This window comes from Megalops cyprinoides, chromosome 11 (genome assembly GCF_013368585.1).
Source record: "Megalops cyprinoides isolate fMegCyp1 chromosome 11, fMegCyp1.pri, whole genome shotgun sequence".
NCBI classification, from domain to species: Eukaryota; Metazoa; Chordata; class Actinopteri; order Elopiformes; family Megalopidae; genus Megalops; species Megalops cyprinoides.
Genome location: NC_050593.1, coordinates 14,771,566 through 14,888,824, shown reverse-complemented (window position 1 = coordinate 14,888,824; position 117,259 = coordinate 14,771,566). Strand labels below are relative to the sequence as shown.

The window sequence follows — 117,259 nt, the reverse complement described above, 5'->3', positions numbered from 1 at the left end:
CAAACTACTTATACATACTAGTACAATAGCACCATCTTGGTATTATTAGAACGCATGTGATGATCTCAAATTGTATATTTGGCTATATGGTATTCATATAGCATTCTTCCTGTCTTCTGTACAACTTAAACCAGAATGTTCCTCTGGCCTGGGGATATTACCATGGCACTTGGCAGTATTTTTCCCATTCTTCAACACTCCACTCTCCTCTGTCATCACCTCACAAAGCTGAATGTTTTAACTTGATACAACAGTAACACTATGAGTTTTATATGGAGCACCAGCTTTTAACCATTTCGGTAGCCTGGACCCTACTTAGAGGACACAGCCATGTTTCTACTGACTACTCCAAGCTGAATGTCAGCTATACCTGAGGCCAAATTGTAATAAACAGTAGGTTTACCCAGAAGCCAAGTGAGTCTTGATGAAGGCATTTATCCTGAGCCAGCCCATACCCAGTTTTTTTCAATGGTTATTATATGTAGATCAGTAGCATGGATTTACTCAGATATTTTTCAAGCAAGTATGTAAACAGTTGACCTGATTTGCTACATGCCAGATCTATGAATAATCAACATTGTTTGCTGTGCCCTTTTTGTTGTTGTCCTTTAAAAACAGCAACAAATCACAAGCATTACTATGTCTTTACCCAGTTCAAAGCTAGCCAGTAAATGCACAAATCGCTAATTACTTATGAACAAATGAAATGGGGGTAAGTGGGATTTAATTGCCTTTGGAGATGCCTTATTGAAAATCCCTGTTAAATGTCTAATGCTATCACAATAAAATGATTATCCAAGGTGGAGATAAACTATTTATCTGAGTGCATAGAGAAGGATCTGTTACGACTGTCATGCATAAGCAATTTGAAAATAATTTGTTTAGAGGGTGTAGATTAAAGTAATCCTTTTGGATGAATTAGAACATTTTCGGTGATATCAAAAACATTCATTGCAACGGAATTTAGAACCACCCATAAATACAACCTCTCCCCATTCATGTTTGAATAAAGGGAAAGTGGTGAAAATCTCATTTTGATTGTATGCAAACATTATACATGTACAGTAAATTTTTTTAGGACATGCGAAAGGCTCTCGGACATATGAAATGAAATGATGCCACACTCAAGACTTGAAAGGAAACATCAAAAGGTGAAAAGAGCAATAAAGCACTGCTTCCTACAGTAACTGTGAGTGCTGTGATTCTGAGTCGGGTCAGGCCATGCCCCCATGGGGCAAGATGCCCCCTCGATGACCAATGCAGATTTCACTACCCCTCAACATCAAAGCAGCTCCCAGTGGCACTAACACAACACATGAGAGCTCTACATCTTGGGGTGGGGGGTTAACAGCACTCTCACAGGGAGGTAGGGAGGATCCCCGCAGAGATCAACAGTGAGAAGGACACTGGTGTCCTCGTTGCCCCCACAGTCCCAGCACGCCACCGGCATCTGTGCAAGGCTGCCAGCCTCTAATAATAAACAATAATAATTGGATGGGGCGTGAACAAAACGCCAGACAACTCCTAAGTCTGTGAAACTCTCATAAACGGTCAGCATTACCTTAGATGGGAGTGAATGAGACCAAAGCGAACTCAACAAACTATGTCATGGAAGTAATCAGAGGGTGAATCAGACACAGAATCATTTCTATGTATCAGAGACCTGAGGCTGAGGGATTGATGGGATGAGATGGTTTCTGGCTTTAAGCTTGGTCGTGGGACAGCATGGGACCATCCTGCCCTATAAAACTGTCAGACATAAATTTGGAAACCCCTCATAACTTGCTAAAAGTGTTAATAACGAGGCAACTGTAAAGAGGCTTCACCCCAAAGTTCAATGTGAAAAATAAATGACTTGTGGGGTGTGACTCAACTGCATCTGCAAGACCATGGTGCTCTTTGATGAAGCACTGAGGAAGGAATGTGCCTAAATTAGGCTCATTCGGGCAACACAATGCAACTACAGTACTGGCCATCTTGTTTTAATCAGATTGGTGCCACCTCATCAGGAGAAACATGTCAAAGGCTAAACTATCAGACATTAGGCCAAACAGAAACTCTGTTTTATTCAGTGTTGTTCTATCTTTATTTAAACACTTTAGGTCCAACTGTGACTTTCACTGAATGAGGATCATACAAAGGAAACTTTAGAGAATCAGAAAGCTGGTCTCTTGCTTTGTTTTTTATTCATTATGTCTTGTAAAAAGGCAGTTGTGGATTTCTCCCTCAAAGCCCCACAATACTTTGTTTTCTCAGATCCAGTGCAGCAACTGGGGTTTGTCAGTGTTATGGTTCTCTGCTACCTCATTAAGGCCCTCTCCAGGGCACTGTTGCCCTCTCCACGCCTGGCAGAGACCCTGGGAAGCCCTGGCACTGCAGAGGTCCACTGTTCCTGCCACAAATAGCCTCTCTTCTATGCTCTCCATTTCAGCCTTCCTGGAATGTTGCTGACTCAGACATTCAGGCACAATTTACCACCATTTAAACAAAACATAACAGCCAGAGATAAGAAACATTATCACAGCTCTGTAGATTGTCAAGGGATAAAATTCCTGTAAATATAGTTGTATGTTGGTATGACTCATATCAGACTCCTTGCCTCATATTATATAACTTGATCTACAGTGTTGCATCCCCTTCAGTAGTGTAAACAAAGGGACCAGCTGCATGACTGAGTTACATGTGTGTCGCTTAGAAGAATAGGAAAGGCTTTACATGCTGGTCTGAGCTAGTGTGAGCTCAATCACAACATGGTTGCTCACATCAGGTGTGGCTTAACAAAGCAACAGGTCACAGACTGTACTAGGACCATGAGTTATGAATGCTACACACTTCAGAAGATAAGAGTGAGGTCCCTTTGAGACAGTATTAATTGGTGGATTGAAAAAAGAACTGCTGAAGCATGTGTGCTTGACTCTTGTTATTCTTGACACAGACCCTTTTTTTAATGCTTTTAGCAATCATGTCATCACGAGATCATAAATGTGTTGAACAGGAATATGAGCTGAAGATTAAACTGACGGTATACTCATGCCTTTCATGGTTGTGGCAGCCAGTTTCCCCCACTTCATTTATCATGAATGATCCCCACCTCGACTGCTACCCACACAAAACCAAAGAGGATCCATTCTCAAATGTGCTCAGGGGAGCCCAGAGCAGCTGAGGCACTTATTGCAATTAAGAGGCTGCCGTTGACAGAGCGGTGGGACAAGCTCGGACTGAGATCCACCCCGGCAGCTGTACCTCAGGATCTGGCCAATCCGTCAGCACCAAGTCACTTCAAAGATCACTGCTGGCTTTTCAGTTCATCTCTCTCACGTTATAAACCAGACAGGCTGCCAGACCCCTCTCTGTTCTGGGATGAACTGTAGCACAATGCTGTTGGCAACTAATCATTTTTACTACACCTGCCTGTGACAGTCGCGTGTGTGTGATCCCACCGCTCCTGACACCACCTGAGGATCAGTGCATCTGAAGCTGGGAGGCTGGTGGTGGTAGTCATTTCTTCGAGTTGCATTGGGTTCATGGTGACCAACCTGGCTTTGGCCTGCTGTACCTGACCGCCGAAGGAAACAACAGGAAAGCAGCTGTAATTGAAAGATGGCCATACAAGTTCTGGCCCTATTGGCAGTGCTGTTTATAGCTACTACATGCAAATCCCTCATACATACATTTAGAATCTAATACAGAGTTAAGTTGTTTAGATTTGAAAGACCTATACGCCATTCCAGGGGCCTCAGATTCAGTCTGTGTTGCATGTCTGAGCAAACATGCTTAGTGTTAGCGTTTCATTGTGAAGATGAAATCAAGGATTGTTTAGATTGTAAGATTTCAATGTTACCTTAACAACAAACATGTTTGCCAAAGGCTTGTAGTTTCTGATAAGTATATGAGTAAAGCGTGACATTCAGGACAATTCAGGAGGATTGAAAAACTGACATAGAAATTTGTATTTCTCACATATAGAGCTATCATATACCTTGACAAGAGATGGTGGTTTCTTTTCTTACATTCCTTTTATGCTATAATATAAATATGAAAATAATGGGTCCTTTTGACATATAAGATGTAAATGTACTAAATGGACATGATTTCTTAGTGTGGATCTGAAAGTAAAGCACACTTTTGAAATATAATTTTGCTGAATTTAGCAATAAACTGAATTTCTGTTTCAGTCCAGTTATTGGAAAAAAAAGAACTAGACAGCAGGAATAATCCAGGTATCTACAGCATCTATCCCTGTAGACATTTCATGTTTAGAGCTTTTAGCCACAGATTGTGGACGTTCACACATGTTTGACTCAAGACTGAGGTTCCATCTTGTGTCATCTGCCAAATCCCAATCCATGTTACATACATTAAAGTCATTCTGGGCCCTCAGATCACAGCTTCAGAGACCAGAAGCCCTGCAGGGAGGGGGCAAGCACCTGGTCCCACCCCACACAGTTCCCTTCATGTCTGGGGTGGCAACGAGGGGAGAGGTCCTGGACTGAGAGCGGACCCCCAGAGTGTGGAGAAACCCTAAACACAAGTGGAGGTCATAAACATCTGCCACCCCTCTACACCCACCCTCACAGCAGGGGGAAATTCTGTGAGGTCAAGACACGTATAGCAGTCTTTTAACTTGTGCTTACTGGGGTCTGGAGCCCTTCTCATTTTTCTAAAGGTTGGGATCTTTGGGAAAGAGGTGTGAAATCAGATTCTCTTCACAAGGGGAGACTTCAGATGACAGTCTCTCACTACCTAGTGGGAGCTTGCCCACATGTGCTTCCCCTGCGTTAGCCACATACAGTAAAGTCATGTAGTGCTAAGCAAAAACACACTACTGGCTTTATCTCAGTTTAGAGGCACGGTGCATGTGTGAAGAGAAAAAGGACACTACTGAAAATATACTGCGATTTCAGAGAATCAGTGGAAACTTACATAGTGAACACTTTGCTTGTGGCTACATCAGCTGCCTATGGTACCCCGTGAAGAGGTACACATCCATGATTTATTCTGGATGGTAACCTCTAAAGAGATACATGTCCATGATGTAGCCAAGAGGCTAAAAACCCATTCACTGATGGAACAACATCCTTACCTATCTCAACCGCCCAGAAACCCCAATAAAACTTTATTGATGACATGCAGTTTAAATGAGTGACCTGTAGTGAATTCAGGGTGAGAACAGCAAACCTTTATCATAAATAATAACGGTTCATCATAAAAAATAATGATAGCGGAGAGAGAAGAGAAATATGATCATTTATTACTGTACGATCTGCCTGGTCAGCTTTGGGTTTTATAGATGTCATTAGGTGACTTCAGGTCATGCATGTTTTACTCCTACAAGCACCAGGGGATTTTACATGTGATTCAGTAAGATGTAATTGTGATAGCTGAAAAGAAGCATTTGTATTCATTGACAAGATACAAGAAAGACATATGAAAAGTTTCAACGGGATTTAAACCCTCGCCTTTACTCCTCTTGTCATTACTGTGAGGGAGTGTTCATGTACATAAATTTAGACTGCATTTTGCACTGTCTTCAAACTCTGAGGTGGAACCGAGGCATGATTTTTTACCTTCAAACAACTACTGCAAGATTCAGCTGAAGTTGAATTTAAAGTGTGAACCCAGCCGAGGGGAGATAAACTGTGAACAGCTGGGACCATGCATATTTTCAGTTATAAACTTCAGTATGAATTAAAAGGGCGATTTGGGACATTATGTTATCTTGACATCCAAACCCCCCTTGCACGATAGACCATTTACACTAAACCCTGTGCACCCCCACATGAGCACAACATGAACACAACCTGGGGCAGGTGTGGCAGAATATGGACACAAGGGGCTCAACCGGGGGTCCACACCTCTATGTACCAGAATTTGCACCCTCAACAGGTCTAGATGCAGGGGTGGAAATAAGTTAACATGGTTGTGAGCATGAGACACTTTTTCTAGGAAAGCCAATTTCCCCCCTTCTTCTTCAAAGCAACAGCTGTTCATACATGCTGTAGTTTGAAGACAATGGACCAATCAGACTTGAAGTAATGTACATATGTGAACACAACCTAAAAGACAACTTAGTTTTCTGCTGTTCTTCCTAACCAAATATGGCAAAAACAAATCTTAGCAAAGCAGTGTTTTTCCCCGCTCCAAACTAACTCTTGACAACATATTTTGGAACACAGCCTATGTTTAACACCTGCAAATGCCTTTAAACACAGAAGCAGTTAATGAGAAACTGGAGCACATACTGAGATTTTTGTCATTCTTGTACAGTTTTGCTGAAAGGATATTGGGAATGATGTTTGAAAGAACTTGTCATTGCAGGAGTTTTGTTTTAACCCTCAAATCGACAGCCATACCTGCCTGAAATAAACACTGGCTATCTTCTCTGGCTCACTTTCTCATTCAGTGAGTTACTATGTGGCCAGACCACAACCATGTATTGTTATGGTTGGTGTCAGTGATGAAGGATGTGCTACTGTACCTTGGTGACAGCACAAGGACCTGAAACCAACACAAGTCACACCTACTGCCTTTCTCATTGTTCTCCTCTGAATCATATCCTCTTTCCTTTCATGGCAATTTCAAAGTCAAACTTTCAGATACAGAGTTTCAAAACCATCATGCTGTCTTTTATGTATGTTATGTTATTATTGCTTTGCCATGTATTAAAGTATTGCCCATGATTCAATGCTACTTCCTGTCAGAAAAAGATGTAGAATATATACATGTTATAGAAAGACTCAGTAAAAATAAATACATTGGTTTTTCGCCTTATAGGTCTACAGTTCTTTTTAAATACTTGTAGAACCACCAACAGAAAATTATATATGGATGCACCTGAAATAATTCAGCATGAAGAAATTCATTTAAAAAAAAATTGGTAAAGTGTGACAAGGCTGGTTGATTGTGTCTCACTTTTACAGGATTTGTAAATACAAGAATGGAGATACTTGTTATTGTTATTGTTCTGATATTGTTCAGAAATGAACAATTTATGATAAAAAATAAGGTAAAAACAGGTAAAACAAGCACAGGTCCCACCCCATCCTATTCAATGATCAAAAATTATTATTAAAATTCAATTACGTACTTCTCTCTACCTTTCTATTGTGCCTAGTAACCCTCTCAAACTGAAATCTGACCTCCGCAGTGTTGATACCTGCTCCCATGACACCTGCCTGTCCCTGTCAAATCTTGTGTGGTGCCAGACATGCTAAGCACAGAGCAACAGAATGTTTCTCTATTCACCAGACTGAAGAGTTAAGTCCAGTATGCCCTAAATGTAGCCAAGTCACCACCGCCTCAGTCCCTTCCAACCAGGGCCTGTCTTCCCATTTATGGTTTTCTGGAAACTTATCATGTAGCATTACTTGCTGCATTCATACAGGACTTTACTGCACTCTTGTTAAAATGACGATTTCCACCCTTCCTCAACAAATGACTCTTTTTTTTCCCGGTGATTGAACAGACCCACATTCTCATGTACACAAATTCTTACATAGGTGAATCTAATGACAAAAGCTTACTTATAGCAAGGACTGCAAATGATCACAGGGTAGATATACATACATATAAATTTGCTCCAATTAAAACAGGAAGTGAAATATTTGTCCATGTTTGTAAACGCTTCAACTTCACATTAAGCAATACTAATATTTTAATGTGACAACTTCGGCAATCAGAGGCTGTGGGAAGTGATTCCACTTTAAAGTCAATATAGCGTAAAAGAAAATGGTATCCCATAAGGTTCATCAGCTGACTCTTCAGTTGACTTTCTCTGATAATAAGTGCAGTGGTGGAGCTAAGACTGCTACTGAGGCTTCGCTTCACTGCTTATTAGGACTAAGATCCTTATAACAGGGGGAAGTGTTGGAATCTGCCTAACTCGCTGGCATCAATTAGTGCAGTGAACTCTGCCCCCAGATGGAATTTTAATCCTGAAAGACGCGGGCGAATTAACACATCTAAACAATGGAGCCAGAATGCTCACATTGGGAAACCAGCAGAGCAATTTTAACAGAGAGGCAACCACATGTTGTGGAATAACCCATGAACACACCGCATATAGTTAGACTGGTTGTGCAGTTGGGTGAAGTCATACTGTTTTTATGAGACACTATCATCTGCAATAAAGAGGCATCCATTTCAAAGGGCATACAGCTGACTAGCTAAGCATATCATGAAGTCTTTCATTCACTGTGTTTGTTTATTATGCAGGGGGGTCTGTGCTAGGCTGTCCTCTGAACCATTGGTGTTGGTTTATTAAAGGACAGCGCAAACACCTAATTATTTTAATTGCTTTCAAAGGGAACATATTTTATTAATCACTTATCGGACTTGCATTAATGCATCTCGACATAACTTGGCACCAACTACAGAAGGAGCTGGAGGCTTGTTGGAAGGAGCAAATGCCTTGCTGAGTGCTTTATTTATTCATTTATACTTAAAATGGCAGATCACTGCAGAATCTCACATCATTAAAGGCAAACAACCTTCAGACATCCAGGGGAAACTGAAGACTTATCGCAAATCATAAGCATACGTCACAAGAACCACATAAATAACTGTAAATAAATAACTGTACTGCTTGTACAGTATTTCTGAATGCTAATATTTCCTTAATTATTAAAAATCTAATTTGTCTGTGTAAATTTTCTGCTACCTAATGTTTAATAAAAGATAAACAATGTTTCTAGGCTCCATGATAGCATGTCATTTTTAGCCCTAAATGTGAACAGCTTCACCTCCTGTTAAGAAATCTTTGTGCATAATCTCTCTCAAGAATCTTATGTAAAAAAGGTGGAGCACCAAGGAACATTGCAAAACTTAAAGAACAAGTTGTAAATGTTTTGTCTTTCCATTTCTGGATTATTGCTATCCCTTGTGGTTTGGCACGCCTAACTGTTATTCCTACATTCACAGTCAGTCCAGAATGTCGTTACTAGGACTTTAACTAAAACATAAAAATTAAAAACACATCACTTGTCCTTTCTTCTCAGTGGCTTCCCATTAAACACAGGGCAGACTTATAATTTCTAGTCCTTACCTTCAAAGCCCTAAATGGGCTAGCGTAACCCTGCCATACTTGCATGAGTTCCATTCCATGTATCTCTGACAGACTCTTACAGTCTACCATTACAGTACAGCCATTTGGCTTACTGCTTGTTCCCAAAACTTCAAAACCTAAAATAGGAAGCACCTTACCACAGGGCCCTGACATAAGGCAAGGCCTAACCACAGAGAGAAATCAGAAATAATCAGATTTTCCTTGATCTTAATATCTAAGATTCAAAACCATCTTTTTAGTTTTCCTCACTGTTAAACACCCTCCTGATGCATTAGTGTGCGTTTTCTTTGAAGATTTTTCAATTAATAAATTATCTTCAGTTCATTTTCTGTTTCATTCATACATTTAATATGTCCATATGGGGATGTGCATACAGAATTCATCCGATTCATTATGTTTGCTCTCAAATTGCTTCAGTTCTGCCAATCAAAATATACAGTATATTTGCTCTTCATGTTGTCTTTATTATCATTAGGACAGAGAAAGAAATGGTCCACTTTTTCTACTCCAGCATTTCAGCATATGTTTGGGTTATTATTCTCTCAATCACAACTCATGTAAGTGATAGAATAATATATGTAACTGTAAGGTATTCTGTTACGACATCCCGTATCTCAAGCAAACACTGATCACATCATCTCACTGAGTGTATTATCACCATCATGAGTGATTTCAGCTACTATAGCATTAGTTCATATAGTATGTGCTCTGTGAAGTTATTGGTGGCAATTCCTGTAAGAACACTACATCAGACACAATTTGATTGATTTGATTGAGTAACTATCCGTAGCTGCTTCAAGAAATCACAGGCAAAACTATTCAGTGTTTCAGCAATGACTCAATCCGAAAGTGACAACAAACTCAGCCTTGCATTTGAGAAATCTGAATAAATTAGGCAGAATGACTTTCCAACACAGTTTAATCAAAAGGGACATTATCCAGAAAGGCCTCTTCTCTCCAATGCCAATTCTAACTGTTCTGAAAATGTTGAAATTCTTATGTAACCTTCATAAAAATTCGGTTGGACTGAGGCAGATTAGATGTTAAACAAAGAGCTTCTGAAGCAAGACTGTGTGTCTTAAAAATTTACCACATCAGCTACAGGACACTCTGTCTAACGTTCACAAATGAAGATGCCATGTGAGATGACAAGTCTGCAAAGTCCAGCTCAGGAGGGTAAATCACCAGGATCCGTCCTAGATCGGACTTCCCCGCAGCGCATCTGAATTGAGATGCCAGAGCTTGATGGCGGTAGTGACACTTTCTTGATAAATAGTGGTATTTTGACAACTTCAGAGGGATGATCCATCAGTGTCGGGGGATGGTAATCAGTCACGGCAAGTCTTTCAACAGCACCACACACAACACAGCCCTGGGACCAGCCGGTGAAGGCAAACACAACATGTCTCAATGACCCCCCTCCCCCCAAAAAAAAAGAGGCCAAGTGTTTGTTTTCATGCTTCTGCACGCATGATGACTAAGTGTTTTTCAGCTTAAACAGCAGGCAGTAGTTATTGTCCACCTAATGACACCGTGACATGCTTCCCCCCAGGGCTTTTACATGCTTTCGAATCCAGCTGTCTGAGGACATGCAGCAGAGCTCCAGGCAGGGCTCAGTGCTCACGGCACACCCGCAGGACCTGAAACCATGTTTCATGTCAACGAACATCGAAGTTCCAAAGCAGCTGATGAAAGCAAGAAAGATGGATATGATTGCGGGAGTTTTCATAATGTTCAGACATATCTGAAACTATGAAAGCAGGTAGAGGGGATGAGTGATCCCTGAGAATAGGGAAAAGGTGGGGACGATGAACTGGAACATACACAGACATAAGACACTGTAACAGGATACAACACGATACTTACATGTATCTTTTCTTACAGCAACCAGAATGGTAAGTGCATTAATACAAATGGTTTTGAAACACCATCTAGATGCATTGGCCACTCCTGATATTAGCTTTATCCACAGCTAATTTTAAGGACATATCAGCACAGCTGTAATCATGTACAAATAAATCTTGCAGCAACCCCTGTTTAGTCTCTGAGCCACAAAAAGAGCAGATCCTATAGATAGAATACCTCAAAAGGTACGCTGAAACGAAGGTAACAGAACATGACATTCAGTCATTTCTTTTCACTGAGGGGGGGGACTTGATGCTAAATAATTACTGTATTAAAACTGAGCTTTCCATGAGCAATGTACGTCTTAGTTTACTACTCTAAAATAAATAAAAAAAAAAAAATCCTTGCAAAAAGACAAAGTGTTGGGAACAATTATCATTTTCAGTACTTCACTATTCCACAAAAACCCCGTAGCTGTGTCTCAGAACAAGATCTGTTTAGCACACTCCTTTAAACAACATCTTTACCTATCATTTAAATCAAGCCTGGCATTACAAGAGGGCTAATCTGTATTTACATTTAATGGGCATGTTAAAAAGAGAATTATTACAGAACAATAAACAAACATGTTATGCTTATCTGATATATCTGATTCCTGTTAAGAAAACAATAGTTTTTGGGCAGTAAAGTAATATATACTCAACACTGTGTCACAATAACCAAACATGCAGGGGGAGGGTTTGAAATGGAACAGAAAGCATGGCCATTCATTCCTACCATAAAGGCCTGAACATGGTGGTTCCATTAAAGCACATTAAGCAGGTATTGCTAAACCCAAATATTTAATTCTGCCTTGGCCCAATTAAAGCTAATATCTGATGAGCTGATATTTTGTGGTATAGTCTACTATAGTCATAGCTTTACATGTTTAGTAAGCTGAATATATATCCAGGCAACACACTGTGCTGCGATACTATTTCAGCTTGAAAGGGCAACAATCTTTCTGGGTTTGTCCTACATATTCAATAATGTCATGATCTGGATATAGCACTAGTTTATGTATAACTCCTGCTCTCTGTTCTCCACTCCACTTATACATTTTGCACTGACATATACGATGCGAAAAGACTTCACTCTGGTTCCTCCAGAGAGTTTTAAGTGTGCCAGTTATGTTCACCCTTGCATATATATTCTTATATATAGCTTGAAGCCATCAGATGTAATGATCATACATGTTTACAAAGATCAAAAAGGTATGACCACAGAACCCTCTCAAATGCATGTTCAGCAGGTCAGTGGTACATCTGCTGGTTGGTGGGTCCTCTACCAGTTGTTTTACACAGTCTAGTTTGTTTTGAGCGAGAATCACACTTGATTTACATTGTCAAGTACATAGAGAACTGCTTCACGAACCTTTGAGTGCTTTTGAATGGAAGAAACCATCACAAAAACAAGCACAATAACACATGCACACAAGATAAGACTTTCACAATGTCAGACATTATCTGTACTTTGCGGAGGTTTATGATCTGAACAGCAGGAATAATCCCCAGTTTGTCCATGGATCTTGTGTGTATATTTTATGATAACCAGCATCAACAAATCAAACATCAGTGCTCAGTGCTCATTTATGAAAATGTCGCAGGGAAATTGACAAAAAAATCCTTAGACTTTCATCCTCAATCCAGTCTGAATCTGGCTATGAACCTTTGTATCTGTTACCAGGTGTCAGACACATTGGTACACATCACTGCTGGGAGCCCTGCTGACAGCAAACTGGCTTGGATTTATATCTGAGTCACAGATTTAAAGTCTGGACAGTCAAGGTCATACAAAGTGATGCATTACCATCAGGATAAATCCAACATTAAGGCTTCTTACTTGCGCAACTCCTTCCATCAGTTTCATTGGCTTATGCGGTCCTTTGCTGTACTGGTATTGGTTATGCTTAAGTATGTGCATCACGACCTTGTTGTGCCACCTTCTCCACTAAATCTTTGCACACTGTGGATCAGCTCCGGATGAGTGTGCCATTCCAGTGGTCAGGCTCACTGCGAGGACCAGTTCCCGGTGGACTCCGTTGTCATAACAGCACCAGTGCCATGGACAGAGAGACCAGTAGAAACGAGACCCTCCCGGAAGGCAGAGGCGATGCCGATCCGCTGGGGGCACGTCTCATTGCAAACACCGCGTTGGTGTGATTGGTTGGGACTTCCACATTGCAGGCCATACCCTCACAGCAGGATACACACTCCTGGGAGAACACGGAGAGGGATGGAGTATCAACACACTCATACCAAATCCACAGACAACCAGCAGGTTCTTTGTCCTGCTGGTCCTTTAACACTGCAAGTTTTTTAGATCATTAACTGGTATGGCAAGTGGTTTAAAATCACAACCAATATTAGGTCAATATTAGATCAAGGAACTGAACCAGTACTTTAATAAGGTAACTAGACTCTCCTGGCCCCGGTTAAAGCCAATTGACTCTACAGCAAGGGGCTCTGTTCTGAGCATGGCTCAGCATAGTTGCAGGTAATCCATTCTGTGCTATCTAAACAGGTTTTGTATTCAACCCATGCACTTAGAGACTTAATTAAATTTACCAACCCTTAATGGCTCTGGAAACAATTACTAATTTATGGAGAGTTGGATAACCTGCAGGCCTCTAGGACAAACAATGGTCTAGGCAGTGCCAGGGGGACTCACAGTGTAGCCACTGTCTCTGTGGTGACGACAGCCCGCTGCATGGCAGTCCTCTCTCACAGCACACCGTTTGGTCACAGATATGCTGTTGCCAAGGCCAGTGAAGCGATGGATTGTCATGCAGAAACTTGTGTCTGCAGATAGGACAGGAAGGAAAAGGCCCATTAATTAACCACTTCAGCACCAATCTGTGAATTACAGGTTAACCTGGTTAACATCACATTGTTAAATATGTCCTCCTTCTTGTTTTGGTTTTCGAAAAACCACTTGACCCTTCTCATTGGTTTTAATGTTAAAGAGACTGTAAATATCACTGGGAAACCCATTTACTGTCCCTTTCAGAGTAGCCAATCAAAGCATGTTTGCCCATTGGATGCATAGATTATTACTCTATAAATTATGTGAATAATAAAACCAACATTGCGAACAGCCAACCAAAGTCAGTGGGGAGGCTTCCCAGAAAATAAATCAATAAAATAAAAACACCTCACTGATTTTTGTTCTCCTGCATGGTGGATGATATTGGATGATACTGGAACCTTATTAGAACTGCAAGCCACGTATTGTCTTCTATTTACACTGCCCAGTGAAGAGGATGTACTACATCTTGACACATGTTTATTATTGTAAAAGGCATGTAACTACAGAAACATTAGGCTTTACTATTGGTGATGTACCTGTTTAGCTGTAATTACCAAAATGACTTGTTGGGATAACATTTTATTCATAAAATCTTTATGATTGACTTGTTTTTATTCCGTATGTAATACCTAATTGCCACTAACACACTCACTCTGTGGACACCATTTGTCCTCAGCCCAGCGGTTGCAGCTGTAGTTGTCTAAGGCGTGTTCACAGGTGAAGCACTTGAAGCTCTTTGGGAAAGGGGTAGCTGCGGAGAGAGGACACATTCATACATTACAGACAGTGTGTTACTCAGTCACCCACTCATTACAGACTTACCAAAGTATTTAAGGGTTGAAATGCAGGCCTCTGCAGCTTACAGAGGGCAACGGATATCAACAGACTCTTCCAATCATATATAGAATAATGTACCCGGTTACTGTCTTAGGCTACAAGGAAGCCTGGGATATTCCTGTCCCCCCCCCCCAGCACTAGTACTGCACAACTGGTTTTGTATATTTACATTAGAGCTTATACTCATGTAAGCACTTTGTAAGTATTTACTTTAGTACGTTTTATTACACAGCATTTATATAAACCCTCAACAACCCTTGTGTAATTACATGTGTATGCGTTTCATATTAAAACATGCCTGCACCATGTAAGTATTATATTACATTAGTGTCACTTAGCAGAATGACTTACACAGGTTACAATTTTTACATGTTGGTCATTTATACAGCTGGATATATACTGAGGCAATTCTGGGTTAAGAACCAAGTCCCAAGGGAACAGCATCAGTGCCCCAGCAGGCAATCAAACTGGCAACCTTTTGGTCGCAGGCCCTGCTTCTTACCCCAATGCAATACGCCCACCCCCTACACTCTATTATATGTTATGTAAGTGACTGCTCACAGGAAGGTACCACTTACCATCCACGGGCGGAATGACGTTGTAGAAATTGATGTGATTTGCATTCCCCCAGTCACACACAGTTATAAGCAAAAGGGCCTGGAGAACAACCGCATGATGCATGGCTGTGGGAAACCCCATCATTATGGTCACAACACCTAGAGAACATGAAGGCAAAAGTTCAACTTATTGCAAACCAACTGTTATGAGAAAAATAGTGGCATACCACCTTCTCCAAAAAAAGGTTGCTTACTTCCCAATGTTTACACAAGAATGTCTCACAAGAAGAGAGCTAATCTACACTTTATGTGCAAATCCACTTCCAATACACTCTTAAATAAATCAAGGGCATGAGGATTAACAAGGAGAAAATGGTCCATTTTAGTAATGGTCAAAAATGGAGCACTTGAGGACTAAGTCACATTTAGCAAGAATTGTCATTCTGTTGAACCAGGTCTGGATTGATGACACCCTTGAGGACACGAGGAGACTGACAGAAGAGGTCAGTGATGCTGAATATTTCAGGTGGTCAGGCCTCAGGTGTGAGTGTTTGGCTCCTGACCTCTTACCCCAGGCCACTGATTCCAGGCAGGTAGGAGCAGGCCAGGCAGAAAGGGTTATCAGAAGTGAACCACAGACACAGCTGAGTGTGAGCGTAGCTTCTGAAGGACTGGGAGAGCGAATGCCCACAACAAAGCCACAATTTCGAAGGCCAACTAAAGACGCTTTATAATGAGAACGGAACTGGAGCGGGACATGCAGTGATTTCACAGAAGTTCCTTAGCTGCAGCGCTGTTCAAAGAGGCACACAAATAAGCAGAATATACTCCTGGATAACTCTCTCTCTCTCTCTCTCTCGCTTCAGTGATAAATTCATCACAGTCCTTTCAAATCAAGCTCTAGCGCCAGGCAGCGCGCCATCTCAATCAGAGCGGGCAACTGCTGGAACTCAGCACAGCAGGAAGCGGAAGGACAAAGGTGGCGCAGCACTGTTCGGACGTGAAGAGTGCGCTCACTCCCAGAGCGGTGTGCATGTGCAGTGTTTACAGGGCAGGGGAGCATTGATGGGGGGGCCGGGGGGGGGGGGGGTGGTTGCACAATGCGAACCACGGCTCATATCCAGGGGTCAGGGGGGTCTGGCGCAGGGAGGCTGGCACAGCGGCGCTTCCCTGCATGGGAAAGTAAACTAAGAGACACGCTGTCAGACCCCTCTGACACATGCACATCCAGAGTCAACTGCAGGAACTCCGCCGCTATGGAGTCGGCAGAATGACTGACACATGCAGAGAGCCGAGAGAACATTCCACGCCATTACGGACCACAGTGTAAATGTCACATTTAGTGACTGGTTAGGAATATAAATTCTCTCTTTTTTTGCTGGCTTAGAATATAATGTAATGTGCCCAGTCCTTGCTTTCAGCTGGAGTCTAATATTTAACATGGTGTGGTGTGACATCCTGCTAAATGTGTCAAAGGCAGGCACAGAGTGGCACTAAGAGAGAGGAGGACTGAGGACACACACAGCACATGCTAGCCACATGACTAAAATTAGCATAAATTGTTTGACCTTTTCTAAATGTGTCGATGTCCTCCATAAGTACATCATACATCTCTCTCATTTCCGATATTAAAAGAAAGATACCAAAACTAAACTAGTGCAACTTCAAATTCACTAAATTCATTAAAGATATGTGCTCAGTGTTTTTCAGTGAAGATGAGGCTAAAGATTCAAACGTTTTGGCACACTGCCTTCATCAGACACAACTAAACAATTACTACAACGGGATCAAAATGCACTGTTGATTTATCTGGCACACAATCTTCAGGATCATATCAACATTCCTGGAAATTACTGCATTTTCTTAGGCCATAAATAAATGTGTTTGCACGCACACAGACCTGTTGTGTGGGACAATATGGCTAACTTGCACTCAAGTCTCCACATGTTCACTCGGTCTTGCCCTCTATAAACCACAACAGGAAAGGTAACATAGTCCTTCATTTACTTTACAAGTATTCCTGCAATGTTCCTCTAAGTGTTCCTCTACCTTCCAGGAGAAAGGCTCCTATTTGCTATTTCCTATGTTCATTCTATAATAAATGAACAGAAGGCATACTAGAAAGTTCAGCATGTTCTGAGTCTGTTTTCAGAGTCCACCCCCAGCAGGGTGTAGGCTATAATTGTCCAGTGAAGCAAACCTCTTTGCAAATTTTGGCACAGCTGATTTCACATGCAAGGAAACAACCCTGTCTTTTCGAATTAGACCCGCGGGTGCAATTAGATCTGTAGGTGATATGTGACCGGTGACCTTAAATTGAACATTTCATTCTCAAAATGCGCCCTTCAAGGGGTGAAAGTCTTATGCTGACATTTAGGTGCAGAGGAACTCTCTTCAGCATCTTCTCTCTCTCAAACGCTGGTACTCCCTATCATTTAATATGTGTCATTATGCACGTCAAACGCAAAAGTATAAGTTGGCATGTACCAAAACAATTAAGTCATGTTTAATCAAACCTGTTCAGCAACACTCACATACACATGCTCTCATGCCCCAGGCCCTCTTCTGTATTTTTTCCAGATATATTTATACCTGTTGCTTTGTGACCACGGTTTAATGTTATGAAGTCAGCACCATGAAGATATGTTCACTTTGCAACCTAAGGCTGCTCTGTTTATGTAATGTAATGCCAAACACACTGTACAGCACAAAACGCAAACCCACATGCATGACAGTTTCAACTCACTCACTACAAGGTCCCAACTAAAGCTAAGAAGCAGATAAATACAAACTTATTTTAGTCTCCGCAGGTTTTGGATGAATCACTTCCAGTTCTTCTAACAACCCAAAAGCATGCCCAAGGTACCATTGTCATTATTGCCATCATTTCTATATTATTACAAATTAACATTCGGTCTATTCAATCATCCAGTCAGAAACCACTTTCCCACAAAATTGTGTTTGGCTAGATATTATTCAAAACATTAGACATCACAGCTTTGAGAGCAAAACAAAATGCAGCCAATACCTCCTCTGTTGAGAGCGCACAGTAACCTGGCTTCACTAAACTGTGGGATCAGTGCTGTGGGCTAAGGCAGAAAGCTGCCAATCACACCTCAGTCCTCAAGACCCCTGTCACTGTGAGGTCACTGACCCCTCTCTGATAGCAGCATTGCTCTCTGACCGCACAACAGGTGAAATCTTGGACAGCTCCAAACCGTGAGAAACTCAGAGTGCTGTGCATGCGATCATGCTCGCTTCTGTCATAATCATTCTTTCTCTTGCTCTCTCTCTTTCTGTCTCACGCACACAGACACTCTCTTTTTCTACAAATCTACCTGTGCAGGTAAACAGGCATAGCTGAAAGTGTGTAAGGGCAAAGGCAATTAAAAACAATAATGCTGGAAAGAAAACACCCAAGGAAGATTACAGAGTCATTGGAAATGATGTGTTTTCTGTTAACATGCACGTGGCAAATAGTTATCTCTGGCAAACCTAGCAAATTAGCTCACTCTTTAAATTGCACACAGGGGCTCCATCATTGCCCTGTGTTAATTTGCATTTGGTTTGTAGTTCAGTGAAGAAAATAGATTTATCTCTTTGGAACTGTTCATTTCCAAAAAGAAAACACCAGCCCACACCTACTCAGCAAACACTCCCTGTCAAATACGTGTTCTTTGATAAGGAGAAGTTTGCACTGTGAATCAACTACCTTTCGCCCTCAAAATGGTGCCAGTGTGAAACAAACAGCATTTTATCAAGGAACTGACTGTGTGCTCCCTTTTCATTGGGAATTCAGGAACGCACTCTTTCCCAGTGTTCTCACAGTGCTGTCGCTGGGAGCACTGGAGACCAGGAGTTCTCATGCCGAGGAAGGAAAGGAGCCGGAGAAGTACAATCACTTCCAAAAAATGCTCACAGCGGGGTGCAGTGGTTTGGGGGGATTCCTTACTTTCCATGCACTTCAGTAACTGCTTAGCACACATTCTAACCAGCCGCCTGGCTACTCTGTGTGCACCTGGGTTTGATAAGGGAAAAACTGCACTGGGGGGACAACACCGGGGTCTGGGTTACTGTCCTTGAGCAAAGTGCTCCACATCAATCCCATTTCATTTACTGATGCTTGACAAAAAGAGCCTGACTCTTCTAATGATCCATTCAGTGCATGATTTTTTTCTCTTCAATGAAAGAGCTCAAAAAATAATAACATATCCAACATTCAGCTGCAAATACACTGGTAGAGTTTCCCATCAGGTATTGAAGCTTGCCTCTCCTGGAAAATAAACTCAGTCAGATTATCCAAACACCTGTTATTCCAACATATATGTAGTGTAGCTCATTTGGAACGGGGTTTCAATGGGCAGCTGTGATCCTCAGATCCTATCAAACACAGCAGCCCCTTGATCTATTGTTTGTATATGGTATTGCCACCAATGATGGCTCTGCCAATGTCTTCCACTGTATGCCAGCATTCTGTTTTAAATACTTATAAACAGATCCAATTCCTCTTACAACTATGATTGATTGGTATTTATATCTACCTGTATTTACTAAAAGGGTGGGTTTTCTTATTGGCCTACTACTCTGGATGGAATATTTCTTACCGATACCTAAAGCAAAATAGAATGATGGTGATACTGTGTTTTCTGCTGTGCTCTACCACCAGCTGGATCCATGGGTTAAGAACAAGTGTTTTCCAAAATCATTTTCCAGTGGGAATGTTTAGAGATCTGTTTAAGAAGAGTAATTACTCACTGATGTCACTGGGTTCTACTGTTGCTAAAACCAATGTAAATTCAAATTGCCAGAGAATTGTACAACATCAACTATTGATTAACCCAGAAATGCATGCATTTCAGCACTCTTGCCCTGTTAACTGAGTATTTTAATTGAATTTTGGCCTCAGACTCAAACCTTTGTAATAGAGAATACATGGGAGAATGGCTGGAATGCATATGTTTAGCTTTCAGGTGACAGTGAGAGTAAATTATGTGTGCTGCTTTTGGCTGACAGCCTAGAGTAACTACACTGACCCTTCTGACACTCCCTCAAACCTGGATGTTGGCAATTAATACCTTGTGAACCAAGAGGTCCTGAAGGAAAAGTTTTAAAAAGTGGGCATAAATTACCAAACCGGATGTCAGGCATGTGGACGCCAAGCAACACGCTATGTCACCTTGTCACCCAAACTAAAATTGCATTAGGCATTGAATGTTTTGGAGATTTCCAAAAAAAAAAATCATAGTTGAAGGAGAGCTGTTTTCAGCATGTCCATCATGTCTGCTGTTTGTAAGCCATTATGGATGACTGACAGCACCACTCTCTCTCTAGGAATCCCATAATACCACCAATTTCCACCATTTTTTTTTTTTTTTAATTTAGTTTCACTTTATTTCAGTCCACTGATCATACATGCAATATTTTGTGGTAAGCAAGTGCTCTTTTAGAATCAAGCCAAACATAACCCCAGCAGCTGAAGAATATAAACTTAACTACAGTACAGCACAGTTTGGTTGCCTTTCCTTTTGAGCAGCTCATTTCCATTTTTACCTCCATGCATTCCCTCTCATTCTGCACAAATATTTGGTGCAACAAAATCACAAACACATCCAATACCCTTTCAAGTGGCCCAAAAGGGTCAATACAAGCAATAACAACATAACTGAATGAACTACTGACACTATTGACATTGCCAGTCATCCCTGTATTTTCCCTATAATCAAAAGCTTGAAGTTTGCACACATGAGAAAAATGCAGTCATCTTGACTCATGCATTGAAAATAGAGATTGTATAAACGTACACATGCAGCGCAAACTGCTTAAGTGTCTGGTTTTCATCGGGGGTAAATCTAGAATAAGGGATGACAGCATATGAGGCTGAGGTGTCAGGCTTTGCCTGGGGGTAGCACACCTCTCCTTCCTTATCTGCAAGAAGCCACACAATAAACACCATGTTTTGCACATCCTGTTTGAACATGTCACATTTCTGCTTTTTGTACTTTTATTTGCCATTTTCAGTGACTTTATTTCTATATCTACATAATTAGAGGCATTTTAATAAAAACATAACATCCCAGATGCCACCGCTGCAAAGCAAGCCAAACACCCCCCACACCACACTGAGGTGGGTGTTGGTTCCCCCTTTTACGTTTATATTATTTTTCAAATAAAAAGACACTCCACTTTTATGAAGAGTTTCTTTGACACTTCATAAATACCTTCTTCCCCAATTCATGCTAACAGCTTTGATAACAGAGGTGGTAGTTTTCTTTTCGCTCAAGTCAAGAGGGTAATGGGTTAAAGCCCCTGGTTATAGGTTCACAGTTTTTTCAGGTTTATTCCACACATAATTGTCATGTCAAAGGTATTTAGCAAACGGATGTAAAAGAAAAAAAAAAGAAAACATTTGTGGTTCTAGCGGGGTAATACTATGTAACAGACCAAAGCAAAATGTACAATACAAACCTAAAATTAATAACCTAAAATTTAGGAAATACTTCTGTAACCTCTCTCAGGAATTGTAATTATTGGTAGTATTATGTTATTTTGTATTATTACCCATATATCAGATCGTTCATTTAGAATATCTTCTATACAGAAATCACCAACACACGAGTTCAAGTCCAAACGATTCACATTCCCCTCTTGTGGTGGTGCTGGTTTAACAGCTTTAATTTGCATCCTTGTGCAATTACAAGGTATACTAATTAGTGAACCAGCAGACATGTTCAAGGGTAGCAGGGCCATTTCCTGATTGTCCAGTACAGGGTCATACATTCCTAACTCCTCCTATGCATTAAACACAGTTCCCCAGCCCAGTCTGCTGCTTGCGCCACCACCTACACAAGTTTCATATGTTGTCATAAAAGCAGAACTGGGGTGGCCCCACCCATTTCCACCGGCACTTGAGTGCTATGTTTGCTTTAAATCATTGCATTAACACTGTCAAAACTGGCCCCTCTATCTGTTAGCTCCATTTGTCTTAGATTAGGAGGTGGATTATGCAATAAATGTCATCATGAAATTATTTATTCTTTTGAATTGTTGAACTAGAATATCCTGTTAAAATACATCTTATTAAAATAAAATATACAGTATAAAGCCAAAATATGATAATCACAAAGAGTAAAATAATCTTTCACATACCTTTCACTCCAGGACACTAGAAGTATAACCATCTGTAAAACTGCCTTCACTATGGTAATGCATTCAGGTTTAAAATGGAAACTCACTCGCCATTCAGTGGTTTGCCCTGGAGGAAGTATCTCCCAGCCGCAATCAGAAAAAAAAAAAAAAAAAACATTAAAACAAAGAGGCCAGACTGGATTTAAGAACCATCGCACCACACAGGCTGTAGAACAGGCTGGAGTGTTTGAAGTGATTGCATCAGGCTCTAAACACATACATGAGGTTTGCCTGCCTGTCTGGAAGTGCAATTTCCTGAATTTTCAGCTGTAGCGCTGGGATTTGAGATGTAGTCTTGTTACCTGCATGAATGTGCACACGCCTTCATATTTAGACCACTTAGAGCTGAAAGAGCAGATGTGGCATTAAATACATGTACTGAGGAAGTGGAAATACACGCATTATATCTTTCCATTTTTCCCCACTAACTTGCCATGTTCCTCACCACCATAATATTCTTCTGTGAATGCGTCAATTTAAGCCATAGTCACCTGCCTTTAAGCAGGAGTATTTACTAATCATCCAGAGGGTGATGAATTGATGGTCTAATTGTTATTTACAGTAGCGGTGACGGCAGTTCTGACTGATGTGTCTAGGATTCAGTCGGATATACAGGTTTGTTGGATTGCACAGTTTCAGATTTGTTTTCCTCGTGACCTGGCACGATATAGCCTCATACTGTCAGCTTGCTTTCAGTGGCCTGCAGCTTTAGACCACATTCAGGCAGCTTTACATTAGATCAAAGCTGCGAGGGACAGTGTACGGGTAGGACCATTACAGACAGGTGCATAAACACTGATGGTTTATGTTTTTCCAAATTAGAACACCAGCCTCCTAAAAGCACATCTTTTGGGGTTCTTGTACTTTGGCATGATTCATGGCCCTTCAGTGCTATTCATCTCCGATCCTCCCTCAACTGTACCTTACTGCATTCCATCGGTTACTGTACAGTACACTGCACTGGCTGCTGAAAGATTTATGTGCTTGTTTTGCTGGCATGGGGCTGAGCAGCTTAATGCTGTGGTAGAGAGGAAGGTAGGAGCAGGCCACAAAGAGAACAACGAGAGAGCTATCACATTACCTGAACTCATGTACCTGCTGGAGGTACATACACGCCCATCTTGAGGTGAGAGGGTTCGAGTAACGCTCGTGGACACCTCTGGGGATGTACAATCCTGACTGAACACAATGCACACATCTTTTTTTAGCTCCAGCTATGAATGCAGAGGAAGGCTTGCGACAGGCTATTAAAGGCATTTTGGAATGTTGGCAGTATTTGAATTCAGGTAATTAAAGTGACCCAAACCTTGAACCACATAAAGGTTCGTAATAGGGTGATATGACTTAACGATACCTGCGACATCAACAGATGAGAGAAACAGCTTTTAATTTTCATGACATCAAAAACAAACAGTAAAGTTGTGACAACCAAACATGCAGAATCCGTATGCAATGTCTCCAAATCAAAAACAAGCCAATGGGAAACAGTAAAAAAATTCCCACAATTCCACCAAGCTGTCTGCCTGTTTGTGACGGATCAAAAAACATCAGCAGACACACTGGGCTAACACTGAAACACATTCCACTCCCAGTATCATCCACTGACGACACGCAGGATCTCAGCACATGCTTCAGTAACAGACACAGCACTTCCAAATGTTCTGGGGATCAGAAGCCTGCATGATGACCTACAGCGCCAGTATCATGTTTCAGTCTGTGGGTACAAACTCACACTTTTCAACCGAGATAAATGAAACTGATGCAAGAGGGCTCATCAGCTCTCGAACATATCTGTGGATAATGCAACAGAGAGCTTATGAAATGTTCCTACAGTCTCTCTCTCCCCCAGTTTCTTTCTCTCATTTGCCCATTCACCCACTCACTTTCAAAACATTCATGACCTTCATTATGTCAGTGAGGAGATAAACTGATCATCATCTGATACATCATTTTGATGTACCATTGTGAATCACAGCAGAAGTATAGAATGGTATGCATACTGCAGCAAACCCTCAAACCAAGTCTGTGCCTTTTAATGCATCTTCCCGTAGTCTCTCTGATGCAAACCTTCTGGTCTATACTCCCCATCACAGGAGGTTACAAGGGCATACTCAACACTGGATTCTCAAGCTGTGGAAATAAAAACTCAGAATCCCTTTCTTGACCTTATATTCCCCTTTTTGTGCGAGGGCTGTGTTCTCTTTTTTGTTGATAACGACAGCCCAGGGACAGACACCCTGGTGCAAAGCCCTGACAATACCCTGCTAACGTGGAGTGCTTGCCCTGTCAATAGGAAGTGGATAGCTCCCTGCTGTGAAGTATGTGTGGCACTGGAGGAGCTGCAGCGGGCCTAATGTTGCGAGCAGAGGCTCATGGGCCAGGCACACTCAAGGCCGTCTACATGAACGAGCCACAAACACCTCTCAACCTAGGCCTTGATATGCAGATCTCCCACCCAGACAAAGTCAAACAGTAGAGATTAGGTTGTCAGTTTGCAGGAGCCGTCTTCCCGGGACCGGCAGGTATGTCGGGGCTCGTCTCCGCCTGCTTTTCCGTAAATCATTAGCTGATTGTTGTTTATATTCACCCTTGCATTTTTGGGGGTTTTGGTTAGGAGCTCATTAGTTGTCAGCTGAGGCTGCAAAATTCCAGTAAATCAGTTTCCACATCCTGGGCAATTATTACTGTTTATAAATGTCACAGCACCAATTTCTTTCCCTGCTCTAGGCTGATTTTCCTTCACGCGAGGATTAAATCCAGGCTTTCTTTCTCAGCCAATCGCGCTTCCACTGAAAGCTCAATTTGGGCTCAATATAAACACAGGTGGCATGAGGTTTTACGATCAATTGTGCATCTATTGTTGGATAACATGTAAGGGTGTGTCTGTTACGTAGAAGAATTTGGCATGTAACCTAAAAAATCCATTTTCTCCAGCTTTCATTTTTAAATGTAAAGTAGCCCTAGGTCAAGATTGTTCAGACTATGTTTCTTTAATGTAACACTGTAAATGTATTTACAGTTGTTTTAATGTGTCGCTTGCGTATTCCTGTTTTTAGTACTAATGCACCTTATAACATGCACTGAATGTTCACTGATTTGTTGTTCTGGATAAGAGCATCCTCAAAATGACTAAATATACATGTTTTTGGTTTTTTGTTTATTCTATTGATAATAAATGATGCTTCAAAGTAGCTCACAGGGATGCTGATGTAAACACAGGCATTAAAGAGTGACACTTTTTCCTTTTCATCTTCAAGTATTATCTGTATGTTAATACCTGCACAGGAGTCCTACCTTTTACGCTCACTGCAACCTCCTTTTTTATTTTTTACCAAGGCTGCTTTGATATGCAAAACACAGTTTTGACCAGGATATCATTCAGCACAAACACCTGCACAAAGCAAACCCAAAGAGCTCATTCTAACTGGTATTACAGCTCAATAGGTAAAAACATATACATGTGACCATTCATGAATACAAACTTTCCAATGAGGCCTACTGTATGCAATTCTTACTGTCACAAAAATGGCAGATGCATACAAAGGTGATGAATTTCAGGGCCAGAATTACTTTAGAATGACACATGTGACATCAGTCTGTAATGAAAAGGGGAGAACCACCCTGGTACTAAATTTGTATGACAAGTCCATTAATTAAAAACTAATAACTTAGCAGCATACCAACGCCACTCTTTTATTGGACAGCCCAAAGGATATCTATTCAGTGGTGTTGTGTTACGTAGCAATTAACTTTGACTGAACTCACCGCAGGCAGTTTCAGGTTGGTATAGGGTGATGTATAGAGGGTAGAGGGTAATAAATTGGTGAGCATAATGTGTAGCTGTTACCTGAGCTGGCCCTGTCTTGTCTCAGTAGGAGGTGTATATGGAAACACCTGATGTTTCCTCAGGTAAATTTCTTTAAATGAACGGTCATTTCAAATTAGGTTCCATGGAAATACAGTACCTCATGCATTCCAGCTGTGGCACGTAAATCTGATGTCATGACACAAAATGTCACGAAATGCCTGCCACCTACAAATATTCTTGACACAGAAAATTTAGCATCGGCTTGGAAACCCCCTTTAATACTTGAAATCACCACTCTCTTGTTTGCCCTGGAATAACACAGTGCATTCAGTGGGCACATGTACAGTAGTAACAATGGACTTCGATTGTTTCATTCTGTATGTAATTAATCATTTTAACAGGTTGTAAAGCCTGTTCTAGGTCCTATTATTCTTAAGCAATTTCAGTCTCGTTATCATTTGGAAACCTGTTCTGGTAAATGTTGACAGAATGTGATGTGTGCAGGGAGTGAGAATGCTGCAGGCAGACATGAGTCAATGGATACAAAGTGAGTCTGCAGGAACTTATTTCATGTAGTGTTCAGCTTTTGCCATTTAAGTTATTAAATATTACCAATAAGCATTAGTCATATCGCTGTTACATTTTTCTTGTTACAAACAATCAAAAAAGGCACTCAGACTAGTTATGCGCACATACTCGATTCAAAATGATTGTGGAATCAACTCCAGAATGTAAGATCAGTTGTCATTATGGCAGTGAACAGCTTAAACTAGTTATTTTTTAATGTTTTTTTTTCCTTTTTATGTAACCCTGTACTGGTATCATAAATTGTACATTAGGCTGTAACACTGTACAGCACAACCTCTGCACTTGTGCAGGAACACTGTGGCAACCCCAAATGTAACCCTCCAATACACTGACATGCAGTCAATTGCTACTTTTCACACCAAAAGTCACACACAAGCGTGCCGCAGTGTAGTGGGCCCTCATTGGAGGATACTTGCTACTCCACTCGTCCAAGTGACTCACAGGCACCTGACAAATAGCAAGGTCCCAAAGAGCGATGAGACATGAAAACCCTGGCTGACCTACCCACCCATATCCCTGGCAGAACAAAGCCAATTTGTTCCGCCGCTGTAGCATCCCAATCATTAACGGCAAAGCAAACATGGTAAGCAGCTTGTCAGCGAACGGCATTGACTGCAGGATGAGATTTTGGCTGCAGATGTAACAGGACTCTGATAGAGATATTTTTAAGTAACCTTTTATATTGTGAAGTAACCATGTATAGAGAGGGAAGCACATTTATATAACTGTATGTGACTAAATATAGTTACAGGATGTTCAGTAATACGTATTTTTATGTAAGAGTAAATTTCTAGACAATTTTTTTTTTACCGTTATTGTTTTTTACTGTTACTCGAGCAGCACAAATGCATGAAGCGCTCATGCCAACTGCAAGCAGAGCTTCTCAGCGTCCTCATCCCGGACCTCATCCAACAGACCAAAAGGTAACCCAAGTCCGGGATCAATCACCTGGCACCACTTAACCCCGCCTCCTCTGCCCCACAGCTTTACTCTCCCAGCAGATATTCACCCCTGTTCTTCTGTACCGACATTACACGGGGGCGAGAAAGCAGGTCATCTTAATTGGCCGTCCGATTACATCTCCCCCAGGTTCCTCCGGCTGCCAGCTCCGAGGGGGCGGAGAGGCATGAAACCTCAGCACAAAGAGCCCCCTTTGTGCTGCCCCTCGGACAGCAAACGGAGACACTTTCGCCCGAGCTGCGCCGAGGCACCCAAACGGACGCGTTTCGGATATCGCCGGCTTGCATTCCGCAGTTGAAGCCTGGCTTTTGTTGGGGCCCCGGTGGGCAGGCCTCCAACTCAACCACTCGGGCACCTGAGAAGGCTCCTCACAATCGGGTCAGATCTTAAAAGCTGGACTCTGTGACATTTCCCTGTTTCAAAAGGGGTTCGAGAAATTCACTGTGGGAAGGAGAACTGTGCTTCTCTCAGGACTCAGGATATGCTAAAAGCACTACACTCCCTGCCACCTGTTCTGACAATCAAGAGTTTTTTTTATTCGGTCTGACCTTCTGCTCTGTTTTTATCCTTTTCCAGAACACAAAAGCTCAGCCTGTGAAAATGAATTAAAAAGTTTTCACACAAGCGACACAGACACGAGAATTAATACTTAAGTTTACGGTCTTGTTTAACCACTTCATCAGATTCTCCAAAGGGGGCATGGAGACATGGTATATTTTGCACTTTAACAGCTTGATGGCAACTCAGTGAGTCAAGACTATTCTCTCTACCTTTCATTTGCCTACACCTTATAATTTCCTTAAACGGTTTCATGCATGCTCAACCAAAACGAATGCAATCACGGCATCAAATCCTGCAGCAATTCTATAAACTGGAGGAATTTAGCCATGCCCTCTGCCTGTCTGAGGATTTGCAGCAAGGCAGTAAACCATGAACAAAACAGTCTTTGAGGCCCGGAACACACTGGTCTATTCATACCATAGAACACCTGAGTACTGATTTACAGAAGAGTCTGAATGCAAGATACATTATTCATGAATATAAAAGCCTGGCCTCTTACAGGTGGGAGAGATCCTTCCAGGGACAATGGTCGTTTTATGCAGAGGTAAAATGGGGATTAAAATTGCTGCCAAAGTTGTTCTGGATTTTCAGAAACCTAGCACAGGTACTGGACCTAATATGAATCATATCCTTTGGCCAAGTAACCTTCTGAGCTTTATTTTTTCCCCTGGTTGGCCTGAAAATCTCTGCAGGACCACAGATTTAGATCCACTGGTTATAATATGGTTAAGTCTTTAGCAACCCTTTACAAGTTAATAATATATTGAGATTATATTTTAGAGAATACTGTATATTCTCAATAAATATATTTAAAATATGTAAATTGTTGCCATTTGGAATATTTCAATATATTTCTGCTTTGCATGAATACATTCTAAATGTATTTGCCTGAAAAACATATTGGTCTGAAAAACATATTTCTCAATATACTGCAACACATTTCATTTCCGTATGGGACCTGGACACTTCAGTGTTGTGTAGCAGTTTTGTGGCTGAGCAGTATGATTAAGACATTCCAGAGCTTAAAGATAATTATACAGGCACACAGGAGAAGGCCCCACGCTCTCAAACATCACTGTAATCCAAGTTTACATTCTGACCCTGGCTTTGACCCTGACCCTGTTCAAGGGAGTTTAAGGAGGAGGCCATAATACTCCTTGACAGCTCTTTTTTCCATCCAACAGCTCCAAATGATTCACAATCAAGTCCAGAATGGTATACATTCCTGCACAAGATATCTAGTATTTAGTATGACTTGAAGCTGTAATACGCTTCAACTGAATGAAGTGTTTCTAAATCAGTTCACAACATCTGCACAGTTTGCAGAGTTACGTTAAACATGAACTTTTCACCAGCATCACCTTGTAAACTCCCTGTTTTCTGCACATGGAAATAAATGGACAAATCATTAGAATGCCCACATCTGTACTCCATTTCTTTAAGGGGCAATGTTTGTCCAGTTCAACAATTTCCCCTTTCATACTCAAGTTCAGTTTAAAGAAGAACATAATTTAGCAAAGTAGAGTGGCTTTAGCTTTAGATTTAAGTGGCTTGTTAACTGGAAATAGGTATTTCAATGGCTTTAATTAAGGGGTTACAATACATTCGAAGTATACATTGAGACCAGGATGTATTGGCTACAGCCAAGATAAGCTCTGTCTGTCCTTTCAAGCAGACTTTTCTGCCCTACCCTGGTGTTTCTAAAACTCTTTTAACCATTAAGATTAAATCATCACCTTTAGCTGTCCTTCCTGGGAGTTTTGCCAACATAACTGAGTAGCTGGCTGTGTGTCTTATCCTGTAATGCTGCGGCAATCTCTTCCTCAACACTGCCATCTCATGTGTCACAGAGACTGATTTTTTCACACTTGTGACGGATGTGCATTTGACAGCCATGGCAAACACATGTGTGATGTGCCCTGAAGGGCCAACAAAAATCCTTTAAAATTATACAGTAAAGTCTTCTAATCTTTCCTGAAGGAAATTTTTGCAACAGTGTACAAGATATGGCTCAGATTTTCTGACCAGTTCTCATTGGCAATTCCAAAACGGGGCATCTGAAGAAGTCAAAATCTGAGGTGAAAATCAAAATACGCAAACTGGTTTGGAATGGGGGCGTGGACATCAAAACAAACAATGATGGAATTAGAGCGGATGACAGTGAGTCAGAAGGCAGGTGGTGTACCCAGATGCCCTGGGTCCTGGCAGGGAGGGCCTGAGTGCTGAAGTGTCTCTGCAGGACCTGACACCCTGCTGTGCACAGCACGGGAACACTGTTAGGGCTACAACCACTTGATGACAAAGCAGGAGCAGGATATAATGTGTCAATTCAAAACAACCATTAGGAAAAAAGAAACACGAATACTGTACTACAACCGCCTCAGCTCAGAAAATTCAAAGCGCAGTGAACAGGGTGGATACCAGCAGCTGATTACTTATATACATATACAGTAGTATTCAGCTAAAATATACAGTAAATGGGAAAATGTGTAAAAGTACCTGCTATGGGTTATAACAGGTTTGAAAATTTTGTGTTTTGTGATGCGGTGACAATGACTTACTTACTAGAAGCACAGAATTTTTCCATTTTCACTTCAGAGACCAAAAATACACACGCACAATAACCTCTCTTAGCTCCCTGCTTTACAGGGGCAGAACCGTGACAGAGTTTTCGGAGCGTTCACAAATTCATTCAGATCGCGTACAGTCAGTCACGTACAGTCGTTTAGAATAAAGCGTGATTGAGAGGAATTAGCGTTGAACCCTCTCCCACCCTATTATATCAACTTTCTTTCAAATATAAGTATTAACAGTCTAAACAGCACACACATCTCTACTACGCAAACCGAGCCGACCACACCAAAGACAAATATTTCACACTGTCACCTGTGATTAATCTCGGGGAGTTTGTGATCTCCGTCTGATTGTGGGTGTTCCCTTTATACTGCTACCCAACAGAGCTCTGCATTGCATGTATCAAAATGGCTACCTCCTTAGAAGCTGTTACATCATGCATCTCTGTTTGCATACACAATAGGCCTTTGCTTTATATTTAAAATTGCATGACACACATACGTAAACCAGCAAGGGTTATAATCTCAAATCCAATGCTCACACACAGCATGGGGCCAAGACAAAGAAACAGTGCTCATCACCAGTCCATACTTACACACTTACTTAACCAGGAAGTGGGAGGTAACATCACCTGGGCATTACCTAATTTTAGACATATTACACCAGTGAAGTGCTGTACAGCACATCCAGTGCCTATAGGGCTGTCCATTATAGAGGAATAAACATCCCGCTGTCAAAGTGCTGACATCACTGGATTCAAAATGGCAGTATGTCATAAAAGCAAAAACCAACCCACTGAAATGGTAACTGTGTTATGCATTGCTCTTGAATCACAGCTTTGGGGGGTGGGCGGGAATGGGTTCAACCCTTGCTGGAGGGGAAATAAAGTATTTCCCTTTATCAACAACAGGCTTCCATAGTAACAATACAGCCATCTGGAGTAATGTTTTTCCAGCTCACCAAAGAAGCTCTTTGGGGCAGACTTAGAAAAACAGATGTTTATGAAGTTTAACACAAAACATATTTGAAAAACAGGGATTGAATTAACTACATTTTGAAAGTTATTGTTTGAAGCTATTGTTATTAATTATTTCATTATACATTAGAAGGCCTTTGAGTACATCCACAGTAGACAATGTTATATAAATGCATTATCTGTTAATAATCAAAATAAGTGAACTTACACATGTTTTCAGCTTTTAAAGTTCCACAGGATGCTCAGTTTCATATGAATCATCTCAAGAACATGCTACAACATGCTACAGTTCATGGAGAGAGACTGTCAGTGTACAAATTAGTCACTGACTGTAAAATAAGACAAGTGTCAGAAACAGAAACTGTGTGTGCAGTGCAGCTTATCTACCATTTGCATTGATAAAAAAAAATCAAAACAACTGCCTTCCTTGAAAATAAATAAACCATCAAAAACTTTTACAGTAGCAATTACACAGTTACTATAGCAATTACAAACACAGGACTACACCACCAGGACACAGCCAACATTATGAAGTAGTTAACACATGAACGCAATGCAATGTGGCATGGACAAAGAAACATGGACTCAATCTGCACTTAAAGACACCGCAAAAGTTAATGGAATGGATGACCCTTGTCACATTAATCCTCACATGTAGTCCAGAAAAATGTTACTAAATGAATTAGGGGATCATAATAATAATAATAATGAAATACTTGCAGTTCTCAATCACATTCAGATCCATCCGAAAGCTCATGTGGACAGTGTGTATGTGTGTGGTGATCCCCGCCCATCATTTAATTCAACAGCACGGGATAAACCTGATGCACAGCCTGCAGAAGGGGCTTCAGATCTGACCGATACCCACCCCACCCCCTTCTCTCTCTCTCTCTCCCTCTCTCCCTCTCTCCCTCCCTGTCTCTCTCTCTCTCTCTCTTTCTCCCTCTCTTTCCCTCTCAGTAAATGAGCAGGCGCTTAAATCAAATGAGGCCACTGAACAAGGCCCGCTTCTTTTGTAAAGTTATAAAACGTAATTGACACTGTGTGGCTATTTTCAAATTCCTGCATAATGACTTCAAGTTGAATCTCACTTTGTTAAGTCAGTTTATGATACAAGGGAGGTGACCTAAATCAGCCTGGCCTCACGGTCTTGTTTTAATGGTCTTACTAAATTAAAGGAGAACTTGTAGAGTTCTGTGGTCTGTAGTTAATTGTGGCTAATGACACAACAGCATCAGGTACACATTTTGTCTAGTGTTTATGAAAGAGAATTAAAGAATTCATTAAGCCCTTCATGACGTCCAACTAATGATTCAGTTTAGACTGGGACAATCCCGCTGTGAAATGGGATGGTTTTTGGCAGGACCTTCTCAGATTGGCTCAAATTATTTGATATTTAACAGACATGCTCCCTATGTTTCAATCTCCAGACTGTATCAAAATATAGGAGTCAAAGTTTAAGAAAATCTGAAAGAATCATGTCCAAGTTCATCACATTTCACAAAGAATAACCCACACTGATGAAACAAAAAACTATGTATACATGGAAAATCTTACAAGAGGAACACCGTGAACATACCTGTTTTTGAGAACTTCCCTTGACCAGTAGATACATACATCTTTTTGTTCTCTCGCTCATATTCGGTTTCCTAAATGCTGCTCTGTGAACACCTTCACTTTGACAAGTAATGTGATCTCAAAGTTTTGCTCTGAAAGCCATCAAAAAGCTTGTATCTCCGAAGGACTAGTGGTCGTTCCTCCACAAGTCCCGTCTCCCACCACTGCCTTCAGCAACAGCCCCTCTTCAGAACCCACCAGACTTCAAACGGTACAAGCCTGCCTGTGATCTCCCCTGGCCCCTCGCTCAACCCCATGGCCCTGGCGGGCTGTCACGGGGAGGGGGACGAGAGGAGGCAGCTCTGGGAAATGACTGACAGGAGAGGCAGCGCCACAGGCGTCCAGGACTAACAGCTCAGTACCCAAGCACCTGGGCTTGGACAGCCGCCTGATCAGAGGAGACTGACATGTGACAGATCTGCCTTGAAAGAGGAACAAAGAGGAAGTGTGTGTGTGTGTGTGTGTGTGTGTGGGGGGGGGGGGGGGGGGGGGCTGCAGGGGAGATTGGCCCTGGCCAATGCAGAGGCTCTGTTTCTGATCGCAATATCACACAAAGCTCTGAGCACCAGCCACCTGGAGTGGTCAGACGAAGGCTCCCTCACACCGAGGACATGTCTCAGCCCAGACCCTGCATGGAGTCCACACTTTGGGGCAGCCTGTGCTCAGTTCAGCTTGTTTTGATGAACTTTTGATGAACCAACTCAAACTATGGCTATGGACTTATGTAGAATCGACATTGCCCAGTCAAAATGAAAGTTAAATCACTGTTACAGATGTACTTTGTCTGTAATGTTTATACAGAACAGAGATATATCTCAGGTGCAAGGAGCTGTCCATTTCACAGACTTTTTTTCTATCTTAACCAGGATCAGTAAGTTCAGCCAGTGTGCACCCGGCTCACAGCCCAAACGAGAGATAAGTGACTTGTCTTATCTACACTCCCTTGAGTTCAGTGCTTCACCTTCTGACCCAAGTCTCTGCTCCCCGACACAATGTAAGGTCACCATAATGCCATGTGCAACACCGCGCCATCCTAAGAAACACATGTAACATTTTTACTCAATAGCAGAAAGATTTGGTCATCGGAATCACATGATAACAAAATATCTTTCATGACAAAAAAACAATGGTTTACACTCCATTGCTATCCATGTGGTTTTCCATATGTGATTTTAAAAGCAGGCTTCGATTCTTCAGGGAGCTCGTTTCAAGTGCTGAGCGACAGGACCTAACAGCAACCAGCAGCGGCATTCTGTCTGTAGCGGCAGAACACACACACAGGGTCCCAAAATATAACACACCTGTTATAACCAGCTGGCCATTCACAACATGAGCGCAGGGGTGGATCTGTTCACCAGGCTGCCCTCGGAACACAAATCAATATGCAATACCCGGTTGTAATTGTGCACTACAAATTCCCCAGCATTAAATAGAAATTAAAATTGCACACTCTTACGGCCAATCTAAACATGGCAGTTCCCACGAACACCACAGAACAAGTGTTTCAAATGTAGGTGTACAATTTACATTACATGTATATTGACCACCAAATGTGCAAATAGAGTGGTGCAATGATAAAGAGCATGACTTACACCACAAAAGCTACCAGATCAATTTCCTAGTAGTCCACTTCTCTTGTACAGCAATGTAATTGACCCAAACTGCCTCAGTGAAACATATAAATTGGATAAATTCCGTTAAAACACTGAACTGAAAATCAAATGACTTTAACTGCCTTTCAAACTAATTGTGAGGTCAACAAACTAAGGTTACATAGTTATGATCTCATCTTGCGGATGCTATTGGTTCGAGAGGGCACAAAAGAAGAATTTCACATATCTGTTTTTGCAGATATTTTTTAACGAGGGTAGAGAGTGGCTTTTGATCGTTCAGTTAAATGTCTGACAGTGTTTGACAGACCAGCGTGTGTTCACCAATACACCAGTCTCATGTGCAATGAAGTAGGCACCGAAGTAATATGTTTCAAGCAAATCAAAACCTGTAAGCACAGCAGCGGTCGAGTAATTTCGCCCTATGAACGCTTCGTCACTTTTTCCTGATTTCTGAAAATCTAGAAAGTAGGCTATATGTAACTGCAGTAACTTGGCTGAATGCGACTTAGTGACTCTAAGTCTAGGGACGTTTGTACACTCCCTCTCATACTGTTTCATTGCACGCTTTCTGGAGGCTGTGTCTGCGGCTAGAGTTTCCGACAGCCGTCAGTCGCAGCACAATTGGTTTGGATATTCTTACCTCGTGTAACACTACAAGATGTTTGCGTTCATTCAGAAGTAGCTTGCGTCGCATCGTCCAGTTTGTTTTCACCGTGTAGACTCCTGCTTCCTGCATGATGGTTGACAGCGTGCCGTGGGGACTGCAGAAAGGCGGGGTGAAGCCGTACGGAGGAGGAGTTGAAATGCAGGTGGTTTTTTTTTTTTTTTTTTTTTGCATTCTTTCTAAAAACTGTTCTAGCATACATCCTAATCTGCTCGGTCTACAGACAAATAACCTGTTTTCATTCTGAAACTTACACAACAGTACGATCAAGCGTACAAGCGGACTGTTGGTTCAATTACATTAACACTGAAATTGCATTCGGGGACATTTAAACGTAAATAGATTTATTGAATCGAGCTATATTACCTTAGCGTCGTAAACGTCAAAATATTTCTAATTAACTTAAATGAGTACTTGTTTTGGGCATGCAAGTACAGTAGGGGGGGGGGGGGGGGGGGGGGGGGGGGGGTGGTATTACCCATCTGTATCTCAGGCTGAAAAGAAATCAACTCTCAGTACTCAGTGATGTGAGTAGTGTACAACCCCGTGCTGCCTGTAGAAACCCTCAAAACGCAGCTGAAGACCCAGACCGAGCACCAGCTTGTAAAGTTGAGTTTGACTTTATTTAGTTGAATGTCGACATTTTAAAAGGAATTGTACACCATGCAGTCATCATCAGCATTAGTCCAACCGTTTACTGAACAGCGTGGATATTAAGGACCGCGAGCCATCCATGGGTCGAATATTACTCCCAGCTGTGAAGCCCTGCAGCCTCATTCACCTCTCAGTCCAGCCCCTTCTCCTCAGGGTAGTTTAACTCTTTATTTGGCGTGTTCCTGCATCCTGTGAAAAAAGCTTTTTTTTTTTTTTTTTCTTTTTTACAGATGTATGGCCATGATATATCTGCAAAACACAAGCACGCAGATGACCAACTAAACAAATAAATATATTACAACATCAGGAAATACCTTATGACACTATTTGAGAGAGACAAGTGTGTGAGTATCTCCTCTGATTCAGTCTTTGGATGGTTGATATTGAGGACTGAGAAAGAAAACAAGCCCCAGGTTTCAATTTTATAAGATGGACACTTACTTGAGAAAGGTACACAGCATATGTAATATTATGTCCATTTACTTCAGGATATTTTAGAGAGGAATGGCTTAATGTAAAAAAAATCTCAGCCAACATTCATGATTGGTTAGTGCAGAATACAGACAGTCATTCACACACATGGCATGTGAGTATAACGTCGTCGCGGGCACACAGCTGTGACTTCCCACAGAAGAACAAAGAGTGAAAAAACCCTACAGGAAGCAGTTGTGATTGAGGAAACAGCTACTCTGCAGCCATTACCACCAATTACCACTGCTGGAATGAACGGTCAACTTAATGAATGACAGACAAGGCAAAGCAAAACACAGCCCCATGATTACTTCCTAGCCTTTCTCATGTGCTGAGGTCTGGGCTTAAGGCCTGTGACGGGCACTTATCTCATGGAAAATATGCAGGGAATTCGCCTCATATTTTGTGCCATGAATAACAGTTTAGCTGCACACACACGTAGACAGTAACAACTCCCACGGTGTATTTGGGCTTCTGTAAATTTAGGGATAAGGCATTGGGGTCACAAGATAAGCTAGAGGCCTACAGTGAGTTGGGAAATTGGAAGTCAGTCCTGGTTTCACAGAAACAAACACTTTGATATGAGGGAAATAACCATCGCTAACTGGTGGAAAATGGTCACCTCCTTATTATAAGTCAGTTGATATTTATAAAATTATTATGTCTCCCACTCTAAACACACTAGATGCGGTCTACATGTCTAAATATCCACAGTAACTTTCACCAAATACTTGAATTCACACCTTTCAGTTCATATCACAGACCACTGCTGTTTGTTCAAAAATCACAATAGTCTTTGCTGGGCATAGAAGTGTAAAAAAAGGTAACATAATCAGATGATAGTCACAAAGGCCATGCACAGGATTCACTGATCAACAGAGAAATTCCTTTTAGATAGATACTGCTTTAAGAATAGAACACATCTACCGCTGTATCACTGAGAGAAGGACTGACTGGCTGATCAGCCTTTCTGCAGTCAGGATAACCTGGATTCATTTCATGAAGCAGTAGCTACCATCTTACAAAAGACCCTCAACTGTAAGGTAGTCTTATTTTGGCCAGACACGCAACAAATTACTGATAAATAAAATTATGAGCACAACTCATAACTCAGTATAACTATGAAATAACTTAGTCCTAAATATGAAAGAAAAATGTAAAATAGAACTCAAGCTTTGAAATGAAGCTACATAATTATTATAGTTAATGTATATTTACTCCAGTTCCTGAGAATTTCCTATTGATTGAGAACACTGCCTGAAGTTATTTCAACACCTGTCCTCAGGCTTTGTGGGACACTACAGCATTTAAGCCCAACACGTTATTGCCATCTGCAGGAAACAGACATGATGGCCCAAAAACCTAGATCAAAATATTTACAAACCATTTAACAGGTCTGGCTAAACCTGTCAAAGCAGCCATTTCCCTCACCTAGCTCCCTCACAATGCAAAATATATTTGACATATCTTTAAAGTGGAAAAGATTAACCTGAGGCAGCTAGTGGGGTACACATGTCTATTCACTGTTTCATGCCCAGCACTTTACAGAAACCACTAGTGACTGGAATGTAACTGGCCTTGTATAAGGTGAGGTGAAAGCACATTTATGCAAAACATTATGCCTGAATACATTCAATCCATCAATCATACCCTGGGCTGCACATATAAATGCACGATGTCTTCATTAAATGAAGAATGATAATGATACTTAGGTAAGAGATTATAATTTGATATTACAGTTTTGAAAAATGACATGGGACTTTTATGACCTAGTCAAGTTGCTGTGATGGTATAGTCTTAGTAAAAGGTAACCATAATACCATAATAGGGGAATTTCCCAGCACTTAACAGAGCTTTATTGTCCCTAAATTGTTCCTTTGGGTTTCAGAGTTGGGCAAGCGTCTCTAATCTGTTTATACTTTCTTTGAAATTCCTTCCCCTCTAAGTCACCAATGGTAAATGTTATGGCATAATTCACTCTATAGCTGTCACCTTCCACTAAACCCAGTCATTTAACTTCTCAGTTTCCTGTGTTGGTATCTCTCAACCCAAATTCTCCATGGTGTGTCTCACACAAAACACAAATGCGAGAAGTGTTATGTTATTCATATACATAGGACAGAATCAGTAAGTTTCTGATCCAGATTGATGGGATTTTTTTTTCAGTATTCGTACACTGCAAGTGACGTCACTGCTGTTAAACCCTCTTCTTACTCCACTGGCCTGTCACTCTGCCAATAATAAAATCAAGCCTTTGTTGCACAAGAGATGCACAATGTATGATATTGATCTTGCTACAGTTACTATATAGCTCATCAGTCCATCTGTGCTAAAGCATGATGAATGAACAGATAGAGAGAGAGAGGAGAGAGAGAGAGAGAGAGAGAGAGAGAGAGAGAGAGAGAGAGAGAGAGAGAGAGAGCAAGAGAGAGACATAGACATAGAGAGAGAGGCAGACAGCTCTGGCTAAGTGAGGAGAGGAGTCTTGCTTTTTTTCCTTCAACATTGACTGTGCCGCAGGCTGGCGAGGATGCTGGATGCCCCTGTGAGACGGCGGAGTGTGAGATCAGTCTGTGGAGGTGCAGCTCCCCTAAGGACCAGCAGGGGGCCTCTGTAGGATGGGTGCAATGTGGGGTGTCAGGCAAGGGGAGTGATCCGCTGGGCAGGTGGTCTGTACATGCGCTGCAGAAGGGCTCCATCTGCAGTAGAGAGAGATGAGATGCGTGAGCATAAGAGACGCACGTCAGCTAAAGATTCCCACTGGTCAGACACCTTTAAGATTAGGTGACTGATTAGCACACAACACTGAAACACACCACTCGGTCGCCTAGACTCAGCCTGTGAGAACAGACGCATCCACAGATATGTCTCATAGTTGGATATTTTCCTTAAGGTCCTGCTCTTACATTAGCAACTAGCAATTTTTTATCATTTCTTTCTAGCCATTTCACTTTTTTCTAAACTATTGTTATATGCTTCAGAGGTAAGAATATCCAAGTATCTATTTAAGTACAAATGGATATTTGTAATCTAATTAGTTGATTTATTTTAAATACTAACCCTCTAAAGGATTTTCATATGAATCTTATGAACAAGCAAGAAATGTCACTTTTTCAGCGCTTAAATGCGAAAAGCAGAGGTGGAAAATCGTGTCATTTAGATACAGGGCTCAAAACTTGAAGTTTCTGCCGTGCTATCATGCTAGAGTATAACGTAAATGTGCTTTTACAGATATATGTCGCCCCCTTGTGAATGTTAGTGAAATTTCATGTTGAAAATAGCAGGCACATCACAAAGGCAAGGTACAATTAGTACATATCTTTAAATATTATCAGCTGTGAAACTAACCAAACTGTATTTAGTAAACTACATTTATACCACAACTACAGGATGAATCCCTGAGTCTGACTGGCCAAATACCAGTCTACCAACTATACATCTATACAAGAGAACTGCACAGTAACGCTTAACTGAGGTAAACGAAATACATCATAAGAGTAATGCAAGTTCATTATTTGTATATAAGTATATGAAAAGTGAGAATGGCAATGGGGCTGTGTGTATAGACAGTCTGCTGGGAACAGGCAGGAATCTCAATTTGGCCAGGACACTGATGACCACAATTTTATGAAGGGCATGGTGTGCTCTCTCTTGATAAAAGTGAGTCAGGACTTTGGTTTCACATCTGACATGAGACACAGGGAGCACACTGAAACATATATTGGCTTGTGTAACTAGTGCTCAGGATTATTACAACAGGGAAACAATGAGTCTTTGTCATCTCTGGAAAAAAAATGTGTCAACAGAAGAGTTTAACACAGCAGCATCTGTATCAGAGCATGACCCAGCAATGCTCTGGACCCGGAGTCAATCAGTGGAAAAGAGTAGACCCGACAGGCAAACTCCAGCAGTTGCTGTGTCAGACATCATCTTCTAAGCTGACCACGGTCAATTTCTTCACTCAGCACAATTTAATACATTTCACATGCCACAGAAACATACTGCCACAGGTCTGGACAGAAGTATACAGAATCAATACTCAAACTCGTCCTTTGTACACAGATAGGCTACAGTAAAAAAAAAAAAAAAAAAAAAACTAATCTCCCTTTTTAGATTGATTTCAACTGATGTATTTATAGAGAATGACTCTGTGGAGTCTTTGTGGCATTTTCCTGTTCTGGAAATTCTTCTGTACTGGAAGAGAGAAAACATAAATATAATTTAATTTTTTTATTTACCAGCTGCACACTGGTTTCTATCTACAGAGCATCTAAAGTTTAGACTTTCAAAAAGGAAAGCTTGTTTTTTTTATTTCCGTCACCTACCTAATATCCTGTATCTATCTGTATCTGATATAGCTGAAGTGCTACAAGGTAATAAAGAAAATGAATCTTGGGTTGGTTGTCTGATTCATGGGTTGGTCGTCTGATTGGCTAATCGACTGACTGATTGACAGTTGCTGGGCTACACATACTTTACTTGCTGTTGTGGTGGTGGCCGGACCCTCCTCCTCCCCCACGAATGGTGGCGGCAGCTGGCGTAGGAGAGGATGCTGGGTGATGTCCTGGTCGAATTGGCTTGGCTGCAGAGGGAAGAGAACATCCTCTGTATTGAATAACAAATGCATATAACACTGTATATAAAAAATGCAGTGCTCTCACTACAAATTATATTTCATATTTTGCTGCCTCTGTATCAGTCATGGGGCTGGATCGATATCAATCAGTTAGAACACCGAGATTTATAACTCAGTCTAGGACCTGCCTCTAAAAATTGCTTGTGAAAAGCTCTCGCTGACTTCAGCTGTAATAATCGTAGTGTAAGAATGTTTTAACTGCTTCATTAGGCCTGTTGTTTACGGCTCTGCTGAAGCTGTGAGGTTTCCCCAAAGAGCTCTGCCACCACTCCCTCACCGATCTGGGCAGAGTGCCCCCTCCTGGCCATGTTCTTGGCGCGCACGGCCTCTTTGATGCGGTCCACCTCCTGCTGGTAGCGCTTGCGGTCGCGCATGGCGTTCTCCTTGGCCTCCTTCAGCGCCGTCTCCAGGGCCTTGACGCGCTCCGCCGTGGCCCGCAGCCTCTTCTCCAGCTTCGGGAGCTCGCAGCGCAGGTCCGCGTTGTCGCGCACCAGCTGGGGGCAGAGACGGAGAAACGTCACCCACAGTCTTTTTTATGTGTAAGTGATGAGGGGGACAGCAACTTTTCAGTCAGATCATTTTATACAAAACCAACATATATAGGACAGCATGGCAGAAGTTCTAGCTAGAGATGCTTTGTCAGCTTCCTGTTGTTATTTACCAACCAACTAAGGAATGGAAACTCGTGCAGGGCTTTTCCACCACTACAGGGAAAATGCACCAGCTTCTTAACAAAAACGGTAATATTATTACCACCACCACCACCACTACTACTACTACTAATGATAATAATAATAATAATAATAATAACAATAATAGTTACAGGCCTCTCCATTTTTCTTCCTTCAAGTATTTCAGGGGATTTAAGTGATGGTTCATGGAACAATAGTTAACCTTTGCGGTCATTCAACCCAGCAGGTACAAACACTCTCCTCCCCTCTAACTTTTGAACCTGCCATTTTATTTGCCCGCATATCAGTGAAGTTGTCTCACGTAATTGCTTGTTTAGTTTGTCACAGAGGTGATGCAACATCTGCAGAATTAATGCTTTGAAGAGTGATCTGATGAAAGCCTGAAAAGACCAAATCTGGACAGTGCAGTGATAAAAATACCATTGGTGGAAAAAACAGGGAAGATAAATTCTAACCAATCATTACAAACACATTGTCAGTAAGTTTTTGTTAGTGGAACAATAAGCAACTCATGAGAGTAAAAAGATCCTGATGTGTCCATACCTGCTTGTGGACCTTTGTAAGCTGCTCCAGGTTGTTCTCAAGGAAGGAGATCTTCTGCTTCTGGGCAGCACTGCCACCTCCGTCATCACAGTCCAGCTCAGCACTCTGCACAGAGAGCAAGATATTACACTCATCACATGACCTCACACCGCTCAACACTATCAACATCACACCGCTCACCACTGGAGACATCACATCGCTCTCCACTGGAGACATCACACTGCTCAGCGTTGGAGACACTGCAGTGTTGCACACCAGAGATGGCTCACACACAATCCAGGAAAATTAAGCTACACAATGGACATTTCATATGTCAACCGCAATAAAGACGTGATTATAACGGTAGTGTTTGATGGAATCCAATCAGGAACCTACAGTAAAAGTAATAAACATTGATTTCAGTCTTTCATGGCTGAAGTGTACAACATGCACCATGCCTGAGCTGGAGATGAGAAGTATAGGTTTTAATCAGTGAGCTTCAAATGTGGAAGACAGAGACCTTACGAACAGCCCAAACCTGAACAAAAATAGCTTCAACACATTTTCAAATAAAGATAAGCTCTCTGCCCTGCAGAGTTGTAACTTACTGGCCATAACTGATGTGAATCTAAGACTGAAAAGGTAAATAAACTGCATTATAAACTACATATTGTACACAGGTAATGTATCCCTGTGGTCACAGGACTTACAATGGCTCCTAGGAGTCAAACAAGCAAAACAAACAAAATCTCATTCAAGCTCCTCTCCCACAGCCAGATAAACACTGTCTACACCACAGGCCTTAATAAAAGAAGGTACATATACTGTACTAATCTATGGAAAAAAAAACATGGGAAACAAGCAAACAGGAGCACATGGTATAGCTTAGTTCAGTTATTTTCTAAGCAGCCAAAACAAACACTGAGCATCGAACAGGTAATGACACATATTTATCACAATAGCCACCAGTTACAGTGAATTTGTCATGGCGTTTTCTCTCTGCTGCACTTTGCCCGTGTATGCTCCATCACTCATCACTACAGCACAAACCCGTCCACCACAGACAGCTAATGGACCTCAGAAAAGTGGCATGGAGGCACTGCCAGAGGTTGTGGGACACAGCACTGTGGGAGGAGGCGGCGCTGACGTACCTTCTTGACACGAGTGGTGAGGTCCTGGACAAAAAGTTTGCGCAGGTTGTGTAGCGTCTGCAGCTCCCTGGCCTATTAAAGACAAAACACGTTGTGGAAATAATTTAAAAAAAATAATAATTAAATGTGGTGTTTGTGGCCTGTAGTAACAAAGCCTGAAAACATTTGAAACTGAATTCTGGTTCAGAAATAATTTATGTTTGATATGGGACTGAGATCTAAAACACACTTCTGGTTTAAGACTAGAGTATTTCAGTCACTGATATTTAAATTAAGACTATATCAGCAACACTCGACTCTACTACAAAATAAAAACATATGTCATGCAGTCAAAGCCAAAATCAGACATGTGGGAGTGCTTTAATTTGCAAAGGAATAAATGTTGCCCTACAGTCATCATTATGTGGAGTATATCAGAACAGCAGGCATGCTGGTAATCTTTGCAGCTCTGATGCAGTGCTTACCACAGTCTCTTCTAGGCCCTTGAGGTCCTGCTTAGCCTGCTCTCTTTTCTCATTGATCATGCTGAGACAGAAGAACAGATAACTAAGTGTGTTTCTTTTTCCTAGACAGTAGCAGTTATTCAGTACAGTCTTCTCCCCTGTTATTATGCTATTGTTGTTATGCTTTATCAGAAGGCTGCAGCACAGGGTAGAGGTTATTTGGGCTTACAATACAAGAAAGAAATAAGAGGGATGCGGGCCACAGGCTCATTCAACTAAGGAGAAGCTTGTGTGATAACCAGGGTAGCAACACCATTACCCATTTACGTCAGTAAACCCAAATGCAATCACTGTGAAAGTAACTCAATAAGAGCTCTGACTCGCTTCTCTCCGTCATCCACTCTGAAAACCCCTGTGTAATATCCACTGCAAAGGTGAACACATGCAGGCCAGGATCTTTGTGCTTCTGAAACACTTCTGACTCCAAACTGTCCTTTTGACAGTTCACAGAATGTACTATAAGCATCACAAGTTTAATTGAATCATGAAGGACTTCAGAAGTACAAGGTAGTATACCTCAAACACTGGCCTACAAACACTGGTACACATCTGTCTGGAACTGTGTCTGCTTCCCTCATGTTCAGTGAGAGCAGAAGGTGGTGGAAAGAGCATGGGATTCTGGGAAGGGACACCTACATGAGTGTCTGCAGTTTTGTGTCCTTCTCCTGCTCCTCCGCCTTGAGTTTGTCATAGTCGGACATCAGCTTCTTCTGTTCCAGCTGCAGGGCCTGGTTCAGGCTGGAGGGAGAGAGCATGATGAAACAGGCTGGAAACCTTAGTATGCAATCACATTAGGGGAAAAGTATTAAAGTAGTTTAAGACCTCCGAGTGTGACTGCTTTAGGGTAAAGGTATGAAACAGATTACAAATTTCATGTGGTCACATTAGGGGAATAGCGTGAAACAGATTAGACACATCATGATTTGGAAATTTGAAGGGAGGTACTGAATAGTTGTGAGGTTCGAGCAGTTTGCTTTCTTACTCCTTGAGTTCATCCAGCATTCTTTGCTTCTCGTCAATCTCGTCTCTCAGACGGGACAGCTGCTTCTGGTGGGCCTCTCTGTGGCTTTCCATCTGCTCCTCCAGAGTCTTCTGCAGGAGACACAGGGGAGAGTGTGCTTACACAAGAGGAGGAGGTCTGAGTCCATCTGAATTCACACTTTGACATCAGGCACTTGCTTTGTATATGTTCTGCTACAAAAAAATACTATACATAGCTTATTTTAAAATATGATATACAAGTTTCTTTGAATAATTTTAGACATCTGTGCCATGACGTCTGGTTTCAGTGATACCCATAACATGGCCGCTATTCTTGTGCAGAAATTTCAGGTGTAAAATATTTCCAATATATGTATTAACCACAATTATTACAATCATAAATCAAACGGGGAGTAAATTGATTGGATTAACTGGTATAGAACCCCCTCCTTCACTGTAAGATAAGAGAATAACCAATGGACAGAACAATTATATTAACCACAAATGAGATTACACCACTCCTCACTTCCTAGTACATTGTTTTAATTGCATTACAATTCTGCTAAGCAGACATCCTTATTCAGGATAGTAATCGATATTTACAATTTTATATCTTAAAGAATCTGTAGCTGCTGTTGCTGGTATGTAAAGTACATAACTCAAGGATACAAGTGCATTACCTTGTGAGCTGTTTGAACTACAGATTTGTTCTACAGTGGTTCACACACTGCCCCCTGGTGGATAACATGATTCACCTTAATTTGCTCAGCATCCTCCAGTCTACTGATACGCTCCTTCTCCTTGTCCGTTACAGACATCTCATGCATTTTCTCTGTGGGAATAAATCCAGGACCCAGTTGACTCATAACATTCCTAAAACATTTCAGTAACATTGTAGCAACATCAACATAAAGCTACTTTTTTCGAGGGAATGCTGAGTCAGCTTCATTCTAAAATTCTGTAAACAGCATGTTACAATCTATGTCCCGTTTCATATGCAGACACACTTATTGTCTGTTTGTCTGTTCACAGCAGGTAACTACAGCAGGAGGTAATATGATGGAGCTGCAGCTTCGAGATCATGCTGCTAATTTGTCTGTGCTCTTGATCACTGGACATAAATGTAATTTTGTATGATCAACCAAGTGCATCCAGCAAGGAAATTTTTCTATAACCCACAGCATGATTTCATTAACTTCATACAGCTGACTCATCCTGACCAAAACACAGAGCATCACGGATGTGGGGAGGGACAGCATCTTAGCTGCCTTGCGGCTCTTGTGTGTAAGGTCTCACCCTGGGCGTGCAGCTTGGCCAGCTCCTCTGTCAGGGCATCCTGGCTCTCCTCCAGCTGCCTCTTCTTCTGCTCCATGTTCTGCATGTAGTCCGTCAGAGACTTGATCTTGGCCTGGTGCTGCCAGGTAGGAAGTACAGACATAACTGTATATTAGGGAACGCACTGTGAACACTGGGTTTCAGTCCGATTGGCATAGGAGGCTGAGTCTAACAGTGCGAATGCTGCTTTCTTCCTGTCGAAGAAACTGCCTACAGTGGCAACCACTGCAGGATGCAGTGCAGAGACAACACAATGATGAAGCTGTTGTATTTTTAGAGATTTTTCAAATATGATGCTGTTCAGGTATGCATGGTAATTAACTAGATTGTATCGATTGTAGCCCAAGGAACATGATCATAAATGAGGTATTTAGTTGAGTATACAATATTTAGGTAAATGAGCTTTTGGTCATTTAGATCCTTAGAGGAATCCTACATATTTTTAAAGTTGCTCCTCCCCTCCCCTTCCTTCCCTTGTAGCCCCACCCCCATACCCCATGGTTACCTGGGAGATGAGCAGTTGACAGGAGGCCAGCTCTTTCTCATTTGCTTGCATCTTACGGCTGGTGTCCGCCTGCGCGGTCTCTAGCTGCTTGCTGCGGTTGACCAGAGACTTGACCTCCGATTTCATCTTGCTGATGTAGAGCCGCGCCATGGTGAACTCCTCCTCGATAACGCCGTTCGCCTCCGTCATCTGCAGACCAGAGACGGCATTGCTCAAAGCCAGGTCAACAGAGCAGCAGTGTATGAACGCACTGTCAACAGCAGGTAATGTTGCCTTATATTGGCATTAAAATCCACAGAGTGGAAGAGGATGCTACCGGAAGGAAGCATGACATAACAATGAGAAGAAAATGTTTAAAGCAAAATTACTGTTAACTAGGTTTTTCTGCTTTCAGAGTGCATCTATCTTTTTACGGTGAATGACACATGATGATTTTTTTGCCCTGACACAGGTGCGCCTGATTCAGTTGGTGTGTGCGGGCCTCACCGCCTTCATGTCGTTGGTGCCGATGATGCCCCCGATCTCGCTGAGATCCTTCAGCAGTAGATTCAGGATCTCAGCCGCCCTCTTCTTCTGGTGGTTACTGAGCTCCTGCAGCTGGGTCAGCTCTCGCTGCACCATCACCAGCGTCGTCTGTTAAACACAAGGGCATACACACACACAGATACACACACACACAAACACAAACACAGGTTCAGGTCAGTCTCCTTGACTCTGTATTACATGCGATACATAGGCCGTCTTGGATCACAGTTCAGCATCTCCATAGTTCTTTAGCAGCTTTTCAAGAACTTGTTTCATTGGTTGAGTGAAGCCCAAAAAACAGCTTCTGAAATCAATTGAAGGATTACAGACTGCTGACATGGAAACCTTCTACATTTGGATCACATATTTTTTCAAAGACAAAAGGAAATGTTTCCTCCTTCAAATCCTCTGACCTTCAGCCAAGAAAAATGCGTAATCCATTCTATCTTATGTATGTGATGAATTGTGAGAGTATTTGTTTTGCGCTAGCCCAAATCCACTTAATATAATCATAGTCAAGAATCCCTCAGTGATGTCGGATTAACTGCCTGGACCTGGTCCAGCAGTGATGCGCACATGAAGGCCTCCTCATCTCAGCACTCTGAATACAGCTCACCTTCGAGGCAACGTGTTCTTTCCCCTCTCCATCTTTCTCACCCCAAGTGGTAAACACAAGCTTACTCCCAGGGCCAGAGGTGAAATACAGCACTTTGAAAATGTGAATGAGCAAGTGCAAGGGTATTAGACTATTATAGAAAGGGAGAGTGCGAGACAGAGACAGACAGAGAGGGTGGGGGAGAGACAGAGACAGAGGGATCGAGACAGAAGTACTCTTGTGCTGCCGTCATAAAGAAGGATGTTGTAAAATGTTGTCCAGGTTTTAAATTAATCAAACTTGGTATTCCGTAGTGTCCGGAGACACTGAATGAAACTATGTTCCGCTAAGTATCCTGCCAGACTTCGTAACACAAGGCCATCAGTGTTTAACATTGGTAAAACTATGCAGATAACTATGCCACCTTTGTAACTATGAAAAAACATGAAAGCTACTGAAAGCAAAAATCATACGAGGTCATTTAAATTAGACACAAACATATAGCAACACAACCAAATCATGCAATCTTGCCATCGTCCCCCTTCTAGATTAAAGGTCCCCTTGTCCCCATACCATATCTGCAGTCTTCTCTCTCTCATACGCTGAACTCCATCCCCCTCTCTAACCACCCTGTACCCAACTTTTCCCTCTAACCACCCTCTTACCCAATACTCCCTCTAACCACATTGTACCCCTCTCCTCCTTCCAGCCACCCTGTACCCCACTGCTCCCTCTAGCCACCCTGCACCCTCCCTCTAACCGCACTGTACCCCTCTAACTGCACTGTACCCCACTCCTCCTCCTCTCCTCCTGTCTCACTCACAGTCTTCTGAGCCAGCTCCTCTGCCAGCTGCTCGTTGGCGCGGGTCTTGTCCTCCACCTCCTGGCTCTTCTGGTCGTAGTTGACAGCCAGCTCCTCCAGGGCCTGCAGCACCTCCTTCACTTCGTCCTTCGCCGCCTCGTTCTCCATCTGCAGCCGGGACAGCTCCTCCTGGATCTTGTCATAGTCACGCCGTGTGGAGGCCAGCAGCTGAATGCACAGACAGAGAGACAGATGTAATCATGTACATAGATAGACAGACAGGTGAAATAATGTAGGCAAACAGATGTAATCATGTACAGAAACAGATAGGTAGTTTGAACAATTGCTATATTCACGCACAAGGACAGACAGGCAGACTGATGTAATCACATCCACAGACGTATATTTAGGCACAGAGGTCATTCTGCTTCATACATTATAATACTTTTCAATAATCATTCAGGCCATAATTTCAGGTCATTTCCATGCTGTTTTACAGTTCACAAAATGTTTTAACCTTTGCCCTTATGAGCTCAGATTGACAAATTCATGAGAGAAATTAAGGGGATGATAGCAAATCATGATTAATCTGCTATTGTTAACCACTGTACAGGTAAGGAGAGCACTGCTTCAAAACTTCAAAGCTATCCTGATGAAATGAGCAAAATCTGACTGAGATTATTATAGATGGACTTCGCAATTTTAGCAAAGATTACTTCTAAGAGAAATACTGTCGAAGAGTTCTTCCTTAAGTCCTCTTCCTAAATCAAAATGAAGACTGGACAAAAATTCCCAGCACCCAGTGCCACACCTGACTCTTTGATTTACAAGGCAATAGTTAATACAGACTTCATCCTGTTTTTTTATAGATGCCGTTATTCATTTCTGGCACTTTCTGAGCTTAGTTAACAAGCTGCCTAACAAGTTGGAAACTCCCCCATTATGTAAATGGAATATCTAAGCTGCTTTGTGTGTCACAGCTACGGTGTTACAAATAGTGAAAGTCACCTCACCATCAGACATAAATCATCCAATCAGCATCCATTCTGTTCAACCACTGTAGCCACGAGGTTTAGTGCCTCCAAGGAGCCACTAGATGGCGTGAAATACAAAATAAGTTCTTCTACAAAATGCACTGCTGATAAGACCATTCCACTGAACTCACAGAATTTATTTAATCACAGCCTTCATTTCAATCATGCCTTTTAAACATTAATGATTACATTATGCCAAAGACATTCAAATTAAAGATATGTCTCTATAGGGGGATTAGGTAGGAGGAGGTACAGCTGACTGAACCCATTAGTGTTCTGGAAGCATCTACCCTTGAGTGAGGGAATGTCACTGTGGTTAAAAATCAGAGAGTTTGCACGCTTCAACCTCACGCAAGCTCCAGCGCATCTCGTGGAACACACTAGAGGACCTTAACTTTCCCCGCGGCTTTCTCTGAATGATTTGATGGATTGTCAGCAGGACAGAACAGGACAGGGTGGGTGGGGTTGGGGTGTGTGTGTGTGTATGTGTGTGTGTGTGTGTGTGTGTGTGTGTGTGTGTGTGTGTGGGGGGGTGGTCAACCTCACCTCATCCTGGTCCAGCATCTGTTGCTTGAGTTTTTCTGCCAGCTGGCTCTGCTGGTTGATCTCATCATCCTGGGAAGAGAACAATAACATCACTACATATAGCAGGTATCAATAGATAGATATTTTGGTGACTAAATCTCAGTATGCATTAATTGATTCTTCCTTGCTGCACAGGAAATATTGTGGGTAGAAGCAATCTATGCTGTGGTGGCATGAGAGCCCAGCAGTCCAGCACGAAGCTAGTTACCAAAACACTGTTACTCTGCCTGACCAGCCAGGAAAGGGGGAAACAAAACTCGACATCAATCTCAGCTGCACTGACCTCTGGGCCAGCTGACGCTCTTCCAGAGGTCACACAGGCAGACAAACACAATCAAAGCAAAAAGGTTTGCTCCTTCCCCTGACTCCCATGTGGGAATATCAGTGTGTTTCAAAGCAGGCTTACCTTCAAAGCAGTATTAGCACAAGGACAGCTGCCTTTGTTTCAGACATTTTGCATTCATCATGTTCTAACATTAAAACCTATTATTCCAAAGCGGCAGAGCATCACATTAATTTATAGTTTTAAATCAGGGAGGAAGTATATTTTATGAGCTCCATTTAGATTTCATTATGAGGACACAGCTTGGCTTTTCCATCCATGTTACATCACATTCTTATTTTGCTTACCAAGCCTCTAATTTAAGGTTGTGCAAAAACCTTGATCCAGGGAACAATAGTGGTTCCCCGCACTGGGTTCAACTCTACAGCCTTCTGGTCACAGATTCAGTTCATTATCCATTTCTCCACAGACAAATATCCCCCTCACCTTGTCGTCCAGCTGTTTGTAAAGGTTGCTAATGTTCTCCTCGTACTTGCTCTTCTCCTCAGAGGACAGCAGGCCCACGGGCGGGGCAAGGTTGTCGATGATGGGCGTGTTATCGAAGTTCTTCTGGTCCTTGGCGCTGAGCTGCTCCTCCTCGGGTACAGCCTCCCCTGAGGACAGAGCATTGGAGGTGTGGTTACTGGGACATGAGGGTAATGGCTAACATCCAGCTGTTGCTGTACTTACTGTAAATGTACTGTGGGTTTTCTATTGTATGCTTTACACTGAATCCAGGTGACACCCAAGAGTTCACATTTAAATTTGTGTATTTCCTTTTAAAAGAGAAAAATACAACTGATAAACAGTGGCTAAATTGCTACACTAAGATAGATGTGTACAAATGGAGTCTAGGATATGTAAAACTATAAGCATAGCACTATGAGTCACCCCCAAAAAAGATATCTAATAAGAACACCAAGCGTGCAATTTTCAACTTCAAACAAAATTTCCACATTCAGGATAGCATTATATGAAAACTGTGCCCTGACAGCTAATATGAAATCACATCTCCAGAGATAAAATGCAATTTCTACAGCATACCAGCTAAAGGGATTATGGCTCTACCAAAAATACTTCTTTTCTGACTAGGTCTATAATGTCGGATTACTGGGCGAGGCACAGTTTTGAATCAATTAAATTAGTTTAAGTGACATTACCAATTGGAGCTTACACGAGTCGTTTGTGTTAGCTCAGCTACTGCAAAGGAAGAAGCTGTAGAATGGGGTGAGGGAGCAAAAAAGAGAGCAATCATGTGCTGAATACCCCTGTGTCTGAATGGGACTCCGGTAAATACATGAAAAAAGCAAATTAATACTGTCAAACACTGATTATGCTGTGCAAGAGGGATAGCGAAAGAGAGGGAGAGAGAGAGAGAGAGAGAGAGAGAGAGACAGAGACAGAGAGAGGGAGAGGGAGAGGGAGAGGGAGTGAGAGAGAGACAGAGAGAGAGCTGGTTTCTACAGCAACCCTGCAGCAGTAGATGGGAGGTGCAGGCGACGCAGTGGTGACAGCGAGTGACAGGCAATGTGAGTGGAGTTGCTACTGGGACTGCAAGAGGAGCATTGTCAGAATGTTAGGAGACAGCTAGACGCGAGAAGGTCCATGAGGAAAACTTTCACTGGGTTCCTAGACATCGACCATGATAACAATAATCCAGTCTCATGTAAACATTTAAGTTCATGTCTGTGAAGCTCCCTACCAGCCCATTGTCAAAGGGGGATAGAGACAATAAGCACAGTCCTGAAGCTAATGACACCTTATGTATTCATTTGCTAGGCAGACATTATATTATATTATATTATATTATATTATATTATATTATATTATGTAAATTGCCAACTTCCGCTCCCAATTCTCACTGCCAGGGCTAAAGTAATCTTACTAGGTTTGTATATAAAAAACCTGGTACAGGAAGGTAACAGTGCTACAGAGGGTCTGGTCTTATAATTTAGAAGCTCTGCTGAAGAGAGTCAGTGCAGCCTCTCTGATACATTTGAGCCTGCAGTCCAAACTGACAGTCTCCCTCGAGGCCAAAGAGACTCCACCGTTCATCTTCATTAAAACAATCATATCAACGATGCCATCCCTTTATTTTCAGGACGGCCCACTGCATATGTAAATATGTGCTATACCCCCAGGCCTGCAGGATCTGTGAGCCCAAACTTCCATCTGCTTCTGCTAGCCCCCGAGGGAGCTAAGCTGTGCATACATAGCCCAGCCCCATGGGGCCTCTTGGATCACAGTGCAAAAATACAATATGTGTTTGACTGTGTAAATGTCAGGCATTCTGTAAACATTCAGTCCGGCTAGGGACTGTAAGTCATATATGAGGATACAAGAGGATACAGTCCCTTCTCAGCATTTCAGTCATCATCAGAGGAGTTACTGCTTCAGAATACTCTGTGTAGCTGTGATCAAGAGTGTGATAATGGCTGTCTCCATCACTCCCTCACTCTTTCACTCTAACTCCCTCTCATCCCTCTCTTTCCCTCCTCCTCTCTCCCTCTCACCATTTCTCCAGCGGTTGAGCTCTGCCTCCAGTCTCTGGATGATGCTCTTCAGACTTTTGTTCTTGTCCTTCTCCTTCTCGTACTTCTTCTTCCACTCCTCTGCTGTCAGCTCGAGATTCACAGACACTGTGTTCTTGATGGTCTTGGCTCTGCCAGGGAAAGAGGGCTTTCCGTTAGCAGTGTGAATAGAGGGACGGGAGAGGGAATAACAGGTGGGTGAAACCCACCAAATGAATAAATTAAAAAAAATGGACATTAAGGCAATGTCTGGGGTGAAGGATGGAGAGAATGATTAAATGGACCAAGGGATGGTTTGTATAAGGTTATGGTGTAAAGAGAAACAGTGTACATTAACACTATTGATATAAGACAGTTTAAACAGGTCTAAATATGTTCCTGATACTTTCACAGGAGATCACAGGGATAACACCTTTAATTGCATGTCACCTATTATACTAAGGCCTAATTAAAGAATTGCATAATGACTTTCACTGCCAAAATGAACACAAATATTACATTGTAAAATGAGTAATTACAACTATGTAACAGAGTTATACTCCTTTTAGACAAATTGGGTGCCAGCTATTTATGATTTCTGTTTATTTCTGTAATGAAGCTAAATTATTTATTAAGTCAGTTAACACTGTACCATATGTGTGTAGCTTGAGGAAAAGCAAGTCTTGACTTGACATGACTAAATGAGATGCAAGAAACATTTTTTGCTTCTCAATATATTCTCATACATTCATATATTCACGTACTGCAAATTACAGGAAAAAATATGAAACAGGCATAGTTTTCCTCGCTGTGATATCCTGCAGGCACTGGCTGACTAAAACACAAAGAAGTTCACTCAGGTTATTTGTAGGTATGATGCAGTACCAATCACTGCAATGCTCTGAACCCTTTGCCATATCTGCAGTTTTAGTAGCTTTTGAACCTAATCTGACATTCATGCCCACTGCAACAGGAAAGCATGAATACTCTCATAACAAGGTGTGTATTATAATACTATATATGTCCTTGGCAGTTAGTTCCTGAAGTGTTACAGTGGTGCTTGTTTCCACAGCCTGTAAAAAAGCCCTCATGTGCCCATTAGCTCTCCCAAGTCCCCTGGGAACATCAAAACAGAAGAGGTGACTGGAGATGGGAGGTGACTCAAGCTGTATTAATAGCACGTACATTAAAGAAAGACACAGCACTGTGCAGACTTCATCATATCTGTGTTCTAGTCCCACAACATGCATGAAAATAGTTCTGCAAACAGGGCAGTAAACAAACCAGACCATTTATCACAGCCACATTACGGCAGAGTGTACCAGTCTGCCTACAAAAGGGCTTTTTCTGCAGCTGGAGTCGGTTGGTCATCTATCTAGCAAGCACTGACAATTCAATTACCTGGGCTTAGCTTTACCAACAAGGTCACTTCCTTAATACGGTCCTCTCATACATTAATGAAACCTGAAACAAACTGCACACCAGGATACTGCATCTGCTCCGTCTCTGTTACTGGATGAGGAAAATGTTCCTCTGATTGCTCCCCCCTTCCCCCCTGTCCCCAAACCTTTCCCTTGCTCAGCATCCAATGACCAAACACCTTGGGACAACTAGCTGTGTGCATGTGCAGGTCAGAATGTCTGCATGTGCATGTGCATGTTTCTGCAGCGGCTGCAGAGGAGAGGCGGGGTCAACATGCAGTCACTGCAGCAGACCCCGCCCCCAATCCCAGTGGAATCGTTCAGGGTTGCCCTGTGTCGAACCCCGACTTTTGTTGCTGCTTTGAAGCTGGGGCGATCCTTTGTTGAGAGGGGAAACAAGATAATACAAATAATTTTTAGTGTACAACAAAACCTTTTTTGTAACTATTGTATAATTAAGTGGTGCCCTTATCCAGCTGAAATTGCTGTCAGCAGACGGCAAAACGGGAGGCACTTAAGCTTGTCTGTGAGCTTCCCGCTGTGTGGCAACCACCAGTAAGACACCTCCCCCTATCCTCCACTCCTTCCATGGAGGAGGGAGCTTGAGAAAAGGAAAGCTTTCCCCCAGGGCATCTGGATGGTCATAGTCCCACACTGACACCTGCTACAGCGTCCAACAGCTCTCAGTGCAAACTGTATCTCTTTCAATTCATCGGCTCTCTCTGATCATCAAGCCTCTGCGAGTTAGCGCTGTACTACATACTCTTATCTTCACACGGGAAGTTCATCAGCAATTTCAATGCAGCAAAACATGAACCTAATGATAGTCTGCTTTGACACCATGAACCTAGTGACGTGAAAGTGTTTTGTTTGTACGGGGACACCGCTAGGCAATCAAATCAAGCTATAAAAATGATGGCTACCTGTTTGATTTGGAGGCCTCCCCACAGTGGAAAAAGAGGACAATCAAAAAAACAGGAAATGGGAGGAACAAATGGGGCCTTTTGTTTCAACACCACCCACTATACACTGCAGTGTTTCCCTCCACATAAAAGACATGGTATCTGTCTTGGGAAACTCGTGGTGGCTTTAAAAGTGATGGTATCAGTCCTATTAATACTATGGCCAAAGATTATTCTCCTGACTACTATTTCCTCCATGTCTGTACCAGGGCAGTGAGACACTGAGATCTGAAAAATAACCCACAGCTCATTAGACCAATCAGGTTGATGGTTGATGTCATCCCCTCCACAGCAAGAGACAGAGTCATCAGTGAAAGCGGCGCTCACCTCTGTCCAAACATCAGAGTGGACTTGGTTTCAGCCTCGTTGAAGATGGAAGGTGAACAGCAGATGATGATGGTGGTTCTGCAGTTCCCGCCCAGGGAGTCCTGGAGGATTCTGGTCATCTTGCTGTCTCTGTATGGGACGTGGGTTTTCTACAACAACAGAGACTTTACTGTTTCCTCTCTGCATGATTTAACTCAATACTGACAATAGTGACAATATTGCTGTACGGTGCTGTAATATACTCCAAAATACAAAATACATTCAACACACTCTTCTAGGCACAGCAAAGCCATGTATTATAATACATGTACATACATACACACATGCACACACATGCACAGACACACACACACACACACAAACGCACACGCGCACACACACACACATATAAACTGTATACTTAAACAATGCCACAGGAACTTTTAATAATACAAATACCTCTGCCGGGGGAGCAATAAAAGAGTAAAGTGTCACAGCGTGGCAGCAGGTTAATAAAGCAGTACGCTGATGTTTTATAACAGAGAAGAAGACTTACAGTTCCCTCCGCCAGGGCAGAAATGACATTCCCCAGAGCGGAAAGGGACTTATTGATATTTTTAGCTTCATCCAACACGGCTCCTTCTGCCCCAGTTTTGCTGACCTTAAAAAGATAAATAACAACGAGAGGAAGTTCTGTCAGCGCAGGAGAGAGAGGACAAATGTTTTGGCATTCCGAGACAAACAGGCCTCATCTGAGTATCTAAATTTAGTGCCAAGACAACTGGACGGGCCTGCCAGTCCGGCTGATGTACAGCCTTAACTGAAGCGAACCAAATCTGCAAGCTGATTGTGTTTAGCGAGAATCTACGCATCTTGGTCTGGCTCACCTTCTCGCTTCCAGCCAGGTCCACCAGGTACAGTTTCCCCGACAGCTTCTTCTCCGTCTCGACGTTCTCCTGTTTGATGTTGATCAGGAAGATGCTGTGGCTCCTAGAGCTGTGTTCGTTCATGTCTGGGGGGAATTGCAAACACACAGTGTGATGACGGCTCATGTCCACTCCAGTTAGTAAAGACATAAGTGTGGATACAGTATATAATCAGTAAAGAAGCTCATCCTTGTGCCTGAACGCTGGATTTGGTATGATCTAGCTCTCAGTGTTATCAACCTCCCATAAAGGCATAATGTTTATATCAATAAGCCACGGTTAGCTTGTGTGCTTCACAGGGGCCCACTAACAGTGCGCCATCTCAGGATACCCACAATGCACGTGTGTGTTACGAGGTGGATAACTGTGTCTGCATGACATCCAGTGGACTGGAGAGAGTACATACTGGTGACAGCGACATGTCGGTTGGCTTTGCCCTCATCGATGACGTCCATCACCTCCTCAGGACTGGACACGAAGCGCTCTGTGCATCCCTGCAGGAGTACACCATGGTGTCACCACGTTCGCCCTGTGCTGTTATATTTCCCTGTGCTCTGGACTGAGTCAGCGTTTAACTGGTTAAGACGGCTCATGAGAAGAGATCGCCATTAACATAAGCGACCGTGTGACTCTGTCAGCGGAGCCTGTATTGTATGTTTATGGACAGCAGTGTGTGAAGACCCCACTCTGGTGAGCTGCATACCTTAACATAGGGCACTCTGTTTTTATCTTCATGGACAGCGAGGTTGGTCTTTGAAACTTGAAATATGAAGAAAAAACATTCATATAGTTTCACAATGATTGCAATCTGATAAATACACCAATTTACAATTCAACTAATTAAAATGAAGTACACTTAATATTCTTACTAATAAACCTGACACTCTGTAAAGAAATAAAGTCATTACTCTCTTAAATAAGTCTACAAACATCACTTATACATGAAGAAAGCTAAGAGGAAGGCCGTCCACACTTACCATCTAGCAAGTCTCTTATTTTGTCCAAGTAGATTTCAAAATAAGAAACCTATACAAAGACAAGAAAAACAAATTACTCTTACTGAGACACATGACCATGTTATTTATTTTACATTTACATTTATTCATTTAGCAGACGCTTTTATCCAAAGCGACTTACATAGGTTACAGTTCTTCACAATGTTATCCATTTATACAGCTGGATATTTACTGAGGCAATTGTGAGTTAAGTACCTTGCCCAAGGGTACAGCAGCAGTGTCCCAGCGGGGATCGAACCGGCAACCTTTCGGTTACGAGTCCTGCTCCTTAACCACTATGCTACACTGCCGCCACTGTTATGACCATGTCACAACAAAAGTAACAATAATTCTGGCATAAGAGCATGCATTTGTGAATGCACAGACCTCTCACATTACACTACAACAGGATATGTTTGTTTCTGTACAAAAATTATGTTTATTATGATATTCATCAGAAATGGACTTAATAGAAGTGCTAGATGCATGGTATAAAATGGTTCTGGTTATCTTCGTCTTGGATTCCAAGAGATTGCACATGGCCGTCAGGATGTGGTTATTGACACTGCTTTCATATAACTGTACAGGGCAGTGTGTAACAGATTAGTAGAAATGAGGAGGATTGGTTATGACCATCTCATACACACACATGCTTCTTTGTCCAATAGATATATTTGATGTGTTATTCAGACACACAGACCACAAGTCTTCCTTTCATCCATATGATGTTCTCTGAGGATATACTGACAGAATATCCTGTCTTCTAAATTCTTGACCAAGTAATGCACCTTATTTTCCCTATCCTGGCCTAAATACATATAAAAGTCAAGCCATGAAACAGTTATATTCTAGGGTTATTCTATTGTTTGTATTGTGTTCTATGGAAAAGAACATATTCCAAGGATAATATTGCATTTGGCATTTATGACCTAAGAAGAAATCTCAACAACCATGCAACTTTCTCAGCAGGTTCTTCAGCAAGAGCAATTGAATAATGTTCAAGCAACCAAACAGTGTTTCTGAAAAATGAATGCAAAATCAGTTCCCACTGGGGTTTATAATAGGAGTTATTTCCTGTACTCTGTTCAAATGGGTATATAGGATCTCTCTGGCCACACAGACATCTCCATTCAGAAGCAAGCTCTGGTGTGTGTCATATGGGCTGCTTCCTGTCCGCAGCATTTGCTGTTAATGTTCTTTTGTTTCAGCCTCTGACAAGAACGAGGCTGTCCTTAGCTAACAGCTAAATCCCCAGCCAGTTGTTGTCTCTGAACACCTCAATGTCTCTGCGGTATGGCAGTCACAGGAGAGTTAAAATGTGCCTGCACAACACACACGCATAAGCTTTTTTTAACAGCAGGGTATACAAAGCCACTGTTCTAATCAGATTCTAAATGTCTGTTATTTGGTGTGCACATGTAGTTGATTATATCAAACTTTGCCTACTTTGATTAGGCAGTTCTGTTGACCTTACTTAACATCAGTGCTGTTTATCTATATTCTTACCACATTGCAGAACAAATGACAACATATAATGCAATGAATCGCAATACAGTAATGAAGATCTGAGGATAGACTCCTTATTCATAGAATATTAAATTTAACATGTACTTTAAATGCCAGGTGCCACATAGCAAAGCAGCTGATTGGGCAGTCTCTGATCTATTCATGCACAATAACATGACTCTCAGAGTAAAGAGAGTTGGAGAAGAGTATGTTTAGTTACAATCATGAGGTATCATGAGGTATCTAGTGCCATTCTCTCTGGATAATGCATTTAGTTAAGTCTCAGAGTAGTCTCGAAGACAGGGCAGTAGACAGTTGTCAATGGAAAGCCTAGCTGTGTCTGTACTGAGGTTAACGCTCCACAGTGAGTATACCTTGATGTGGAACTCCAGGTTCTCGTCCATAGAGTAGATGTGGTCAAAGATGTCGTGTGCGATACGAGGAATGATGCCCATCAGCTGGGGGTCGTGCAGCTTGCCCTGGGAGGGAAGAGAGGGATCCAGCCTTGCACCAAACTCCACACATAACTCTCATAACACATGGTACAGAAATCACCCACAACAGGAACAACCATATGGCACTTCTATAAAACTACTCTGCATAGGCCTCTACCAGATGTGTTATTGGGTGAATATAGTGCCATTTAAGACGTGATAATTGATTCTATAAGCAATAGAGCGCCTATCTGCCTTGGACGTACACTCCTCAGTATATAGTAATGGTTGCAGAATATGATTGCTTTTTGATTCCATTGATGTGTGGTAAATTTCCATTAGACTGACTGTCATCTCCCTCGTGGTGCCATAGCAGAGATCCCTGTAGTAATGACAGAAGGGATAATGACATTTTATTCGCAAGACTTGCTGGGAGCTTTGGGCAGTTACCATGGCACCTGCAGTCAACTGATTTGCTGCAATCTGGTGCTGATTTATGGCGACGCGAGCAACACATCAAAATACATGCGTATTGACAGCCTAGGTTTGCCTGTGGTAGAAGAGAGAGCTACTGGTTGAACAGTCATTCCGCCAGTCACACCACACAATTACTGTGGCTTATACTCTATTATAATGCATACATTTTAGTAGCATTTTCAGGTTGACGCTTATTTATGGTATTACTGGCTATTCTGTTTGTTCTTGTTGTTCCTGTGATATGTATTATATATATGACAGATCTTTCCTTTGCCAAGACAGGAAAAGACCAATTTCCTAAAGAATGAAAAAAGTGCTGAATATTATTTCCTAGTCCAAGTGATGCTTATGTCTCTCCTCAAAGAAAAGAGTAAAACCCCTAATCATATGACAAAAATTCCATTTGATAATATTCCTATAATAGTAATCAACCTGCACACTGCAGAGTGTATGAAGCACCACATGGAGAGAGAGTTACGTTCCAACAGTGACATAATTCCAGTGTGCACAGCAGTGGTGTGGATAATGGGATAAATACTACCATGTGAGGGAGCAGATAACACTGACGGCCAAGTTCTTTACATCACGCATCGCTAAACTGTAATCTCCGCGCCGCCCGCAAAGCCCTAGCGAGATCCGTTCTCCAGCGTAACAGTCCGCATGGTTCGCTCCCCTGTCGTAATCTGGTTTTGTAATGCTCTTACACAGGAGGAGAAAGGGAAACCGTTTACAGCTCAATTCTGTGGCAAAAAAATCTCATCTGAGAGCCATACTGAGACAGCCAGACTGATTTAGGAGAGAGGGCAGGGCTCCACTCCAAGCCTGCATTGTATTTAGGTTTAATGGCGGCTGAGCCATTGGGTTACCTCAACCCCGTGACCTTATACCTGTGTAATAACATGTTAACATTACTGTACACAAGTATAACGCATGTTATCCAGTATTCATCGCAGAGAAACCTCAGGTCTTAATGTTACTACATATATGTATATAGATTACATCTGTAGTTACTCAGACAGAATGCTGCTGTAATGTAAGGTTACTACATATTATTTCTTCTGCGGAACAAGAAATCATCCCTTCTAAGATTCCACAAAACTCTGAGCACAAGCTGCAACGTAGCTGAACAGAAAAATCGATGCTTGTGAACAGCTGCAAATATTAATCATCTGGTAATGCTGAAGGCAACCAGCCAGTCATCTGCTTGGCGTTGGTTTCTCTGCCTCAGCTTAAAGTGTTAGAAACAAGAATGCTTTCAGAATGGCCTTTCATGATGTGCTTTGTTTTCTTGGTGAAGAAACAATGAAAGATTTTTTCGAGCACCACAATGACTGGCTGCGGCCAGGTTTTAAGAATTGGGCAGAACTGAAAGGGCCATTGTGTGTGTCCAGTTATCAGGATGGGCTACCGGCATAACAATGTACCCCCATGGCAGCCCTGATACATCTACAGTTCCCTCCTGTTCTGTTTCTAGCTCTCTCTCTCTCTCTCTTTCTTGCTCTCTCTCTCCCTCTCGCTGTGTGTGTGTGTGTGTGTGTGTGTGTGTGTTTTCTCCCTTTCTCTGTCTCTCTCATACTGTGAAGAAACAGCTCTGCTTGCAGTAAACCGTTATTGATCACCGCCACTGGTATGAGGACTTTTCTCTTTGACTCTCACTTTACACATGTAATCTAAAAAAAGAACAGTCAGTCAGCCAGGCCTACCTCCATGGTGTGTGTCTTCCCTGAAGAGGTTTGGCCATAGGCGAAGATGGTGCCATTGTACCCTGCCAGAACATCTGAAACACAGCACAAAACAAAGGTTTTCATTTCAACTGATAAAGTTTCACAAACTGCTGAAGTACTGCTGACCCAGAAACCTCTTCCGAGTTTAACTTTTTAAACCAGTTTGTATCTCAATTCTTCCCAAATAAGTGAGCCACAAAATAAAGGGCATACGAAGAAATCTTGATGCTTGTGCTTTTTGTATTCATGTTTTGGAAAGACCACAACAAGAAGTTATGATTTAGTGGAGTTCATTTCTGTATACGTAAAAATATCAATGATATGGGACTACTTGCGTTACTTTGCAAGCACACCTACTACCACTTGAGACAAACCAACAACCAAATAATTTTACAAGAGAAGTGCATTTTAGTTCACCTTTGGTAGAGATGACGTAGGCCTAAGGCAGGTCAACAGAAACACAACTAATGACACTGAATCAAAACAAAGCTTAGCTCAAACAACACTCAAGGACATTCACAAATGATATACTTTTCAGAGCATGACTAGAATAGATTTAGTACATTATTAAGTTTTGGTAACACAATTTATAAGCCATTCTTATGAAGGGCTATGCAGTTATTCACACATAGTCTACATAGCATCTCCAAAAATGTGCTATAATGCTTTATAACTGATCTTACACTTACTGTGAATATTATAGTACACTGGAAGCAGACTAAACCTTGTCATGCTCATTATTTTAAACACAATGAACAAAGCCAACATGGCCCAGCCTGCATTGGTGGCCTACCTTTGACAATCTGCTTGGCACAGGCATCGTACACTTGCTCTTGGCCTGTGTTCGGAGGCAGAACTCTGTCAAAGACATACGGCTTGCCCTGTTAAAAAGAGGGAAGAGAGACACTCTCAGGTGGCACATCTCATTGTACTGTGTTCCAAATCATTTTGCCTGGTCACTCGTCAACAGACCAGAAAAATTCAAATTCAAGTAAAATTCAAGTAATGCAAAAATTACTGTTCATAAAAAAAAAAACCCGTTCCTTTCCCTATTCAACAGTTGTGGAACCTGTTTGAAGAGTGACACTGCATGCAAAACACATAAAACGTCTACAATGCATCAGAAGTGGTGAGGATCATCCTGAGAGCATTTCAGTGGGTATGAATGTGTCTGGATTGAATGCAGTCAGCAGAGTGAAAAATTTAAATATCCTTGAAGCCGCCATAAATTGCGCAGTAACTGCCCGTCTCACTGACATTTTCAGATTAAGTGACCTGTTATTAAAAGCCCACACTGATGTGACGGGCACACTTGCTCGGACTGCCCTGATACTACACTCCCACAATGTGACTGAATCACCCAGCGTGTTAGGTGCCACTCCAGACTGGGCATCAGCTGCCCTGAGGGAAAGGAAGAGGCGGGCCAGCAGTGTTAGTCCTGATAGCGGCTCATGACAGCACATACGACTGGGCTCAGAGCAATCAGCTCTGCATTGTGAAAGATGAAAGAAACTCACATATGGCTGTAGTACCATTCATTGAAAATCATGCCACTGCCGGGAGCAATATCACTCTTAAAAGTTTTTTTTTTACAGTCTCAACAGATGCAGTACATCTTTAAGAAATATGTTAGGTTGTGCTATTGCCATTGCTGTAAAACGGACATCAGGACAAAGGACATCAATCTCCATTGTTAAAATCTAACAGTATAGCCATGACACCAAATCCCATGCAAACGACGGGAAATATGACAGTAATCCTCTCCTGTGTGTTGCGGTCTGAATCAGTGAAAAAGCACAAAGCTACGTAAAACCCTCAGTGTGGGGTGGCGCTTGCTGTCCTTATTAGGCTTAGCCTGCACTTCATCTGCTGGTCTATTCTTCCCCCACAATGCCTTTGCCAGCCCATCAGATATCTGCTTTTCTCCTAATGTGCTCTTAAGAAGTGCAAGAACATTTTAAACCTGCTATAGGGAGGTGCAGGGCCGATGCATCTTGCTATTGAAGCCCCTGCTCTGCTTCCACTGAGCGAGAGCAGGAGTCATTTCTCATAATTAATAATAATATTGGGCTCTTCAGACTCCTTTCCACAGAGGTGAAGTCAACAGGGCTGGGTTTTTGATAGTCTGCTGCAGCATATGGGTATTTGGTGAAGTGTGTGACCATGGTGCTGACCACTTCTCTGTGAAGCTAATTCACACTTATAAGCCTTAGGCTATACAGTCTGCTGTACACTAAATCCTTTTTCATTTTATGAGAGACAGTAATAGACAATTTCCACATTTCCATTATGGAAGAAAATCATTTTTTTCCATAATGACACCCAAGAATTTAAATTAAAGTCTTTTTGGCCTATTGCTGCAATGGCACATGCATGTAAATGAGCAGCTGTGGATCTGTGTGTCTTTGTGAAAACGGCATAAGCAAAGAACATCCACAGTAATATTTTAAATGTAAATATAACAAATATCTGTAAAATCTTAATACAATGTTTGAGAGTATTGGTTTATATTTCATTTTGAATACACATTTATTCTAAGGATGAAGTATGCCATTACTGATTATGTGAGAACTGAATTTTAATTAATAATAAATATATTTACTGCTGTTACTGTTTTAAATGGACGTGTACGACATTAATTCGACATTAATTTTACTGCATGACATAATTTATTCTCTTTAATAGTGCTCAGCATTTCCTTTATTAAATCTCATGAAACTGCTCATATAAACTCAATATAAAGCTGAGCTCAATAAGCTCAATATAAACTTCAATATTTTTCAACATTTTTCTAAGACACTTTATCTCAAGCAGCAGGTTACTGTGCTCAAGGTGGAACTGAATGCACAATCATGGTTTTTAAAATAGTAATTTAAAGGAGTATTCGTTTTGCAAAATGTGTAAACATAGAGGTAATCTATCACTTCAGCTAGTTGGAGCTATAGCACAATTCAAGATCAAGATCAAGATTCACTTTATTGTCCCACACTGTAGGAAATTTGGCTTTGGCTTCCACCCATGAGAAAACATTCCACATACGTGAAGACAGGGTAAGACAGCTACAGGGAACAAAAAAACATATCTAAGAACATAATAATCAAAACAAACAATATAAAAGAGAAAAACATACACTGATGTTAAATAGATATTCAATATGGTGACCTTTCAACATGGAGGAGCAGCTCCGCCAGTCTCACATGAGGCTGTTAGACTGTGAAAGGGAGAAGGCTGCTGGAGCTGCCTGGGTCTGCACCACCATCTCCCTCTCTTACAGCATCACCGGCAGGCTGGAGAGTACTGCTGACTGCAGCACTCCTCTGCTACGCTGCCAGCATGGAGCCCAGAGGACTCGGCACACACGCATGCGCGCACACACACTCCCCTCCAAACACACATTCACACAGCACGGAGCCCAGAGGACTGAACACACAGACGCGTGGCACATACATACACACACACACGCACACACGCACGCACACATACACAATCACACATACCTCATCCTGATGATTCCACATTTAATATAATTTACTACACACACACATTCTCAATCAGGGCCATATCAAACATTAATGAGGTATGCTCTCAGCTCCTCAGCTGAAACCTATTCTATTTTCTCTGTTGTCATAAAAATATACAGTAGATATGTACAGGCAATTAGATTGGACACGGAATGCATCCTTGCTTTTACTGAAAGTCAACCTGCAGCCACTTTTTAAAAATGTACACGTTAAGGCTTAAATTGTTCATATCTTCCAGACAGCATTTTAACGGTTGTTGTGTTGTTGCCTGATATATGTCTTTGGCTTTGAAATGTTCCTGTCATGGCTAATAATTCCCACAGAGAACAGTGACTCCTTGCCTTTTTAGTATTGATTATGCAGCCAGAGGTCAAGGACCCAACAGTGAGGAAAAAAGCTGGCGTTCAGACAAGGGCCCGGTATCCATGGAAACCACATCCTGCAGGGGGAGGCCCATTCTTATTGGAAACATAGCAGCTCCAGGTATCCCACAGCAACTCCAAGATGAGGGAGACCCTGTCTGAGGAAATGACGGCTCCTTCCCTCTAACTTGGGAATCTCTCTGAGCTGCCTCGTTAGTCCCTCTACCAAGGCCTCATTCTTTTAGTCTTGTGTGTTGGTGAGACCTGCATTCCATAAGGAGCACAACTGTTTGCAAAGAAGCTTGCAATATAATTCTCACTGTACCCTTATATTACCTTCAAGGCTTATAATTTTGAACTCACAAACACTGCAACAACACTTTGTACAATCACACCCTCCACCAACACACACAGACACACAGAAAGCACACATTCTTACTCCTGACAGTGTATGGAGGCAGCAACTCGTGGAGAGGTACGCAGGACTAAGCTGTGTTTACAGTGCAGAGAAAGATGCACACTATTCCGATGAACAGAGAGTGAAAGACTCACCTTTCCATGGCTATGCTAAAAGCACAAAGGGTTTGATTCTGGTCTCTGTGACTGACTGGTTCCCTTAGATGCCTCATGGAAATCAGAAATGGCAATGTTAATTCCATTCATTCGTTTGGTATAATGTTGAGTAGTGATATTATCATACCAGTATTAAATAACTGACCCCATAATAATGGCGATACAGGAGACTTATTGGATATTTGTTTGCTGCTATTGCTAGGAATTGAAATGGTTGATGTCCTACCATTTGTGTGTATCTGACAAATAACTTAAAGAATTTTAATCAGTCTGCTTGAAAATCAACAAGGGTCTTTAAATTAATAAGGAGACGTAATTCATATTTCAAGCATCGGTTTAAGAGCTCACAGATTCACAGACTCTAATTCCACATCCATTTTCACATCACAGCACGACGGCCCTCTGGGGCCAGCAGGACAGCGTGCGGAGCCCCTTTTGGGGAATACATATTCACACAACGTCCAGCTCTCCCCCCGTACTCTCCTGCTCCGCAAATCATATTTAACGAGAGAAGACTGCCGTCACCATGGAGACGCAAATTGCACCGCTCTGACCATGCCCCACCAAAGCTAACAGTTAATTCCACCAATAACGCTACAGTATTTAAAGCTGTGAAACATCCCTATGCCTATGAATACAAACAGTGTGGTCAAAGAACATGTATTCACAATAGACTCCAGCCCTGAAAGGATGGCTGCTATTCGCGGTTCCTAAAATTGGAAATTCAAAATCAAATCTCAAAGTACATTTTTACCTCTTTTGTTATTCTAACAACCTTTAAATTATACATTGCTGATCGATGAGTTTAGAGTCATCTGGAGGGTCTCAAACACATGAAAAGAAAGATGAAGAGTAGAAAAGACAGAGAAGTGGCCCATATAACATCATGTAACAGCAGAGGTACCATGTATCCCACCACAAAATGATCTACGATCCAGGAAAAATCTACACCGCAATTTCAGGACCCCTAATGAAAGAAAATCCTAATTTTTCAGAGATAAGACTATCTGAAGGGAATAGCATAACAGTGGCATTGATTGACTTGCCAACTGTGCTGCTAATAATTTCTCAATAAATTAATAATGTGGCTAAAATAGGGATGTATTTAAATGAAAAGCAGTCTGTGGCACTATTACACAATTACATGTACATTAGTATACATTGCAGTATCCCACAATTTCAATTAAATAAGTTACAAATCTACATCTTTGACAAATAAAAAAAAAATAGTTTAATGATGATTACACTCTGAATTTTAACATCAACTTGAGTATGAATATATGAATCCCTATTGATCAGTGGAGTAATTAGTTCTGTTTACAAAAACAGGAAGGAAAACAGCCCAGTTTAAATTATGCATGTAAGTGGTCTGATTAGGCAAAATGGTGATGCTACATATAATGAACTATTTGCATATGATGTTCACAATTCTGTTTACATACACACACACATTTTTATCTAAGAATTGCAGCTACATTGTAATACATTCTTCATTACAAACATTTTGAAATTATTTTTTCATGTTCATATGAAAGATCAAAATACTTTCAACATTAAAATCATGAAGTATGCTACAATAGTTGGAGCAGTTAAAACACATGTTCATTCTTTGCTTCCTGACCTGGTTTTGCATCTAAGCAGACACACTGCATCAGATGCTTTCTGTGGCCACAGTCATCATCAGTTCTAACTATTCTTACTTTTAGTATTTAAGTATCTTTTTTGTTTGTTTTCAAAGTAGTTGACCTACATCTCTGAAGAACTATGCTGTTAGGTAGTTACTAATAGATTTAATATTATTATTAAATTTAGCAATTTAGCAATTTTCTATTCCTAATTTGCAACCTGAACTATTTTTTTTTTCTTCAATTAAAAAATGTAACATTGAGAGCTTTTAACAAGCCTTTGGTATTCCTGTCTATTCTTTTGTCCTCTTTTATTAGCACTTTGTTAATTATAAAGATATATATATATATATATATATATATATATATATATATATATATATATATATATATTAAATTAGGAAAATATTTAATACGTTTTAAATATAAACTAACAGGGAGTTATATTGATAGAGTATTTACATGGATTGTGTTCAGAACTCCAGCAATGAGCATAAGTTTCAACTATGAATTATAAACTCTTACTGGTTCCGGTCGGCTTTTGGTATTCTATAAAGCTTTCTATAATCTCAAATGTTTTGCCTTACATCTAAATTGCTTAATTTACCAATTTATGTTCTTTACGCTTGGATTGGCTATTATTCCCACCAGGCTTTGCACTTAGTCCAGTCAGCCAAAGCAAAGACACAACAGCACAACGCAAGCAAAGACACAAAGAGGGTTTTACGCTCCCATTAATTATTGAGCAGTCCTTAATATAGTGAATTCATTTAAATGTTATCGTGATAATATATGTGTGTAATTGAAACCGTGAAAAATTATGCAGGGATTCATTTTTGGAGGATATTATCACGGACCCCCAAAGATGAACCTCCAGCGAAGAGATTGATGCCAATTAAACATGCTTAATTTAACGGCAATGAAAGATCTGCATATGGTAAAGGATCAGTAAAAGCCTTCGGGACATTTTAAATGTCTGCTGTTGAAAAATGTATTGCCCAATAAACATAGCTTATAATGTAACCACAGCATAAATTAGGGTATGTGCATAGCCTGTTATTTTAAATAGAATATGACCCTTGCAAGACTAAACCTTTTGAAGCTTTTTGAGCGAAAGGATTACATGCAGATATAAAATGATTTTAACAAAAATTAGTTATGTAAATAGAAGGCATATGTCAAGGCCACGTGCCAGCAGCAAAAGATGGAATTCAGTTATTACAATACAAATGTAATAACTTATCGCACAAGATGTGATGTCATCAGACAGGTGCATCATAACATCATAAACAGCATGCTTATTTGGCATGTTAGAAACATTACGTTACATTGCTATTTAGCTGATACTCTTATCCAGAGCAACTTACATAAGTTACAATTTTACATGTTACTCATTTATGCAGCAGGATATTTACGGAGGCAACTGTGGGTTAAGTACCTTATCCAGGGGTACAGCAGCAGTGCCCCAGCAGGGAATCAAACCAGCAACCTTTTAGTTACAAGCCCTGCTTTTTACCACTATGCTACACTGCCACCCCCTACACTGAGAACACACTGCAGCCCAAACATCCACCCCTAACACTACTATAGAATCATTGATCATTATTTCATTAATGAACAAAACTGAGTGCCTCTTCATTAAAGTCCCTGCCTGTTGACAGCCTGTAAGTACACTGGCTTGGATATGGCCAAACACTGAACAAACGTGCCGTCTAAAGTCAACTGAAGGTTGGCTAATTGTTCACCCTGGCCTTGACTTAGTCCCCGCATTGTCACAATCCTTTCACCCCCACATAAAATGTCTGTTTTTCTGCAACACTGATCTGTTTGTTTCCCTCTGGCAGAGGAACCCGGAGTCTCTCTCTCTCTTGTCTCAGATGAGACGGGACACAGCTGGAGTGTTGCAGCATTCGAGCAACACGGGGTGGGGGTTGGGGGGGGGGGGGTGCATGGCACAGAGGGGCTGGAAAACAGCTGAGGATGGGGGAATTTAGGCACGGGCTGCCGCCGCCACCAGAACAAAACCAGGCCGCTCCGCTGAGCCGGAAGCTCGGCCGCTCCCACTCGCCTGCTCTCCTGAGTATGGCGGGGGAACACAACAGCTTATCAGTGACTGCTCCGCCAAGCCTGTACTTTCCCCTGCTGCTTTTCCATTACCAGCAGCCTCACAGAAAAAACAGCGCTTATTTACACCACATTTATTCACAGGTGGCCAGCACACCCATTTTCTGCTTCCTACTCCACAAAGGTAATGAGCTTGTGAAGCATGTACTGCATGTTGGTTGGATAATGGATAAGCTGACATAAATGAGAGAGAAAACAAGAGATGAACTGGACTATTCCCTTATGGCTTGGACGTACCCAAACACCATTTGTTTTATCTCTTATTCACTGAGTACAGAAAACAGATCCATTTGTCACGAATGGCATCATGGTGTGAGACTCAACATCTATTAAACATGGCCCTGTTTAAGAGTGATTTGGAAAAGTGAATATTTCTTGCACACTTGCATTTGTGCAAGTGTCAGTGTCTACCTTGGCCTATTTTCTGATTGACAAACTTGCTGATAGCTCACCTCACGTGATGGATGACAAAGAGGAAAGTGTTTTATGCAGTACCTCAAAATTTATTCATACCAAAAAATGATGACTTAGAGGCGTGTGTGCAGGCAATACTGACAATATTGACATTATCTGTAAACCATATTCTGTTTCACTGTGTAGTATTGATAGTATTAAAGTTGTTCATATTTTAATGTAACTGTACAAGTACTGTCTGCATTGTTGTAGACCTTCTCGGCACTGACATCTACTGACATCCAAGTAACTAAAACAGGCTTTGACAACAAAGTGGAATATTTTTAGGGAGAGAGAACTCAGCAGGATGGGGGGCAGCTGAAGCCATGCCTCAGTGTCAGCACCCATATGACTCTTTTACGCGGCATCACTATGGGCGACTCCGTCCTATCCTATTGAGAATCCGCAGCCTGACGTCATTTACCACGATCCTGGATTTTTCCTTTCTCAGGACAGGAGTGCACCTGACTCCTGTGAGTCCTGTAGCTGATGCCCATGTGCAAATAAGGCCTCACAACTGCAGCGTAGCATAGCGGTAAGGAGCAGGACATGTAACCGAAAAGCGGGGTTAGATTTGCCCCTTGTAGGGGCATTGCTGTTGTACCCTCATGCAAAGTACTTAACCCAGAATTGCCTCAGTAAATATTTAGCTGTATGAATGGGTAACATATAAAAAGTGTAACCTAAATGCCAATAATGTAATGCAACTCACAGAAGACTACAGTATTTGCTGCTGCATTTTCTATGGCACTCATATTAAGCCTGGATCTACATACACTTAATCTAACTACAGGCACATTTGATTGAAATCCTGACCGTGGAGCTATATTAATGATAATGACTAAAATGAACCATGTAAAGGGTTAATGTAATTGAGTTGAGGGTTAATTTTCTTTTGCTAGTTATTTCTGTCTGTCATAATGAATAATTTAGAGATAACCATTACCAGTGATGTGATATCTCCATTGATGAGAGACTCTGGGAGTGACAGTAATAATCAAGACCGCCATGGCAAATTTAGAGCATGAAAAATGACGTCTCTGCATTCACACAAACCCTGCCTCCATTTCTGCTGGTTTTCCTCCAGCATGTAACCATATTTATATTCCTTGTTTCTAGCACCTCCACTGCTAGCTAGTTTGTTTCTGAGGAAAAGTGGCTGCCTTGTAGCAATGTCCTGTCATTAATATTGAGCTTGCAAGGGACAGTACTGTAATGAGGTAAAACATAAGGTAAGAAACACCTGAAACAGGTTTCACTCAGGTGATGTGACTTCATAATAAGCCATACCAAATGATTAAAGGTAATTCGGCAAACCTTCATAAAGTGGATTTCAGTTTGTTATGGACAGATTTTGTTATTAATTTGGGTCAATTCAAATCTCAGAAAAATAACCGTATCATTGCCATTATTCAGACCCTTGTTACAGCTCTTTTCCAACACAACCTTAAGCCCTCTTAGAATTCCATGTTACAGGTTATCACATATCACATGTGTACTTAAAATAAAACAATGATTTGATTTTTTTTAACAACTGAATGAAATACTAACATGTTTCAAGTCACCGTCCTCCTCGAGATTTATTATTTATTAAAGGGGAAACAAAGTCTGTAACAGACGCTTCCAGTTCAAGGAATTTATGAGTTATGTAAAACAGGCCTGGATACAGGCAAGGGTGGGGCCAGTGTGCTTCAGTGTTACATACAGCAGATATATCGTTAGAAAAGGATTTCTTCGAAATACTCCAGGTGGCCTGCAGCGTCCTGCACCTTCCACTGCGTGTAAATAAGTCGAAAACGCATTTCAATTCGTATTTTAAACTGCGTTGAATTTGTCATAATTCATGAACCTCACGTTGCGCAGTTTTGTGGACGTATACTGTGAAGATATCCAGAATAATACTAATTAACATTTTGATCAGCTGATATGGCGTAAATAACCACGTTTACGCTACAAAATTAAGTCCAACTGAACTACAGACACCGCCGTGTTCGGGACGTGCACCACAAATGGCAGTACCATGCCAGCAGGCTCCCTCTCCCTCTCTCAAATGGCATCGCCGTGGGACTGTTTTGACAACGATGCTGCGCTTGCAGAAAAAATAAACAGGGATTGGCAACAGTTTAGCCACCTATTTTTACTTTTTTAGGATTGAAATCCTATTTGTTATCTTTTCTCTGTTAAATGTATGTTAACTGCTGTGGGTGTCATGTAAATTACATTTTAAATAACATTTAAAATGTAATTTATTTTTCAATATGATTAATGCGATTAAAAGTAACGGGGAAATTTTGAATTTACTGTAGGTCGGTGTTTGATTCCAATTTGGATTGTTCCTCTGATTATGCTTTGAACAAACACCATTAAAAGTAATTAGTACTTCAATAGGAATAAAAACAAGTCTGGATACACCCATATTGAGATGCTTGACAACACAGCTCCCTCGAAGAAATGGTCAACCGAGTATTATCAAGTTTTTCAATTTGCTAGGTATAATACCATTAAAACATGCATCATCGCCTTGAAAGTAGCTTTTCCTGTGTTGTATATCATACACATATGACATGGTGCCAGTTTGCACAAAGCAAGCTGCGCAAACTGTTACCTCTTCGGCGCAACGTCCTGTATTAGTTAACCTTTGCTGTTTCAATCTCGAAATACTGATCACCTTAACGTTGTGTTCACAGATGACAAATTATTTCACCAGAATCCTCGAAAACCTTTTTACAATGCTGAATGCATACCGCTGAACTGAATGACTTACCGTTATGACCACCGTGTCGTCGTCCTTGAATTTAGGGATGTATTTGTCTCCTCTTGTGATTTCTGCTTCATTCAATGGCCTGAATCGGCACATTACTTTCACGCCGCACTCGGCTGCATCCGCCATCTCAGTCTATGCGGAGAGGTCAGAATTACCAGAAAAAAACTTTCACTGCCAATTCAATGCAAGCAGATATTTCGCCAGGTTTGCACGGGAAGACATCAACCGCAGCACACCATTGCCATTCGTTGGTGATCAATTGAAGCAGTCCATTCTAAACAATCATTCGTGGGTTTTTCATTTAAGACAATATGACTAATTATCAACGTCTCTGCAAATACCGATTTTTTTCGTGGAAATCGACAGCGGCATAAGACTGCTTTTTATTATCTGAAAAGATGATGACCACTACAGAGTTTAGAAACCGCATCGTCCTGTGCGCTTTGCCATCCTGCATCAGCACCAAGCTTGAACCACTTTCTCCCTGGCCCCCACCTCCCCCCGCGCCACGAATTACGTCACTGGTTTGTGCATCTTATCAACAGTGAGACAACCACATCGGATTATGGGGCGTGTAGTCACCAAAGAAAAAGAAACAGAACAATATACTAGCTATTGGGTGCCATTATGAATTAAATATATTTTGCAACTTAACAATCCAACACCGTTGCATGGCAACATATATTTAATTCATACAGCGTATTATATGCAGAGTTAGTTTTCCGTTTTTATGTTCGTTTTTTAGGGATCTCATCGTAAAATGTTTAACTGTTGTTAAATCCCCTACAAAATGACAGGTATTTAATATAGGCCATTTCACATTTCACCCTAGTTGCGCAAATAAAGGTACGAAACTCTTTTTGGAATGGCTTGAAGTGGCAAACATTCATTGCAGTTGCCTGCAATCAGAAGCTGGAGGACAGGAAAAGTGTTTTCACCACGGCACTCATCCTGTTTTTAAAATGCCATGCCAACACATTGGTGGTATCTTAGAAAAGGAAATCGCATCATTAAAGGGAGTGTAGGTTGATTACAGCTCATTAATGCAGTGCACAATAACCATATTTGTGCTTTGAGGCAGATACGGGACATTCCTGACCCAGAATATAATTCGTGTTTATTGATTTTAAACGGGAGATTGAAAGTAAACCCTTAGGAACGTTCACGCAGAACAATTGCCCAAAACTGCGATCTCATTTTGCTAAGCCAGTTGTACCCATTACATCGCATTCCTCCAGGCTATTAATACCTTACTTTATAGCAGTTTTTCAGCTTGTTCCTTATTCTGTCACTTGTTCCGAACTCATGTTCTTGTTGCTTCGGTGATGTGAGATTTTCTCTTAAAATGACAGCCTTGAAGGTTTAGGCAAAAGCATCTGCCAATTAAATGATCTGTTTTTATGCTTTTCTATCAACCTGCTGTACAGTTACAGTCGCCTGGAGACAAACACGAGCACCATCTGCTGACTGTTTCAGGGAAACTTCCTAGAAAAACACTGTGAAGGTGAAATCAAACACAGATAGAAGAACTGCAGGACTGACAGAAGAGCAGACGTGTTTCTCCGTGACTGTTTTAAAATCTAAGTGACAGACCACACATTTAACAAGCAGAACATACTACTAATTTCAGAACTGATATTAAATGAAAAATCTCTAACATCATGACAACCAAACTGGAAAACACGTCCCCCTCTCTTCCTTTTTATTAGAACATAACTTAAGAGGTCATAAAGGAAAGAGACACTGATACAACATCCTGATATGTATATTTTTATTTCCCTGCATTTTTTTTTTATTAATAATTATTCCAAGGTCAAGTAACAGGGAAAATGCTTGTCTGAAGTACTGCATAAACTAATATAGTCTAAACATGTTTCTACTGTCTGTACAAGAACTCACTACACGGACTACACTACACTACGGCGGCCTAGTGCTGATCATCAGACATGTTTTTCTCATCTGTCACTTGTCGCGTGGTCACAGGAAAAGTACAAAAGACTGGTCTTAATGCATACCCCTATGCATTTTCCTAAGCTTCCAATAAACCAGTACGGTTATTCCAGATACACAAGAGAAAAGTATGCATACCTGTGGAGTATTTATTGGCTTGACCCCCATATTAATAAAAAAGGCAAATATATTAAAGTTTTTTTTTCCTTTCTTTTACATCTGTAGACCATTAATGCAGGATGCATAAAGTTTTTGTTTCATTAAAAATGTAAATAAATATTTCCTATGGACTTAACAGCTTGTCTAGAAACTGTTATGGTGACTTCTACATTGAAACAAAATTACAAATAAAAAATGTAAAAACTAAAAAGCCAATCCTTCCATATTACCCTTTTTAAAGTAATACAAAATACCTCTCTTAATGGAAAAATGCCACTATTTACCAAAAGACTATCCATTCAGTTTGTGAAACCAAATGAATCAGGCGAGTATCTGTTTAGAAAAAAAGTACTACAACTTTATGCTAACGTTGCCAATCTCCATATCTTTTAGACACAAAATTTGATTTATTTGTACAAGATACAAAATGTAAACATCGCAAAATAAATAGTTAAAACATGTGAGGCAGGATCCACTTTCATGCTCATGATCCCAAAACAAACTGTTGCACATTTTTTTTTCCTCTCCATTCAGTTGCATTTCCAAGTGCAAAAGCATGATGACAAGTATCTAGAATTCAAGTAACAGAAATAACATACTAATGATACAAATATACTATTTTACAAGGTAGTGATGTTCCAAATTTTACAAAATGTACATTTATATATTGACAGATTTTCTTAATATTTTGATATGCTGCAATAAAATATAGGTCCGTATAATAACTCCCCCTGAACAAGGGCAGTAACATTTGCAATTCATTCAGGTGCATCTGACTGTTTGTTTGCAGGTGCCGGGCCCAGCTCATGGGGGCTATGTCACCTCCATTGCCACTGTGGTCTCTGATATTCCATTCAGAGCAAGTCTTTCAGGTTCATGGCTCTCCCTGTTAGAGAAAAAAAGATTAAATCTTCAACATCTTCACAACACAACATCTTTGTTCACAGCACATATCTCAAATGCAAGATTACTGTTAAAATTTATACAACAGCTTGGATTAATATTTGATTCTGGTTGGCTGATAGCATACACAGTGTATATATTTTGAGAATCAATCATAAACCCTTACCTAAAATGTGCTCCATATTGAAATACAAAAACATGCAACTGCACAGATAATCGATGTTGCCACATCTATATAAATACTCCAGATGTGTCTAATATAATACAATATCCTAATATAAGAAGGAAATTCTACTAACAAAGACTGTGATTTAATTGTAACGTCACTCTGTGTGAAATTCCAGGTAAGCCACAAACATACACCATGGCAACTGTAACAGTGATAATGTGTCAGGAAAGGGGAATGAGAACGTTAAAGCTGCACTGTGTGCCTGTATGCCTGAGTGGTGTATGCGTGTGAGAAAGCCTTGTGTTGACTGCACTAAAACGCGGCATGGAGGAGTGCTCTGACCTTGCCATGCTGCTGATGGCACTAGCCGCGGTGACCTTGGGCACCCGCTCCAGGGTGGCGGCGACCGTGGCGAGCTTTAAGGCAGATGGCGAGGGGGCGGAGCTGCGGGCGCTGAGGTGCAGGTTGATGGGGGACACCACGCTGACGTTGCTGAGGTGGGCGGCGCCGGCCCCGGGCAGGGACTGGGGGTTGCTGGTGCACAGTGCTGGGAGCAGGTGGCCGGAGCTGCCGCCGCCGGGGACGGCTCGTACCAGCTGGAGGGTGGCGGCCGCTGGGGGAGCACCGCTGCTGCTCAGAGTTGTGCTGGTGGAATGAAGAGGTTTCGAGGTCCCTGCAGGGGAGAACACAACCTTAAGTCAAGTACAACATTCCACTCAAAGTTCAAACAGAACCAAAATGATGAAATGCAGTCCGACAACATGGCTGTAAAATGTCCACTTTATTTTAAGATCCCGTATGACAGGCTACACAAGATGCACAATAATTAGGCTCAGAGAATTTCAACACTTATTTCCAAAACATGCCTTTACTTTTGACACACAGCCATGCACACACATAATAAATATATTTCTAATTATGCCCACACCTGAAGTTTGGACAACACCATTAACAGTGTTGTTGTGTGTTTTATTGTCCTTGTTGACCTCACTGCGTCCTGGCCCTGGAGCACTGATCACAGCAGACGCCGCAAAGTGTGCACTGGCTGAATCCAGTGTCTTCGACGTGCAGTCCAAGGGGTCTGGTACCTGCAACAGCATATTAAAGAGCTCTATAAAAGGATGCTTTCATACAACCACAGTAATCAACTGCCCCCCTCCTTTGTACTCAGCATGCCAGTAATGGGGCCAGTGTGAACCCTGTCGTAACTTTAGTAACTGCGGGTTGGGCAGGGGGGCAGTTTTGCGCTTGAAAGTAACATGTGAACCTCCAATACAGTTATCAAAGAAGATGCAAAGGGCTGGTTCTGATACAGGGTGTCAGGCTCCTTCGCTGCAGTGTGCAGCTACAGCCAGCTAGCTGTCTTTGAGCCAGTGAGGGGAAAAAAAACACAATGGAAAAGAACGGCAGAAAAGAGTGGGGCGAAAGCTAGAAACAGAGTAAAGCCATAAACAGGGCCACAGAATAGGGTTAACCTTGGTGATGTTACGTTGCACAAGGTTGCTATATATAGTGACATAACACACGATAAAATAACATTTTGAAACTTGTCATGCAGTAAGGACTGGGGTTCACTCTACTTAAATAGTAAACTTTCTTCCATAAAACTTAGAAACAATTACAAGCTCCAATTAGACCTACTGCATGCTAACTGTAAAATAAACTAGATACCTGTGTGCTGTGACGTGCTGGCTGCAAGGAATGCTGGGATGTGGGTTTCTGCCGAAGCTGAGCCAGCTGCTGCTTCTGCATCTGGGCCAGCTGCTGCTGATGTGTCTGGAACTGCTCCTCCGTGATGCCACCTGTAACAGTTCAAAATCAAAGGTCAGCATTACAGAGCATTACAGAGGTAAGTCCCAACACTCATCAGTTAATTCAACAGAACATCAGTGGGTTTTTTTGTGTAATGAAAGCAGTAGCTTTGTCATGGTTGCAAGCACCTGCAACTGCTATTGACCACTAGGGGTCACTGCTGCTTCACTTGAGGATTTCAAAATCATATGTTCTGTCTACTTCTTGTTGTTATTTTTAATTTCAAATGCTTAAGATAATTTAAAAATATCTACATATAATTTCCAAGCTGTCAAAGTGACAACGTGAATTAAACTTGAACTGTTCCATTTGTTGTTCACATGCAGGACTTGGATACTGATTCCACACAATGTACTTGTAATCCAAGTCTCCAGGAAACCAGGCAACGCTACCTGAATGTAAAAACCAGTGTCACTTTCTTCTGTGGAACAGTTACATAAAACAGAAATGTCTCTTGACAGGACTGCTGAAATCATTTTAAACCTCATTGTCTGATATTTAAGACAAAGCCTTTTTACGCACAATGTTAAGATGCTCAAAGACACTACTCGACTGTTCCAACAAGCCTTTATGCCACCTACTCCTCCTTAATGCTAGATCTGTCCAGCAGCTGGCTGCTTGATGTATCAATTTATTCCATGAAACTTTTTACCCACAGTAAATGGATGAGTCCTTCAGGTACTCTGCCCATCCTCAAAGAGACAGCTTTAGTGCTACATTGGTAAATGGAGTCTTTCAGGTACCCTGACCACCCTCCAGGAGACAACTGCAGTGTTACATTGGAAATATGAACCCATGAGGTTTCATAAGGTCTCATCAGGCCACAGACCACAGCTTCAGGTTTTTGCCAACCATGACTACAGCTTCTGCACTGAAAGACATTTACAGTAGCACATGCTGATCCACTACAAAATCAGACAAAGCGATTTTTCACCTAAATGATGAAAGGCCGGTTTAAGTTAATCTAGCAATGCAATATACCTACTGGAATAATGATGATAAAAACGACAAGTCTGCACAAAAATGCGTACTATGGTTATTCTTAGTTCCATTACACATTTTATGGTCTTAAAAGGTGAAACACATTCAGTCCTCCACAAAACTTCAGAACCCCCTCAACACAGAGGACTTGCTGTTTGCATTTCAGACAATTATAAACCTGGTATGAGAACTCATGTTGTTGTCATCACATCACCTGTGAAATCACTTCTTAGATCATTTACTAGCACTAAAGATGATATTACAATGACAAATTAGAATTCCCCTTTTGCTAATGCTTATTAGTATTTTTAAACTTTTCCAGTGAATAGCCTATATGTTTTAGCATCCACTGCCTATGAAAAATGTCATCATTGTTCTCAGAGAACATGAATTAAACTTCCTCCCTGAGGAAATTGCTCAGTGACTTTTCACTCCAGTTTAGTTTCAAGGGAACTCGGCTCAGACAATTTGAAAACAAGAGTTGATGGTTCACAATTACAGCTAACCTTTGTATGCGTGAATTGTACAGTTTCTCTGCAATGCCTTCATTTGGGTATGCAATGCAAAGAGGATTGTGGACTGGCTGCTGAAATGGCTGTGTGAAGGACATGAAGTGAAATCCCAAACAGGTGCACAATCCATTTCATATTTTGTGAAGCAAATGTTATCTTGTTGGCATAGTTACAACGTCACTAAGCTTGCCAAAAAAGAGTGAGCCGCACCTTGCGTACCAAAACACAACTGCTTAATGCTAACCAAGCTGCAGACTATTGAAAGCCTGTGATGCTATTTGTGAGACTCGACTCAAAAAGGTGCGGCCCAAAATCCTAACAGAGCCAAGAACTCTGGGATCCTGCGACACAGAATCATTTCCAAACAAACACATGGTCATGGTTTGCTTAGAGTATGTTAACACTGGTTCATTCACCAAACTTCAATGTTCACACAACTCTTCAAAAAGGCAATGTTGAGCACAGTGTGAAATGAAGTCTGCAAGAATTGAGTTTCATTAAAATCAGTTGACTGGAAACTACTTTAATAGCAAAAAAGAGGAAGGGCAGAAGGATAACCCAGAAATGCAATGCCTTTGACTTGAATGAATTTGACTTTGTCAGCAAAGAATAAAAAAAGACTGTCTTTGCTCATTTTACCCATGTTCCAGGGGTAGAACAGGTCACTTCTAGACTACTGTTGTGCTGGAATGAAATAATCCCTATTCTTAGATACCCTGCATACATCATTCAGCTGTTCATTGTGAAACCACCACAGAGTTACTGGCCTCCAAAGGCAATAATAAAGTGGATACTTACTGCAAAGCCAGCTCACCAATATTGCCAATGGACAAGTTCATTATCATGCCATGTTAAGAGGAGTCTATGTTCAGCAATGGCAGATTTTCCTCACTCACAATCGAAAATGATCTTTAACAAAAATCATTACCTTACAGGTAATCAATTTCAAACCTGGAGTAACACTGAACTGTTTACTTGTAAATAAATGCATCTTTAGAGAGGAAGCTAGTGTGCTGTGGCTCTCCAAACAAAAACTGTTCCATAAAATAATGCAGCGCAGAAAATACGTCTGGAAGTTTCTTCTGTATTTTACCACCTTTCCCATGATAGGCTTTGTACTGCATGCAATTTACACAGTAAACCAGATTAGTTACTGCAATTAAGGTAACATTGTTTTCTACAAGCCACATGAATTCTATATTGTCAATGCACACTGACTTCATATAACTAAAATATACCAATATTCAATACTGAAAAAATGTAACCGTTATAGTCCAAGTCCACCGTATTACTTTCATTCTCTATTATGCAGTTTTTTTTTCTCTATTATGCAGAATTAATCCTCATACAAAAAGACTTCTGTCAAAGTGATCAATTGTCAACACCTAACATGCGGAACTCAATAACCCAAATTTCGATTAAACAACTTTTCTATTCAAGGCAAATTCTGCTTAGACCAGCAACATAAACAACCATTGCAAATCTAAGCCTTCTGTGTTAGTAACACGTTTAAAAGGAAAAGCTGCAGAACAGCCATTTTGAAGCATTTGCTGTCCAGCTCTCACCTGCAACTCCATCCTTGGAAGGGCTCAGCAGCAGCACAGAGGCTGCAGGAGCGCTACCATTCACAGTCAGTTCCTCCTTCCTCCTGGACCCCCCATCCTCGCTGCCCCTGTCCTGCTTTGGCCGTGGCTGGAAACACTGCCACCGGCACTTTTTAATATTGCTTAGGAGTTCTGCCAGTGAACTGGCTTTGCCAGGGCGATTTCTGGAAGCATTGGTCCACGCGAAATTGTCTGAAAAGTCCGACGCCGCACTGCTGTGAACGGCGGTAAACACGTCTGGTTCCAGCTGCTTTAGAATGTGGTCGTGGTCAGACGAGGCTCGATCCAAAATCACCCTGGAAACACAGGTATAGAGGGATCAGAAAACAGAACAGACTGGGGAAGATTTCTGTTTTTAAAAAAATCAGTATAAAATAGTGCCAGAGCCCCAGGGACAGGGTGCCAGACTGTGTGAGGGGTGTACCTGCCACCGCGGCCCATCCTCCGGCGGGCCAGGCCCACGCAGCAGCGGGGGCGAGACAGAGCTGTGACACAGTGTCTGTAGCGCCGTGCCTGCAGCCCTGCCAGCTCCGGGTGATCCCACAGGAGGCTGTTGCTGTGGTCCAGGAGAGGCTGCAGGGTCCAGGGACAGAGAGATTCAGTAACATCATAGGAACCACGGCCATTAAAGATTACTGACCTCAAGCCCAAGCGTAGCCACCACTGCTTTAGAGCAATGCTCAAGTTATTTCACACATATTCATATTCACGCACACACACACACACACACACACACACACACACACACACTTTTCACTGCTAATCACTTTCAATATTAGGTCACCAAAATACATCAAGAACAGTTTGGCTGTACAGCAGTCTCATGGGAAAAAATGCTTTCTTCAGTTCATACATAGCGTTCAGGCTACATAAACCAAAGCATAAAAAAAAAAAAAAAAAAAAAAACTTACAGCATGGTATTGGCAGCCAGCTTTCCTTCTGAAAGCAAAAAGCCCATCAGGATCATTCTCCTCATCTGCTTCTGATACAGGAGACTGAATCTGTGGGAAACAGTAGGAATAAAACTTAAAACATGCACACATTTCATACTTTATTTTACAGAGCAAATACCATTTCATAAGGTCTTCTGTATTTGCATACTTGTAACGCAGAGCACCAGAGAGCTGTATGATCAAAATTACAGACATACTGAAAGTAAAGTTTATTTCCAGCAGCACTGGAAACTGATCAACTATAAATCTATTACTACATTTCAATCAACCCAAATTTCGATCCCTAAACTTTGTAAATTCTATCAAAAAAAATTCAAGTGATATTTGCGGAGTACCTTGACCAAGAGACTGTTAAAGAGGTTCCTGAATTCCTATTCTATTGTGTAAATGGCTATGAGGGAAAAATACGAGCAACACGCTCATGGTGGCACAGCCATTCCACACCACAGCTGAAGAGCACTGTAACCGCCTCTCGTGACAGACCTGTGGGTAGTCCTCCTCGCCCGAGCTGTGGAAGTCGTACTGCTTGATGTCACACTTGTTGATGGTAGAGTGGTGCTCTGAGCGGGACTGCTGGCACAAAGTGTCCAATTTTGCCTTCTTCTGGTACTTCTTCTTTGGCCGAACAAAGTCAAAACGAGGCTCTTCCTTAATGGAGATGTGGTGCGTGTGCTGCAAAACCGGTGTGGTCCATTAAATTGTGGAAATGAAAGCATAAACAAAGTTGTCTGTATAAAACTAAGCTATAAATAAAACTTAGCAGGAGAATAGGTCAATTAACAAACACACTTTATATTATGATTACACTATGTTTAAATTAGCATTCAACTCCATTTAAATTTACATACAACTCCATTTTAATGACTGCAGTCTTGTTTCAGAAGGATGATCTTTGCCAACTTCGCTGACAATTTGTATGTGTTGAGTTCTGTTTTGTGTTGTTATTGTTACATTTCAATAGCCAGAACTGGATGTTACATTTCTGAAGAAGCTATCTGGAAATTGAATAATACTTATTTTTCATGAAATCGGTTTTATTGTACAACATCTGTGTCCACAACAAGATCAGATTACAATACTGTGTTAATAAAGATAATTACAGGTCAACAGAATTAATTAAGTAGTGTAGTCATGCACTTAAACCTATACCTAGGTAGCTAAACTGTGCCCCCGGCTAATGCAGCAACAGACATTTGGAGAATAAATCTTGCTTCTTTTGTGCTAATGTATTCACATTCACATATTCAACATTATGTACTGCATACATTGCTTTTTTTCACCAAATGACAATAAGTACTTTCTTAACCATGTTATTACTACTGCTGTGAATTGTGTCAAGCAATGGTTAGACAATGGATTATGTGAAACATGTACGCACACATATGTACATTAAATTTCCCATCGATAAACATAGACATCTGTGTAATGTACTTTAAGATTAACATTAGCATTACCTTTGTTTTATTTTCCGTTTTGTGGTGATTTCCATTATGCAGAGACATTGGTGCGCTGTAAATAGGCTTCTCCGTGCGTGGGACAGTAACTTCATTAAGAATTTCCCCCCCAAAGTCACCAAGCTGATACCTGCAAGAAAAAAAATACACCAGCCCTCTACATTATTTACTCCATGAATACTTTGCCTTAACACTTTGTCAGACACCACTGCTTTACTTCCGGGCTTTATTGCACTACCTCAGCGAGGTATTGATTAGTACAAAAGCAAAGCTCTTGGGGGTTTATACCTTACATAAATAACTGCTGGAGAATAATCAAAACAGTTCCAACTAATATGATTCTGTGTCTCCTGTCAGTGCACACATATAAAAAGGTATATACCCTGGTTACTGTGTTTTGCATACATCATTGACATAGCAGATGTATTGCATGATTAATGTATAAAATGCTGTGTACCATACATCTTAAATCTCTGTATACATGTGTACTTATTAATTCTAATGTTATTACAACAAGTGGATAATGGATATTTGATATGTACAACATAACCAGTTAAAGTACAGTGCACAGGAAAGCTTTGTCCCTAGCTGCAGTGGTCTTGCCTGAATCTCCTATTTTTTGGCTTTCATTCATTGACTCACTTAAACCAGTCTCCTGGGTTCAATCATATTAAGTGAGTGACGCATGTGGAATATCAGATGAGGAGCATCTCTCTACCTCTTCTCCACCACCTCCAGTGTCAGATGCAGCAGCTCGCGCTTCGATTTCTCTCTTCTTTTGATCATTTCCAGGATGGTCACAGTCCTGCTGAACTCTCTCCTTAATTTCAGCATCTTCTCATAAGAGGCTTCATCGTTTTTACGGTTCTGCAGAGGGAGAATGCGTCGCATCGAATGAACAGGAGTTAATTAATACAAACAGTGAAGGCTGCAAAACAAAACAAAAGCAATGTGCAGATTTGATAGTATCATTTGATAGTAACATTTTCAGCATTAGTATCTTAGGCAAAACTACAAAAAGATTAGATTAAAAAAAAAAAAACAAGTTTTCATGAAAGTGTAATGAGGTGGTCTAAAACAACACCATTATAAATTCCATTTCCTCTTACCTTCCTGGTCTGCATTTTCTCAGTCCTCCTTCGGAAAGCCACATAGGCATCATTATTAGTGGAGCCATCCCTCTTCTCCTGTTTGATCTGCGGAATGAGGGAGGGTCCCCTGCAGTTCTTCCTCTTCCTCACCCAGTAATCATAAACAGACTTGAGAAGGTAGTCATCCTCATTTAGCAGCAGCTTGGCTTCCTGAAGAGTGACAAACTGCAGAGAGAGAGACCGGCCTGTCCTTATTACCGCACCACGCTTTTCACACGCTGTTAAACTGCTTGATGCTTCCAGATATCCACTGCAAATGCATTCAGTGATAAATGAGAACGCAAAACAGTGCTGTAGAACGGACAGTACCTGGTCTACGCTTGCTTTTTCCAACCTGTCCATCATTGTTTCAAACTGGAGGGGCTTTATCTCCATCTTCCTATTCAGCCTGTTGAGGAGCGTCTCATCCTCTGAATCCATATCATAGTCGGGCTGCTCGTTGTCCAGACTGAAAGCTGGGGGAGGCGAGTTTGATATTAATTAGTTTGGTGCTCTTCTCTGGACATGTGTGTATATATATAAAAATATATATATACATAAAATATACATACACACACACACACACATTCCAGTTCACTGCATATCTGCTCCAATAAACTAAACTATGATGCACTGCCACTTCATGTTCATGTCAGAGGCAAAAGTCAAATGGTGCTCACGCTGAATGTGAAGGAGCTGTTTGGGGACCCTGAAGTCTCCCTTGTAGAGCCGGTCATAGTAGGTGATATTGCTCTCTGCCTCGGGGACCGGGATGACCATGCTCTCCTTCTTCTCCCTGAACACCTGCTGTGCTGAAATGGCTCTCTGTAGGTGGTGCTCCTGAGAGAAGGAAGGAGAAATAAACAAGCAGGGCTAAAACGACCATGCTCTAACCTCTGTGGCTGTCTGATTCACTGATGAAATCAGTCAGGGACACTTTAAACCCGGACTTTATCGTTGAGTGAGAAGGTACAATTAGAAGGTGCCAACCAGCAGGTGTTCAAAATAAGCAGAACTGTAAAACAGAATACAGTAAGTATCCTGCATGAAAACAACTCCTGAAGCAACATGCCCTGAATTCAGTCTGTCGGACTGGTAAGATGCCTCTAACATCTGTGTACGTCTGTGTACATAATGATCTCAGAACAGCAAGATCAGGCCAAATATTTGGTGAGCGGACTCCAAAGTTTAGTAAATGTGGAGACATAAAACAGAGCACAGCAACTTTCAGTCATATCTTAGTGTGATTACATCTTAAATGCTAATCAGTCCTTTGCATTAAATACATACAATTTGTGCCAAATGAGAGATTACAGGATTTCTGTTTTGCAGGAAATCAGCAAAAGTATACACGTCAGAGCATACCTGCAATATATCTAATACTAACAGCGCTTGTTCAAATCCGCTAAATTGAGAAACACAGCCCATCAAAACGATGACACTAATTTGTCACTAATAGTGTCAAAAGCATGTGTAAAATACTATTGTGACAACTTCAAAATCACATCTATCAGCTATGGCTGCAATAAACGTATGAACTACCTTCACAGTACCTACTCTATCAAAACAGGTTCATCCTTACAGTAGTATCAAAGTGTCGGTATCTAGACAACTAGACTAGAAATCTAATCAGTGGACATGCTTTCGAAATATGTAGGACACGTGAGAAAACTTCCAGATAAAAACTGTATCTGCCTATAACTACTTGCAATTATTTCACAACTGTGTTGCCATCTTGACTGGTTAGCTAGCTACTGAATTTAACCTATGCCTAGGAACACACGTGTGGACAAATACGTTTTGGCAGCTGCCTACGTCACGGTACAACTACTGTTGCAGCCGGGAAAGTCAAAGCGCGACCTGAAGCATCTCCCGCATTTCATCGCAGCATCATTTAACTTCCGTAGCCAACTAAAATGACTTACACGAGAACATCGCCAAACATGTTTAGTTTGTTAACTTAACTCTTCAAACACACAAAAGCTTGCTGAAAAATTGTGTGCGCGACGACCATATAATCAATGAAGGAATGTTACATGCTTATTGGACGTACGCTAGCAAGCTAACTTCACTTTTGAGATCGACTTCCCGACTTCCTTACGCAAACTGCGCAACATAAGAACAAAGGCAAACCGCTCCGACTACCTAACCAATCACATTCGTCTCAAAACAACGACGAGCCTAGAGAATCATGAAGAGAACTACGCACTCTTAGTTACGTCAAATATCCATGTAACAGCTAGCCTACGCCAGATAATTTGCGTACGCCGTTAGTGTAAAATGTGCGGGCTCGCGTTAGGATTTGATACGTATTTTGCGTACACTACGCAGCCTACACTTTACCAAGCGGGACAAGTACGCATGTATCTTAACGTAAGGACGTGAAGAATACCAACACCCTGCTTTACTCTGGTAATGATAAAAATTTATATAAATATTCCCCTACCGATTCTTCTTCTTTTTCCATCCCCGTTGGCATCTGCGGCACAGCCCGGTTGATGGAGACGCAGTCATTGAGGTCCGGAAGGTCTCTGTTGCGGTATATGGGGAGAGGTTTGGCGGCGTCTAGCGCTCGCGCTCGGAACGATAGTTTACTCATTGTTTTCGCCTATCACAATAACATAAAATGTGAAGGAAACATTTATCCCGCCAGAAAATCACACGAAACTCGGTTAAAAGCCACAAGGGAGCCGGTTGTTTTCACGACGGCCGGACTCATAGGTTCCCGTTGGCTCCGAATCCAGCACAAGAAGCCATTTTGGTCGAGTTTTACTGCGTTTAAAACCTATTTTCTCTCGGTCGGTCCGCTCCCTGCGCCATGGAAAACATGGCGGACATTTCCACACAGCGGCAAAGCGATCCCGACAGCCAGCGCGAGACACCAGAACATGGGCCGGGGCGCTGCGCGCGCAGCTCATACAACATGCAACAGAAGCGCTTAGCTACGAATCATACGTAACATGCAAAACGTTATCACCAGCAGTGCATTGACATGCAAGTTGCATCTGACTTGCGACCATGATGCCTCTAAACGAGTCATAGACGGGCAAAAGATAGGCATTCATACAAGCGGAGAGAAAAGTTCTGTGTGAGAAACAGATTACCAAATAACTGCAGGATATCAAACTGACTATATTCAACATATTTAACGAAAAACTGATGAAGGTTTGCAGAAACGGGGCTTTAACAAGTTATAATAATTTTACAACAGTAGATTAGATGGGAGAACCATTGCACATGCTAAAAATTCATGCATGTTTGGGCATTGGTGGTGAACTTTGACTTAAAATGTTATTTATTGTGGTCAAACTCCATGACTAAAAAACAATTTATTGCATTGAATAAAACAAGGTCTCAGTGGGTCACCTGTGCTGTACGTGACCACAGTCTGCAAATTTGGCACAGGTCTGTCTTTCACCTTCCTCATATGTCACTGAAGTCTGATAGACACATTGCAAATTCAACTTTATCCCTTCTAATAACCAAGTTATTATAAGTGAGTTTGCTAGCATACTTGCCAAAATTTCGTGCACAGTCTCTGGAATTGTACGGTGGCTCAGCACCTCAGAGCATGCAGTGTGCCAGGTGCCCACAAGCAACGCTACAATGATAATTGCTCTTTTGAGGACCATGTCAACTTCTAGCTTGCTAGAATTTTTCCATTGTATCACTTTCAGGGCTGGGGGTTTCACAAGCTGTCAGAGACTGTCAAAATCCATCGAACAGCTCCTGTAGAACCTATGCAAGAAGGCACTGAGTAAGCCATGGAAGAAGAAAGATAGAATGACAAAGGACACAAGAGCTGAGTCAGAAACAGAAGCTGGACAGAGGCAGAGCATGAGGATATTGAGCTGTGTCCAGACAATGAATTTATTTGACAATGACAAGTCAATGAACATGACAAGTAGAAAGAAACCAAGATGAAATTTTGTAGCAATGGTAGGTGCATCCTGGTTATGTTAGGTTCTTTGTAACTCAACTATAGGGCAGCACCACTGACCAGTGTGGGGCTGTGCATGGTTCACAGATTGCTGCTGAGTACTGACTTGATGACACTTACTGTGATTCCCCATTTGCAAAACCCATGTGGTTTGACAGCACCAACTCCATTGATTCTGCAGATGCCCTCTCATATGGAGTATCAGGTGTATTTCAGTACACTGCTTTGCAGTTTTCAGAAATACTGTGTGCTAGGTTTTAAGAGTGAAACAAGGAGTGAGAAATTAGTTTGATGTCACATTGATTAAAAGCTGTTTGTTTGCTGCGTGAGATATATGACATCCATATTGATCTAGCATGTCCTTAAGTCACTCAGGGTCACATAATTCTTTTTAGTGTAACTGCTCTCTGACTGAGGCAATCAGTTCACTAAAGACAGACCAACCCCCCCAAATAAACTGCAGAATCGAGCTGCTCCTGCTTTGTTTCATGAGTCTACAGTAACACTTTATAACTGGCTGTGGCACAGCTATTGCTAAATATCAGTAACTGCAATTCAGTAGCAGGCCTAGTGATTACAAATGTCTTTCTGCCTTATTTATTAATTGTTGAATAATGTATCCATTGTGTTTTGCACAAAAAATTTAAGCAATTGCATTTTTTCCTGCCAAACAAAAGACATATTTTTATGAATTGTTGCAAAAACACAATGGGATAATAGTAACAATAATAATCAGGGAAATTACTGAAGAAAGGGACAGGTAGGGAAACCATGGAAGCATAGCTGTCAACAAACTGTAATGTCTTCTTTGATGGAGAGTTGCAAATATTGCATTCAATTGCAATATAGTGAGTGAAGTCACTATAACATCTGTTTGCAAATCTCCCCCCTTGGAAGGAGCTGGCAGTCAAGAACTCACCATGTGGTCAGGTTTCAAAACAGCCACAGGATCTGTTCTATGAACATGAACAAAGGCATTTTATTTATCTGGGTATATGGGAAAAGGCTGCTTATTAAAAGTTTATTATGGAGTGAAACTTTAGTTAAAGACTTTTGAGTTCCATTAGCACCCTCTGTGGGTAATGGTCCACAGTACATGATACAGGAATTGTCTCAATTCATTCAGTGTTAATATATAAAATGTATTTGCTTTGACATTTTTAATTGAAAAACATTTCCAGCAGAGTAATGAATATAATATTCTGAATCTGTAGTTATTTCTTTATTATTCAGGACAGAACGTTTTTTTTTCTTATTAAATGCATTTTGTCCTAATTAGTAGTATCAAATTGCATTACATCACAATGCATAAAAGCAGGCCATACTGTTTTTTCCCGCAATTAACAGGTTACCTTCACTGTTACAGCACTAAATAAGTTATAGACATATAACTTGTAGGCATCCAATTGTTGCGTAGTGAAAGGTTCATTTCCCTAATAAGCTGTTCAAAGTATTTTTACAGAAACTGCATTTTTTTTTATCATCAGATGTAAAAAAGTTCTCCCTTCAAGTCCTCGGTATCAAATATTCTGAATGTGTATATTTAAAGCAAAAAACAAATATAAGCAATGGTTAGCTGTATTTTATGGAGTGGTTCAACTGTAGATCAGAGCATTGCTCTAATCCAATGAACGAGGCATTTTCTGAAAACCCCACTGACCCTAATAAAAAAATAGATATTGGCTGAAGGATGTTTCTCAAAATCTCAGTTAGTCAAATCACAACGCAGCTGTAGATATTGGTTAAAGAATGTTTTTCAAAATCTCGGTTGCTCTAATAAAAACCCAGTTGTTTTTATGGTTAAAAATGCAGTGTGACTCACCCGGGACCAGACTGTCTGATAAACAAATAAACAATGTAAAAATGAATGAATAAAAGTTTATTGAAGATGAGCTTCTGTTTTTCGGACAATATAGATGTAAGTATATCATTTACTCTCAAGCTACAACAAATTCAGTTTGTAGCAGATTTTTACAGTTTTCTCCTGTAAAAGACCAATTTCAGTACATACATCAACTTATATTCATAGGTCATAGGAATATCAGAGATATGAGTGTCCAAGCATTCAAGTACCTGCTAATCAGAAAATGTGAAATACATGTAAATCGGGTCACTTCTTTATACAAGAAATGTGAACTTTCTTAGACCCACATTAGACATCAGAAAAATGATGTCACACTGGGAATATTGAGGCGACGGAACACAATCTGCCAGATGTGACTGTTGTCCCTTGGCAGAGGGGTCACACTGTCCTACGTGGGTGACATTGTTTTGGTCACTGCTGCTTGGAGTGTTCATTTTGGTGGGAAATTTCCATTTTGATATAAACCCCCGATTGAGACAATATTCAGTTTATCCTTGAGATTTGTAATACTGCAGACAAAATGGAAGGGTTAATTGCTTTGTCGGACAACAATGCCTTGGGTCCAGATTCCATCTGCTGCTGTGGTGTGTCCTGTATTTGATGGAGCTGTGCATTGTGAGCTGTGTATTGGCTGCATCCTGGCAGGTTTTACATCCTCTCCTGTTTGGACAGGTTTTTACTGAGAATGTGGCCGTTTATCCCACAGCAATCTTGCTCAGGATCGAGAAGCTACAGACAGAAGGGACTTCAATCTACCACAGTATATGGGATCTGAAAATATCAAAATTTTTTTCCCCTCATTCAGTTTAGGTTTTATGGTCATGTACAGTACCAGTCAAAAGTCTGGACACACCTGATTAAGATAATGGGAAACATGCATTCAAAGACATTTTGATCTAAAGACTTACGCTTAAATGCTTTAAATTTGTTTGACAAATATAGTGAATTTGATGCCTATGTATGAATTTATTTCCATTTTGTTTGGCTACTTTGAAGAATCGAAACTACAATATGATTTGTTTAACACTTTTTGGTCTCTGCATAATCCCATTTGTGTTTTTCATAGTTTTGATGTCTTCACCATTATTCTAAAATATGAAAAATAGTAAAAATAAAGAAAAACTCTTCTGTGAGAAGGTGTGTCCATACTTTTGACCGGTGCTGTAATTAAGATCAAATAGATCTGGATTAAACACACATATTCAGATAATAAAAAAAATGAAACACAGGAATTGGAATGAATGGGAAACTCTGCTATATTATTTGTAACTGTTATCGTTTCTGGAGAGAGTTCCTCCATCAAAAATGATGACCTCTAAGAGTTATTAATATCCTCAACTCTTGAACCCATAGGTATGAGTAATGTCATGTGACAGCTCCTGTCTTAAATCTGCCCTGTCACACAGATCTGATGAAGATATATGAGGCAATTTAATGAAATCAATTCATACGCTCGGAGAGCTCAACGCACAGAGGCAATAAGACACCCACAGGTGCAAAATTCTCTTCCAAGTCAACGGTGATGACCATGACATTTATTGTTGATGAAAAAACAATATATGCATAATGGGACAGAGTATGCCATAACTGGGGATAGATAACCATTTTACTTATGGTGTTTTTGTAGTATGAAATCATAGCATATTACTACTTCTTTATCTTCTGTAAATTTTTTTGTAAAAATTTTAAACTGGAATGCATAGTATTGTCATAAGTCATATGTTTTAGCACTAGGACAAACTTATTTTTTAAACTGTTATGCCACAGATAAGATGGCACTTGTTGTGCATCCAAGTAGTAACACTTATCTGAAGTAATATTTAGACCAAACGGGTAATGTTAATTAGCAGGAGTTTGTCAGATAAAGCTCAAGGATATCATTATCCCTTTCTCCCCACTATCAACTGCAATATTAATATATTTTGTGTTCTTTTAACCTTTTTTATTAATATTCCATGGGAAAGGGCTCTTATTGCTAAGGGAAGCAATCAGCCTTCAGACAGCCTGGTCCATTACATCATTTTTGGGTTCTTTCAAGATTGCATTTCTGGAAAAAACCCAATCATGTTACCTAAAGCTGTCACGATAAATCTGGCTGACTCACGGCGGCATTGTTGAACTCTGAGTAATACTGGAGAGAGGGGGCTCGCTTTGGCATGGTGGCTTGCGTGCAATTTCTTACCCAGCGACAGATCAGAGCTCAAAATGGGTGTCGTCACACTGAAATAAAACTCTCACAAGTGATCTGTTAGATTGCACCAGCAAGAAATGCTTTCTATGATAGCATCAATTCCTGTGAATAATATATTCCCTGCACATACATATGTGGTTAATAACAGAATCTGAGCTGATCTATGACTATTATATAGAAACCTTTAGCTTATGATGCTGAATATATACTTACCCATTTCATGATATATTTCAGTTGTCTGAAGACGAAGGCCTATATGTTCAATATTGAAACGCAATATTGCCTTATGCAGTCTCCGTCTTCATTAACAATGGGGCTTAGCACATCGCTCTCCCTCAGAGAAAATGATATGAAGGAATGCGCCTTTGCGCTATGATTGACAGGAGACCTTCAAGCACATGCAAGCAGGAGTAATCTGACGGTATTGTCCTGTAATATCTAGGAGACCAGGTGATGGAACAGATACCGCTATCAAGGGTGTGATTAAGTAAAGACAGAAAACAGCCTCCTCCCCAGCCTCAACAGCGTGCTTTGCGGATCCTGTTGATCAGTAGCTAAGATAAGCCCGTTCAAAGGGAAACGCCTGAAACGGATCAGTTAGGAAAAGTTGGCCACAGTCAAATCATTGGATCACGTCGAGCCGAAGCTCATCCTTCAAGTCTCCAGGTGTAGGATGTCAGAGAGCAGAAGCATAAAAAGGCCAACACTCAGCAAATATCCACGTTGGGCTGTTAGATGGTAGACTCAAGTCCAGAACAGACTTGTTTGAATGATCCTTCCCTTGTTTATGTTTCCTCCCTCTAGACCCCCCATTTGCGTAGCAAATGCTGCCTAATTGGGGTACGTCATAGTAGAAACCAGCGCGTGATGGTGCATAGTGTTATGTGGTTCTCAGTGTACCATAAAAATAAAGGTGAATGACTTAAAATGGCCTGAAGTGATTCTTAATAATCACGCTGGTCAAAAGCAGGTTAAGCATTAGTTAGTTGGTTAGTCTAAGAATACGTACCTGACATTGCTTCCCTGTTCCTACAGGCTGAGAGAGACTGGTCCTGCTTCTCACAAAGCTGAGATTATTTTATTGGTTAAGGAGTTGAATCAGGAAATAATCAGTTAGGACCATGACATTCAAATAGAATATATTCAATACATTATTGTTTTATTGCAACTGAATGCAATCTATTGTGTTTTGGAAATTCCTTTGGGAATGTTAAGCACACCACAGAAAACGGAATAAATCGTCACTATTATGAACAGCCAGTATCTGTAAGAGCAGCTTTCTAAACTGAAAGAAATCCTGCCATAGAAACAATGATTTCATACTTAGAGAGTAGCTTTGATATGCAGATATGCGTTAAGAAAAGCATAAACCAAAATGTCTGAGCAAAAATTTCAAGTATGAGTGACCAGTTTTTAATTGTAATGTTGGTGCAACATTGTTTAAATGTTACATCACTGTATGACCTGTAATGCTCACAATATTTACATTAAATTGCTGCTTACACAAACTCATAAAAATCTAAAAAACAAAACAAAAAAGAAAAAACAAAAACAAACCAAAAAGGTAAAAATGAAAAAAAAAAAAATTATGGACTCAATAAACTACTCCTAGCACCCACGGCAACGCTATCTGCAACCAATGAAATCAAGTGCACAAGAATACTTTACAAAGTCTAGAGTTGTAAAGTATACATTGGTGAGAAAATATAAACTTAGCTAGTTACATGTTGAAGAGACAACACAAAGTGACAACAGAAAGAATTGGTTTCACCAAAAAAAAAATTAAACAAAAAAAACAAGGGGTAAGAAAAGGAAACCTAAATATACTCACACACATACACACACAAATACACAGTCGATGGGGGGGCGGGGGGGGGGGGTAAACTAAAGAGAAGCTGCGCAGACACACGCATCAGGTAAACAAGCTGGTACAAACCAATGAACAACATTCACCGTCTGAAATGAAAACACACTGACTCTGACAACAAAAAAGCGAAACTGAACGACAGATCTTACACAAGGTTTTGTACATGGGACTGTGGTGGGTCTCCATGTCATTGCACAAAGGGCAGAATGAACTTTACCAATGGGGCTGAAGTATCTTCCTCTTGGATATGGTCATGTGACTTTTGGGAAGATTTCAAGGTGCATCGTGGGAGAGTTATTTTGAAAAGCACTGGCCAACTGAATGGACGTGTCATTGTATTCTATTAGATGAACCTGGACTGTTGGGAGTTTTGGAATGCACTTTGCCTTCAGACTGACAGTATTGTGCATGTAGGCGTAAAATTCCCTAAAGGATGATACTGTAAAACTACAGCAATTTTGGTTGTAAGACACGTTACAAAGAGTGGTCTCTTGCATTTTATGTTTCTGTAGTGAATTTTGTTTAGGGATACCCTACTTTAACATAGCTTGTTCTGGTTGATGCCGCATTAACAGAGGGACAACAGGTGAAATCTGTTGACCACTGACACAGTTATGTCGAGTTATGACCTTCATGACAGTTTCCCGTGGCCTTCAGAGTGACAGCTAAGCGTTGAGCTAAAGGCATTGTGTTGTGAGGCCAAGGGACCGATGCCTTCATCACCGGGCCCAGAGAATCACAACAGCATCACTTGCAAACAGCTTGCTTGTTAGTGTTCCGGTGACCCCCTCCCCCACCCCTCCGTTTTAACTGAATGTTTTCATTATTGCCAGCCAGAAAGGTTCTGCACAGCTCCGCACTTTTATTCTCCCCATCACTCTCGCTTTTAATGGCGGGCCCCACGTTTTCACAGACACTCCTTTGAACTTTATTCAGGATTAGTGTTTCGATACCTCCCCTATCATAGCAACCCCCCCGTCTGTGCACAACGTAGGAGTCCTGGTAGCATGATGACCCAGTCGTGACATCAGCCTCTGGGCCCTCTGGGATATGTTTGTTTCTTTAGCAGTGTAAGGGGCCAGGCCTGTTTCCTGAGAGCTAAAATGTCTGATGCTATACTGTGCACTCTTCCTCAACCCCACGTTAGCATTCGCTCCAATCCAACCTCTCTGCAGTTTCACAGAATATGTTTAACTTTGGCCGTCTGAAACTTCATTAGTCTTCCCAGATGGTTAACCCTCTTGTAGTTTCGTCTTCAACACTATATCAGATTAAAACTCGGATGGTCCTAATTTCACAGATACTGTGCTGTTAAAAACTATCAGTCCTGCCTGTCTGTACCCTAGTAAATAACGTGGTCTTCCTGAGGCAGAGAGAAAAATCAGTACTCTATGAAATGCTCCAGCTGCATTAAAGGACAGGTCACCATAGTCTAACTTAAAATAACAGTCCTGTAAAAACACAAAATGCAAGTACTGGATGTGTCAAAAAAAGAAATTAAATAAAGACAATATATATTTATATTTGTTAACTGCTAACTGAATAATAGGCTGTTCACCTTGTATAAGAGGAAAAAAAAATATATATACTCTAAGGCATTTCAGAGTTTACAACTCTTATTAGTATTATTGCCAGCTATTATAATTATATAGCTACAAATAAATATGAAATACATTAATAATTTACAACAACAACAACATCAACAACAGTAACAACAACAAAAACAATTAAGGCCTCTAATTGAAAAAATAAAATTCCAAACCAGTGATAAAGCTTTGGCAGCGGGGATTCTTGCGTATGATATAAGGCTTAGGTCATACCATCGTTCTTACTTATTTGGGTTATTTCAACTAGAGTTTGAAAAGGTAAAGATAAATTGACCTGCACATTATATCCCAGTGTTAAAATTGATCACTGTTTCGTTTGTCTTTGTAATGTCTGATCAAGCAATGAACATATAACGTCGTTTGGGCCTTTTAACCATTGGATTCAGTATATTCAAGAAGAGCAGTATGGTCGGCACATAGAAGCTTCAGAAGATGAACCTCATTTCAATGGCATAGCTTAAAGGTTTACCATCACTGTAAATTTAAAATCTAATAGGTTGTCCCTTACCATTACTATAGTAGCTATCCATACTGAAAAACCTAATAACTAAAAACACAAGCAAAGCTGAAATTATTTTTGCAATTCTGTAACCTGTTTCAAACAATCAAACTCATAAAAACCCCAGAATTATTTGCTCTACCTCTCCAGCTCCGAGAATTGTAGCAAATTACATTGCATTGCAAATGGCATCATTTCTCATTCTTCACAAGCCATTCCTCAAATTTAACTGCATAAACATACTCTAAATACAAGCCTAAGCTGTAAATAGTCCACTCTGTGTGCTAAGATGTCTTTGTGCAGCGCACTAGCCTTGCATCGAACAGGTCAAAAGAGCGTGGCCAGCTTCGGAGTGGCTTCTGGGGACTGGAGGCAGACAGGAATGCACTCCACTGCAACTAAAAATTTAACATCAACATTTTAAAAAAGAAATAAATGGCTTAAACATTCCATCTCTCAGTCTCATCATGAAATTTCGGAAATCGAAAAGGCCCCCTCATCGCTCAGGCATAAGAGATTTCTCTGCGATTAACCCTTTGCTTTTCAGTATGCACCTACAGAACATCAAGGTAAGGAACAACAAATCTTAGATTCTCAGTGAAGTTGCCTTTTAAATTTGATACCCAATATTGCTGAAAGAGTAACAGTAAATCGTGGTGGCCAGTCTGAGTAATAACCAACCAAACAACAGAATAATAACCAAATAATATTGATTAATGTTTTAGGTATTTTAGGACAAATACAAGCCATATACAAGTATGCACAAGTCAGTTTACCTTTAAAGATTTAAACCTCTACTATTGTAATAAAGCAGATGCATCTAACACTTAGAAGTCCTTTTTGCAATGTCCTATCTTGTATTTGTTGTATCAAAAATATTCAAGAAAAATAAGTGATTTACTTTTGAAGTACAAACAACTTCAATAATTCATGCATTTTTCAGCTCCTTCCTTGGCATGGCTTTTTTTTTTTTTCCTCCAGTAACACACACGCATTTTTTTTTGTGTTTCAAAAATAGCTTAAAAACACTATTTCAGCAGTTAAAGAAAGTGTACTAACAATCTTTTAATCTCACCAGAGCAACAGATGAACGGCATACGTCTTGCGTGGCGTACCCTGTTGGCTTTGCTATGCGTGTCACATTACTTTGTGCGTAGCACTGCCCCTTCCTGTGTTGTGATGACCTGTTTCAAGAGAAGCCCAGAAGTACTTTCAGCTGGTAAAGTTCATTCCGTTTCGACACACATAAACGAACACTTATCGGTGTGAAGTGTCTTGTCGTAATCGAGGGTTTACATAATCATGCCTTTTTTTCCTGCTGTTTAATACAAAAACAGCATGTTTCAACGTGATCATATAAAAGCTTTAGGCTGTATCTCTTTTTATTTATCCCGTTTACACTGGTAGTCATATTGACCGTGTACTGAATAAAAACCAAAGAAATTTGTACACTTTTTCTGCTTCGTTTTGTACAATAAAAGATAAAGTGTGCATTAGGTACGCTTGTACATGACAATATTGTACAATATTTACATTTCTTCTCTGAATATCACCGTGACATTTCTGCTTTGTCTATATACATATTGAAAATGTATCAGAAATATTTGGACTGTCTATTTTCTCATATGCAGGATTTTTTTCTTTTTCTTTTTTTTTTTTTAGTATTCTTGAAAAAAATAGTTCTTCAGCAAGCTTTAGACAAACGGCAAACCGTTGTTTACACAGTTTCTGATTTATCCAGCACCTTCACTGTCAGTCTGTGTCCTGGAGGGGTTGAAAAATACTGTACCACTGTTTGATTGTAGCACCGGGACTGGGGGATGGGGGGGGTCTGTTAAACGGTTAAGACTCTGTATGTACACAGTTCACATCTCGTTACTGGACTGATGACCAACACATTCAATGTTATCTGGAGATCTTCCGCCGCTTGGGTTTGGGGGGCTTCATCTGTCTGTCTCTTGGTGGCATCTGGTGAACCTGAGCGGGACACAGATGGCAAACGCAGAAAATGTTCACTGTACAGGCATACACTGCAACAAAAGCCTGGTTTGTTTTCTTGGTTTCTGCCATTGGCAATTCGTGCAGTCATCAGTGTGATATCTTTGGTAAAAACAAAAGAAAAAAAACACTACAACTGATCTCTTCAGAACCTCTCTATGAGGCAGTGTAGCATAGCGGTAAGGAGCAGGGCTCATAACCTAAAGGTCGCTGGTTGGATTCCCCGCTGGGGCACTGCTGCTGTACCCTTGAGCAAGGTACTTAACTTTGCCTCAGTAAATGTCCAGCCGTACAATGGATAGCATGTAAAAACTAACATTTAAGTTGCACTGGATAACAGCTTCTGCGAAATGACAATAATGTAATGTATTCTAATACTTGGAATGTTCATTTAGGGTTGGTCTTCTAAAACTGGCCGTTTCATGTGGATACTTGTCAATGTTCTGATGAGGATGAGGATTTTGCCTGGGCTGCTGCGTCTCGGTTACTGGCAGCTCACAAGGCGTCCCTCGCAAGCCATGTGCAGCCAGAGAAAGCTGACCACCGTCAGCTTCCCTTGTAATGCGCACTGGCCGTGTACGTCCAGCCTCTTGACGGCAGGGGGGGGGGGGGGGGGGGGGCGCATTTAAAGCGGCAAAATGCTTTTAAAATTGAAATGAGTGCTGGAGAGGCAGTGGCGGAGGGCGAGGTTGTTGCAGCTTGTTTATGTAATCCTCTGACTGGCGTCTCCCGTCAGACACGGAGATGCGCCTTTGATCAAAAGTGGCTGTCACAACTCGGCTCAGCCGGTGGTGGAGGAGAGGCGGGGGGGGGGGGGGGCTGGGGAGCCAGCTTTATACCACACCACTCATACCTCCTTCCCACTATACACAGCAACACTAAAAGTGCTGTTTACGCTTACAGCCAGCTGTAGGTACGGCGGGACTGAGAGAGGGTCCGTCCGGGTAGAGCTGGCTACCTAGTGCTCAGCGTTACCACGCCGTGGCCAAATCATGTCAGAGATAGAGGTAAGCCTCGACTGTAATGCAGTGAAAGACAGCAGATCTCTTGAGTGACAGTCTATGTGACGCAAAGTGCAAAAGCTAAGCTTACGAGGAGGCAGTGCAGACCGGTATGTGAAAGTGTGTGATAGCAATAGGCCCACTGGAGTTCTAACCAGACAGTCTTGGGACAAACCCCAGGAGAAAGGCTAAAGGGTCTCAGAGCACAGCACCTTGTACGGATATAAAGCAAGGTCCTACAATGTCCAAATGTTCTCCTATGAGAAGTGCAAACAAAACAATGTGCTTTCAAAAGTGTTTGCTAGAAGGTGCAGGTCTTTTTTTTGCAAAAAAGGTCTGATTTATTTATGTGTGTAGTAACACTGGCCATTGGCTACACTATGTTGCCATAAATCAATAAGGAAGGTCTGATTTATTTGTGGCTATAGTAAAATGCAGACATTGGCTGAACTGTATGCTGAAGTAAATAAATTGGTAACATAATCATTGATACTCACACTGCCTGACATTTTGTCCAGCTCGCTCATCGCTTCATGTATAGCAGCTTCTAAATGATTATTCAGTTTTCCACCTCTGTGCAAAGGAAAACAAACACAACAAATGATATGACAGACATCTGTTCTTCACCATTAACACCCTATTATCAAACCCATTACTTTCAATCCCAAAATGCAACACAGTGGAAAGACAGAAGGAGACCATCCCTTTTAGCGGGCATATTTACACATGGACACAATTTTCACTTTGGAAAACAAGTAACACTTGCAAACATAACAGTGCGAGTCCGCTACAGATCAAGAAGAAACCTGCCCCCTCCTAAAGCCAGCTAATCCACATGCAAATTCATTTGAAATGTGCGTAATTTGAGGTCCGCCACAGAGGTCTGAAACAAAGTTTTAGCGAGCAAACACATTCCATCCGGCACTTAATAGAAAGGCAGGAGGCTTTACTTCACACTTTTTCAAAGGAGGGATGGCAGAGCGGAATGAGTGGAGCTGGTTTTAATCTTCAGCGGACAGTGTGCGGTGTGAGCATGGAGAATACTGCCTTTACACCTGCATCGTGACCAAACTCGCTCCGACCCCCAACACTCTCTTCAACAGGTAAATAATACTCTTCCTACAAATGACCTGCCTGTCAACGTGCGGTTTTGTACGAGTTTGTTTCTAAACAAGCGCACCTGATGCTAATGCAGATTCTACCCTGGGCTGCGTGTTGTACACATCGCATAAAGATGTCCGTTACAAAAAACACCTTTAATCAATACACAGTACCGTTTCAACTGCTCTGCTGCCTATCTCTAATTAACCACTTCCCCTTTCTATGGTCCCAGTAAAAACTACCAAATACAGAGTTATGCTGTGCTCAAATCTCAGCTGCACATTTCAGGTAGCTACCTGTCAATCATTTAAACTAAGAAATAGCTTAGTGGTCACACTACTTCCTCCTATTCACTGAAGTAAGAGTATTCCATACCCAAGATAACATACACAATATTTTTATTAAACATATTTCCTAGATTACCCACTACCTGCCCGACCGCCGTACATGTATTACAACTGAGGGCAGGCTTCCTGCAAAGCGCTCATACACAGTACTTGCAGCTTATCACATGTATGTAAATCAGAGCCTTTCTGTTAGCTGAAACTGCTTGCTTTCCAGTCCTGTTGTCCAGTTAGACTGAGCAAGCTGCTTGTCTCATCTTCCTCTGATGGTACAGTGTATTAAAGCATAGCCACCATTTTGTTCAAGCAGTGCTAATTTTATAATTTGCTTGTTTAGTGGGCCCCTGTTGGCTGGATTCATAGTGCAACCAGCTAGCTATCAAACTCCTGCTTTCATGTGAACGAGGGACTTTACATTTTCACGTATCTGAGGTTCCACTACGTACATGTGTACGCAGTGTGGTCACGGCAACTCAAAAATACCCTTGTTTGAGGAATGCAATCTCATTGAGATGTACGTGTTTGCTGGAACATTCTTCTCCTCGGTTCATTGTAATCAATTATTAAATTAAAGAACAGATTGAACAGTATGCTAAATAAACAGAAGATGACTGGGAGACCTAAGGGAAGGCACAGCTGGCTATACAACAGAGTGTAACAGGGGCAGATTCAACTATATAACAATATAACAAGAGCAAAAATCCCGGTGATGCTGATAAAGTGTGTACTAATGAGTAATACTACTGAGATTCTGAATTTCAAAAACAGTTCCAAGCTTTATTAATTAAGTATTTGGTAGGACCACAATAGTGGAAGTACTGGAGCTGTCAATCTTTGCATGCTCAAAATGTGTATATGCTGTGTATTTGCATTCAATTATAAACAAGAAGGCCTTCCTTTATTTCAATTCAATTTCAATTCATGCTGAACTAGGATCAGATTTCCCAACCCCAATCCTAAACTATATTAAAGCAAAATTCATTAATTTGAGGTGTTCAGATGTTTTTTTTCCTTTTGTCCTTTTGAGACTTCACTGACATATCATCGCAGTTCAAAATCTTAGAATCCTGACAACCCCAAGATATATAATCCATATATAAAGGATATCTCCAAACACTTTGCTGCCTAATCGTCTCTTTAGCCTGCAAGGTGGCCCCGCAGTTGGCACAAGAGAGAAGGAAAGATTAAGCAGCAGTGTATGTAACACCGCTGCTAAGGTTTACATGTAGATCAAACTCGCCGCTGCCGGAAATCACAAATTTAAGAGGCAGATGGAGCGCAAACCGCATGTTCTTTATGCTCGACTTCTTGGATTTCGTTTTAGAAAAATCATTTCTGACTATAAATATTTCTCTGAATGGAAAACGCTGGGCAAACACAGGCCGTCTCCTTTTAATGACGATCTGGTTTACAACAGCCCACATTTCTGACATGTAGAAAATAAATTTCCCTAATTAATTGTTTTACTGCACAAACTCCAGATTTTCCCCATCTGGTTTACGCCAGGGTTTCCAGGGATGCACTGTGTCTTAAAAGTGGGGCCCATCTGTAGGAATTGTTTTCAGCTGCAAAGTACTGAAACAATAAATGAATGGGATTTCAAATAAGAGAGCAATAAACCTGAACAGCATTTGAAGTCACTGGCATGGCACATAGCTGGAAAGGAACGTAAGTCACAATCTCTGCATCCTGAGCAGTCCTGGGACTTACTTTATATTCCTCTTGGAAGCTCTGTTGAGCGCCTCCAGGTCTTCTGTTAGTGTCTTCAGCCTCTCTGGCTCCACCTGAGGAGAGGTAAGAACACCACACCGCGTTACCCAGGGGGGGTCTGTCTGTTTCGCCATTCATTTTTAATGATAATATCTCTTCCCAAAAACTCCACTGTGAGGAGTGACAGCAGAGCACAGCTCCATTCTGAGGGACAGAACTTCTGAGCGCGACTGTAAATGACTCAGAGTCCTCATTTCACACTCCATAATTGTAATTTATTTTCGAAAAAAGCCCCATTTGCTTAAAGTAAACACCAGCTAGTCAAGACAAGGCAAATACAAAGTCACATCTGCCATTAAATTAAAAAGGGTAGATGAACGTATAAATATGGGAAAACTAATGGACGTTCTTACGAGTGATAATGGCAATGCTTTCCACAAAGCATTCTCTGTACGATATAGAACACCATTGTAAGCACTATATTAATATTAATTAAATATTATGTAAACTAAAGCTGACATCAGTAGTGTGTCATATCACCATCTATATCATAAATGACACTGCAATGACATTCTGATGTGGTCTTTTAATGTAATGTCACCCATGACATGAATGGTGACATATGCCACCTAGCATTCCATTAATGCTTATGTAGCACTTATGAAGTTGTTACGCAATTTTTATAAGGACCTTTGTAGTTTTTAAACTGATGTGTTCATTGAACATTAACACAAACACACAATAACAACTTCTATTAAGCATTACATGTGTTAATAATAAATCCTCCCGGCTCCTGAGTGGCTCAGTCAATAAAAGCACTCGTTCTGAGTGTAGACTGAGTGCTACGGCCCGGGTTCGAACCCGACCGTGTCATTAGCCGACAGTGACCGGGAGCTCACAGGCGGAACACACTGGCTTTGTCCCGCCAGGGATAGGGGTGGGTATGTCGGCAGGGGCTTCGGTCCCATTAGCAACAGCGACCCCTGCTGGTCGATCGGGGGCGCCTGAGGTCCACATGCCAAAACTGCATATGGAATGTCTTCCTCCGACTCATCTCTGTGCTAGCCTAGCTTGTAGACCACAGCGCGAAAAGAAGCAGCGGCTGACATCACGTGTCTCGGAGGAGGGCGCGTGCTTGTCCACGCTCTCCCGGATTAACAGCGGGGATTGTGCAATGGGACCAAACATCAATGATGACAAATTGGACGTTCCAGAATTCGGGGAATTGGCCATTCCAAATTGGGGAGAAAATGGAAAAAGGGGAAAAAAATAATAATAATAAATCCTCCCTTCTTTAAGACATGTTATTGTTCATTACATTACATTATTGGCATTTAGCAGATGCTCTTAACCAGAGAGATTTACATAAATTCCACGTATTCCATGTATTATAATGCATTACATTATTGTCATTTAGCAGAAGCTGTTATCCAGTACAACCTAAATATGTAAGTTTTTCCATGTTATCCATTTATACAGCTGGATATTTACTGAGGAAATTCTGGGTTAAGTACTTTGCCCAAGGGTACAGCAGCAGCGCCCTGGCGGGGAATCAAACCAGGTTACAAGCCCTGCTCCTTACCATTATGCTACACTGCCATCCCTAATATTTCCGCCTGGAATATTGATGACACTGTGATAACCAGTCGAGAATTTAAGAAGCATATTAAATCTAGTACAGTATTCTAAAATGGGGGTTCTGGGGGCTTTTGTTTGAAAGAGAGGACATTTACAGTAATTAAAATGAAATCATTACCAATGAAAGGATTTTAACAGAACAAAGTGGCAAGCAGAACGAGCAAAGGGTCGATGGCTGGGGCAGGGATAGTGAGAGGCCTCGCAGGCCTGCTTCTAGGTGCAGGGCATTGCATACGAAGACGGGGCCGGACTCACCTTGTCCTGCTCACTGTTCTGCATGCTGGGGTTGTGCACCTGGTCCTCAGTTACCAGTTTGCCCGGCCACGGGGGGAAGCCCTTGATGTGGCTCCACACCAGGTCGCCCATGTTAAAAGTCCTGGGGCGGTAGTGCAGGAGCTCGTTGGAGGAGGGCGAGTCCGGGTGGCGCAGGTCCTCCTCGCTGCTCAGGCTCTTGGTGTCGGAGGGGCTGGGCGCGCAGCCGTTGTAGTGGCCGTTGTAGTGGATGTAGTCCTTGACCAGGGAGCCCTCCAGGCTGGTGGAGGAGCTGGGGGACTGGTCCTCGGCCGCCGCGTCCTGCCTGGGGGGGCCCAGCACGTCCCCGTAGGGCCGCCCCGGGAGCGGGGCGCCGCCGTTCATGTGGGCGCAGCGCTCCAGCGTCTGCTCCAGCCGCTCCTTGAAGCCGACGGCCGCCCGCTTGCAGTTGTTGAAGCGGAAGGCGTCGTCGGGCGGCACGGGCTCGTGGTGGTGGTGGTGGTGGTGCGGGGGGTCGGCGGGGCAGGGCGGGGCCAGGCCGGGCCTCTCCGCGCAGGGGCTGCTGCGCACGTGTGTGGAGCACTCCAGGAACTCCTCCCCCCGCCACGGCGGGTGTCCGTCCGGCCCCGACCCCGCCGCCGCCTCCCCCTCCCACTGCCGCCGGGGCGTGGCGTGGCCGGGGGACCGGAAGTACTCGTGGGGCTCCCCGACCTCCGGCGTGCTCTTGCCCTGCTCCGAGTTCCTGCGGGGGCGGCCGGGCTGGGGCGGCCGGGGGCGGGGGGGCGGCGGCTGCGGCGGCTGCGGCGGGGGCTCCGCCTCCGGGTGCGCCCCCCGGTGGCCGTGGATGACGGCGTTGACGGCGTACGGGAGGCTGACCGGGTCCCCGATGGAGGCGGTGAAGGCACTCATGGCGCTGAGGGCGGGCACCAGGCTGGCCTGCGTGGTGCCGCTCACCGTGGTGGTGATCACCACGTGCATGCCCTTGCTGGCCGCGTCCACCACCGCCCTGTAGATGGCGTCCACCGACTCGCCCCCGCCCCCGCCGCCCGGCAGGCCCTCCGTCCCGTGGGGCCCCCCGGGGGGCCCCATGCTCTGCGGCTGCAGCTCCCGCGGGCCGTCTCGCAGGTGCTGCAGCGGCGCCATTCCCGCCGCCTCCGGGAGTGATGTCATCGCCGACTGCGTGCTCATCTGCTTGTTGGGGTCCGAAATGCTCTCAGGCAAACTCACCTGAAACAGAGAGACCCTACCTGAGAACACGCAGAGACTGCAGAGACTGCAGAGACTCACAAACTGTACTTCATGTGCTAATAATAATAATAATAATAATCATAAGAAAATGAAAAAGAAGAATACTATTACTACAACAACTGTTACTACTACAATACTCCTAATAATAAGAATACTACTACTACAACACCTATCGCTACTACGAATACTACTACTAACAATAATAATAATAAACATTAACATAATAAAGCAGACAAAAAGACCAGGAAACACAGACAAGGTCATATTCAAGTTAAACTTACAACCAAATTACAACCAAAACGTGAAATGAAGCACCATCATTAACCTTCATGCCAATATGTCATAAGGATCTCCGTCCTTACTGTTCGACAGACTGACCTGAAAGTTCTGGAAGAGGCAGGCCATGGGGCTGGAGGAAGGGTTCTCGGGAAAGGGGTTCTCGGGGAAGGGGTTTTCGGGGAAGGCGTGCGGGTCCTGGAAGCCCTGGACCGCCGGCATGCCCTGCATGCCCTGGAGCAGCTGCGGCTGGCCCATCTGCTGGAACATCTGGCTGCTGCTGAGGGGCTGGAGGTTGTTGATGGTGCAGTTCAGGGAGGAAGTATCGCCTGTGGGAACCGTGCGAGACGGGAGGGGGGGGGGGGGGGGTCAGGGGAACGCCGGCGCTCACAATGTGTGTGTGTGTGTGTGTGTGTGTGTGTGTGTGTGTGTATGTTCTTTTCAAAGCCATTACAGTACAGAAAATCTGACCCAGATCACAGCTTCCTTTAGTCTATTGAAAGCACACATACACATATACATACAGGATTTTTCATTCTAAACGCACTCCCACGCTAGACTCTGTCACCACTTTAGGTCTCCTGACCTTACTACATGGTCCACTGGTTATACTTTAAATGCACTGAACAGTGGAGACTCGTGGTTAGGGAAGTGAACTTGTAGCCAGATGGCAGGTTTGAACAACAGGTGGGGCACTGCTGAAGTACTCTTGCATGAGTCTTTAGCCTGCATTGGTTTAAATTTGTGTATCCTGCTACATATATCGATGTATGCAAAAAACAACCTCTGCAGATCTACATAGCTAACAACATCAGCTAGGCCTATGTTCTTCCAGAGCACAACTACATTTTAACAACTTATCTGAACTGACTGTGATTGAGTCTTCAGTCGTACGTGTGGTACACTGTAGGTCAGCATCGAATACAGCATGTGCAATAACGATTATGGTTTCAAGGCTTTCATATAAATGACAGCGACTGAAAACCCGACTGATCCACGTGACCATTAGCAGCGTCTCAATTTAAAGGAAACGTTTGTACTATAGACACCGCCGAGCAATCACAGTTTTAAATGAAATGTGCTTGAAGTTCACAGGTTCATACAACAACCGGAAGGCCTCACTGAACTGCGCTGGAAAACACCGCAGACACATTAAGACTCTGCGCAGCCAGCGTCTCACTCTGAGCCAAACCAGCCTCAGCCCCTGTTTTAAGCGATTAACCCATAGAGGGAGCTCTAAGTGTTCACTATTACCAGCCCACTTTGGTCAGCCCTCTCTCCTCCAGATGGCACACGGTGGACTCCGCCACCTGACAAAAGGGAAGTGCGGCAGGAAGGAGCGGGCCGCGCAGGGAGGCCGCGTCTCCGCGAGGCAGGCGCAACCGCGGCCCCTATCGCAAACGCCAAACGCCCGCGTCTCTTTGAAGGGGCCCGCCGCTCTTTAAAAAAAAGAAAGGATACGCCGGAGGAACAGAGCCGGCCCGAGCTCCGCGATCGCCGCCGCGATATGAGAGTCTTCTATCTGGCCAATGCCATTTCAGCGCAACCTGCAGGTCATATTAATTCAGCGGGGGGGGGAGTTGGGCACTTTTAAAAGGGGACTCACAGCTCCCCCTCCCTCTCTCTCTCTCTGTGTGGTGCTTTGCCAGGCAGCAGACGGTTCACTCAGCCAAGCCTGCCTACCGTCAGAGTCATCACAACCAATTATAGCTCCGTTTAGATAAAAGATAACCCCTCGACTATAATAAGGAGGAATCGATAAGAACATTAAGGGTCACTGTATATATCTGATAGAACAGGGTGGAAATGCATATTTTCCCAGTGTGTCAGATAAGAAACCTGGTAGAACAAAACATTAGTATTAGTATAAAGCATTATTTTCACATATTGCAGCTCACTGTATCTATAAAATCCTTCCCAAAACTGAAAGCATGCACTGTAATTTAACAGTGTTTTGATAGAGAACACCGACATGAAGGGATGGGGTCCTGCAGATTCTTTATGGTATAAACATTTCAACAGTATTCCCACATGAAAAAAGAAATACATGCCGCAGTTTCCGCACACACATCTTTAATACGATGGCCGACCTGCAACGCGTGTCAGAGTACGGTTTAAATGACCACAACCTGGCCATGAATACTGCATTTTATGTGCATTGCAAGCACAGGCCCGGAAGCCAGCCTTCAAAACCACTGCATCTGACAGAAAGTGCGGCTGTCATTTTCAAGGTCAACCACTTCAACAGCTGTCATAAAAGAGCCTGTTTTCTTATGTATTTATTTTACCATTAAGCGGGAATAAAGTGCGAGTTACAGAGAGAGGCTGACGGAGCAAGAGTAATGCTATCCAGTGAAACATTTTTCCCCCCCTTATCAGGGACAGTTAGGAATACTAAGCGCTACCCAGGCCATGACCTGTCATTCACAGATCACATACAAAGAATAAACAAACAAAAAACAACTTCAACCACAACCTCAATCAGAATACCTAAAACTTATTCCTCACATGCATCGTCTTGTACAACTCTTTCAGAGAAAAACAGATACTTACGTATGGTATTCGTTACGGAGGGACCTAGAGCAAGTGACTTCTACAATGGTCACCACAGATCCATCTTTTCAGGATTGCACTATTCAGACGGTGCCAAAACCACAGATAGTCACCTCCCTGTTTTTAATGACTCATTTTTAAATGAAACCCAATCACAGAAGCAAACCACCCTGCCACCACGTTCAGAGATCAATATTGGATAAAAAAAAAATAAAATCTGTCTTCAGAGAAAAAGAATTACACTGGAGCATGGTTTTTCACAGTTCACTACCCTTTGCCATTACAGAAAATTCAATGGAGGCCAATGACAATCCTTCACATAGCAAAAAAATATATATATATTATCTTTGTTACTTTTCAAGAAGATATAGAGCATACATGGAAAAATACTCTGTTGCAGAAATGTAGCAAGAGAATGTGCTCAAGAATGCAGAGATCAAGCTCAGAATCATAAAATTCTTTGCAGCATCTGACTGAGAGGAGCAAAAGGACAAGTGGTCTTCTTCATTTAAAGATAAAGGAGCCTACTGATCCTTGCACTGTGGCAGCCAGGGGTGTGAGATGAGGGACACAGAGAGAGAGGCAGAGGGCCTGCCTGAGCCGTCCCCCCGGGGCTGACGAGGCTGCTGGGTCGCGTGGCGTTCAGCAGCGTCTCCGGCACGGCCGCTGCCGAGGGCTCGCCCCGCCGCCGCCAACGAGGATGATGCAGCGGCGGCACTCGCCAAAGAGGTTGCCGTGGAAACCGGGGGATGATTGGTGGAGCTGCCTACTGTGGAGCTCAGAAGGCTGCCTGACAGCTGAGGGTTCGGGGATTCGGGGTCTGGCGGGAGGAGCGACGGACTTTTTACCTGGCCCAGCTGGAAAACGGAAAGGGGTCCGATTGGCAGGGTAGCTCGGGGAGGGGGAGGGATTTCGGCTGCTGCTTGCGCCTGCTGTTGGCGCAGGGCCCCTGGGCGCTGGGCTTGGAGGGGATGCGCGACCTGAGATCCGATTGGCTCGCTGCAGCCTGGGACCAAAGCAGCATTCTGAAAAGACGCGCCTCCGGACTGCATTCTCCCACAGGGGCAAGGTGGGGTAGGAGCTGCTGCTGCTGGTTGCCCTGGTTACAGTGTGGGAGTAGGGGCAGCTGTGCCTATCCCGTGTGGGGGGAAGGCGTCGCCTCCCACGGGTAGCTGGCCTCACAATGACCCAGCACTGGGACAGCAATTACACCACCCTGCATTAAAAGACAAGGCAGGGCAGTTACAGTCCTGCATTAGATACGCAGCCCTGCATTAGAAACAAGGCACCACGGTTATGCAGTCCTGCATTAGAGGCGAGACAAAGTAGTTACGCACTCCTGCATCAGAGGGGAGGCACCATAATTACACTGCACTGCATTAGAGGCAAGGCAGGCTAGTCACGCCTTCCTGCATCAGACATGCAGTCCTGCATGAGAGGTGAGGTGGTGCAGTTATGCAGTCTTGCATTAGAGGTGAGATGGCGCAGTTACGCAGTCCTGCGTTAGAGGTGGGGTGGCGTAGTTGTGTAGGCCTGCATTAGATAGTTACACAGCCCTGCATTTGACACGCAGTCCTGCATTAGAGGCAATGACGGATAGAAGATCAGCATGTGCTCCTGCCAGGGAAGAGGGAAAACCTGCTACCTGCAACACACACAGATAAACACCTTCTACAGTTTACTGTCTCTGTGTAGGAGGCGGCCATTAGGCTGCCGCTGCCCAAAAACAGATGGCTTTTGACTGGCAGACACATTGCACCTATTCAGCCGTACGCATAGCTACGGTTTGTTACAATACAGGGACGTATTGAGACAGCATTAAAACACTACCCCATGTGCTTCAGCTCTTTGATGCTGTGAATAAGCAAGTTTCTTTTTATTTCTCTGCTTATTTACTGTCAGTCATGCTTGTGCGCCTTCTTGGTAAACGGAAGGCAGCATCAAGTCAATTCAGGACAAAAGGCAAAAAACACACAACTGGGCTATTGTATGACTCCCGCAGAACAGATGTTGTAAATGAGTACATTTTCCAGGAAATATCTTATCTAGCTTCCTGCTAGCATCCACAGCCACTCCTCCCGAGAGGTGACGCACAGCCTCGGAGGGCAACGCGCTTTGGCTTCGCGTTTCAATGAATGCAATGGCCCAGGAACATGACGTCAGCAGCCTCAGAGCTCAGCGGGACGGCTACCTTTCACACCATACAGTTAAGCATCCCCATGCGTCTGCACACCAGATACCGCCAGCAACTTCGACTCAGTCACACGCACAGTCAGTGACAAAACAATCAAATCTCTTATTTCAATACCAGCTTCAATACACCCTGCGGGTTCAGAAAAGCAGACAGGAGGCAGTCTGTGTGATGGAAGGTAAAGACAGAGCATGACAAAAATCCATCACTTCTGTCCTTCAGAAACAGGCCTGGAAGCCGCTGTTTAGAGTAAAAGCATCTATTTCAGTTAATCAGTCGCATACTTCAGAGGCTCTGTCAGGATACGAGCATCTTCAAAAACAAATGGAGGAAAAGAGCCTTTTTAGGTGTCTAAGATTTAATGAGGGGAAAAAAAAAATTGAGTATCAAGTCTACTTCTACACATTTTGCCATCTACCAAGGGAAAATAATAATCAAGTCGTGCATAGAACAGACTAACTGCAAAAGAACAAATTTAAAACTCTATAACACTGATTCTCAATCCTGCTCCTGGGGCCCCCCTGCTCCGCTCGTTTTCCATATTTCCCTGCTCTACCTACCTGACTGAACTCATCATGGCACTTTTGATTAGCTGAGCACACCCGATTTAACCAGGCAGCAAGATAGATAGAAGATATGCAGGACTGGGGGGCTCCAGGAGTAGGATTGAGAAACACTGCAGTCTATAACATTCTACATTGGCGAAATATTCCAACATTAGGCCTAGTAGTACCCATGGAAGCCCTCCTCCCCTGCTCAAGGTAAAGCATCAACAACCAGTAAACCTCATTACTAACGGAGCTGAGCACCGCAAGACCAACCAGGTGGCGTCACACGCCTCAAGTCTGACAGGCTCAAAAATACAGCACCGCGCTTCTGTAATGAATGCAGGGCTAAGAGTGTGATGGGAACCGCACCAGCGTAGTACCACACCGCGCTGTTGACGAATAGGCGGATGACATTTCTATTTACTCTGTCCCACTCATTCTGTAGTGCCGATATGCAGCCGCGTCACAATAACACGTAGTGCAGGTACACGAGAACCCTACAGCAGCTTTCATTCAGAGACAACCGTTACTATAGCTACCGAAAGCTTTTAAGTCTATCTAGGCTAAACCTTTTTTTGAGAAGCAAAAAGGGTTTTTAGATGTCGTTCTGCCTCTGACTGCGGAGTATGCTATTAACATGCTAAGTAAACACACGAAGCAAAAGGTCATTACTAAGGGATATCAGACCAAGAACCATGACAAAGTCCTTCTCTCCCACCAACAGTGGAAGTAATACGCGGCCTTTTGTCCGGCATTCAAATCAATACTGTTTGCTCAGTATTACTACGGCTAACAACCTTCCATTGACTGACTCCCCTGCCTTAATGTGAGGCGATACCATAAAGCGGTTTGAAATATCGGCCCATCGGTCTAAAGGAAGCCTCCCCGGGCCGTCTGCAGGCAGCATCCGGCACATCCGGCACTGACTCACGAGCCAGCCGGGCGATTACAGAGGGCATAGCAGGGAGGTAGAGCACTTGATACCACCGTACCCCCCCCGTGCCGCTGCCAAGCCTCTTACAATGGCAGATATCATATTAAAGGTTACTGTGGAGAGTCACAGAAGTGGCGCTGCGAAACCGCGCCGACATCGGCACCAAACCGCCACAAACCGCCGCGTTCTCCTTTCGGCCCAGCATCGATCGTTAGAGAGAGTCTCCCAAAACCGCATGCGGGCGTTAATCAGGCACGAGAAACAACGCGCGAGCTTCGGCAGTGTGCGCGCACTCAGTGTCACACTCGACCCCAGTCACGTTAGAAAACCGAAAATAGAAACCGGGTGCACTTGGCGTTAGATTTCAGGCGAGCGGTTGTCACAGACACATTTAATCTAGCTCAGCAGCATGAATGAGAGAACAAAAATAAAACAAAAACTCCAGTCTTTCATGGACGTGTTCTGCGGAGAATTCCGCCTCATAAGACATTCTCAGTTTTCATTACAGATCTTTCAGGATCCTAAAATAGCTACCCCTTATAAAGTAGAAATTTCAAGAGCTGAGAAAACCTTTCCAGTCTGATATTTCTATGGTAATATAAATATTTTAGGTGTACAGATATACATATTTTTGTCAGGGCTGCTGTATTTCTTGAACAGAGAGGGGGAGAGCATGGGTGACATGAAGAAGATGCTTTGTCTGGTCTATCCCTCATTTCTCTGACAGACTTTGCAACCCAGGGCCCATCCCAAAGGCCACAGGGACTCCCATTCACACCCATTCATTAACTGGTCGTCTACTCCACAGACACTTGAAGGGAGGCCTGTGCAATTCACACTTCACATGAAATGATGCTACTCTCTCAGTAATAATCTGGCCATTACAACCCACTCTACTTCTCAGAATCAAACCAAGCTGGACATAGGTGAACCTTACAAGGGAAGTGCACTGTTTTATCGCCGATGTTATGCCTACAGTAGTAATTACAGATATCTTTCGCTCGTCTAAGTCACCAATATTTCTTTAAGAGTTTTCATGCAAGTACAAGGCTTTAATAAGACAACATAATGCTCGTGATATGAGTTGGATTGATCTGTTTCTGTTGTACAGGCTGTGTTATTGCTCTATATCCAAAAAATATCTTCATATTCAGTCTTAGTTTGCAACAGTCAGTATACTTTGCAACCACACACCAATGGTCCAATGGTCTACTCTGACCAAATATAATACAGGTTGACTGAAAGTTTTGAAAACCATTAACTTTGACATATAACCAAAAATCAAAGGCACTGTAAGAGAAACTCAATTCTTAACTTAACTTTTATTCCACAAGGAAAAAAACTGCCATTAGCATGACATAATATTTTTGAAAATAAAAAATGTGAGGGAAACCAAAAACTGAGGTGGTAATATATGCTTGCTTAACTACTGCACAAAAACACCGTAGGACCTTTCTTTACACAAATACTAAGTCCTTGACACATTATTATTTAATGTGCTGTCAAATGTCAAGAACAAACTACATGTACAAGCCTTTCTCACAGTATCACTCAGTACGCCTCAGTATATTTGTAGTTATTCAGAGTCAAAGAAAATGAAGTCTGGCACAGGGAAAGCACATTTTCCATTCAAAGATTATTAAATTAAAGTGGACCTATGTACAATGATAACTTTAAAAAGTATTCAATTAAAAAATAATAAAAAATCAAATTGAATGTTATCAAATTTTTCTGAAGTACGAGTTTATTAAATTTACATGAATACTCTGATACAATTACACTGAAACATGAGAGGCTATCCTGACCCTTAAGGTATTCTAGTGCTCAATACTTATCATGAAACCATATGGACAACCACCTGCAGAGTGAGTACATTAATCTGCTCTCAAGAACCTTGAACTAAGAGTGAGACTACAACTATAACAGCGATTCAATGCCACATCAGATCATGTATAGCCTTATGGATACCTGCCTCGTCAAAACATTTTCCTCCTCCAGGCATGTTATACAGTTAACAAAAATTCCAACATAAACATACCGGCATATGCAATACTGAACATCTAGAGAACCTGGTCTTATTTGGGTTAAGTAAAGCCATAATCTCCTAGGTGGTCCAGCAGCAATCTGCTTTAATGCGCGGTAAAAGCCTTGATGTTGGCTGGATGTGAAAGCAGAATCTTACCAGGCTCAGGGATGGCTTGGGAGCAGCCTCCTTCGTTGCTGTTGGGCATGGTGGAGGCCATGGCAGGCCGGCCCAGGCCGTGCGGGTGGCCCTGTGGCGGGAGGTGGTGGTGATGTGCAAGCGGGTGTCCCGGCGGGGAGCTGTTGAGGGACACCTGGCCCAGTGGCCCACAGCTCCCCACGGAGGCGGCCTGCATGGGGTTCATGAGCCCCGTGAACTGTTCGTGCGGGCCGTGGCCCCTGCCATCCGCGCCGTGGCAGTGCAGGCCCTCCCCGCGGCCGTGGAGCCGCTGCTGCACCTGCCCGCCCTGCTGGGGGGGCAGCCCCTGGCCCACGGGCCCCTCCCCGAATTGCAGCTGGCCGGGGGCCGGCGGGCCGGGGCCCATGCAGCCGGGCGCCTTGTTCCCGGCCATGTGCGAGCTCTGGCAGCTCATGGACTGGAGCAGCTGGGCCATGGAGGTGTTGGGGGGGAGGCCGCCCGGCCGCGGCGCCTTCCGCAGCTGCTCCGCGGCGGGGCCCGGAGGCCTGGGGCCGGCCATGTGGGGCTTGAGCATGCTGAACACCATGCCGCCGCCACCGCCGCCGCTGTTGGGCTGCTTGCGCTTGCGCAGGGGGTCCCTCTGCTGGGCCATGAGCTTGTCCCGCAGGGCCGCTCGCCCGCTCTGGCCCTCGCTCATGCTCAGCAGCATGCCGGAGTTGGGGGGGAACATGGGGTTTAAAGTGCTGTGGCCGTCCACGGCCCCGCTGCCGCCGCCGCCGCCGCCCATACCTAGGCCGCCACCGCCGTTCCCTCCCCCGCCACCATTCCCGCCGCCATTACTGCTGCCGCTCAGTTTGTTTTGATTCGCTAGCTGTGCTTTGGCCGCCGCTGACAGGAGGCTGCTTGCCGGGAAGGAAGCAGCGTTATGCTGATTCAGGATCTGGTTGAGAGGCATGCCCAGCAGGCCCGGGTGACCCTTCTGGGGCACGGCGTTGCCGGCTGAGGCTGCTGGGGGGAACATGGAGTTGGCCTGGCTGCTGAGGACGTTGTTCATCCCCGCCAGCAGCTGGCTGGGGATGTCTTTGTACTGGTGGAGCGAGTCCGGCTTGGTGGAGGGGCTGGAAGGCATGGCGGGCCGGGGGGACCCCATGGAGGACCGCGGGGACCGGGGCGGGACCTTCATGCTGCCGCAGGCGGCCTGGGGCCCTGGGGGCATGACAAAGCTCCCGTGGTCGGAGGAGGTGGAGGACGAGCGCGACCTCTGGGGGGACAGCTCCACCCTGCCCATGGCAGGACCCGTTACGTGCACCGGGGAGGTGACCGGGGAAGGCGAGATGGACGTGACGGGGGCGTGCTGCACCCTCTGCGCGTGGCCGCCGTGGCCCACGGGCCCGGGCTTGACCGTCGGCAGGGGCAGGTTGCTCGGCAGGGGGACGATGGCTGGCGGGATGTTTACATTCATCATTGGTACCTGAGAGTGGACGTTGGGTTGGAAGGTAGACGGGTTCACGGCCATGGGGCTCTGGCCCATCGGCTTGCTGGGGATGGGGTCCAGGATGCCCAGCGGGTCCTTCTCCGAGCACACCTGCTTCTTCTGCAGGGCGCAGGAGGGGGGCAGGGGTGGTGGCGGCGGGGGCTTGTGGTGGAACACCGACCTCGGCATGTCCATGCCCGGGGGGAAGCCGCTCAGTGGCTTCTTCATGACGGGGCTTTTGGCGGCGATGGTGGGGGAAAGGGGCACGTTAGTCCTTCCCGCCATGGCGCAGGACGCCTGGGCGGCGGGCGAGCCGTGCAGCAGCGTGGCGGGCGGGGACAGCGGCGTCCTGCCGCCGCCGTGGATGGGGCTGCCGGCACCGTGGAAGCCAGCCGGGTTGGCCCGCGCGAAGGTGGCGTCCGGGCTCCCCAGGGGGTCGGCCCTGGGGGACAGCGGGCCGCCGTCGCCGTAGGACGCGGGGCTCATCATGCTGCCGTGCCCGCCGCGGTACGGAGACTTCTGCCCGTGGTGCTCGGAGCTGCC

At 42.5% G+C, this 117,259-nt stretch overlaps 4 protein-coding genes across 4 annotated transcripts in view; all 4 read right to left on the bottom strand.

The window, feature by feature from the left end:
• Nucleotides 1-12,992: 12,992 nt before the first annotated feature.
• LOC118785871 (ly6/PLAUR domain-containing protein 6B-like) lies at nt 12,993-35,744 on the bottom strand. Its single transcript, XM_036540816.1, has 5 exons — nt 35,673-35,744; nt 15,172-15,309; nt 14,409-14,507; nt 13,619-13,749; nt 12,993-13,163 (listed from the first exon to the last, which is right to left on the bottom strand). Exons 2-5 carry the CDS (start codon nt 15,293-15,295, stop codon nt 12,993-12,995), a joined length of 525 nt encoding a protein of 174 aa, XP_036396709.1. The 5' UTR covers nt 15,296-15,309; nt 35,673-35,744.
• Nucleotides 35,745-39,227: 3,483 nt separating this feature from the next.
• On the bottom strand, nt 39,228-74,135 carry LOC118785713 (kinesin heavy chain). Its single transcript, XM_036540593.1, has 26 exons — nt 73,693-74,135; nt 63,064-63,151; nt 62,250-62,323; nt 60,010-60,114; nt 58,112-58,160; nt 57,838-57,893; nt 57,541-57,628; nt 57,096-57,220; nt 56,765-56,869; nt 56,230-56,378; nt 53,523-53,671; nt 51,457-51,623; nt 50,649-50,717; nt 49,090-49,296; nt 47,633-47,779; nt 47,147-47,335; nt 46,603-46,720; nt 46,062-46,138; nt 45,308-45,417; nt 44,962-45,063; nt 44,287-44,347; nt 43,823-43,894; nt 42,693-42,797; nt 41,735-41,951; nt 41,296-41,403; nt 39,228-39,520 (listed from the first exon to the last, which is right to left on the bottom strand). Exons 1-25 carry the CDS (start codon nt 73,816-73,818, stop codon nt 41,297-41,299), a joined length of 2,862 nt encoding a protein of 953 aa, XP_036396486.1. The 5' UTR covers nt 73,819-74,135; the 3' UTR covers nt 39,228-39,520; nt 41,296.
• A 2,130-nt stretch (nt 74,136-76,265) lies between these two features.
• On the bottom strand, nt 76,266-88,157 carry LOC118785629 (enhancer of polycomb homolog 2-like). Its single transcript, XM_036540446.1, has 14 exons — nt 87,766-88,157; nt 86,000-86,159; nt 85,650-85,795; nt 85,299-85,505; nt 84,908-85,056; nt 84,190-84,319; nt 83,219-83,407; nt 82,694-82,783; nt 82,207-82,355; nt 81,749-82,078; nt 78,545-78,686; nt 77,802-77,961; nt 77,216-77,546; nt 76,266-76,687 (listed from the first exon to the last, which is right to left on the bottom strand). Exons 1-14 carry the CDS (start codon nt 87,916-87,918, stop codon nt 76,615-76,617), a joined length of 2,409 nt encoding a protein of 802 aa, XP_036396339.1. The 5' UTR covers nt 87,919-88,157; the 3' UTR covers nt 76,266-76,614.
• Nucleotides 88,158-98,246: 10,089 nt separating this feature from the next.
• LOC118786294 (methyl-CpG-binding domain protein 5-like) overlaps nt 98,247-117,259 on the bottom strand; it is a 22,822-nt gene continuing 3,809 nt past the window's right edge. Inside the window, exons 4-9 of the mRNA XM_036541427.1 lie at nt 115,264-117,259; nt 106,958-107,184; nt 105,335-106,558; nt 103,442-103,515; nt 100,784-100,859; nt 98,247-99,264 (exon numbers count right to left, since the gene is read on the bottom strand). The exon at nt 115,264-117,259 is cut by the window's right edge and continues 203 nt beyond it. Of these exons, the coding sequence (XP_036397320.1) occupies nt 99,193-99,264; nt 100,784-100,859; nt 103,442-103,515; nt 105,335-106,558; nt 106,958-107,184; nt 115,264-117,259 (3,669 nt within the window). The 3' untranslated portion in view covers nt 98,247-99,192. The remainder of the gene's footprint in view (nt 99,265-100,783; nt 100,860-103,441; nt 103,516-105,334; nt 106,559-106,957; nt 107,185-115,263) is intronic.

Bases quoted from the DNA above. Each gene is read 5' to 3' on its own strand.
- LOC118785871 (XM_036540816.1), bottom strand. From the start codon at position 15,295: ATGATGGGGTTTCCCACAGCCATGCATCATGCGGTTGTTCTCCAGGCC. The intron at 13,750-14,408 runs GTGAGTGTGTTA...TCCTATCTGCAG, and splicing joins GGACAAATGGTGTCCACAGA to ACACAAGTTTCTGCATGACA. The intron at 13,164-13,618 runs GTGAGTCCCCCT...GTGTTCTCCCAG, and splicing joins ACAGAGACAGTGGCTACACT to GAGTGTGTATCCTGCTGTGA.
- LOC118785713 (XM_036540593.1), bottom strand. From the start codon at position 73,818: ATGGCGGATGCAGCCGAGTGCGGCGTGAAAGTAATGTGCCGATTCAGG. The intron at 53,672-56,229 runs GTGAGCGCCGCT...TTTCCCTGGCAG, and splicing joins ACTCTGATGTTTGGACAGAG to AGCCAAGACCATCAAGAACA. The intron at 46,721-47,146 runs GTAACCATGGGG...CCTACCTGGCAG, and splicing joins GTCAACTGCTCATCTCCCAG to CACCAGGCCAAGATCAAGTC.
- LOC118785629 (XM_036540446.1), bottom strand. From the start codon at position 87,918: ATGAGTAAACTATCGTTCCGAGCGCGAGCGCTAGACGCCGCCAAACCT. The intron at 84,320-84,907 runs GTAGAGAGATGC...TTTTTCTTGCAG, and splicing joins CTGGAGGTGGTGGAGAAGAG to GTATCAGCTTGGTGACTTTG. The intron at 82,784-83,218 runs GTCTGTCACGAG...TGTTTCCCACAG, and splicing joins GCGAGGAGGACTACCCACAG to ATTCAGTCTCCTGTATCAGA.